Source organism: Mus musculus, assembly GCF_000001635.26.
Source record: "Mus musculus strain C57BL/6J chromosome 1 unlocalized genomic contig, GRCm38.p6 C57BL/6J MMCHR1_RANDOM_CTG5".
Classification (NCBI taxonomy): Eukaryota; Metazoa; Chordata; class Mammalia; order Rodentia; family Muridae; genus Mus; species Mus musculus.
In genome coordinates, this window is record NT_162750.1 from 80001 (window position 1) to 206961 (window position 126961).

General features: G+C 43.2%; 2 protein-coding genes, 5 long non-coding RNA genes and 1 pseudogene across 8 annotated transcripts in view; 6 read left to right on the forward strand and 2 right to left on the reverse strand.

Moving 5' to 3' along the window:
- The window catches only part of LOC102633548, a 10537-nt pseudogene extending 8964 nt beyond the window's left edge, over positions 1–1573 (forward strand).
- Positions 1–2340, reverse strand: part of LOC108168674 — a 12258-nt gene extending 9918 nt beyond the window's left edge. Inside the window, exons 1-2 of one of the 2 annotated variants that reach the window (XR_001782932.2) lie at positions 2033–2340; positions 1214–1306 (exon numbers count right to left, since the gene is read on the reverse strand). This is a non-coding gene — a long non-coding RNA (uncharacterized LOC108168674). The other variant, XR_001782930.2, reaches the window with a different exon arrangement.
- A 29217-nt stretch (positions 2341–31557) lies between these two features.
- Csprs (component of Sp100-rs) lies at positions 31558–83011 on the reverse strand. Its single transcript, NM_033616.4, has 2 exons — positions 82798–83011; positions 31558–34076 (listed from the first exon to the last, which is right to left on the reverse strand). The coding sequence occupies exon 2, from the start codon at positions 34051–34053 to the stop codon at positions 33163–33165; it is 891 nt and encodes a 296-aa protein (NP_291094.2). The 5' UTR covers positions 34054–34076; positions 82798–83011; the 3' UTR covers positions 31558–33162.
- Positions 37215–41142, forward strand: LOC105242429. The gene is made up of 3 exons (XR_880808.3): positions 37215–37299; positions 40205–40267; positions 40598–41142. It is a non-coding gene; the product is annotated as an uncharacterized LOC105242429 (long non-coding RNA).
- LOC102633472 lies at positions 56503–61530 on the forward strand. The gene is made up of 3 exons (XR_389713.3): positions 56503–56607; positions 58524–58666; positions 61491–61530. It is a non-coding gene; the product is annotated as an uncharacterized LOC102633472 (long non-coding RNA).
- LOC108168673 lies at positions 63659–69174 on the forward strand. The gene is made up of 5 exons (XR_001782927.2): positions 63659–63778; positions 67667–67782; positions 68476–68581; positions 68869–68947; positions 69138–69174. It is a non-coding gene; the product is annotated as an uncharacterized LOC108168673 (long non-coding RNA).
- On the forward strand, positions 69215–77389 carry LOC115489309. Its single transcript, XR_003953264.1, has 2 exons — positions 69215–69281; positions 76940–77389. It is a non-coding gene; the product is annotated as an uncharacterized LOC115489309 (long non-coding RNA).
- Positions 83012–92409: 9398 nt separating the features above from the next.
- On the forward strand, positions 92410–95488 carry LOC100039029 (component of Sp100-rs-like). The gene is made up of 2 exons (XM_006535594.4): positions 92410–92608; positions 95203–95488. Exons 1-2 carry the CDS (start codon positions 92450–92452, stop codon positions 95395–95397), a joined length of 354 nt encoding a protein of 117 aa, XP_006535657.1. The 5' UTR covers positions 92410–92449; the 3' UTR covers positions 95398–95488.
- Positions 95489–126961: the final 31473 nt, after the last annotated feature.

The following is a 126961-nucleotide window of genomic DNA, read 5'->3' on the forward strand; positions in this document are numbered from 1 at the left end:
CTGCCCCTCACCCAAGCTTGGGAGGTAGAGTTATGGAGAGGGCAAGGAAGCAGGACTGGAAAGATAGACTTATGGATCCACCAATCATAAAGTCACAAAGTCCCCTCACACCTGCTAGACTTAGACTCTAAATCATTACAGTGTCAACAAACAGAGGTGACTCCTCAGCCACAAGAGACTGTAGTGAGCTTCAAGAGAGAAGAGGACAAGGCAGGCCTGGACTGTGTGACCTTGCAGCTGTGATGAAGTCACAGCAATAGGTGATGCTCAAACAGCCCCAATAAAATGCAAGACAGGCAAACAGAAGCCCCGTCTGTCCCCAGTGGTGGGTAATGTAGCTGATGTGGCTGGTTCTCCTTCCTTGACTTCACCCTGACTATGGGAATTGTCCTTCAGTGCTAGTCAGTTATACATTGTACAGAAAACTAAAATATATGATATTAAAGTGATATGAAAGCCAGGCGTGGTGGCACGCACCTTTAATCCCAGCACTTGGGAGGCAGAAGCAGGCAGATTTCTGAGTTCGAGGCTAGCCTGGTCTACAAAATGAGTTCCAGGACAGCCAGAGCTACACAGAGAAACCCTGTCTTGAAAAACCAAAAAAATTTAAAAATTAAAAAAAAAACAAAAAAATAAAAAATAATAAAATGATATGAAAAGAAAGGAATGACTTCAAAAGTCTGTAGACAGTTTACAATATACCTCAGTTACCTAACCCTAAAGAAGCCAGAATTTAAGACAACTTTTCAAACAGACAGTTTTAAGGAGATGGACCTTTGTATCTGTTATGGTATCAAGCCCCTGTTTTTCTTATTGCATCAAAGCAAGACAAATTTTGTGATGTATCTGCTGTTAGCAGGTGCATAGGTAACAATAACAAGATGGTCAGAGCTGGAGAGGTGGCTCAGTGTCTAAGAGCAGTGACTGTTCTTCCATAGGATCTGAGTTCAATTCCTACCACCTATATGGTAGCTCGCAACCATCTGTAACTCTAATCACAAGGTATCTGATACCCTCTTCTAGCCTTTGCAGGAGCCAAGCATGCATGTGATGCACAGACACACATGCAGGCATAACACACACTTTAAAAATGATAACAAGGGGGTCAGATCTAGGTGGAACCCTACGGGCTGGCAGACCCCTGCCTTCTCTCCCTGCTATCCAATTTCTCCAGCTGACTTTCCTCTGCATTTTCTCTTCGGTCCATGTTCACCTCTGATGTGAATTCCGTTTCTTTTGCTAGTGGTAAAAGATGACTCTCCAGCAGCAAATGACCTGGCAATGGCCCAGGAAGTACCCTGCACACCTGCAAACAAGAAAGGTACAGACATCCTTTCCCATGTGACGCTTCCTGTTCTTCTAGCTGTAGCACATCCTAGCATCCATGATGTGAGCATCCATTGTGTGTCTGCAATCACATGGCGTCTCCTCATTTTCTTCTCACTCCGCCTTCCTCAAAGGCTTTGCAAAAATTATAGGTAACAAGAAGGCACTTAGACATATTGAACCAAGCATTGCTCAAATTCACTGAACTCCCATCCACAACTGCTTGGTGTGACTGGTACACTAGCCTCCCCCAGAAGGAAAATGCTTCCTGGTAAATCATAGGCAGGCAACATCCATTATCTGTCACTTAAACCTCATGGTGGCAAGCAGGTTGGATGTCCACCTGACTACCTATTCCCACCTCGCCTTTGGCGCTCTCCCATCTTCTACTCTGAGATGTCACCAGTCAATTAAAATGTGTCATTGGTCTGGCAAATGGCTCACTAGCTCGAGGTCCTTGCCACCAAGCCTGGTGACCTGAATTTGATCCCTGAAACCCATATGGTGGAAGAACAGACCCAACTCACAAGTTGTTTCTTGGCCTCTCCATGTGTACCATGGAACATATGCCCAACCTCCACATACTGATAAATGTCATAATTATGATAATGATAATAATGATAAAAACACTGTGACCTTTCTGATACTGTCATCCATTGGTTTCCCCATTGCTTCCTGGAAGCCTTCCAAGTCTGTTTTCTCCCACCTCAGTTCTTTCCATGGTCCTGGATGTTTTCAAGTGCTGGGATAGCAGGCAAACGATCCAATACTCCAGCTGCTCAAGTCTTTATCTCCTCCCGTCTGGTTCTTGTTTTCCCTTCACAAATTCTTGGTTTCTCTTGCCCAGAAGTCATCCTTAGGCTCTACCATTATCTGTTCCCTAGCTTAATTTCCCAAGAACTGATTCAAAGAATTCTCATTTTAACACTTGTCCTTGAAGCTTGCTCCTTCTAGTTCAAAACTCTGATATCTTCTTCCTTCCCAGCTGATCATTTAAAAAGGTTAGGGTTGAGATCAGAGAGATAACTCAGAGTTAAAACATACACATATACACGCGTGCAAGTGCACAATTAACAGTCAAAAACATAGTTGAATTCTTTAAATAAAAAGACTGACAGCTCTATGTGACTATAAAAGACTTTGTTTTGTTTTCTTCTTAGCAAGAAGAAAAAAATGTCCGAACTGGTCAAATTCCAAAAGAGGACGGCAGAAAAAAAAGCCCCGTCAAGATGAGATGATGGGTAAGGGGATGCTGGAGGAGACTCCAGCAAGGGGTACAGGAGGAGGCTTCAGCAAAGGCTGTAGATCTGATGGAGTTCGTTCTGAACTCACTGGATAGGCAGGCACACAGGAGTTCTGGTCAGCACAGCGAACTGGCTTTAAATTTCAGCAGACCTGTTTTGCCACTGAGTAAATGGTGAACTGGAACATGTTGGAATCCTGTTCTGAGGTTACACAGCCCAAGGTGAAGGGTGCAGAGTGTCAGGTTTCCTCTTTATTTATACACACTAGGATGGCAACCATCCTTCCTAACTAAAGGGAGAGTAAATAAACTTTGCTACTTTGAGATAAGGTGCAGAAGAGCCTGGGTCCTAGCCCTGAGAGGCAGTTCAGAGGAAAAGCCCCCAGAAAAGCTTCAGAAAGGTGTTCTCATGCCAGTGGATGCAGCTGTCCTTGGGGAGGCAGCTTCCAAAGTCCCGAGAGGAAAAAGTGCTGTGTCCTCCCCTCCTCAGTGAAGGCCACTCATCCATCCACCAGTCCTGTCCACTGCAGAGCCTCTGGGCCTCTGCCACCCCTCGCCCAAAAGCTGTCTTCACGACAGGCATAGGGCTGTCCCTGCGATGCTTTAGAGGTGCCCAGTGGCCTTCGGGTGTTGCCTGTCTGAACATGGGTGCTACATGGAAGTCCCTTCCTCACTGCCTGAAGAATCCCAGGCCTGTGCCTCATGGTTTACGAGTCTTAGAAACAGGAATCAGAATCTGCCCTGATCCCGAATCCCTCCATATTTATTTATTTGGTTAAATCTTTGTTTGTTTGTTTGGTTTGGTTTTGGTTTGGTTTGGTTTTTCTTTGTGTGCCCTTGAATGTCCTGGAACTAGCTCTGTAAACCAGGCTGGCATCAAGAAATCAAAACTCACGGATACCTGCCTGCCTCTGCCTCTCAAGTGCCAGGATTAAATGTGTGCACCAGCACTGCCCAGCTACCTGGTTAATTCTTATAAGAGCTCCCTGGGGTGGGAACTTATGGTGATGTGGGGGGAGAAAGCATGGTGCACATAAGAGAAAACAGCAAAAGTGAGGTACATTCACCTGGAAGGGGGGCTGGGATGGGGAGCCTATGAAGAAAGGAAGGAGTGTTCCAGGAACCTCCATTTCAACCACACATGAGTGGTCTCAGCAGGAGTGGCCTCACCTGGACATGGAGTTCAAGAGAAGCTCAAGGAGGTGAGCAGGAGGACTTTGTGGAAAGATGACTCATCTACGAACGTGAAGGAGGTGACCAAGACACTGAGAGCAAGGATGAGGTGTGCCCAGACATCCAATTCACAAGGTAAGGCTGAGGGTGGCACCTGCCATTGGAAAGGCTCAGCCTGGGCAAATCTCTCAGAGCTGGTGCAGGGGTCGGGGGATACATGACCTCCGTGTTAGCAGAGAGATTTTCAGAGAGAACAGGCGAGGGGCAAAGAGAGGCAACGAATGGCCAAGGAGTTTTTGATAAAGAAACAGCCACAGGTCATCTCAGTTGAGACCTAAGGCAGAGGGTGTCAACGCTTTAGATTTAACAATCTTAAAGATTACTAAGAACTTCCCAAGGTCTACATCTGTGTTGTTTATGTCTACCTGTTTCTCCATTATTCATAGTTTAAAAAAAACATAATTAAAAAAATCTTTGTTTAAAGTGAAATAATTTGGTCAAGGAAGTATGTGAGAGAAAATTATTTCTGAAGCAAAAACAAACTTAGAAGACGGGTGTCCATGCAAGCTCCTGCAGTTCTCAGTGATGTCGGGCTTCGTGAGAAACAGGTAGATGCTTAGAGCTGCGTCTGAACTCACGCACCTGACTGTGGCTGTGGCTGAGGATGGGGAGAGGATCTCGCTGCACATGGAACTCCAGTCCTTTGCAAGGGCACTGCATGCTCTTAACCAGCCCCATCATCTGTCAGCTAGACTCTGAATCCTTATCTCTGGTACTGTTGTTCTCTGCTAAAATAAACTGTTACGCCAGCTGCGTGTGATAGCCTGTGCCGATAATCCCAGCACTTAGGAGGTAAAGGCGGGTAGATCTCTTTGTGTCCAATCTCTTTGATCTTTCTTTCTTTCTTTCTTTCTTTCTTTCTTTCTTTCTTTCTTTCTTTCTTTCTTTTTTTTTTTTTTGGGTTTTTTTTTAATACAGTGGTTTGGTTTGTTTGTTTGTTTGTTTGTTTGTTTGTTTGTTATGTACCCCTAGCTGGCTTCAAACTCACTATGTAAATCAGCCTGGCTCCAAATTCAGAAATATAAGATACACTTGCCTCTGCCTACCAAGTACTCAGATTCAACGTGTGACCCTCCACATCTGGCTCTCCATCTTGGACAGGTCTTCTACTCATATAAGACTTTATAATGTCTCAGACATTTGGAAAGTGTTGAACTATATTGTGAGCTAGCAACACAGGCACATACATATTCTTGGGACAACTATGTAATTTGGAGACGTGACAGAAGTGTTCTTTCTATACTGAACTTTCCACTTTCCCACCCTCGGGAAGGAGGCAACTTGGAGTCTGCAATCCTCAGCTCTTAAGTATGTGAGGCCCTTCAAGGGTTGGGAGACCCCTCACGAAGTGTCCACGGACAAAGAACAGTGTTTCTTTCTTCTTCTTTCTTTTAGAGATCAGCAAAGAGGCATCAAAAACAAGTGGTATAAAGAGGCCCAGCACAGCACGAAGAACCACACAAGGTAAGGATGGGGCACTGTGGGTCTCAAGATGCAGCCAGCGGGGACCCACAGTCAGAGCAGCCAGGCTGCTCTAAGCCAGACTTCCACTGCCCTAAAGAGCCCTTTGGATATTTCTTTTCTCACCACAACCTTCTCATGATAGCTTAAGACTACTTATATATAGACATGCATGGACTGGACTATGTGTGTGGTGTTGTTCATCTTTTCCCCCTCCTATAAAAATATAATGTTTGACCACTGAGGACCACTGCTGAGAATCTGTGTTCGAGAATATTGCTCACCCTACACTGAAAATCTCCAGCTTATGAATCAGGGTTGTTTCTAGAAATCCAGGCTCTTCCCAGATGGCTCAAAGTTTAAGGAGCACTGGCTGCTCTTCCAGAGGACCCAGGTTTTGATTCCCAGCATCCACATGGTGGCTCAAAATGATCTTTTAACTCCACCTCAAGGAGATCCAATGACTTCTTCTAGCCTCCGTGAGCACCAGGCATGATCGTGGTATACAGCTATACATGCAAGCAAAACAAAACACCCATATACAGACATAACTATGCATAGGCAACCCGCACTGTTACGAAAGGACTCATGGGACAAAGGGTGCGTATGTAGGTCAGAGGATGAGTATTGTGAAGAGCAGAGGATGAGTTTAGTGGAATTCAGGCTCCTAGAATGAGATTCAGTGTGCCAGGCTTACATAGCAAGCCCCATTACTCCAGGAGCCAACTCTTGATCCCACCACACATCTGTGGCGCACAAAAACTACTGCTTGATTTGAGAAATGAGCTCTGGAATCTTTTGTTTCTCCCCCACAGTCTCTGTCCTCCCTTTACCCCTCCCTCTCTTGTATTCTTCAAAAACTAACAAATCAGGACAGTGGCCAGGACACTATGAATGCCCATACCAGGGCCTATGCTTCCCTCTGCTGGACGGTCCTTGTACTGCGCATTGCGTGTATTGTTTCTCTGGGACCTTATGCAGAGGCTTGATTGGACAGGGTAAATCCATGCCCTTGCCCATCATGCTGTCATTTGATTGTCATGATGGAACTCAAGAAAAAGGTAAAAGACTCAGAGGAGCTAAAATCCACTTAGGTGCTTCTGAATGCTTTTTTTTCCTTTACAATGAAAAAGCGAATATTCCCAGATGCCTCTTTAGTCTTTTTTTATGAAACACTTAAGGAAGCAGGAGCCCAGATCCATGCTGACTGTTGTCCTCCTACAGCTTCCCCTGACTTCCAGCACATGCCCCTCCCATATTCATATCTCACTGAATCCAGTTGATTCTGGGTGTGGAGCCATCTGCTGGAGCACGGGCAACCTAGGAGGTACCACACACCCCATCAGCTGGCAAGTTCCTCCTGCAGAGACGATACAGAGATAGCTCTGATCTGTCTGCATCCCAGGGCCAGCTCCCTGTCACTGTCAGGGTTCCTCACTCTCCCCATGTCTGAGCCACTCACCCCATCTATTAAGTGGATGATGCTTGCCTTCTTTTTGTTGGAATGAATGATGCAATTCTTGATGGTCTTGATCTGTCTGGGACGACCCCAGCCACCCTACTTCAGCCCTTCCCCCTCACCCAGGCCCTTGGTCCACGGGTCATCCCTGGACATGCCACCTTCTCAGGTGTAGCCATCACCTTAGCATTTCCCCCTGTGTTCTGGAAGCATCCACAAGCTGCTCTTTGGATTGCTAATTAGGTTTTTTCCATCCCATCTCTCCCCTTCCTTATCAGGCTTCCTCCATAGATGCTCCTTCACATCAGGAAATTGTTTTTTATCTTTAATTGCTTACTTACAGGCTCCCGGTTGTTTGCTCACGCTAATGAGGGCCTACACCAGCTGTTGCAGCTCCTTAGACTAGGGCTTGATTAGCCCTGGCCCTCTAGCTCTGTTGCCCGAAGCCATTGTAGTTTCTCTCGTGGGCCATTTCCACCTAGTGACTGCAGCTTGCCTTGGCAAACTTCCTGGATTTCTGATTTCCATTGTAATATAGGCTTCACCTTTACAGCTTCATGCACAGCAGACTCGGATATCCCATGAAGAGAATATGGCCTGGTGTTAATGTGTAAAGGAATGTGTTAGGGGTTTCTTTTTTTTTTTAATAATTTTTATTAGGTATTTTCCTCATTTACATTTCCAATGCTATCCCAAAAGTCCCCCATACCCTCCCCCCCCACACAAACACTCCCCTACCCACCCACTCCCAATTTTTGGCCCTGGCATTCCCCTGCATATAAAGTTTGCAAGTCCAATGGGCCGCTCTTTCCATTGATGGCCGACTAGGCCATCTTTTGATACATATGCAGATAGAGTCAAGTGCTCCTGGGTACTGGTTTGTTCATAATGTTGTTAGGGGTTTCTTTTGTCATGGTTGTTGTTGTTTTCAGATTGTGTCTTGCCTTCTGGAGGGTTAGAGGTAGGTTTTGGGTTTTGGTTTGTTTGGAATTTTTAAGACAGGGTGTCTTTATGTGGCCTTAGCTGTCCTGGAACTTGCTCTGTAGACCAGGCTGGCCTCGAACTCAGAGACCCACCTGTGCTGGGATTAAAGGTGTTCACCTCACTGCCGGGCTGAGAGACTTCTTTTACAAGAAGCTTTAGATTCTGTTTGCAGATGTAAGATGACTCTGTGCCTGGCTGGAAGTATGAACAGCACCATCTGCTTAACCCTGACTACACAACACAGATGATAAATTACTTACTCCTGGGTATAGAGAAGGTCCTCTCTATAAACTTGTTAGAGTGAACTGGGACTGTATGTAGATTCCTATAAGCAAATTAAAATCATATCAGAAAAACCAAACAAAAGATACCAGTCTGAGAAAGCACGTGGCTCCCTCATCTATGCCCTTTAAAGAGAACACCTGGCACTGTGATGGTGATGGTCCCCACCAACCTATCATCTGACCACTCCGTAGGTGCATCGAGGGTCTAATGGGTGAAGAATTCCTGAAGTCCCAATGCCTTCGATTCAGCCTGGTCCCCACTTTGCCACACGTTACTCAAGTTGCCATCTACCATCCTCTTATTGATCCATCTTGCGCTGCCATCCAGTGCAATTGCTCATCCATTCATCTGGACCCAGTCTTGCCTTTTAGACTCTGCAGTGGAACTCAACTCTACAGCTCAACCATGACCCTGCAGTCAAATCCAACCATGACTTCAGTGCTTGTCCAGAGGGCTCAGGGTCCTTTGTTATCTCACCCTACAGACTCCTATGACTTCCCAGCTGTCTCCCAACTCTGGCTTGTCAAGTGTTTGCCACCTTAACTCTTGGTAGCTAGCCTGTAATATATAGATATAGGGATAGAGGTAGATAGAGATATGTTACATATGACTTATGTTGTTAGTAAGTTATAAACTTATGTTTAATGTATCAGCTAAGAGTTAGTAATTATGTTGGAATGGCCTGTTTGCCTTGGCCAGGGTCATTAAGGAAAGCAGAGCTATCTGACAGATGACTACCAGTGAAACCACTGCTTGTGGATTTGTTATTATTCAATAAAATGTTTTAGAAAGACATAAATACGTTTACCTCTGTTTGTGACACAGCACGCTCACGACACCCTGCTACGCATTGCTTGGCTCCAGTGGCCTCCTGGAACCGTGTTGCAAGCTTTCATGACTCCCTCACTCTGGCATTTTGAACCTTGCAACATCAGTACCATGCAGATGGTACCCAGCTGCTGTCAGCTCAAGATGCGGCCTGTCCCCCTTGAACAACTACCACAGCCTTTCTGTGACTTCATAACTGAACTAAAAAGACACTTACTTAGTTAAGCAGCCATTTTTCAACAGGGCTCCCTTGAGGCTCTGTCATTGTTAGACGCGCTCTCATTGCAAATGAATTTACACTGCTATCTTCTGGAGCTTTCCATGAGTGGGTTCTTGCCCTCAAAGCACCTTTCCTGTTGTTCTTGTGCAAAGTCGGAGGTTATCTCTTTAATGTTGCTAATCTTTTAACAATTGCATGTACTTTACCTACACCTGCTCTGTCCCCAACGTTAACAAGCGTCGGGGCCCTTTGCTCATCAAACTTCATATTAGTGTCACAACTTCAACCAGTTTATAGTCCTTCTCTCCAAATTACACATTTTGCCTGTCTTCTCACCTTCCCTCACTGTAAATCTGGGTAAATACAGTAGGCAGTAACCATTCTATAGCCCAGGTGATACACTGCCTTAAAATTTTCCTCACTAAACAAATTATTTTATTTTTATATTTTAAATATTTTAAATTTAAATTAAATGTAAATATTTTAACATTCAGTCTCACTCAAATTTTTAGAATGCAGGCAGACTCTATGCCAACTGTAACATAATTGACCACTACCCCAGTTCCTGTTAGAGTCTTTCTGAAACTTCATGAACCTGGTTGACAGTCTCAACCTTAAATCTCCCACTAGATCAGCCCATTGAACTTTAGGGCTGCTCTAGCCTACAAGGCCAACTCTTTCTATTTTTCCCACAGAGCTCTTCCTAATGTCTATAAACCACCTGTCAAGTAATGACATCAGGGACTCACTTCCTAGTGTCTGGTTTCTGTGGTGACACACCTGACAAGAAGCAATGTAAAGGACACACATTTGCTTTGCCTCTTGGTTTGAGGGTACACTGCATCATGGCAGGGTGGGCATGGCCCAGGGGCAGCTCATCACTGTAAATACTTGTTTACATCTCGGTGGATCAGGAATTAATATTAAACTACAAAATGTAAGGTCCTGTGACCTGAAGTTAAAGCTGCACCTGTGTTAAGGATTCTATAATGGTGACTGACTGGTAGAATCTTCATGGGAATGAAGAGCTGGAATGTTTCAAGTCTAGGGAAAACTTATCTTAGACTATTTTATGCTCTCTTCAGAGCCACGCATCACCTACCTCTGTGGTTGACCTAGTAGCCCGTGACTATAAGATTAAAACCCTTTTAGAATATACTAATAGTCCCCTAGCTTCCACCAACCCAAAGGGTAAGATTATCATCAGATAGAGGGGTCCCCCCACTTTGCTATAGCCACCTATCCAGCATTCCCACCAATGTATTAGAAAATTGCCTTAATTTATGATTTTATTTTCTTACCATAGAAATCATGAAACTGTTGCCACATTGGTACATGGCTTTTGGGGTAACCTAAGTCTGTGCTCCCAGGTTGTTCAATCATATTGTGCTCCAGAGTAAACTATCTGATATTCCTCTTGAGATGAAACGTGTGATTTTTGCAACCAGCATCCTTCTCCCAGTGACTATTTCCCTCAGTCAGATCCACATCTCAGGGGTTACACAATACCCCACCAACTGGCATCCATGTATTCCAGTACATGAGCCTGCAGGGAATACTAAATCTCTTGTCTATGGGGAATAATGCTTCAGTGGAGAGTTTGCTGAGATTTCTTTAATGTTCTGCTTCTGACTCTTTTGGATCTATGTCCAGAAGTGAAATTGCTAAATCATTTTGGCAGTTCTAAGATTTATTTATTATTTATTTATTTATTTATTTATTTATTCATTTGTTTAGACACTGTAGCTGCCTTCAGACACTCCAGACGAGGGCATCAGATTTTTGTTACAGATGGCTGTGAGCTACCATGTGGTTGCTGGGATTTGAACTCGGGACCTTTGGAAGAGTAGTCGGTGCTCTTACCCAGCAAGCCATCTCACCAGCCCGAAAAACTAACTAGAGTACCACAATGATTCCACTGGGGCACGATAATTTTTGTTTTTGTTTTTGTTTTGGTTTTGGTTTTGGTTTTGGTTTTGGTTTTGGTTTTTTCGAGACAGGGTTTCTCTGTGTAGCCCTGGCTGTCCTGGAACTCACTCTGTAGACCAGGCTGGCCTTGAACTCAGAAATCCTCCTGCCTCTGCCTCCCAAGTGCTGGGATTAAAGGCATGTGCCACCATGCCCGGCTCAAGTTTTTAAAGGAAACTCCATGCTTCTTTCTATATTCTCACCCATTTTACAATGCTACTAACAGTGGACCAATGCTCCATTTTCTCTAAAACTTTGCCAACATGTTGTCTTCTATTTGGTTGGTTGGTTTCGGTAGTAGTCAACCTGATGGGTATAATGTGATATATTTGTGTCTAGTCACTCTCCAATAACACAAAGTCTTTTGGTCGTTTTCACCTCTAAAGAACAATCTCAGGGGGTGGCACATGGTCCCCTGAGCTACATTGTCTAGCTCTGGACTCACTCTTCGGTCCAGAGGAGTCTTGTGGGAAACCAAGAGAATCCTACTTCCTCGTGGAAACCTTCAAGAACCCCAAAACTTGGAACCCTGCCCAACCAATCCCATTCCAGTAAGAGTTGCCCACTATCCCAATTGATCCATCTGGGACAGCCTACAGAGATGAGTTGTGCGCAGCTATCCTTCTACAACAAACCCTGGATATCCTAATGAAACTGAAGCACAAGAAGAGGATTTTAAATTCAATCTAATGAAGCTAATAAAAGCCTTTAAAGAAGACATGAATAAATTCCTTAAGGAAATACATGAAAATACATTCAAGCAAGCTAAAGCATTAAAAGAGGAAGCAAATAAACATAAAGAAATACAAGAAAATATAGTCAAACAGGTGAAGGATATGAATAAAACTGTCTCATAGAATGAGTTTGGCATTGAGTTCAATATATTCTCAACTATGCAAAATATAAGGATACAATATGAATTACATGAAGGGGGCTTCATGGACCTAAAAAAAAGAGGCTGCTGCAGTGTGAGCCACCTTGTCAGAAAGATATTAAGGAAGGAAATAACAAGATTTAGAGAGTGGTGATTTCATGGCAAGATCCCACCAGCTAAGTTTATTGTTTGGACTTCAGGCAGATTCCTGAATTCAAGGTTAGCCTGGGACAGAGCTAGTTGAAGCCCAGGAGTGGTGGGGATCCCACCCAGCTAGCTTATTGTCTTTACTTATAGCAAGCAGATATCTGAATTCATTTGCCATGTTTTGTTTTATTTTGTTTTTTAAGAATTTGCTGTTCTTTTATTAGAATCAAGTTGCTACAGTCATAAAATGCTGACTCGTGGGATAACCAAAAAGAACCTCAAGAAAATGACTGAATTGATATGCAAATGAAAGACTGGGCTTTGATCTGCAAGAGCTAAGCAACCTGGATGAGCTGTCTGGAGAGAAAACAGAGTTCTTTTAGAATTTTTTTCTAGCAGCTACCCAGAGAGAACTGCTTGGAGAGCAAATACAGGTCTTTTACAATCTTTTTCCTGCAAGAGAGCAAAAGAGAGCTGTCTGAGGCAGAGGAAACTGTCTCATGCAGAAAGCTGTCTTGAGCAGAAAGCTATCTTGAGCATACTACAGATCCAAGAGCTATCTACAGAGAGCTGTCTAGGGAGCCATCTTGAGCAGATTACAAGGCTAATCAGCTAGTACCCATGATTTGACTTTTAGTCATTTTTTTGGTTGGTGGTGAACACTCTCCTTCCTCAGAACCCTCTCCAAGCTGAGGTTGATCCTTAGCAGAACTCAAGAAGTTAGATACCAATAATCCAAATAACCCAATTAAAAAATGAGGTACAGAGCTAAATAGAGAGTTTTCAACAAAAGAATCTTGAATGGCTGAAAAACACCTAAAGAAATGTTCAACATCCTTAGTCATCAGGGAAATGCAAATCAAAACAACTCTGAGATTCCACCTTACACCTATCAGAATGGCTAAGATCAAAAACTCAAAGAACAACACATGCTGACAAGGTTGTGGAGCAAGAGAAATACTCCTACACTGCTGGGGGAGGACAAACTTGTACAACCACTCTGGAAGTCAACTTGGCAGTTGCTCAGAAAATTGGGAATAGTTCTACCTCAAGACCCAGCTATACCACACCTGAGCATGTACCCAGAAGATGTGCCACCATCCCACAAGGACATTTGCTCAACTATGCTCAGCAGTTTTATTCATAATAAACAGAAACTGGAAACAACCCAGATTCCCTCAACTAAAGAATGGAGACAGAAAATGTGGCTCATTTACACGTGGACTACTACTCACCCATTAAAAACAAGAATATCAAGAATTTCTCACACAAATGGATAGAACTTTAAAATATCATCCTAAGTGAGGTAACCCAGACACAAAAGGACATGCATAATATGTACTCACTTATAAGTGGATGTTAGACATAGAGTACAGGATAACCATGCCATCTATAACCAACAGACCCAAAGAAGTCAAATAACAAGGAGGGTCCAAGGAAGGATGGTTGAATCTTTCTCAGAAGGGGAAACAAAATAGTTATTGGACATTAATGGAAGGAGGGAACTGGTTGGAAAAGGGGATGGGAAGGGGAGAGGGCTGGTAGGTGGAGATCATACATGAGGAGAGCAGGGGAGAGAGAAGGAGATCAGAAATGGGAGTGGCCAATCTTTAGAACATGCCAGAGACCTGGGATAGGGGGCAACCCCAGAGGGTCTAATGGATGCAACTCTAGTTGAGAATTCTAGCAGTGAGGGATATGGATCCTGAAGTGGTCACTTCCTATAGCCAGGCAGGACTCCCACTGGAGAGATAAGGATAGCCACCCACCCAAAAGCCTTCGACTCAAAATGTGTCCTGCCTACAAAATATGCAGGGACAAAGATGGAGCAGAGACTGCAGGAATGTCCAACAATAACTGGCCCAACATGAGACCCATCCCATGAGCAAGAACCAGTCCCTCACACTATTAATGATACTTTGTTATGCTTGCAGACAGGAAGCTAGTATAACTGTCCTCTGAGAGGCTTCACACAGCCAACAATGGAAAAAGATGTAGAGACTCATACCCAAACATGAGATGGAGCTCAGGGAGGCTTATGGAAGATTTAAGAGAAGGATTGAGGGATCCAAAGAATACAGGGACTCCACAGGAAGACAAACAGAGTCAACTAACCTGTACCTTCAGGGACTCCCAGAGACTGAACCACCAACCAAAGAGCAAGCACAGGCTGGACTTTGGCCCCTGCACATATGTAGTAGATGAACAGCTTGATCTTCATACAGGTCCCCCAAAACTGGAACAAAGGCTGTCCTTGAGTCTGTTGCCTGCCTGCCTGTGGATCCCGTGCCCCTAAATGAATGCCTTGTCTGGCCTCAGTGGGAGAGGATCCACCTAGTCACTCAGTGCCTTGATATGGGGGGGGGGATGTTACACCTTCCTCTTTTCAAAAGATAAGGAAAAGGTAGAATGAATAGGGGGAGGGAGGACTTGTGTGATGGGGTCCTGGGAGGACAGAAAGTGCGATATTAGTTTGTAAAATGAATAAATTTAAAAAAAAGAAGAAGAAGAATCTCAGTTTAGTAAATATGAGAGATAGGATAATATCCCACACTCCCCAAAATATGTCCTTTTTATAACAGTCAGAACTTAGGATTTATGACTTTCTTTTGATTTCTTACTACAAAAAAAGTCTTGAACTAGTAGGTGTTTGTTTGTTGGCTTGCTTGCTTTGGTAGTGCTTGAAGTCAAATCTAGGGCCCTAAGCATGCAAGGCAAGTCTATCTGTGTTCTCAGCTCATGAGCATGTTACATGGCTATGTCAGCTATGTTAGGATAATTACATTATTAAGATTGCAGATGGTATTAAGCTTGCTAGCAGGTTTATTTCTCGTTATATTAGGTTGGTTTCATCATAGCATCTTGATACCTATCCTAGCTTGTTGGGATAATATTTTTTCACATTGTGTAATGGTGTGTCTCTGTGTTTTCAATTGTTAATTCTGTAGGGCAAAGGACTAAATGCTGGGAGGAATTGGTTTTGTCATTTCTATGGCCCATCACCAGCCTTATGTTTGTAAATACTTGTCCTTCCACACCTGCTCAGATAGCTGAAGCTCAGACAGCTCTCTATACCTAGAGGCAATCTAGAAATGTACCAGAGATTGTCTTGATGCTGATTAGTCCCAATAAAGATCTGACAGCCAATAGTCAGAGAAGAAAATGGAGGGCAGAACTTGCAGGCAGAGAATGATTTAAGGGGAGATTCAAGCAGAGGTGGGAGATTCAAGAAGGACATGGAGGGAGCAGAGAAAGGTATAGAGCTAGCCATATGGTGGGTCACTGGCTAGTTAGGTTAAGTTTAGAGTAGCCAGGAGACTGTCCAAGTCAAAGGCCTGAGCTTTCAACTATTATAGAAGCCTCCTTGTCATTATTTATGCCGCCTAGCAAGTCCCCATATACTGGCCATTTTTACGTCAACTTTACACAAGCTCGAATCTTCAGAGAGGAGAAAACCTCATTTGAGAAAATGCCTCCATAAGATCAGGCTGCAGGTAAGTCTGTAGGGTATTTTCTTAATTAGTCATTGAAACTGAAAAGCCCAGCCCATTGTAGGTGGTGCCATCCCTGGTCTGGTGGTTTTGGGTTCTACGAGAAAACAGACTGAGCAAAGCCAAGAGGAGCAAGCCAGAAAGCAGCACCCCTCCATGCCACCTCCCCTGTATCCTCATAGCCTTTCTTTTCCACTACCTCTGGTGGGTGGAGGGCTAGAAGAGGGAGTTAAAGTATTTAAGAACCCATTTTAAAAGTAAGGTTTTGAAAAAAATTCTAAGCTACACATTTGTGTGTTGGGTAGGAAAATTGGTGCTTACTCATTCTTTCTTACAGAACTCAGTCAGAGTTCACCTCTCTGGTGAGTCCTCCAGGGTTGGAAGATGAGAAAAGACTGTCCGTAGCAAAGGCCAGTGTTTGTGGAGACTTACGGTTTTTCAGGAAAGTCAGTTATATCACAGGATGTTTTCCTGAAACAGACATGGGTGAAAGGATGTTTTGCTAAAGCAAGCACGTGAATGGATGTTTGATGAAGGACTCTTTACTAAACGACACCCATGTATTGGCTCATCTGACAGTGTGTTACTGAGCTCTGTTTGTTGTGACTCCATTGACAGAAATGCACCAAAAAACTTCTGCTTCTTGTCACTTCCTCAAACTCAGGCTGATGGGCATAGTGATGTCATCTGATACAGACTCACATGGAGTTTTGCTAAAACAGACTCACATGGTGAGTCTCATCTGTGTGAGGACTTGTGTTTGCTATCCTGACACCACTGAGCTGGACTGCTAGTATATTCGTGAAGTGTTTTCAAGTGGATGGAGCAGCCTCTGCTGATTCCTGTGAACTGAACTGCTGAGTTCCTGACAACGCAGATGGGATTTGCTCCAAAGAACTATTTCTAAACAGGTCCAACTCCCCTGTATTCTCATAACCTTTCTTTTCCACTACCTCTGGTGGGTGGAGGGCTAGAAGGGGGAGTTAAAGTATTTAAGAACCCATTTTAAAAATAAGGTTTTGAAAAAATAAAGTCTGAGCTACACGTTTGTGTGTTGGGTAGGAAAATTGGTGCTTACTGATTCTTTCTTACAGAACTCAATCAGAGTTCACCTCTCTGGATGCTTGCCTCTGGTAGATGGTTCTTACTCCACCTCAACCCTCTCCTTCAGCAGCGCCCTCTATAGTATCCTCCAACCTTTTATCAGAGAGCTCCTCACTTGGAGGCAGGAAGCCTTATGGCTCAGTCTTTTCCAATGTCCTCAAGGCCAGACCCGTCATCACATGGTCCTCTTATCCCTTACGAATACTCTGGTGGTACAGGAGAGATACCTCAGTGATTAAGAGCACTGGCTATTCTTACAGAGAACCCAGGTTCAATTCCCAGCATCTACAGTACAACCATATATAACTGCAGTCCTATGGGATCCAATGTCCTCTCCTGGTCTCCTGGGTTACTGCACACACATGATGCATATATGCATGCAGCAAAATCACACACTAAATAATAAAAATAATTTTTAAAATAATTTCTCTCCACCAGTGTAAGTACATGTCATTACTTAGCTACCCAGCAGACATTCCCAGCCATAATCTTTGACCTTCTCAGAGGAAAAGAATAATTCAGGTTTCTAACTGTGGTTTGAATTTCTGAAACATCTAAATGGCCAGAATTCACTCAGTATTCTCTTACAAGGATAAAAATGTCAACTTTTTCCCTCTTGCTTTTAAAGAGTTTCCAAGTTTGGTCTGACTTCAGCCAGTGTCTGCTCCCAAGCTAAACAGAGTCAGCAAAGTCCCACACAATAGTGACATGGCTGCAGTTAGGGTAAATGGAACATGCATATGAGGTCTGGAATTTTTAGGTAAGTTGCATTTTCTTTCTTGAGTGACTTAATTTCTTAGGGATATTTGCAGTCCAACTTCTCTGACTATTTGTCCAACTTCCCACGCTTTCTGTCTCATTAACAGCACATCATGTGGGAAGGGTAGGTTTTATGGGGAACCCGGTTAGTTACAAGTGACTTTAATCACCACTTCCTCCCTCTCCTTCCTCTGTATCTTATCCAAGCTTAAATTTGGAGTATGAAGGATTTCACACCTCTCCCTATCCTTCCCCCCTCCCCCTCTCCCTCCCTCCTTTCTCTTTTCCCCTTCTCTGCCTTCCTGTTTGCATGGCAATTTCCTTGGCCTCCTTCCTTGGGGCCAATGAACTTGCCAAGGTAAACCTGCCCTTTTCAACTCTTAATTCGGTTTGAATTGGCTTATTCCATTTATGGAGAAAACCTATTTTTTGAAACTGTAAACAAGCCCCAATTAAATGTTTTCTTTTGTAAGAGTTGCCAGGGTCATAGTGTCTCCTCATAGCAATATAGTACTGACTAATACATTCACATACATGTACGTATGTATATGTCCATGTATACATATATGAATGTATATGTTCAAATACATTTAAATACAGTTTGCTGAGTCTTTATTGTTTGTGTGTATATGGTTTCAAGACTGACCTATTTGTTTGTTTGTTTATTTTATTTTTTATTGATTTAGCTTTTCAAGACAGGATTTTTCTGTGTAAAAAGCCCTGGCTGTTCTAGAACTCACTTTGTAGACCAGGTTGACCCAGAGATATACAGGTTGTCTCTGTATTATAATAATGCTGATTTCTGAACTGGCAGAGATCCAGTTACAGGTGGGACTTTGAAATTGTTAAGCATCTCCTGTCTCAGTGTTTTGTAAATACTCCCTCTCTCACCTTCTGATTGTGTTATTAAAAAGTTGACCGACAAGAGCTGGAGAGGTGGACCAGTGTTTAAGAGCACTGACTACTCTTCCAGAAGTCCTGAATTCAATTCCCAGCAACCACATGGTGACTCCCAACTACCTGTAATGGGATCTGATGCCCTCTTCTGGTGTGTCTGAAGACAGTGACAGTGTACTCATATACATAAAATAAATAATTCTTTTTAAAAAAAGAAAAAGGAAAAAAAGCTAGTGGCCTATAGCAAAGGCAGAAAGTAGAAGGAAGAACTTCTCGGAAGAGATAAGAACTCTGGGAGAGAGACAACTGGCCACCTTCCTGGTGAGAGCACAGGGGTCCGCCCGGCCCGAGAGGTTTCTGCCTCAGGCTCCGGCGGGAGCCACCTTGGTTCCGGGACTCCGCAGAGGGCAGGCTGCATGGGTGAGGGTGTGGAATACAGAGGTCAGCAGTTTCTGGGTCAGGCGAGAGCCACAGAGCTTCTGAGGCGGCGCCATCTTAAGCTCCAGACAACCGGCCACCTTCCTGGCCAAAGCAACACAGCTTCTGGGAAAGATCCTGTTTTGGGCCTTCATCTTCGGCCAGGAGGAGGTCCAAACACCAGATAACTGTGCACTGAAAGAGGAGAGCTTGCCTGCAGAGACTGCTCTGACCACTGAAACTTTCCCTGAAAGAGGAGAGCTTGCCTGCAGAGACTGCTCTGACCACTGAAACTCAGATGAGAGAGCTAGTCTCCCACGTCTGCTGCTAGAGGGTAACAAAATCACCAGAGGAACAATCCCTAAACAAAGACAACTATAACAACTAACTCCAGAAATTGCCAGATGGCGAAAGGTAAACATAAGAATCCTACTAACAGAAACCAGGACCACTCACCATCATCAGAACCCAGAACGCCCACTTCGCCCAGTCCAGGGCACCCTAACACACCTGAAAAGGTAGACCTGGATTTAAGAGCATATCTCATGATGATGGTAGAGGACATAAAGAAGGAATTTAATAACTCACTTAAAGAAATACAGGAGAACACTGCTAAAGATTTACAAGTCCTTAAAGAAAAACAGGAAAACACAACCAAACAGGTAGAAGCCCTTATAGAAAAACAGGAAAACACATCCAAACAGGTGATGGAAATGAACAAAACCATAATAGAACTAAAAAGGGAAGTAGACACAATAAAGAAAACCCAAAGTGAGGCAACACTGAAGATAGAAACCCTAGGAAAGAAATCTGGAACCATAGATGCCAGCATCAGCAACAGAATACAAGAGATGGAAGAGAGAATCTCAGGTGCAGAAGATTCCATAGAGAACATCGGCACAACAATCAAAGAAAATGGAAAATGCAAAAAGATCCTAACTCAAAACATACAGGAAATCCAGGACACAATGAGAAGACCAAACCTACGGATAATAGGAGTGGATGAGAATGAAGATTTTTCAACTCAAAGGACCAGCAAACATCTTCAACAAAATTATTGAAGAAAACTTCCCAAATCTAAAGAAAGAGATGCCCATAAACATACAAGAAGCCTACAGAACTCCAAATAGACTGGAACAGAAAAGAAATTCCTCCTGACACATAATAATCAGAACATCAAATGCACTAAATAAAGATAGAATACTAAAAGCAGTAAGGGAAAATGGTCAAGTAACATATAAATGCAAGCCTATCAGAATTACACCAGATTTTTCACCAGAGACTATGAAAGCCAGAAGAGCCTGGACAGATGTTATACAGACACTAAGAGAACACAAATTCCAGACTAGGCTACTATACCCAGCCAAACTCTCAATTACCATAGATGGAGAAACCAAAGTATTCCACGACAAAACTAAATTCACCCATTATCTCTCCTCGAATCCAGCCCTTCAAAGCATAATAACAGAAAAAAAAAAAAAAAAACAATACAAGGACAGGAACCAAGCCCTAGAAAAAACAAGAAGATAATCCCTCAACAAAAGTAAAAGTTGACAGCCACATGAACAAAATGCCAACTTCAACAACAAAAATAACAGGAAGCAACAATTACTTTTCCTTAATATCTCTTAATATCAATGGTCTCACCTCCCCAATAAAAAGACATAGACTAACAAACTGGCTACACAAACAAGACCCAACATTTTGCTGCTTACAGGAAACTCATCTCAGAGAAAAAGATAGACACTACCTCAGAATAAAAGGCTGGAAAACAATTTTCCAAGCAAATGGTATGAAGAAACAAGCTGGAGTAGCCATCTTAATATCTGATAAGATTGACTTCCAACCCAAAGTCATCAAAAAAGACAAGGAGGGGCACTTCATACTCATCAAAGGTAAAATTCTCCAAGAGGAACTCTCAATTCTGAATATCTATGCTCCAAATACAAGGGCAGCCACATTCATTAAAGAAACTTTAGTAAAGCTCAAAGCACACATTGCACCTCACACAATAATAGTGAGAGACTTCAACACACCACTTTCACCAATGGACAGATCATGGAAACAGAAACTAAACAGGGACACAGTGAAACTAACAGAAGTGATGAAACAAATGGACTTAACAGAAATCTACAGAACATTTTATCCTAAAACAAAAGGATATACCTTCTTCTCAGCACCTCATGGTACCTTCTCTAAAATTGACCACATAATTGGTCACAAAACAAGCCTCAACATACACAAAAATATTGAAATTGTCCCATGCATCCTATCAGATCACCATGGACTAAGGCTGATCTTCAATAACAAAATAAATAATAGAAAGCCAACATTCACATGGAAACTGAACAACACTCTTCTCAATGATACCTTGGTCAAGGAAGGAATAAAGAAAGAAATTAAGGATTTTTGGAGTTTAATGAAAATGAAGCCACAACATTCCCAAACTTATGGGACACAATGAAAGCATTCCTAAGAGGAAAACTCATAGCTCTGAGTGCCTCCAAAAAGAAAATAGAGAGAGCACACATTAGCAGCTTGACAGCACACCTAAAAGGTTGAGAAGAAAAGGAAGCAAATTCTCCCAAGAGGAGTAGAAGGCAGGAAATAATCAAACTCAGGGGTGAAATCAACCAAGTGGAAGGAAACAAGAACTATTCAAAGAATCAACCAATCAAGGAGCTGTTTCTTTGAGAAAATCAACAAGATAGATAAACCCTTAGCCAGACTCACTAGAGGGCACAGGGAAAGCATCCTAATTAACAAAATCAGAAATGAAAAGGGAGACATAACAACAGATCCTGAAGAAATCCAAAACACCATCAGATCCTTCTACAAAAGGCTATACTCAACAAAACTGGAAAACCTGCATGAGATGGACAAGTTTCTAGACAGATGCCAGGTACCAAAGCTAAATCAAGATCGGGTTAATGATCTCAACAGTCCTATATCCCCTAGAGAAATAGAAGCAGTCATTAATAGTCTCCCAGCCAAAAAAAGCCCAGGACCAGACGGGTTTAGTGCAGAGTTCTATCAGACCTTCAAAGAAGACCCAATTCCAGTTCTTCACAAACTATTCCACAAAATAGAAACGGAAGGTACTCTACCCAACTCATTCTATGAAGCCACAATTACTCTGATACCTAAACCACAAAAAGACCCAACAAAGATAGAGAACTTCAGACCAATTTCCCTTATGAATATCAATGCAAAAATCCTCAATAAAGTTCTTGCTAGCCGAATCCAAGAACACATCAAAACAATCATCCATCCTGACCAAGTAGTTTTCATCCCAGGGATGCAGGGATGGTTCAATATACGGAAATCCATCAATGTAATCCAGTATATAAACAAACTCAAAGACAAAAACCACATGATCGTCTCATTAGATGCTGAGAAAGCATTTGACAAAATCCAACATCCATTCATGATAAAAGTCTTGGAAAGATCAGGAATTCAAGGCCCATACCTAAACATGATAAAAGCAATCTACAGCAAACCAATAGCCAACATCAAAGTAAATGGTGAGAAGCTGGAAGCAATCCCACTAAAATCAGGGACAAGACAAGGCTGTCCACTCTCGCCCTACCTATTCAACATTGTACTTGAAGTCCTAGCCAGAGCAATTAGACAACAAAAGGAGATCAAGGGGATACAAATTGAAAAGGAAAAAGTCAAATTATCACTTTTTGTAGATGATATGATAGTATATATAAGTGACCCTAAAAATTCCACCAGAGAACTCCTAAGCCTGATAAACAGCTTCAATAAAGTAGCTGGATATAAAATTAACTCAAACAAGTCAATGGCCTTTCTGTACACAAAGGATAAACAGGCTGAGAAAGAAATTAGGGAAACAATACCCTTCTCAATAGTCACAAATAATATAAAATACCTTAGCGTTACTCTAACTAAGGAAGTGAAAAATCTGTATGATAAAAACTTCAAGTCTCTAAAGAAAGAAATTAAAGAGGATCTCAGAAGATAGAAAGATCTCCCATGCTCATGGATTGGCAGGATCAACATTGTAAAAATGGCCATCTTGCCAAAAGCAATCTACAGATTTAATGCAATCCCCATCAAAATTCCAACTCAATTCTTCAACGAATTAGAAAGGGCAATCGGCAGATTCATCTGGAATAACAAAAAATCGAGGATAGCAAAAACTCTTCTCAAGGATAAAAGAACCTCTGGTGGAATCACCATGCTGGACCTAAAACTGTACTACAGAGCAATTGTGATTAAAACTGCATGGTAATGGTATAGTGACAGACAAGTAGACCAATGGAACAGAATTGAAGACCCAGAGATGAATCCACACACCTATGGTCACTTGATCTTTGACAAGGGAGCTAAAACCATCCAGTGGAAAAAAGACAGCATTTTCAACAAATGGTGCTGGCACAACTGGCGGTTATCATGTAGAAGAATGCGAATTGATCCATTTCTATCTCCTTGTACTAAGGTCAAATCTAAGTGGATTAAGGAACTCCACATAAAACCAGAGACACTGAAACTTATAGAGGAGAAAGTAGGGAAAAGCCTCGAAGATATGGGTACAGGGGAAAAATTCCTGAATAGAACAGCAATGGCTTGTGCTGTAAGATCAAGAATTGATAAATGGGACCTCATAAAATTGCAAAGCTTCTGCAAAGCAAAAGACACCGTCAATAAGACAAAAAGGCCACCAAAAGATTGGGAAAGGATCTTTACCTATCCCAAATCGGATAGGGGACTAATATCCAATATATATAAAGAACTCAAGAAGGTGGACTCCAGAAAATCAAATAACCCCATTAAAAAATGGGGCTCAGCGCAGGCCCCAATCCAATCGCGCGGAACCTGAGACTAAGGTACATAGGGAAGCAGACTGCCCGGGCCTGACCCGGAACAAAAGCCCCTTCCGCTCCACTCGTGCCCAGGGCTTCTTGGCCAGCGGAGTTGCCTGACACCCGCAAGGGCCCACACAGGACTCCCCACGGGATCCTAAGACCTCTGGTGAGTGGAACACAGCGCCTGCCCCAATCCAATCGTGCGGAACCTGAGACTGCGGTACATAGGGAAGCAGACTGCCCGGGGCCTGACCCGGGACAAAAGCCCCTTCCGCTCCACTCGAGCCCAGGGCTTCCTGGCCAGTGGAGTTGCCTGACACCCGCAAGGGCCCACACAGGATTCCCCACGGGATCCTAAGACCTCTAGTGAGTGGAACACCACTTCTGCCAGGAGTCCGGTTCGAACACCATATATCTGGGTACCTTCCCTGCAAGAAGAGAGCTTTCCTGGAGAGAATACTCTACCCACTGAAACCAAGGAGAGTGCTACCCTCCCAGGTCTGCTTATAGAGGCTAACAGAGTCACCTGAAGTACAAGCTCTTAACAGAGACAACTATAACAGCTAGCTTCAGAGATTACCAGATGGCGAAAGGCAAACGTAAGAATCCTACTAACAGAAATCAAGACCACTCACCATCATCAGAACGCAGCACTCCCACCCCACCTAGTCCTGGGCACCCCAACACAACCGAAAATCTAGACTCAGACTTAAAAACATTTTTCATGATGATGATAGAGGACATCAAGAAGGACTTTCATAAGTCACTTTTAAAGAATTACAGGAGAGCACTGCTAAAGAGTTACAGGCCCTTAAAGAAAAGCAGGAAAACACAGCCAAACAGGTAGAAGTCCTTAAAGAAAAACAGGAAAACACATCCAAACAAGTAATGGAAATGAACAAAACCATAATAGAACTAAAAAGGGAAGTAGACACAGTAAAGAAAACCCAAAGCGAGGCAACGGTGGAGATAGAAACCCTAGGAAAGAGATCTGGAACCATAGATGCGAGCATCAGCAACAGAATACAAGAAATGGAAGAGAGAATCTCAGGTGCAGAAGATTCCATAGAGAACATCGACACAACAGTCAAAGAAAATACAAAATGCAAAAGGATCCTAACTCAAAACATCCAGGAAATCCAGGACACAATGAGAAGACCAAACCTACGGATAATAGGAATTGATGAGAATGAAGATTTTCAACTTAAAGGGCCAGCTAATATCTTCAACAAAATAATTGAAGAAAACTTCCCAAACATAAAGAAAGAGATGCCCATGATCATACAAGAAGCCTACAGAACTCCAAATAGACTGGACCAGAAAAGAAATTCCTCCCGACACATAATAATCATAACAACAACTGCACTAAATAAAGATAGAATATTAAAAGCAGTAAGGGAGAAAGGTCAAGTAACATATAAAGGAAGGCCTATCAGAATTACACCAGACTTTTTACCAGAGACTATGAAAGCAAGAAGAGCCTGGACAGATGTTATACAGACACTAAGAGAACACAAATGCCAGCCCAGGCTACTATACCCGGCCAAACTCTCAATTACCATAGATGGAGAAACCAAAGTATTCCACGACAAAAACAAATTCACACAATATCTTTCCACGAATCCAGCCCTTCAAAGGATAATAACAGAAAAGAAGCAATACAAGGACGGAAATCACGCCCTAGAACAAACAAGAAAGTAATCCCTCAACAAACCAAAAAGAAGACAGCCACAAGAACAGAATGCCAACTCTAACAACAAAAATAAAAGGAAGCAACAATTACTTTTCCTTAATATCTCTTAATATTAATGGACTCAATTCCCCAATAAAAAGACATAGACTAACAGACTGGCTACACAAACAGGACCCAACATTCTGCTGCTTACAGGAAACCCATCTCAGGGAAAAAGACAGACACTACCTCAGAGTGAAAGGCTGGAAAACAATTTTCCAAGCAAATGGTCTGAAGAAACAAGCTGGAGTAGCCATTCTAATATCGGATAAAATCGACTTCCAACCCAAAGTTATCAAAAAGGACAAGGAGGGACACTTCATACTCATCAAAGGTAAAATCCTCCAAGAGGAACTCTCAATTCTGAATATCTACGCTCCAAATGCAAGGGCAGCCACATTCATTAAAGACATTTTAGTAAAGCTCAAAGCACACATTGCACCTCACACAATAATAGTGGGAGACTTCAACACACCATTTTCATCAAGGGACAGATCGTGGAAACAGAAACTAAACAGGGACACAGTGAAACTAACAGAAGTTATGAAACAAATGGACCTAACAGATATCTACAGAACATTTTATCCTAAAACAAAAGGATATACCTTCTTCTCAGCACCTCACGGGACCTTCTCCAAAATTGACCATATAATTGGTCACAAAACAGGCCTCAACAGATACAAAAATATTGAAATTGTCCCATGTATCCTATCAGACCACCATGGCCTAAGACTGATCTTCAATAACAACATAAATAATGGAAAGCCAACATTCACATGGAAACTGAACAACACTCTTCTCAATGATACCTTGGTCAAGGAAGGAATAAAGAAAGAAATTAAAGACTTTTTAGAGTTTAATGAAAATGAAGCCACAACGTACCCAAACCTTTGGGACACAATAAAAGCATTTCTAAGAGGGAAACTCATAGCTCTGAGTGCCTCCAAGAAGAAACGGGAGAGAGCACATACTAGCAGCTTGACAACACATCTAAAAGCTCTAGAAAAAAAGGAAGCAAATTCACCCAAGAAGAGTAGATGGCAGGAAATAATCAAACTCAGGGGTGAAATCAACCAAGTGGAAACACGAAGAACTATTCAAAGAATTAACCAAACAAGGAGTTGGTTCTTTGAGAAAATCAACAAGATAGATAAACCCTTAGCTAGACTTACTAAAGGGCACAGGGACAAAATCCTAATTAACAAAATCAGAAATGAAAAGGGAGACATAACAACAGATCCTGAAGAAATCCAAAACACCATCAGATCCTTCTACAAAAGGTTATACTCAACAAAACTGGAAAACCTGGACGAAATGGACAAATTTCTGGACAGATACCAGGTACCAAAGTTGAGTCAGGATCAAGTTGACCATCTAAACAGTCCCATATCACCTAAAGAAATAGAAGCAGTTATTAATAGTCTCCCAGCCAAAAAAAGCCCAGGACCAGACGGGTTTAGTACAGAGTTCTATCAGACCTTCAAAGAAGATCTAATTCCAATTCTGCACAAACTATTTCACAAAATAGAAGTAGAAGGTACTCTACCCAACTCATTTTATGAAGCCACTATTACTCTGATACCTAAACCACAGAAAGATTCAACAAAGATAGAGAACTTCAGACCAATTTCTCTTATGAATATCGATGCAAAAATCCTCAATAAAATTCTTGCTAACCGAATCCAAGAACATATTAAAGCAATCATCCATCCTGACCAAGTAGGTTTTATTCCAGGAAAGCAGGGATGGTTTAATATACGAAAATCCATCAATGTAATCCAGTATATAAACAAACTCAAAGACAAAAACCACATGATCATCTCGTTAGATGCAGAAAAAGCATTTGACAAGATTCAACACCCATTCATGATAAAAGTTTTGGAAAGATCAGGAATTGAAGGCCCATACCTAAACATGATAAAAGCAATCTACAGCAAACCAGTAGCCAACATCAAAGTAAATGGAGAGAAGCTGGAAGCAATCCCACTAAAATCAGGGACTAGACAAGGCTGCCCACTTTCTCCCTACCTTTTCAACATAGTACTTGAAGTATTAGCCAGAGCAATTCGACAACAAAAGGAGATCAAGGGGATACAAATTGGAAAAGAGGAAGTCAAAATATCACTTTTTGCAGATGATATATAAGTGACCCTAAAAATTCTACCAGAGAACTCCTAAACCTGATAAGCAGCTTTGGTGAAGTAGCTGGATATAAAATAAACTCAAACAAGTCAATGGCCTTTCTCTATACAAAGAATAAACAGGCTGAGAAAGAAATTAGGGAAACAACGCCCTTGTCAATAGTCACAAATAGTATAAAATATCTTGGCGTAACGCTAACTAAGGAGGTGAAAGACCTGTATGATAAAAACTTCAAATCTCTGAAGAAAGAAATTAAAGAAGATCTCAGAAGATGGAAAGATCTCCCATGCTCATGGATTGGCAGGATCAACATTGTAAAAATGGCTATCTTGCCAAAAGCAATCTACAGATTCAATGCAATCCCCATCAAAATTCCAACTCAATTCTTCAACGAATTAGAGGGAGCAATTTGCAAATTCATCTGGAATAACAAAAAACCTAGGATAGCAAAAAGTCTTCTCAAGGATAAAAGAACCTCTGGTGGAATCACCATTCCTGCCCTAAAGCTTTACTACAGAGCAATTGTGATAAAAACTGCATGGTACTGGTATAGAAACAGACAAGTAGACCAATAGAATAGAATTGAAGACCCAGAAATGAACCCACACACCTATGGTCACTTGATCTTTGACAAGGGAGCTAAAACCATCCAGTGGAAGAAAGACAGCATTTTCAACAATTGGTGCTGGCACAACTGGTTGTTATCATGTAGAAGAATGCGAATCAATCCATACTTATCTCCTTGTACTAAGGTCAAATCTAAGTGGATCAAAGAACTTCACATAAAACCAGAGACACTGAAACTTATAGAGGAGAAAGTGGGGAAAAGCCTTGAAGATATGGGCACAGGGGAAAAATCCCTGAACGGAACAGCAATGGCATGTGCTATAAGATCGAGAATTGACAAATGGGACCTAATGAAACTCCAAAGTTTCTGCAAGGCAAAAGACACCGTCAATAAGACAAAAAGATCACCAACAGATTGGGAAAGGATCTTTACCTATCCTAAATCAGATAGGGGGCTAATATCCAACATATATAAAGAACTCAAGAAGGTGGACTTCAGAAAATCGAACAACCCCATTTAAAAATGGGGCTCAGAACTGAACAAAGAATTCTCACCTGAGGAATACCAAATGGCAGAGAAGCACCTGAAAAAATGTTCAACATCCTTAATCATCAGGGAAATGCAAATCAAAACAACCCTGAGATTCCACCTCACACCAGTCAGAATGGCTAAGATCAAAAATTCAGGTGACAGCAGATGCTGGCGTGGATGTGGAGAAAGAGGTACACTCCTCCATTGTTGGTGGGATTGCAGGCTTGTACAACCACTCTGGAAATCAGTCTGGCGGTTCCTCAGAAAATTGGACATAGTACTACCGGAGGATCCAGCAATACCTCTCCTCGGCATTTATCCAGAAGATGCCCCATCTCGTAAGAAGGACACGTGCTCCACTATGTTCATAGCAGCCTTGTTTATAATAGCCAGAAGCTGGAAAGAACCCAGATGCCCCTCAACAGAGGAATGGATACAGAAAATGTGGTACATTTACATAATGGAATACTACTCAGCTATTAAAAAAATGAATTTATGAAATACCTAGGCAAATGGATGGACCTGGAGGGTATCATCCCGAGTGAAGTAACCCAATCACAAAGGAACTTGCACAATATGTACTCACTGATAAGTGGATATTAGCCCAGAAACTTAGGATACCGAAGATATAAGATACAACTTGCCAAACGCATGAAATTCAAGAAGAACAAAGACCAAAGTGTGGACACTTTACCCTTTCTTAGAAATGGGAACAAAACACCCATAGAAGGAGTTACAGAGACAAAATTTGGAGCTGTGATGAAAGGATGGACCATCTAGTGATTGCCATATGCAGGGATCCATCCCATAATCAGCTTCCAAATGCTGACACCATTGCACACACTAGCAAGATTTTGCTGAAAAGACCCAGATATAGCTCTCTCTTGTGAGACTATCCCGGGGCCTAGCAAACACAGAAGTGGATGATCACAGTCAGCTATTCGATGGAGCTACACGGCCCCCAATGGAGGAGCTAGAGAAATTACCCAAGGAGCTAAAGGGAACTGCAACCCTATAGGTGGAACAACAATATGAACTAACCAGTACCCGGGAGCTCTTGTCTTTAGCTGCATATGTATCAAAAGATGGCCTAGTTGGCCATCACTGCAAAGAGAGGCCCATTGGACTTGCAAACTTTATATGCCCCAGTACAGGGGAACACCAGGGCCAAAAAGGGGGAGTGGGTGGGTAGGGGATTGGGGGGGTGGGTATGGGGGACCTTTGGGATAGCATTGAAAATGTAAACGAGGAAAATATCTAATTTAAAAAAAATGACCACAAAAAAAAAAGAACTCTGGGAGAGAATCAGGGAGGACTCACTAGGGAGACACAAGAAGAAGCAGGCTGAGACTAAGAAAGAGGGGTAACTAACAAACTATGTGGCAGAACTTAGAATAGAATAAATAAGTTATGAGCCACCTGGGAACAAGCCTAGCTATAAGGCCTAGGCATTCATAATAAATATAAGTCTCCATGTCATTATTTGGGAGTTGATGGTTGCAAAGAAAATCCATAAACAATTTTTAATTATGTTTAAAATAATTATAAGTGTGTGTAAATGGATATGTGCACTTGTGAATGTATGGTGTCCAGGGGATGGCATTGGGTCCTCTAGAGCTGCCTAATGTGAATGTTGGGAGTTGAACCCTTGGTTCCTCTGCAAGAGTGATTTGTATGTACTCTTAAACTGCTGAGCCATTTCTCCAGCCCTGAAGGATTCTTTATTCTCTAGGTGTTTACTATATCAATGCAAAGAGCCTGGCTTTGTGGTGCAAGAGTTTGCAGAAAGACGCCTCTTTCCAGTCTGTGGTTCTCTAAAGTCTACGGGACTCTGAGTTAAATACTGCTGAGTACTGCTAAGGACTGCTGAGTACTGCTAAGCACTGCTGAGTACTGCTAAGCATTGCTGAGTACTGCTAAGCACTGCTAAGTGCTACTAAGCACCTGCTGCCTTAGGCAAAGGAAATAAGACCTAGAGCCTGCCCTTAAAGACGTGATGAAGCTTTGTTTCTTAGGATTGGGGTTGCAGGAAGAGGCAAACTTAGTGTAAATACCTAGAGAAGAGACAAGCAACTGAGGACTGGGGCTGTAGTTCAGAATACCTGCTTAGCATGTACAAGTGCTCTATCTCTCAGTCTGAGAGAAGATGGAGGAGGAAGGAGGGGAACTTGGAACCATTGAAGAGTGTAGGCAGGACACAGACACTCTAGCATCTGATAGGAAGGATGGTCCAAGGACCATAGAATATGGTCAGAGTGATGGACAAGAAAGAGGATCTCCTCCATATCCCAGTGTCCAGACCCAAAGCAAAGTGGAGAGTCAAGATCTGGCTTTCTCAAGTAATTGGTTTGGCTCTTAAAAATGAAAAAGTTGAGCTGGCAAGATAGCTCAGCAAGTATAGTATTTGCCTTAAAAGCCTGATGACCACGTAAAGAAAGCTACATAAAAGGAAGACCGAACCAAGTCCTAAAAGTTGTCCTCTGGTCTACACACACACACACACACACACACACACACACACACACACACACACACATACACACACACACAAATAATTTTCTTTTTTGGTTTGTTTTGGTTTGGTTTTGGTTTTGTGTTTTGGGGTTTTTGGGGTTTTGTTTTTTTATTTTTCTCTTTATAGCCCTGGCTGGCCTCGAACTCAGAAATCTGCCTGCCTCTGCCTCCTGAGTGCTGGGATTAAAGGCGTGCACCACCATGCCTGGCTAAACTTCTTAAATCTTACTTGATCACAGAGTACACTGTAGCTATCTTCAGACACACTAGAAGAGGGCTTCAGACCCCATTACAGATGGTTGTGAGGCATGATGTGGTTGCTGGGATTTGAACTCAGAACCTTTGGAAGAGCAGTCTTCTTGAAGTGGAAACTTCTGGTTTCTTTGGAAAGTCAGTTGTGTCAGATGGTGTTTTGCTGGGGCACACACATGAATGAGCATTTTCTTGAAGTGGACACAGGTGGAAGGATGTTTTGCTAAAGCAAGCATGTGAAAGGATGCAGGATGAATGATGTTAAGAAGGACCCAACAGACAATAGATGATGCTGGTTGGTATTGGTACGCCTTACCATTGTTTATTGGTCATTGTTTGTAGGGACTCCATAGAGATAGACACATCAAAGGTGGTGTGCCTGATGCTTTTTGCCACTTCTGCAGACTCGAGCCAATTGGCAGAATGATGGCAGTTGATACAGACGCACGTGCTGAGGCAAGACACGTGGTGAGGTAAGACCCATGGAGACACGTGATGTTTGGAGGGAGTATAGATAGGACTCAACAGACTGTGAGGGGGGCTTGCTTGCATAGCTAGCTCTGCAAAGAAGGCTTCTTGGTCACCAGTCTTCAGTGATCATTGTTTCTTTGAGAGAGGCAAGGCAAAGAACTTCTGCTGATGTCCCTGGTAGTCCTGGTTCCTCCTGCTGATTCATGCTGATTCATCTAAGACCTGGATGTCTCTGCTAGGTCATTCCACTGCTGATTCATGTTTGCTATCCCAACACTACCGATTGATAGTTCGTGAAGTGTTTGCAAATGGATCAAGCTGCAACTGATGATTCCTGTAAATGAACTGCTGATCTCCTGATAACACAAATGGGATTTGCTCCAAAGAACAGTTTCTAAACAGGTCCACTGCCCCCATATCCTAACAACTCTTCTTTTCTCCTACCTCTGGTGGGTGGTGGGATAGAAGGAAGGTTAAAGCATTTAAGAACCCATATTAAAAGTAAGATTTGAAAAATCTAAAACTATAAATTCTTTTTAATTTTTTAAGATAAGTGATTACTCTGTGCCAAAAAAATATGCAAAAAAAAAGTTATGAGAATTGCAAGATTTAAAGCCTCCCAGGCTCGTGTAAGTCTTCTCTCAACCCCAGTTTTTCTCATTTGTAAATCAAGAACAATTACAAAATTGTTGTGAGGATATGATGTAGTGTAAATGGCTTGCATAGTGTGGGGAATGTAATGCCTGCCATTGCTGATATCATTATATTAATCATATATCCTCGCTGAATCATTATTATACAGTAAATAAAACTATGTGTAGTAAGAGTGGCCCATGGGTTGGCTCCTTCCAACCCATGTGTGAGGTAACTTCCCACACTGCCAAATAAGTAACACTAAGAACTACATTTCCCAGATGCCTTTGCTTTTAGGGTCTCATTGGACAGTTAGGTTCCACCAATTACAGGCTTCTTTATGACACACAGAAGATGGAAGGAGGCAGAAGACATTGTGTTGCTGTTTCTCCTAACAAACAAAGTTGTCAAGATGTGAGTGTCCAATGCCTATAGCTACTCAGCCCACGCAACCTCCACAGTCCATGGTTGCTGGGTCTGTCTTTCACACCAATCAATGGGGTCCCTGACTTCTGTTTCCTCTAGCCTTTCCAGTGACTTCATAGCCACGTGATTCCTGTTCTTTGTGCTATGGCTACAGTAGATCAGGCCATCAGAAATGCTCATCTGGGTTTAGAGTTAAAAGCACTAGCTCGTCTTAGTGAGGTACAGCAGAGAAGTCTGCAGTGCTCTCAAAACCAAATCAAGGCAACAGTTTACACAGATCAAGTCCCCAGCCCTAGCTAGCACACCCATTAAGTCTGGAGTTATTCCAAAGAGCTGAATTTTTGTTTAAGCCAGCCCCTTCTTTTTTAAGGCAGCAGCTTCTTCCGACAGCACAGCCAAGGGTACAGTTTGCTCTGCAGATCTCTGTTGTGGAGCCCATAGACCAAAGGGTTGAAACACTGTGCAAAAGCAAAGATACCAAAAAGGGCCAGATTTAGAGCAAAGAAAAACACCCCACACCGCTTTCCCAAACCTATGATTATCAGGGTAGGTATCACATGTAAGCTTATCTGCAGTAGATGAACAAGGACAGTTCTCCGGGCCTTGATGTTTGACTTGTTAAAATGGCCAGCCTGCTTCCCTTCTCGGTATATCAGACAGTAACTCACAAGAATGACAGATAAAAGAAAGGCAAGGGAAAACATGCCAATGACTCTGGCAGGCATACCATTCAAAATCACAGGACAGAGCGGGGCAGACTGGAAAACAGAGGCCGGAGTAGGGCTAGTACCCTCTATGAGGAATAAGCCAACATTCTTGAGTATGACTGTGGTCCAAGTCCCAGCTAGAATCCTGTACTTAGCAGAATCCACAAAGGATGGAGAGTTCAATGGATAACAAATAGCGAGGTAAGTATTGAGAGCCATCAAGGTCAGAGTAAGGAGGATCCCTTCTCCCACACTTAGCTGCGCCCCAAATACCAGCCAACACAGCAGGAGGGGGCTGTTGGCCAGTAAGGCCCGCATTCCTTGGAAGACGACCCCCAGGCCACAGTAGGAGGAGATACAAAGCAGGTGATGGCAGAGGAGGACCAGCCGCACCTCTTTCCTCAGCTGCAGACTCTGTGACACTATTGCGATAATGACAATGGTGAGAGATGTGGTGATTGAGAAAGCCACCACGTACACAGAGGCCTTCACGGTTGCCTCTAGTCTCAGCCAGTCAGATACGTTGCAATGCTCAGAAGATGAGTTCATGGTCTTCAGGGCTGGCTTGGCTCCTGAAAGAGAGAAAGACCAAAATGGGTGACTCTGCCTGAAGCTCCTTGTGCACCTTCTGGCTCTGATCTGTGTTCAGGCGCAAGGACTAGACAGTGTTCTGCAAGGGATGATGACTTTACATAGCATCATGCAGGTCTTTCTTTAATTAGGGAAGGGGCATCTAGGTAAGTCACAAAAAGGAAGGCTGGAAGATGTATCAGCCTGAGCAATCAAATGACTCAAGTTTGGGCCAAGATCTAACACAGAGAGCTAATGGCCGTGTGTCCTTTTCCATCTGGAACATAGTCAAATGACTTTGTGTTAGGCATGTGTTAAGATAGGACATACAAAGTTCCGAGGTAGCAGTTAAGGTCAGGGCTGGGGAAGGTAAGCAACTTATTAGGCCAGGGCCATCACTCATCTGTGGGTCCCTAAGACATGAGGAGGCTAACAGTGGTGGACTGCAGTAACAGGTGACACTTCCTGGGTAATTTCTAGGAAGCAAACTATCCTCATAGTATTTCTCTCAGTTCCCTGGTAGGTGTTTCATGTCTCATAACGTGGTTTTACTATGCATCTTTTCCAGATGAGAAAACCAGGCTTAGGAACGCTACAGGCTTGAGAGTCCTTCAGAGGCCCATGTGCTCTCAGCTTAATCCCCAGGATCGCCCTACTGGGAGATGGTGAAACCTGTGAGATAGAGGCCTGGGGCTGCAGGTGGAGCTCGGTTAACAGAGTGCTCACCTAGCACATACAAAGTCCTAGGTTTGATCCCAGCACGGCACACGCACCGGGGCTCACCATAGCTGGGGATACCCCATTCTCTGTATTTGATCCTACTTGCCACCCTTCATTTTACCTAGAATCCCAGACAGTCCCCCAAATTTCCTCCATCCCTACTCAGCAGACCTCTCTGTCCCTGCCTGGGGTATCCCATGATGGGTACACACCTGCTCCATTCCCTGTGAGCCAAGCAGTCAGTCATGATCAGGGATCTAGTCAAGTGTGTTCCAAGACTCCAAGCCCAGTCACTGTACACTCCTGTACAGGCTAGTTTTGTGTCAACTTGACACAGCTGGGGTTATCACAGAGAAAGGAGCTTCAGTTGAGGAAATGTCTCCATGAGATCCAACTCTAAGGCATTTTCTCAATTAGTGATCAAGGGGGAAAGGCCCCTTGTGGGTGGGACCATCTCTGGGCTGGTAGTCTTGGGTTCTATAAGAGAGCAGGCTGAGTAAGCCAGGAGAGGCAAGCCAGTAAAGAACATCCCTCCATGGCCTCTGCGTCAGCTCCTGCCCCCTGACCTTTTTGAGTTCCAGTCCTGACTTCCTTTGGTGATGAACAGCAGCATGGAAGTGTAAGCTGAATAAACCCTTTCCTCCCCAACTTGCTTCTTGGTCATGATGTTTGTGCAGGAATAGAAACCCTGTCTAAGACAAATTGGTACCAGCAGAGTGGGGTATTCCTGTTACAACCTGACCATGTTTTGGGGAGGTCTGTGGAAGGACTTTGGGACTTTGGTCTTGAAGATCCATTCGTTGTTAAGAGCTCTGTGGAATGTTGTGTGGGAGCTTGGAAGATAATGTTGAGAACAGTGCAGAAGATGGAGGCCTGGCTTGTGAAATTTCAGAGGGAAAATTAAAGACTCTTTTCAGGGCCATTGCTGTTTTGATTGTGAAGATTCTGTAGTTCTGTTTAGCTGGGGCTGAAGAATCAGCTGTGATTAACAAGATACTAGAACTACTAAAGCAAAAACTTTGCATTACTGGGACTATTGATGCTGGTTATCTGGAGCTAAGAAATTAGTGGTGATTAAGAAGAGACCAGCATCATTGAGGTGACATCTTCTGGGAAGTGTTTTCTGAGAGCACAGTGGCTGTGTTCCAGATATAGCCAAAGTTGTACCTTGTGCTGTGGCTGGACTTGGTAATGTGTAAGGGTCACCCAGGTGGTACTGGTTTTGAAGGCATGAAGGAGTTGAGCAGAGCAGCTGAGGCTTGGCACTGTGAGAGGCCAAGGAAGGCCATTGGTGAAAGTCCAGCCTCAGTTGCAATTGATGGCCCAGGACTGAAGGGGTCATGCAGTGTTTTGGAGATGCCAGTACAATGAGATGACCACCAAGAGCAGCAGCAACAGCAGTGGAGTACAGGCATCTGGAGCCTAGAGGATGATGCGTGTGCTACAAAGGGCATGGCTGAAGAAGTGACCCAAGCCCTTGGAGGAGCCCAGAAGATCTTAAGTTGGACCCAGACATTGGACGGTTGGAGATTGACTTTTGCTTTTGATTGTGGCTGTGCCCTGATATTTTCCCTCTTGAAGGAAGAAACTGTTTTAGTGGAGCCCACAGTTAAGAGACTTTTAATTGTAAAAAGACTTTGGATTTTAAAAGAGATGGATATTTTAAAGAGATTGAAATTTTAAGAATATGTAAAGACTGTGGGACTTTTAAAGTTATTTAGATCTTGGGGATGAATAAGAATGTAAGGGTTGAGGCTTACTAGTGATGTGTTTGTGTGTCAAGTTGACAAGGGGTCAATTGTACTGGCTAGTTTTGTGTCAACTTGAAACAGCTGGGGTTATCACAGAGAAAGGAGCTTCAGTTGAGGAAATGCCTCCATGAGAACCAACTCTAAGGCATTTTCTCAATTAGTGATCAGGGGGAAAGGCCCCTTGTGGGTGGGACCAACTCTGGGCTGGTAGTCTTGGGTTCTATAAGAGAGCAGGCTGAGCAAGCCAGGAGAGGCAAGCCAGTAAAGAACATCCCTCCATGGCCTCTGCATCAGCTCCTGCTCCCTGACCTGTTTGAGTTCCAGTCCTGACTTCCTTTGGTGATGAACAGCAGCATGGAAGTGTAAGCCGAATAAACCCTTTCCTCCCCAACTTGCTTTTTGGTCATGATGTTTGTGCAGGAATAGAAACCCTGACTAAGACAACTCCTTTCTTTATGCTGTAGAGGAAGATCACTGGGGACCAAAGTTGAGAAGAAAGTAATAAGGGTGAGCAGAAAGAGACAGAGTAAGGCTCTGGGTGAGTGGGGGAGAGCATCTCAGATGAGGTGAAGTAACTCACCTATTTCCTGGGTGCTAGAACCCAGAGAGAGTGCTTGGAAGTCTCTGCTTCATAACTGTCTGATTTGGTCATTTTCTTGCTTCTCCTCAGTTTCTGACAGTCACAGGACTCATCAGAGGATAAATGGAAGAAATGTTGAAGAGAGGCCCAGACTGCCATCAGTTGTTAGGGAAGGTGATTATGTTTTTAGAACACAAAATAACTCACTGATACTATTTTCCTGCCTTAATCCTTCTCTAATGACCATTTCTAACACATACACACACACACACACACACACGCGCGCGCACCTGCGCGAAAGCATATAGCTATCCATATATCTACCAATCTATCCAACTATATATACCCATCCACTTACTCACCCACATACCAATACAAACATCTAGCTATCCATATACCTGCCAGTCTATGCTATTCATCTATCTATGTATCTATCTATGTGTCTATCTATGTGTCTATGTATCTATCGATGTATCTATCTATGTATCTATCTATGTATCTATCTATGTATCTATCTATGCATCTATCTATCATCTATCTATCTATCTATCTATCTATCTATCTATCTATCTATCTATCTATCTATCTAATATATCATCGATCCATGCATTCACCCAACTATCCATCAATCTAACCACCCATTCACTTCACTCCTCCTGATCCTCCCCATAGATGGATAGATGATGTTCAATATTTGAATTTTCTCAGGAGACACAAGCAGTATTGAAGCTTCACGTCAGGGTGTTTGAGATCTGTCTTGAGTGTAGACCATACACCAAGAGAAGGAAGCTGAGAACTCTAGATGCAGCCAAGGATATTGAGTTATGAGTGACAGTGTTTCACCTAACTAGACATGGAGTCCTAATGTCAGCATTTGGGGTACACTACCAAAGAGCACTGGTCCCCTTCAGCCACTTTTCCATGGTTGGGACAGGAGTGTGGACATGATGAATAAAATGGAAGCTGAGCCTGGGAAAGACTTCTGAGGAGAACCTGGGAAGGGGATGTCCTCTTTATCCACAGTGAACAGAGACATCTATGATAGGAAAGGATGATGAGCAGAACACACAGAAAGGGAGAAGAGGAGACATTTAGATTCAACTTCATGGGAAAACCAGGAACAGCAAGCTTACCAAAGAGACCGGACTGAGCTGGGGAAATGAGTGCTATGGGGGAAAGGGCTAGGCTCACTTACACCACGAGGTGCAGAGTAGAATATGTGGAGAAGATTATATAAAACAGAGATGCTAATAGACAATGTAAAGCACTCATGAGCCCTACACACAGAGAAAAAAGTGAAGAAGAGGGAATTAAAAACCAGTAGGAAGCCAGTTAAATGACACTTGCTGCCAAGCCTGTTGGCCTGAGTCTGCTCCCTGGGACTCACATTTATACAGGAGAGGGCTGATTCCTGTAAGTTTTCTTCTGACTTCTACATGTGTGTCATGGTATGTGAGAAACTCTCCCACCCCAAAATGAATATATCAACAAGCAGCAGCAGCAGCAACAACAGTAAAAATAACAATAAGTTGAGAGCAAATCTTATCTTCTGGGAAGGGAGGAAACAGTTTGAGACTTTGGAGGGAAGGAGCTAGGAGCTGAAAGCAACTTCTGGCCCAAGGCGATTACATCAGCTGTGGGTTTTCAGACTGTGGTGCCCCCAACTCTCAAAGTGGCATTGGAAAACATGCAGGGACAATCAGTCTCTCCCAGTCATTCTTATCTGTTCCCATCTGTAAGTTAATGATCCCCAAACATGAACTTCACACCTGTCAGCTTCCTCATCTGCAGGCCTGGCTATCTTCCTTCACCTCCTACACAGACTTCTCTATCTGGATGCTTCAAAAACTTCATTATGAGGCGCTGGCACAATTCCATATTATATCTGAATTGACAGAGGACCTGCCTCCTCTGCTGTCTCTGTTTCAGCCCGGGACACTATTTCTCCATTCTTGAAGCAGGGTTGATACTGACTGCTCCTCCCTAATGTAAAACCATCTTCTACTTACTACATCTGTCCATTTTTTTCCCAACAGAAAAGGCAAATCAGATCTCCCTAATTCCAATTTATTTTATTTTATATATATGACCATTTTGCTTGCAAGTATAAATATATACACCACATGCTTGCCTGGCATCCAAAGAAGTCCCAGTAGGGTGTCACAGTTTTGGGAACCCAAACTGCAGAGCATTGTGAGCTTCCACGTGGTGCTGGGAATTGACTCTGGATCCCCTGGAAGAGCAAAAAGTGCTCTTAACTGCGGAGCCATCTTTTCAGCCCCACAAATCAGATCTCTTATTTCATCTTAAGACTAAACAAACAGCCCTTGATCTCAAATGCCTTTTCTCATTTCATCTTTCCCCATCAAACGTACTCTCTAGAACTCAACCAGACACTCAGGGAAATGCAGTTGGCAAAGTTTCCTCTCTCCATGGGTTCAGCAACTTTCTGGTGTCAGCAGCACTGGCTCCTTTCCTCCCTGAATACTGCAACTTCCTGTCTGCCTCTCTTGTCCTAGAGAACAGTGTATGAAACTTTCTTAGTTATTTTGGTTTCTTGGTTCTTCTTTGATCTATTGCCTGTTGTGGGAAATAGGGAGAAATACTTGTGATTGTTGCTTCGAACAACCTAATGCTTATGGGTAGAATATGTGGGTCCTTTATTCATGTCAAAGTATTGGTTAATGGAGAAGTACTGTGTCTTGGTCTTCTGACTATTTGTGATACACAGTCAATGTTGTCATTTGGATTCCTTGTACTCCTGATTTTCTTTATATGAGTACACTGTAGCTGTCTTCAGACACACACCAGTAGAGTGTGCATCAGATCCCATTACAGATGGTTGTGATCCACCATGTGGTTGCTGGGAATTGAACTCAGGACCTATGTGAGAGCAGTCAGTGCTCTTAACCTCTGAGTCATCTCTCCAGCCCCCTGATTTTCTTATATTCCCTGAACTTCCTGGTTCCACTTGAGCACACTTTATCTGGTACCTCTGCATGGTTGATTGTCTGGTACCTCTGCCTGGTTGATTATCTGGTACCTCTGCATGGTTGATTGACTTCTTGTTTCTCTTCAGCATCCAAAACGAATGATGAACAAGCAGAGGAGATGCTTAGCCTCCCACAATGCAATGGAGGAGGTGAGTCTTCATTTGTGAGTCTGCTAGAGAGAAAGACCCCACCCCTTTTCCCATCTGACCCTGTTCTTTACATACTCAGGCGAAGTCATAGAGGCAGAACCAAGGATCAAAATAATGGGGAATGAGATGTGTAATGAAGGAACAGATGGGTGGTCAATCCTTTGGTGACAGAGAAGAAGCCTTATCAGGCTCCTCTTCAGAGTCTCAAAACATGGCCATTCAATGCAGGAGACACTAAGTCCCCTTATAACTTTCTGTTTGTCAGAGGCCACTCTCCTGCGGCCATTTTCCTTGGCCATTCTGAGTCAACTGAGTAATTGTTTCCTACAGAGGGAAGTAGTTCTTGTGAACAAACGTGTGATGAACAAGAGCCCCAGGATGCCCTGCCCTCATCCCTGAGACAAGAAGCAGGTGAGTGAGGGGAGCACGGTGTGGTCTGCAGGGTTGTGGAGGCTGAATTTTGAGCTGGGGTTTCCTGCTGTGTTTGCTCTGTATGCACATCACCATGAAGAGACGGTCATGCACTGGCTGTTCTTTTATTTGCCTATGGCATTCTGGGTAATTTCAGGGTGGTAAAAAGTCTTGAGAACATCATGAAAGAATATATTTTATTAGGTGCTCACAGGTCACTTTTTTAGGAATCTGCTGGGTGGGAGAACACTCGTTGCTTTTGTCTTTTCACAGTCACTAAGGTCGTAATATATTGAAACTATAGGACAATTTGTTGTCCTAATTTCTTGATCTCCATGGAAACCAAGTAACGTTGATTAATCATTTTTTTCCTTATCTTTTTTCCAAGAACCTGTCAAAATTCTTAAAGGGAACTATTGTTTCATTTGTCTGATACAATTCAATAAAACCCAAAACTATTTGACACATATACTTCATGTTATCTGGACCATATACTTTCTATGCATTCTTTGATACATATGTCATCCCTTCATTCCTAAAGCTCTTAAGACTTAGTCAGGGGAAATTGTTACAAACTTAAGGCTCTAGGTACATAGAAGTGAATAAGATGCTGGCATGTTTCAGAACTTGAAAAGGACAAGGAGATCAGAGATCAAGTTTCCAGATGATTCAACATGGGCTCCACGTTCTCTGAGACAGATGGTTAGGTTCTTGTGGTCTGAACCCAACATGGACGTTCAAGGGTCTTCTGACACTTAAGGGAGCCTGCCAGGGCCCATTGTAAAGAGGTTTTACTTACCAAATAGGAATGCTTAGGAAGAGAAGAAGAAGAAGAAAAAAATATCTCAGAGAATTAGAAAGCATGTGAATGTAGAATGTAGTATTATATAAGAGTGGGGAGCCCCAGAAGAACAGAGCTAGGAAATATTAACACAGAGGCCATGTAAAATGTAGTACGTACTACAGAGGTAAAGGTGGATGATGAAGAAGACAGCAGATTCCTGGGAGAGAAAATCTAATGCTAGCGAGATGTGCAAAGACCTTCCCAAGTACCATCTTTAACTGGTACTAACCAAGTTATTTTAAACTAATGAAGAACTATGCTTGTGAGTCCAATTCTCTCAGAATTGTAGAGGAAATGTGCAAGAATTGAACTGAGCCAATTGGTGGATCTTCATAAGTGGCTATGTTTGTGTGTGGGGGGGCTGCTGGTTGATTTCTAGTAGGCAAGTAGAATGTGGCTGTTCCTGATTGGTGGCTGTCCAGAAGTATGACTATATAAATCATCAGTTGGCTTGTAGAAGTTCATTGCTGGATGATTAATCATTAAACTTAATGATTAATTAGGATTATTCTGGTTGCTGCTTCTTTAAAGAATCATAGATTAATGTATTTCCTTAGGAGTATAGGAACTTTTAAAGATTTAATTCTGTTTTAATTCTGTGTATGTATGCGTGTCTAAGTGTGGTTTGTGCATGTGCATATGAGGAAATCCTAGAGGCCAGGAGAGGATGTTGTAACCAGAGTAGAGTTGCAGGTGGTTGTGATCCATCTGATACTGGTGCTGGGAACCAAACTAAGGTCCTCTGGAAGATCAATGGAAGCTCTACACTAAGCCATCTCCCCAGATCCAGTACAGGAACTTTCCATTTTTGGTTTCTCTTTTGGGAAGTCCATCGTTTGAAGCTTACAAGAGAGACAATTAAGTAGTGTCTGTATTGAAAATGTCTTTTCTGTTAGAGGACACTGAATCTAAACTCCTAATCCTACTTCACTAACTAAGGGTTATAGAACAATGGTTTGAGAGAATTGTGTCTGTGGATAGGGAGAGAAAAGGGAAGTTATAGTATTTTAATAAATTACTGGTGTAATATAATGCTATACAATTGGTTTTGATAGTATTCTTTTCCCATCACCAACTCATCCCCTATCCTCTCCAAATTCTGTCTCTTGCCTGTATTTGTGTGTCTCTTGCTCTCTCTTAAAAAATCAAAACAAAGCGAAAGAACAAAAAAAATACTCAAACAAGAGAAGCCTCCACCCCCCAAAACCACAAAGTTTGTGTGATCAACTACTCCTGAGTGTGGAGCCCACCCTGGATGGGGTTGACATACCCAGTGGTGCTCTAGAGCTTGACACCCCATAGAAAATAAACGTCTAGATGAGGCACTGATCTTCTCAAGCATATAACATTACATTGCTCATCAAGCAAAAGTAGAACATGAAAGTACTAAGATAATGAGCTTAGGAGAGATGGGAGAAGCTACTGTGATTAGGCGAGGCATTCCAGGGAAGGGACAAGGGCTTTTATCACATCTAGTCAGGTCCTGGTGGCTTAGAATGGTTGATTATAGAGACAAGCACAGATGAATCTTTCAGGACCTCTGAAATACATCTGTAACCACATAATCTGGAAGTTCCATTTTCAAAAAGATCTCAACTTCACAGTTGAGGGGCTTTGTCAAAGAAAGCAACATTCCCCAGAGAATAGTCTAGAATGACAAGTACTGGTGGGGACGTGGAGCCACTAGAGAACCTCCTCCCTTGTTATATAGAGCTACTTGACAAACATGTAAAGCCCCCGTCCTGCGCCGCCCCCCCTCCCGGCATTCCATTGTGAAGTGGAACCATTAGTTAAGTCCTGCTGATTATTAAGTACAAAACGCATAGTGGTTGTGAGAACACAAGGAGGAGCCCGGGTTCTGCCGTGGGAGACTGGCTTTGAAACAGCAACCCCGTGATGAATGGAAGAAGGATGTGTGGTTCTCAGTGTGAACAGTGTGTTGCCATGGGTGGACTACCAGGCTCTCAAGAGAAGCACGGGCTAAAAGGGGGACATCAATGACCTGATAGTAGTTGACTCAAGCTTACATCCACAGTGAGAAAAATGACTTATTCTCAGACTGGCAAGCCATCATGTGCCTTTGTGAACGTTCCATGGTAGAGTAGGACCAAGGTTCTTTGTACTTTGGCTTCTGTCTGGTGGGTGGGTCCACATTCATTAATTTGTGAGCCTGGTTTGGCTTGGGAACTTGTCAGACCTTCACGTCCATCTGTCTGTTTTGTTCCGTTATTTTCTGCTATTCAGAAAGATGGGCGAATCAGGGGCAGACACAAGGAAAAACACTTTTTAAAAGTTCCCGAGACTGAATGTAGCAAGAATAAACATAGAGATAGAATATTTGCTACATACTGTACCTACAAATTAAGATAGAAATTTCTCTATGTTGATTTCTACATGCATCTTTAACTAACCTGACTCAGAAATAAAAGCACAATGAAACAAGTTCCAGTTGAGACTGAGTCACTTGGTGTGGTGGTTCAGGAACACTATCTGAATTGTGCACAAGCAGTCTGGAATTTGCATCTGTAGGACACTCCCAGCAAGCCTTCAGATGATCTTATGGATAACAGCATATATGAAAGCTGGAGACTATCACTCCCATACCTGAAGCTGAAAGCTTGTTGAGTGAAGGTCCTGGTAGGGGTGGGAGGAGACACTGCACTCAAAGCATATGGCTTCTACAGAAAAGGCCACAGTTGGTTGTGCCTAGAACTTTGAGAAGCAGGTAGTTCAGGGTCTGTAGACTTTGCAAAGCAGAAGTGGTTATGCACAGGCTACCCTGAACCAATCATCCAAGCAGTTGGAAGGTGACTACTGCTGATTGGCTGGATTTAAAATTTGTACCACCGCTTCTGATTGGGTAGATTTCAGATGCATGGTTAGCAAGCAGGTAGTCGATGGTTAAATGGGAAGGGTTGGGAATTGGTAACATCAGCAAAGGTTACCTTTGACTGTTTTCAAAGCAGAGTTTTAATCTTCCTCGTGGAAGATAAGAACGTTAAATCTTTCTTTATGACTACCTGTAGTAAATTAAAAGTGGGAAATGAGAAGTAATGTAGATGTGGAAAGAAAATGGCTCCATTTGATCTCGGGTGTGATTGCTGGAGCAGTCATTCTGTTCACATCTTTTTTTTTTTTTTTTTTTTTTTTTTTTTGTTTTTGTTTTTGTTTTTCCGAGACAGGGTTTCTCTGTGTAGCCCTGGCTATCCTGAAACTCACTTTGTAGACCAGGCTGGCCTCAAACTCAGAAATCTGCCTGCCTCTGCCTCCCGAGTGCTGTGATTAAAGGCGTGCGCCACCATGCCCGGCCTTCTGTTCACTTCTTAATCTTTACTGTTGTTGTTTTTATTTTTCCAAAAAGCAGCTCCTCTTTAGTTCAGACTATCTGTGCAGTCAGCAGTGGGGGCTCTCCTCTGTCTCTGTCTCAGGATCCATGCACAGCCATTTTCTTAGTTAGGACAAGTATACAGGGTGTTAGATTACGATGGTACCAAGAGAGGGGTTGGAAAGGCTTGCTTCTGACCTGCTGTTCTATGAGAGACAAGGTGACTTGTGCCCTAAAATAATCGAACATATATAGTTCTGACAAAGGGGGCAAGACAGGAGAGGAAAAATTAAAAACAGGAACTGAAAGAAGGGAAATGTAAAAATATTTTGGAGGAACAAGAGAAGGGGTGGGATCTATGCATTTACAGGAAGGTCATGTGTCACCGCTGGGGGGAGGGGCAGTAGAAGATCAACGTTCAAGGCTACCTTGGGCTTGAGTAAATTCAAGGTCAACCTGGAAAATTAGGTGATATCCTGTCTAAAACTGAAACATTAAACAAAACAAAACTGAAAGTGTAGCTCACTGGTAGACTGCTTGCCTTGCACAAATGAGACCCTGAGCTTGGTCCCCAGTATTACAAAATTAGATAACAAACCTATGTACACCCACAATTTTGGCCCAGGAGCACAGCAACCCACACGTGAAAAGAAGTGTTCCTGTGTCATGTGTTCCCCAACATATGTGCCAGAAGACCTGGAAGCAAGGATGGGAAGCAGCCAAGGAGGTAAGGAGTAGATAAGTCTGCCCAGCGGTCCTGGGTTAGGGATGGCTCAGTGAGAACCCATAGCTTCTAGTCCGGTCTAGTCCAGTCCATCCAAGAATCCAGTCCTCTGCATTTTCTTGTTGGGAGCTGGAGAGAAGCAAGAAACTTTTACAGAGCCATGTGGGAGGAGATGGAGTCAGTTGGTCACATGTAGATGAAGTAGAAGAAATGTACTCTTTTTTAATTCATTCATTAATGCATTCATTCACACCCCAAATACTGCACTCCCAGTCCCAGTCCCCTACCCCCTTAGAGTCCTTCCTTCATCCCCTTCTCCTTCGCCTCTGAGAGAGTGAAGATCTCCCCCTTATGAGTATCCCTCCCACTGTAGTGTATCAAGTCTCTACAGGATTAGGCACATCTTCTCCCCCTGAGGCCAGACAAGGCAGTCCTCTGGTACATTTGTCCTGGGAGCCCTGGTCCAGCTCCTATAGGCTCTTTGGTTGGTAGCTCAGTCTCTGAGAGCTCCCAGGGCTCTGGTTTACTGTTGGTCTTCCTGTGGAGTTTCTACCCCCTTCAGGGCCTCCAATCCTTCCCCAAACACTTCCATAAGGATCCCTGAGCTATGTCCAATGTTTAGCTGTAGATATCTGCATCTGTTTCAGTCAGCTGCTGGTTAGAGCTCAGAGGACAGTTATACTAGGGTCCTGTGTGTGAGCATAACAGAGTATCATTAATAGTATCAGGGATTGGTTCTTGCTCATGGGATGAATCTCAAGTTGGGCTAGTTACAGGTTGGCCATTCCAGCAGTTTCTGCCCCATCTTTATCCCTACATTTCTTTTAACCAGAACATATTTGGGGTAGAAAGTTTTGTAGGTGAGTTAGTATCCTTATCTTCCCAGTGGAGTTTCTACCTGGCTACAGGAGGTAGCATCTTCTGGTTCCATATCTACAGTGTTAGGTGTCTTAGATAAGGTCACCTGAAAAATTAAACTCTTCAAGCCATCACTTATCTTGTCTGCTGCTCTAGGTACTGAGTCACACCCATTCTTCCCTGCCACCCAGGACTGCTGAGTCACCTTTTGCAGCTAGATATTTTTTAGCTGCCATGCTATGATAAGGCCATCCCTACTGTGTGAACCTCTGCTTTGGAGGAGGAGAGAGTTCAGGCCAATCTGGGGTGCATTCCCAACCAAAGCCCTCAAGCATGTCAGAGAACCAGTTAGGGCTTGCCTACAACACTTCCTACCAAATTCTCATTTTATTTGTACAAAAATGTGTTAACATATAAAATGTCTCATAGGGAGGTAGTAGTGGTGGTGGTGGGGCAACAATGTCTAAGGCCCTCCCTGGATTCCCAGTTGTCAGTTCACTGGGTTTAGATTCTACTAAGAGGGAGGAAAGAAATGGCAATCCAAGCTTTGCTGTAGGCAAGGCCTCTGCAGTGTGAATGGTCCTAAGGGTTGTAACTTCTATTTGTTATTTCTTTCCCCATTGCCACTTTCTGTCTTCTAGAAGGTGTGGGCACCAGGAAGAACATTCCTGCAAGAAAACCCAGAAAGCAGAGTAGTAAGGAAACAGTGGCTGTTTACATGCTTTTGATATTCCTAATAACTAATCCCAGAATTACTATTGTTATTGTGTATGATAATAGAGTAGACTTTGGTGACCTTGAACCTGTTATTTTAATGACAAGGACACTCTCTACATGAGTGATTAAGCTAGAAACCTTGGCGGGAAGTATGATTGTTTTTGACCATTGGTGTAGGGGTGACTAATCTGATTTTATGGGTCAGGTAAGGAAATAGGTTGTCTCCTAGAGACCCCAGGAACAGGTGAAGGGTGGTGGACAGCTGGACTTCAGCCACATCAGACTTCTAACTGACATAATGCTTACATAAACTTGTGCTGTTTTAAGCTACTGAACTTTGGGTAACTTGCCCTGAGAACAATAAAGACTGGTGCATATTTTGGAATAGTCAGGAACTGCATAACCGTGGCCATGACAATGACATCCCACATATCTGAGTGTGTCCTCATAAGATGGTATTTCTCTATAGGGTTTCAAAATCACCTACTGACACATTTCTCAGAACATACCCCACTGGTAAGCAATGGATGAGTTTGCTGAAAGTAGCATGCAGTTTCAGCATGTTCTTAAACATTCAGAAGTAGCTTTGAAATTACCCAATGAGGAGAGACTGAAGATTTGTTTGTCATTGCTGTATTTTATTATATTATATTTCATTTTATTTCTGAGACTATCTCTCACTGTGTAGTCCTGGCAGGTCTGGAGTCTGCTTTGTAGACCATGGTAGCCTGGAACCCACAGAGATCTGCTTGCCTCTTGTTTCCTGAATAGTGGGATTAGAGGCATGTTTCATCCAGCCTTTGGGACCTTTGAGGAGGAATTTCAAATACTAATGTGGAAAAGGCATGGTGTGCTGTGACGGGATTTGAAAGACTCAGTGAGGACTCAGCAGGAAGTGAAGAGCATTCTGGAGAAAACCTATGTTTCTTCAGTCTACACCCTTCTATTTGAACATATGACCATAAAGGAGGTTTCAGTGTCTTTGCAATTCTTATTTTACATTAAATGTATAGTGGAAAGCACAAATCCTAAGCACAGCCTTTGAAGGATCCTGCTAATTGTATGTCTTCACAATAAAATCTTGTGGAGACACAGAACATGACCTTGAAGCTGACAAGATTTTCTGTGCCTTTCGTTGCCCCTTATTCATCAAGGCAGACACTTATTGTCCAAGGATACTTAGTTTAGGTTGTTTTTAAGTGCTTTATGAGTAAGATTTCCCAGCATGTTCTTTAGTGTAAAGGTTGCTTTCTCCAAAGAATGATTCTGCTGTGAACTTTTGTTGAAGAATGCAGCGGCAGTTGGCTCCTTTTTATTGCTATGTAGTCTACTTTGTCTGAGTACCCCAATTTTTTTGTATGCTCTCCAAATGCTAGATCCTCAACATTCCCACTTTGGGACATGACAAAGGTGTTAGGAGTGCCCATGGAGACATCTCTCTGTGGCTCTGTGCTTTCAAATTCTTACAGAAACATCTAGGGGTGACATGCTGGTACATAGGGTAGATTTTTTCTTGTTCCTCTGCCAAGATCCACAAAGACTATGATGAGGACCAAGCCAGGAAGATGCTGCACACACAGGCCTATGTGGGGACTAAAGAGGAGTAAACAGGAATGTCCCTGTTTTACAAGGCAATGCTGGCAAATGGACCTTTTCCTGCTCCGTTTGCTAGCTGTGGGTCCTGCATTCTATCCATTCTCTGACCATGGTTTTAACAGAGTGGCATCAGCTTAGCCGTCTCAGTGGGGCAGAGCCCACCAGAGTGAGGGTCTGGCAATAAAGGTGGGTGTCATCAAAGCTACTCTGGGGCAACCCATACCTCCTAAGTGAGAGGTATACCCTCAGGTGCCTGAGGTTCTGCTCTGATATCATGCCATGTCATTCCAGAGGCTGCACCCTCACCTGTGGGCTTATATTTTTCAAAACCTATGTTCATAAGGGTTCTTAAACACTCCAACATTTCTTACAGCCCACTGAACAAAGGTAGGGGAGGAAGAGAAGTTAATAGGAGCAGGGGGACCTGGACTTGTTTAGAAGTAGTTCTTTGGGGAGACTGCAGTCTTTGTTGTCAGCAGTCCAGTCCACTAGCAGAACATCAAACATGGATCGGCAGCAAAGGCTCGATCCAGAAGAAACCACGAGTCTCTGCTGGTCAATCTGCAGGAGGCTGCAGAAGGCGTCAGAAACCACCAGAATATCATGAGAAGTTCTTTGGTGCATTTTTCTCTATGAAATCACTTTGTGACAAGTGAAGATCGACAAGGAAAGCAAGGCTAACCAATGCAAGAGCGTTATCCACTGTCTGTTGGGTTATACTTATATACTTTCCAAATATCATGTGACCTCTCAAGGATCTGCTCCAGTAAAACATCACATGCCCCTTCTTCTCAAGACAGCGTCCAGAAAAACACCATATGTCTATTCTCTGCAAAGCATCCTCTCACATGTCTGCTTCAACAAAACATCCTCTCAGAAGAGAGCTTCCAGAAAAACATGACATCACACAACTGAGTCTCCAAAGAAATCACAAATTTCCACTTCACATATCTTTCATTCAGACCATTCCTTTTCTCACCCAGTTCCAGGCCATCAGGGCCTGAAAGTAAGGCAAAGAATTTCCATAGAAGGAACCAGAATTAGACTGGAAGCCCTGGATACCAGAATAGAAGCCTGAGTTTCAGAGTAGGTCTATGTGTCACCTGTAGCTCCCTCCCTACTTCAATCCTGACCATTATCCAGGAAGGTCTAGAGTTCCTTTCTGGGGACTGTTCTCTGCAGTGAGTAAACTGCCCTATCCAGGTGTGTGTGTGTGTGCACAAGACATGAAGGTCAAAGGATTAGCACTGATATGTGCTTTCCATTTAAAAAAAAATAGGGTGTTATTATCATACTGCAAATGGTCCCAACAGCCAAGTGTGTGACAGTGATGTTCCTAGCATTACAATGGTGCTGCCAGTCTTAGCTGATCTGTAACCCAAATGTGGCTCAGCAGACTTAAGGCATCAACTAAACCCTCAAGATGGTTTCAAAGTTCTAAGCCAGATGCCAGGGAAAACTGCTTTGTAGTAGGTCTCAGTCCCTGAGAGAAGGTAGGCCATTGCCCAGCATGAGGTATCAGGCTATCATGCGCAGTAGCCTCTGTAGGAGAGTCCCAGTGCCAGCAACCATTAGTAGAGACAGGCACTACTCAGTCACAGCATATTTCCATAGCCCCTGGGAAGGGTAGTATAACATGCTAGTCTTGACTTCTCACAGGACTGAGCAAGTATTCAACCCAGTTGGTTGAGTTGCCAGCTTGAGCAATGGCCATATCTGCTTTCAGTTTCATGTAACTGGCTTGAGCAGTGGGCGCCAGCTTAACTGAGCTCACGAACCATGCCCAGGTGAGTCTTGATGGAATTTTTCAGAAACTGCTTCTAGCTTGAAGTACCCTGGACCCCAGGAGTATCATGGGGTTGGAATGTCCTTTAGTATGCTGTTCTCTTTGGAAGACCACAACAGTTTTGGTGCTTCCCCTGTTGTCAGTTTCGGGTCTGTTGTTGACTCTACTCAAGATGGATGTCTTATTTGGGAAAATTCACAAAGCCTCCCTCTGTGCATCAGACCTTCACTTCCACCAATAAAGCTATTGTTCCCAGCCACTAACAATCAGTGAACATCCAGAGGGACCCTGTCCCAAACAAAGTGCTAGGCAAGGATAGACATGTGTCATTGTCTTCTGACCTTTGCACGTGTGCACTGGAACAGACTTGCCTGCATTCATACACACACATGAACATGAACATACATACATCCTATATTTCAGCACACACAGATAAACAAATAGTAACAATCCATCACTGCACCACTAGACAGACCTTCTACTTCTCCAGAGCTGTGGGCCCATGAGTTTGGATAATTAAAGAGAAAACCCAACAAAAGATTCTACTAGGCTTCCTTAAAGTCCCTCCACCCCAACCCTGGCCCTTCTGGTGGTATATGAAACATGTGAGAGGGTTCATGCTACAACTTGAAGAGAATAGAGACTAAGAAAACTCTCCACATGGAAGTTGAGAGCATTCCTTGACTTCCAGTGTAGCATTCTCTGGGTTGGATTTGCACGGTAGATACATGCCCCAACATTTATCATTCCATTAGTAGGAATTACCTTTCACAGGTGTTCAAAGGGAGGTGCTCTCCATGGCCACAGCCCAAGACACATGAAGAACTGAAATTCAACTCTGGCATCAAATTGCATATGACTAAACTGTTAAGAATTGTGCCCATTTCTAAGATCTGAAGTTTGAAAACTGTATCTGAATGCTGCTTTTATTTAAGGCCCAGAGAATTACGTTATATCTCTGAATATTGATTCTGTTCTTTTGTTTTGTTTTGAAGGAAAAAAGAAAGGCCACAACTGGTCAAAACCGAAATGGAGAAAGCCAATGAGTGTACAGAGAAAATGTAAGCAAACCGAGGGACTGGTACAGCTCTTGTGTTTATTAAGGTGTTGTCCATTGCACACTTGGGGGCTCGTGAGTTGCTGAGCCATGATTTTGTGTGTGTATGTGTGTGTGTGTTGTATTCACACAGGTACATATGGGTGCACATTCTTGCCCCCACATGTGTGGACCTGAGGAGGATGTCAAATATCCTGCTCTCTCATTCTCTACCATATTCCCTTGATAATTGTCAGTCAGCAAGCCCCCATGGGCCTGTCTCTAGACCCTTAACATTAGTCCTATAGGTACATACCTACGTACTTTTTACGTAGAAGCTGGTATCTGAACTCATAGCCTCATGCTTACCTATTTATTGCTCTGTGCAATCTCCACCCTCCCACAAACATTTTATAGCTACATTAAGATATGGATTAAGATGCTGTAACAAAGTCTTTTACCAACAGTTTGTTTCTGGTTCATGTGGTGGTCCAAAGTTGAAAGGGAAGTGCTATCATCCTCAGAATAAAATTTTTTATTGATTTAGAAAAATGTCTAGAAGAAGGATGAATGAAGCAACCAGGCTGCATGTTCATATGTAAAAATGTGTGTGTGTGTGTGTGTGTGTGTGTGTGTGTGTGTGAGAGAGAGAGAGAGAGAGAGAGAGAGAGAGAGAGAGACAGACAGAGAGAGACAGAGACAGAGACAGAGACAGAGAGAAACAGAGAGACAGAGACAGGGAGACACACAGAGAGAAACCTGCCAAAGCATTAATTTTTGCCTAAATTCAGGTCTTTTAATTATTTATCTGTCTAGAGAGAGAAAGATATACTCGACAGAAAAATAACTGACAGTCCATGATTGTAAATGTGCTCATTGAAGGACTGATGGGATGGCTCTGTGGGTGTAAGCACGAGGCCCAGAGTTTGGATCCCTAATACCCACATTAGAGTGTGGGCATAATGTACATATCTGTAACCCCTCACTGGGGAGGCACATCCAGGTAGACCCCTCACAGTGCTTGATTGGTAAGTCTAGTCAGATCAGTGAGTCCCAAATTGACTGTCAGACCTGTGGCAACAGCAAGGTGGAGAGCTATTGAGGAAGACACCAAACTTTGATCTCTGGCCTCCATGCATGTTCAGGCACACACACATGCACATACATAGGAACACATTCATGTACAAACATGCACACATATGCAAAGATACATACATTGGTTATTGGAATAGATGTGATGTCTATATTTTTATTTGTTTTTTAAAATATTGAATATGATCAGCCTTTGTCATGAAAGGTATTCTTTAGGGATACATACAAACACACACACACACACACACACACACACACACACGCACAGAGAGAGAGAGAGAGAGAGAGAGAGAGAGAGAGAGAGAGAGAGAGAGAGAGAAAGAGAAAGAGAGAGCACACAATTGACCTTAGAATGTTTTGAACAATTTAACCACAAATATATCTACATGGTGGTTTCCTATAATCTTATACCTATATTGTGTATATATTTACAAACATCCCTGCTGTCTGATTTTAGTGATGGTCTAAAGGATTCCTTTCTCCTAAACAAAAGATAATTGCTGTTTTTCAAATGATTATCAATTTTGCATCAGGTCTATGAAGTTGGCATTGGAATCCAACTTGATATTAATTTCACCAACTAAGAGTCTTATGCTCTTGACAATGTCCTGGCTGTGCTGTTGACGAATGTGTACATTTTTGTTTGAAAAGGAGAAAAGGGGGCTGCATCCATCTTTTTGAATGCGTATAATGAAAACCACACTATTTGGGCTGAGGTTTTTGAAAACCCTTCCATTAATTATCTTCATGTGTAGGCAAATAGATTTCTTTCCAACATATTAATACAACTGAATCCTGCATGTGCTTTAACCCTGACTTCTGCCTGGAAGACCACAGCTCCTTGTTGTGAGCTCTTATCCACAGTGTGCGGAGAAAGCACCCTGAAGTAGCAAGATGCCTCCCTCTCTCCTTCCATTTCCCCTGTGGTTTGGCTCAACTCCGAGTTTGCCTGTGTCCCTCTTAGGTGGCAGAATAGCTGTTGTCCAGGCAGCTTTCAAGAGAAAGAAAATGAAAAAGAACCCAGGACACACTGCTAAGATCAGGGGTAAGACAGCTTCTGTGGGTCTTTCCCTTCACCTTTGTCTGGTAAGGTTGGGGTTATCTGAAGATTAAACACAAAAGAAAGCAAAACCAAAAACACTACTCAAGCTTACTTATCAATTTGAGAGTAAAGCTGTTAGGAGCAAGAGCATAAATTGTATTTATACCACCAATGTGTCTCTCCTAATATCTTCTTCTTAGTTGAACCGTATTTTTATGGAAATACTTTTCTCTTATATATTGGTTATTAAAATGGCCAGATCTGGAAGAGGAAAGAAGATTTACTCTCAGTCCTTTCCTTCCCCTCTTTTGATGAGTTCTTTCTCATCTTGGATAGGCCCTGTAGCTTTCCGGGTCCATTTTGCAGCAGCAGTTTTCCACAGGAGAAGCTGAGAGCCCTTTCTGACCTGGTACCCAATTTTTGAGACAGGCAGACCATGTCTGAGAGAACAAAGAGCAAAGGAATGAACCTTCATGCTTTCTCCAATTTAAAGCACTTCCTCTCTGTTAGCCTGGGCAAACCCCAGACTAGAACATGCAAGTAGGGCTGGCACCACCCCGTTTTTAGCTCTCTTGGAGCTCTGCCTCTATTCCCTAGCAGCTGGTGTGCAGCCATTGGGTTGGGGAGATTGAAGAGAACAGAGGTGACTGGGTGCTTGACCAGGTGTTTTGTCTGGTGGAAGATGTTGGAAGTATAGGATGCTCTCTCTTCCATGATATGCTGCCGTCACTTCCACAGTAGGGAAAGATGAGGGGCCAGACATCAGGTTCACTTCATTAAAGAAATTTTGCTTTCCTTTGGGGGTCTGGTGTAAGCCCCGCTGGCATGATATGATCCCACTGATGTGTTCTGTGGTCACACTGTGGTTTGGCCCTTTGCCTTAGGATGTTTAGTATCCCAGGGGACTACCTCAACCAACTCAACTGGAAAAAATGACTTTTCATTTTTTCCCCCTACAGAAACTCCTATGTCATTAGTGACATGAGCAGACTAGCAGGTTACTTTATTTGCCATTTACTAAATTGATCACAACTATTGAGTCTTCTATAAAGTTTTTGAAAAAACAGCAGAGAATTGATAAATCTGTTATTCTAAAGTTTAAGACTGACCATAACAACTGTTTTTAAATAACATTAAACTGTGTTCTGACCACAATTGCATTTATGGGGTTAGTGATGGATTTCAATTTAGTACATGGGCAAAAATGACTCTGGATGCAACAAGAACTTGGTGTTGCCTTGCTCAGGTATTCTGTTTGGAAATAAAATGTTGTAGGATCTAACATGTATCTAGACCTAAATCCCAATCTCCCTATACCAACTTCTCTGTTGGCTAAAATAGACATCAGTGTTTTCTTTATCTCTTCAAAATACAAGCCTTAAACATGTTCAATAAAAGGTAATCCAGCAGACCTTATAGTCCCACAATGAAAAACACCACACAGCAGTAGGGAGGCAAGATATCTCAATTTGCTGTGCTGGCTGATCCTGCTGCCAAAACTTTGACACCAAGCCAGGCTGGAATAGAGGAGGGATAGTTGCCGGGATGAATCAGGTAGAAATCTTCCCAGTAGGCTATGAACATGGGACTTAAGGAGGAGGAGGAATGGGCTAGTCCCAAGCATGACTCAGCTTTATAGAGTCTCAGTGGCATCTCGAACCAGGAGGAGGAGAGTTCCTTTGAAAGCCACTTTGAGTGGACGACCTTATGTTGCCTGGTGGTCCCGCCATCCACAGAGAGGAAGCAACAGTTTTAATTTCTATGACAGCTGAATTACCTACCAAGATGCTTCCTATCTACTCACTGTGTCTGAGAGAGTAACAAGAATTTTGATGCTGCAGCTGAAACAAGGTCCAGAGCCCTGGGCCACTACAAGACTGGCTGCCTTGACCTGCAGACTCTCCAGAGTGGATACAATCTCTGCCACACACAGGGTGTCACCCAGCAGTGATTGTACAAGAAGGTGACCCAGAGTGTTGGACAAAGACCTGAGTCCAAGTTTTCTCTTCTTTTGACCAAAATGGACTTGGACAAGTCCTTTGTCTCTCACCTCAGACTCATTTCTAACGTTAAGAGGGTCATGTACATCAACCCCTTCAGTCCATTGCAGGCTTGATCACAAACTTAGTCTCAGCACCATGGACAGTTCACTGCAGGCTCCCTCCCAGTCCCACTCCATCAAAGTCTCTGCACTGATGGCAGGGAGAGCAAACTTATCTTCTCTTCCTTGAGGTATTTTCATCTCTACTTCTGTGGAGTTGCATCTCTCCACCTCCTGTATTGTTTTCAGATTGTTCTAGAGCTATCTGGGCTTTTCTATTAGCACAAATCACTCTTGTCAGGGAGAAATAAAGCAGGGCAGACATACATATAAATTCGAATTGATCCACCCAGCTCTGCCTATCATCTCCTCTCCCTGCTCACCAAGTTAGTACTAAAATGGGGAGATAAGAGGACCATATCTGGCTACCATCTTTAGTAAATAGCACATCTGGACAGCTCCTGCCATAACCCAGCAACAGCTGTATGTTTCATGAAGCAATCAGTGGGGCTAACCAGAGTGAGTGGGAGTCAGGACAGTTTTATTGAATCCAGATTTCTCTGCTAAAGCCTTATTATTATTATCATTTTATAAATTAGGGGTATTTTGTCACTATGTATCTAATATGCCACTTGCAAGAAAGATTTAGAAGCTGGAGATGTAAGGGTCAAAATGTCCCAAGTGTTAAAGGAATGGCCCCAAGAGGGAGAAGGAGGAATTGAGCTATTGAAAAGTGACACACAAGAAGAAATCCTCTTTCCAGGTCTAAGAAGACGCAGAAAAGAAAATTCCAATTTTAGTGCTGAGTTGCTTCCCGTGACATGTGGTAACTTGAAGGGAGTGTTACACAAGGATAAATTCAAACAAGGTGGGCTTCATGGTTTTTGTTTTGCAAATGCTAAATTTTGAAATCACATGTAATAATGGAACTATTACTTAAGGAACTGTGGGGTAAGCACGGCTTGACACAGGAAGGGATCCTGATGTGCTATTTTCACACTTGAAGAAACAATACATAATAGATGCTCACAACAACGTGAATATAGACACGAGATGCCCAGAGAACCAGAAAGAAGTCCATGAACTTCCGTCCATAGATGGAAACTCTTGTGTAGTTTTATTCTGGTCAGACACAAATGGGAAGAGGATATAAACATCTGTCTTCACATCCCTGTGTCATTAGAACCAGGGCATGGCAGTCATGGGAAGGCCATCACAGGACTGAGAATCAGAGAACCCAATTTCCAGCCTCAGATTGGCCAAACAAGATGTTCTCATTCTATAGAGAGGGGGGCTTTCTGAGCCTGGATTTTTTCATTTTGAAATAGAGGACAATAATTTAAAGCCTGATCCATGGGGATTAATGTATATCATTGGTATAGCATATTCTTCAATAATATGCCATAAAAGTGTGCAAGAAATAAAGCCTCAGTATGATGGTCTTCATCTCAGAGGTCTCTTAATAGGAGGCTGTGGATGACAGTTAACAGAAAAGATTACATTGTCTCTATTTTTAAGAGTTTTAGTGAGTTATAATTCATACACTGTATGATTCAGCAATTAGAGTCTGTAGATAAATGGGATTTTCTTTTTTGGAACATCTGAAACAATTACCATGAGAATATATTTTCCTCCCTTTGTCACTCTACTAATCAATTGCCCACCTAATTTCTGTTCTATAAATCTGCCCACTGTACCCATTTCATACAAACAACATCCTATAATATACACCACTTGTGACTGCCTGCTTTCATTTACCATGTTGATTTCAAATCACACCTGTGTAGTTTATGCAAGATATAGTTTTCATTTAGGAATAACGTGATATTCCACTGTATGTACATATTACATTTTCATCATTCCTTCCTCAGTTTGGATTATTTCTGTTTTGGGATGTAATAAATAATGTTTGGAGAATTCGAGGAGGACAACATGTGTAGGAATATACATACTCAGTTTGAGACACACTGAAGGGAAGTTTCTGGGTCATGTGGTGAAAGATTATATGTTGAACTCAGTAAGGAATCACCAAAATGTTTTTGGTGGTGGCTACACGGTTTGTTTTCCCACCAGCAATGCAGGGGGCCTCCCACTTCCCTATGTCAAAAGCTGCTGTTTCCTTTCGTCTTCTCTAATGGTTATCCTGGTGGGTGTAAAATGGTGTGGTAGGAATTTTGTTCTCATTTTCATAATAATGGTGATGCCAAACATGTCATTAGCTTTTTAAAAAATCATAATCTCTATTTCCACGGGATAAGATTTATGTCTGATGCTGTCTACCTATGACTGCAGGGATGGACAAACATCTGTTCAGTATTCCCTTTAAATTGGATAGAAAGCGATGTCACCTAATCCTGAGTTGCAGAAACCAGTGGCAGTCTTAGTCATAGCTGCAGATTCTACCTCCAACTTGCCTGGGGCACCTGAGACTCTGGTTGTTCTCCAGCTTGAGAGCTCAGCATCAGGCTAGACCCCAGTCACACTGTGGACCCCAGTCACACTGTGGAGTTGCTCGATGGCTTGTCTGTTTCTTGGTGACCTTGAAGTAGTTTTAAAAGGTGGTGATTATCATCTTTTTTTCACACATGAACATGAAAGAAATATGCAAAGTTTCATGAAGCTCTTTAGAGAACCCCAGGGTTGAGCTGGGACTCCCGAAGGCAGGCAGGAGGCTATTGACTTTCAGCACAGCTTTGGTGGCTCTAGATCCAGTGTGGTGGGAGATCATGAATCTGAGCCCTAGGTACAAAGCAGGCTCAGAACTAACCTATTGTGGTCTTACAGGGATATCTGTGAAGTCCATACAGTGTCAGAATGGAAACTGGTTCACACCCTCGGAATTTGAAATGATGGGAGGCTATGGAAAGTCAAAGAACTGGAAACTGAGCCTGGGCTGCCATAATTGGCCCCTGAAACTCCTGATCCAGGTATTGCAAATGAGGAGAGGAAGGTCAGTGCTTCAGATCAAATAGCCATTGAGTTATGGGGGAGTTATGGGGAAGTTCTGAGACTTCAGGAGAGAGACACCCCTCATTCACAGCCTCATGGAAGGTACACCCTTGGTGGTATTGACAAATGAGAGATACAGAACCTCTGAGGTGGGAATGGTCATTTTGAATAGGGGTGTTTGCAGAGAAATTTCTGCCTGAAGCCCAAGTAAGAGTTGACTGTCAAACAAGTGGGAGACAGTCTAGGGCAAAGAGGACATTCAAGGGCTGGAGAGATGGCTCAGTGGTTAAGAGCACTGAAAACAGCTACAGTGTGCTCATATAAATATAACTAATAAATCTTAAAAAAAAAAGAATAAGGACATTCAAACAGAGTTCCAACGAGGGCCCCTGTGAAGATATAGGCAGTGCGCTGTGTGTTTGGCATAACCCATCCTTTAAGGTTTGTAAATGTAGCTTTTATTTGCTTGAAGTAATTTCATCTCCGAGGTTTACTGCCTCTGATGCTAACCTAAGCCTAGGCCTAGAAACTTCTAGCCTCTGTACAATCTTGTCTAGGCCTGGAATGTGTTCAGCCTCTGAGGCTTACTGCTGATTAAGCTCATCCTTTCTACTGCTTTCTGAACTGTGGTTGGTTCAACTCAGCTGTTCTGGCTCAAAGTCCTGTTCAAGCTGGCTGATTCAATCTGGCTTATCTCAGTTTCTCCTGAATTGTTCTGCTTGGCCTCATGCTAACTTTGGCAATCTGTTCTAATCTTGCTCCTTCTCATTCTCTGGCGCATTCTGTCCTCACCTGTGACTGGCTTGTTCTCTCTTCAACTGGTGTCTGTAAAGCTCTCCTGGTAGAACTGCCTCCTTCTCTTTTGTTTTCCTCTCACTGCACTGCCCCTTAAGTAGCTCCCCTTCCCTCTCTCTTCTCCTGAGAGCTGGGCAGATCCTATTCTGTCACATCTTTTTCTGATTTGTCACTTTATCTGCCACTCAATTAGACATCACTTTCAAACACTGTTGCTTCCTTCTACAATCTAACTTCACCTTCACTGTTTGGGATTAAAGGTGCATACTAAGGGTATATCTGTATTCTAGCCAGAGGGATTAAAGTGTGTCCTAAGAGCTGAGCCACACTAGAACTAGAAACAAGTTTTTTTCAGTAAATAACACAATCCCAGGGTTCACAGTGTTAACAAATATCCTGCAACAGAGGTTGTTGGTGCAGGATTTAATTAATGCCACTGTAATTACCCCAAATCCAAAATTCAGACAAGAAATCAGTTATATCCTTGAAGTTAGAAATGGCAGTTGAAGACAAAACATCTTGGCAAAAGCTTTAATCTCAGAACTTCGGATTCAGAGATAGGAAGATTTCTGTGTTTTCAAGGCTAGCCTGATCTAAATAGCAAGTTTCAAGACAACCAGGGCTAGGCAGAAAGATCCTGTTTCAAAAGAAAAAAAGGAAAAAAGAAATGGAAGTTCAAATATATGATTATCATTGCCATCATTATTTGGTGTACAAAGTTGAACCTAGGGCTTCAAGTGAACTAAAGAAGACTTCAGCTCTAAGCTAAGCCCAGCCTTCTTGTTTTACTTTGTTCCTGTGCTGCTATGATGAACACCATGACCAAAATCAACCTGTTGAAGGAAAGGATTATTTGGCTTGCAGCGTACAATCCATTACAGTGGGAAGCCAAGGCAGGTACTCAAGACAGAAATAAGGAGGCATGAACTGAAGCAGAAACCATTGCTTAAGGCTTGCTCCTTGGCTCATATTCAACTTCCATTATTATTCAACTTCGGTATACCATTTCTAGGGATGGTACCACCCACAGGGGGCTTAGATTTCCTATATGAATCCATAATCAAGAAAATGCTCCCATGGAATTGCCTATAGTTTATCTGAGATACATAATTCTTCAATTGATGTTTGCTCTTCTTAGGCATGTCAAATTGACAGCCAAACTAGCCAGGACACATCTACAATGCTATTTGAAACAGCTGGTCTCAGACATGATTTCATCATCTGTCTATTTAGCAAGCCTGAGTATTTATTCTAGAATTCTTAGCTCAAATATCTCTTCCCTCCCTGACTGTCCTAGTCCCTCAGCTCCCAGAGATCCTTCTTAAACTGTATGAGATAGGTTCTGTATGCTGGCAACCACAGCACATGCCTTTAATCCAAACATTTCTGAGGCAGACGGAGGTGAATCTCTGAGTTCAAGACCTCTACAGTAAAATGGCCAGGATACAGGAGCAGGAAAAAAAGGAGGAGGAGGAGGAGGAGGAGAAGGAGGAAGAAGAAGGACAGGAGAGGAGAAGAAGGAGGAGGAGGAAGAGAAGGAGGAAGAAGGAAGAAGAAGAAAGAGGAGGAGGAAGAGGAGGAGGAGACAAGGAAAGAGATCCTTTTTCTTTCAAGAGCTTTTTCCTCATCCCCCTTCCTAAACCAGTGTTTTTGTCTTTGTGTGCTCTAAATTCATCAGAGTCTGTGACACTCTATAAGCAAGCAACAACTGGCTGTTGACTGGCTAGTTTTGGTGGAAAGTCAAGCTGAAGTGGGTCAGACAGATTTAAAGGTTGAATCAGTGATTGTAGGAAAACATTCTCAGGACTTAAGGAAGATGCAGCAGAGAAAGATGGATGTAAGGTGGATCTTTCTAGCTGTCACAGGCTAGAGTCCATAGGTAACAAAAGGGAAATGGAGTCAGACAACCTGGGTCTGAACCAGGCAGAACTTTTGGAAGGTTGGAAATGCAAGACTCATACCACTGAAATACGGATACCTACATGCTCAGGTCCTTTTATCTTGCAGAGAAATTTTCTACCCAATCCTCCACGGATACATCACAAAAGAGGTGAGTGCTCACCATGTGAGTGTTACACACAGTATCTTACTGATGGCACCTAAATTGGGTTGTTATCCTTAATGTCACCTCTCATTTCCTCCTCTACTGCCTTCTTTTCTGGTTTTCAGCCTGTGTCTTCCTTCCCCCATGCTCTTGTATTGTGTGTAGAGCTACATCCTTCTTGAATGTTGACTGCTTTAAGTTGGAGAAGTTAGTATGCTATTAGCATAGACTTCAACAGGCCACATATCACTGAACTCTGGCTTCAAAGCTCACTAAAAATCTGAACTCCAGGCTATCGTATAATTTGTCCTTGGCATTATTGTCTAGCTTGCTTGAATTCTGAATCCCCAGGATGTTTTGCCCACTGCATTTTCTAGAAGGAAGCTACGATATAACCTGTCCAACAATTACTTTAAAGGCCTGTACCTCTACCTTCCCCAGCATGCTAAGAGCATCACAGTCTGGGTCTCTCAAACAAGCTAGAACTGTTCAGCCGATGAAACCATCCTTAATTCTTGGGTGCAGTATTTCATAGCAACAAGAGGCAGTTGACTCTTATTTTGTGTTTCTGTTTGTAAGAACAGAATTCCCAGAGAAACAGAATCCAAGATCCATTTCCATTTTTACAAGACTCCCAGCTTCATCTGCTCAGAAGTGTGGACTCTGGAAATTTCTGTGTCACAGTCAGCATCACATGCCAGCTTCTCAAGTTATGATAGGACTGTTTAAACTTGCTGGTGATGACTGGTTTGTGTCAGAAAGTCTTGGATTCTCATTACAACCATCACGTCTGCATTGAGATACCCAGAGTCTCTTTTCCCAAGCAAAGCCTTATTTTCTCCTCTGTGTGATGCTTAATTACAAAGTATACACAGAATGCCCAATGACTGGAAGAGAAGATTGTAACAGTAGCCCTGACTGACCCCAAGTATTTTGTCAAAGTTGCTATCTACATTAAACAATGACCAATAGGGTGAAGTAGGGAATTCTAGCACAGTAGGCAGTAGCAGGACCACCTCTCAGGTGAGTATATCTTACGTCATGCTTGTCTCTAGCTCTCAGCTCAGGACTAGAGTTAAGTAAGAGCTGTGACTCCCTGTATCACAGAAGGGAAGGATGAAAAGTCACTACAGCAGATGAGCTAAGCAATGTGAATTCTACTGTTGCCTCTTAACATTGCAGCCAGCATGGCATCCCTTTGAGTTTTGAATACAGAGGAGGGACCTGGGAGCCTTGGTTTTATTTGATTTTCAGGAGGAGCTATAGAGGTGATGGATTTTTCTCTCTGGGGTTACTTGGACTCTAGGATTCTGAGCCTTATGGGTCCTTGACTATGATTGGCACATCTTCAGCCTCATTCTCATGGCAGCTACTCTGCAGCGAGGGGGGCTGTTGGCCATGGTGGACACATCCTGGGATGGCAAAGAGAAAGAAAATAGCCTAGAGCCTTGAATGTTCGAGGCTAAGTAGAATTATTCATTTAGAAACCAGACCCTGCTTCCTTGCATGGCTTCACAAAGGCTCCTTGGGGACTAAAGCCAGCAAGGGGACCTTGCTTTAATTCAAACAATAGTTTGATGATCCTCTTTTTCTCCTAGTAGATGCACAAGTCCATAAAAATAGATGTGGGGAGTAGCTACTTTAAGAGAAACACTTTAGGTAGAATGAATTAAACCAGTATTTTCAATCAATGAGTTCAAGAGTGAATACACTCTGTTAACAGTTCCTGGGAACCCCCTGAAGGTGCACGAGGCCACAACTTCTACAGATTTGGGTCAACGTAAGATTGAGAAACACGTGTGACTGGTCAGGATGGAAAATCCCTAGTGAGAGATTAGGGAGAGGCTTTATGTGACTACAGTGTCTCTTTTGATCTTGTTTGCTTTATCCTCTAATTTGTTTAGATGGGAACTAAACAAGCTCAACACTTGAGCTGTTCCTACCTAAGAGCCTCTAAATAATTAAGCAAATTTTATAGGCAAGATGACGCAAGGCTGGAATCTTAGCACATGGAATGCAGAAGCAGAAGGATCAGGAGTTCAAGTTCAGCCTTGGCTATATAGGGAGTCCAAGGCTAGCCTGGGCTAAAGTGAGATATATCTCAGAAGTAAGATTAATGCTGGTGATGATAAAACAAATTTAAGCAACTGTCATTTGACTGTTTGAATGAATAATCAGATCTTATACTCACTCAAATCTTCTCTTTCAGCAGAGAACACAGAACTTGCATCGTTCCCCAGCTGACCCTAGTGTAAGTACTGACTCCTAGCTACAATCCCTGAAAGGCCCCGTCTCATTGGTGCTTTGCCTGTGACTTGGTTGCCTCTCCCTTAAAGAGACTCAACTCTCAATTTAGGTATGCTGTATGGGTGAAGTGCCATCATTACCAGACCTGTCCCACAACCAAGGCAGGAGGAGCCACACTGGGTGTTTGGGTCAGAAACATCCTACTACATGGCCAGCATGGGTTCTCATATCCTCATTTACCCTAGAGGTGGGAGATAGAGTTTTAGATCACTGGGGTCCCTGGTACAAAACCTGACATGGCAGTGGGCCTGGCTGGCTTTGGATGAAGGGTAAGAGCAAATACAGGAGGAGACAGCATTTGCAAAGGGCAGTGTATGGAATGAAAACATCCTAGCATGTATCCAGTTTTCAGGTAGAACTCAGAATGCCAGGCCTCCTGTGTAAGTTTTAGGTCTGGGCCTCTCCTTGTCCTGCAGAAAGTTGCCTACAGACTGAATGGGTTTTCACAGAAACCCTGGGACCAGTCTGAAGAGAGCCATGGGGGTTCACTGCTGATCGGAAGCAAAACCATCACACTGAGCAAATCACTGTTTTTTCTGTGTCCGCTTGGCTGGTGTTTGGGCATAGGCAAACCATCCTAACACCTAAGGTCCTGTCCATTCTCTGTTTGCCAGTATCCTTGGACTTTGTGGATCTTGCTAGAACAAAGAAACATTTTAAATAAGCTTAAAAGTTAGTGTTCAGAAGACAAAGAGCTGGGTGCATTTGGGAAGTGAGAGGTTTGAAGCAGGATAGGTTTGTCATGTATGGAGCATGTTATAAATGGTAGAGACAAAGAAAAGATCAGGGTACAGTAGGAACATGGCCCAGAGTTTAGCAGGATGAGTTTGAGCTGCATCCAGGGAGCCCTAGAAGAGACATGGCTGGGCATTAAAACACAAGGAGCTGAGGAGAGATGAGACACCATGAAGCTGAGGACACAGGTGGAAACTGCAGCAGGAGAGTGACTCTGATCATCTGGACAGACTGTAGATAAGGATGGAAAACTGGGGAATTCCATCCTTTGCATGTGGAGGAAGAGAAGGACCAGGGAAGGAAAGTGGTCCAGCAGTCAGGTGATACAGCAAACCAACAAGACTGATGCAGAAGGACCAACTTCTCCTGAGGGCAGAGATGGCCCTGGTCACAGAATGGTTGGCCCTGTCACCTTGGCTACTTCCCTTGTCCCACTCACTCACCCAGTGGTGGCCCAGACCTCAAGCCACGCTTGTATTTGTCCCTTAGACAATCACAGGAAAGTAGAAAATTTCCAACAGCCCATGGACTACGTAGAGGTGTTTCTTCCCCTCTTTTACACCATATCTTCTTCCTTCTCTTCCTCTCTTCTTTCCCTGATATTTTTGAGATAGGGTCTCATGTAGACCAAAATAACCACAAACTTACTATGTAGCCAAGGGTCCTGACCTTCCTGTCTTGACTTTCCTACTATGTGCCACCATACCTGAATTGTGATTTTTCTGTGTTCCTATAGAACCACCTCTCATTTCTCAAACTGTCACCATTCTCCTTGAAGTTGGGACCAGGAATGCATGTGTTCCTCTCCACATGTTATTCTGATTCTTCCTGGTTCCTGTGTTAACAGTAGTCATAGGAAACCCCAGCAACATACCAAGGGAGGTTGTGAGGAACTCATTTGAATACCTTTCTGAATGGCAGAAACAAAACCCACTAAAACTCTCCCATGAGGACAGAGTGGGGCAGGAAACTAATAGACCATCCTAGGCTCTCTCAACTATTTATGGTTTTTGTCTGTGTGTGTGTGTGTGTGTCTGTGTGTGTGTGTTTCATTGTTGTTGTTGTTACAAGGCTTCAAGCTGTCTTCAAAACCATGACTCTACTGCCTTAATCTCCTCAGTGGAGTTCCTTAATCCGTGTACCCACCCCATTTCTGACTTTTCCAGATGTTTAGGCAGTATATAACATTGAGCCTTAATTTTGGTGTTATGCCAGGCTTCCCACATGCAGCAGCGGTTTGGTCATAGTCCACTTCTGCTGCCCCTTGAACACACATGTATTTGTACATTGGTTTTGATAAATAGATCTTACTCTATAGTAACAAAGAACAAATAATGTCAAAGATTAGCTTTTCTAGATAGAAATAACTTTGACTCCAGGCAGTCTGTGTTAGTCTTGGTAAGATGTTCAAACCTCTGTTGACTTGAGGGATTCTTTTCCCTTTCATAGGACAAAGTATCTTTTATGCCTGCAGAGAGCAATGCATTAACAAGTGCATGTTCATGCTCCTCTTACTTTCTCTGCTCTCATACCCAGGAAGCCACAGTGGCTGGGTCTAACTATAATGCCCCCAACCTAGAATACACAGCTGAAGAAGTTCTTTTCTCAGATGATTCTTCTGTTGGGGTTTTATTGCTGTGAAGAGACACCATGACTAAAGCAACTCTTATAAAGGAAAACATTTAATTGGGGCTGGCTTACAGTTTCAGCAGATTAGTCCTTTATCATCATAGTGGGAAGCATGGCAGCATCCAGGCAGATATGGTGCTGGAGAAGAAGAAGCTGAGAGTTCTACATCTTGATGTGCGGGCAGCAGAAGGAGCTTATGTGTCATAGTGGGTGTAGCTTGAGCATGTATAACCTCAAAACCCATCTTTACAGTAAAACCCCACCTCCAACAAGGCCACACACACTCCAACAAGGTCACATCTCCTAATAGTGCTACTTCCTATGAGCCAAGCATTCAAACACATTATTAGCCTATGGAGAGCCATATCTACTCAAACCCCTACAATTCTAGATTATATCAAGTTCAAGAATAAACTTACCATACCAATCTCCAACCCTGAGTGACTGACATGACTACAGTCCTTGGATTTTAGTGATAGTGGCTCATGTCTCACATGCCCATCTCTTTGGTCTTGTGGGATTTTCTACAGGGTTCCAAAAGCTACAGATTATTTTTTGTTTTTTGTTTTCTTCCTTGAACCCACTTGCCTGGTCATCTGTAGTCATATCCTGCCATTTCAGAGGCCCTACCACAGGCTCTGGGCCCTCTAGACAGAAATCTCTCCAGATTCTTCAGTTCATGGTATGCTCACTGCTTAATTTACAGGATGTGGCATTCTCTTAGTTTATTCAATTCAATTCAATCCCTACTACATTATCCCTTAGATGAGTCAATGTCATTATTGTTATAGAGGCAAGTGGACTAAATATTTTATTTCAGGAACTTCTTTTATCTACATGCTAGGAATATTAGTCAGATTATGTAAAAATCTTGTTTTATGGCTAGTTATCTTAGTTAGGGTTTTATTGCTGGGAAGATATAACATGACCAGGGCAACTCTTATAAAAAATTTGTTTTCATTGGGTCTGGCTTACGGTTCAGAGGTCTAGTCCATTATCATCATGGCAGGAAGCATGGCAGCATGCTGGCTGACATGGTGCTGGAGCAGTAGCTGAGAGTTTTACAACTGGATTAGAAGGCAGCAGAAAGTTGACTGTGAACCTCTAGGTCTGGTTTGAACTACCTAGACCTCAAAGTCTGCCCCCTAGTGATGGAATTCCTCCAACAAAGTCATGCTGGTTTCAACAAGGCCACAACTCCTAATAGCACCACTCCCTATGGGGGCCATTTTTATTCAAACCAGCACCCTAAGATTGGGGGTCAGGATCTTTGGTTTCACAGGGAAGATGGGGTCTGGTTCATGCCTCCCTTCTCCCAGACTTCACTGAAGACCAGGAAGCCTTGTTTTGCAAATTGTGTTCCATGTTTTTCCTAAATCTACCAGGCAGAAGCATCAATTTCCTTATAGATTCGTGCAAAGGCCACCTTGTGGAGGATTGCCAATGGTGAAGATGTTCTATTTTCTAGATTCAGAACTCAGATGAATGTGAGGTGTGCCGGGATGGAGGAACACTCTTCTGCTGTGATACTTGTTTCAGAGCCTTCCATGAGGACTGTCATATCCCAACAGTGGAAGCTGAGATGTGAGTGGGATGGGATCCCTTCTCTGTCTCCTAGTACCCCCGCCTTGTCATATGCATCATCCTTATGGAGTGGTAGTGTGGGTCTTGAGGTGGGAAACACAAGGGCTCTTAACAGATACCAAACAGGAAGACCCAGAGAGCTGTCTCAAGATGCTGTCAGCAAAAGGTTAATGTTCTCTCTGTTAGGGAGCCATCTCTCCTGATATAAAGGCTGGGTCCTTTGCCTAAACACCACTACTGCCTTTTCTCAAAGTTGTATACTAAAGCCTCTTGTCCAAAAGATTGGGGGTAGAGTACACTACTTTTGCTTTCTATGTACTTATGAAAGAAAAATAAGCATGACTGACTACTTCCCACATTTCACCACCTTGCAATGGACTCTTGGAAGTTCAAGATTCCCAGAATTTTTTTGAAGACCATTTTACTGTGCCTAGTCTCCTTGTGCTCCCAGCAACCTCTGTCAGGAAATGGGGACCTACCACTCATTACAAAGGCCACTTTCCAAGGGCTGCCTCCTGCCATGACATTGACAGGGGGCTGACAACCTAAGATTCTAAGTGGGGTCCTTCAGTGTCTGAGAACCCTTGCCCCAGATAGACTGTCAGCCATTCACGAAAGCATAATAGCAGGCATAGGAACAGTGGCTGTTTTCACTGGTCATGTCCTCTGCTCACTTCCTGTCCAACCTTTCAGAACACCATGGAGTTGCATCTTCTGTAGAATGCAGTCCTTAGGAAGTCAACCGAGTCTTCCAGAATCTGAGATACTGCAGAGGGAGATGGCTCCCCAGGAACAGTTGGTGAGTCACTGTGAACCAATCTTTTCTCCTTTTTCCTGGATAAGGACAGACAGGCTTGGAGCCAGAAGAATAGCATTCACAGAGAGCCTGCTCTCACAAGCCGCACTCCATCATAGAGCTGTCGCAGCATAACTCCTTGGTATAAAAACTCAGTCAAACAAGTTTATAACCAAGAGGCACTCATGTTGGGCAGATTTGCAGATGGGTTTGAGCGGCACCTTCCCCCTGGGTACATGTATAGACTCTGCCTTTCTAAGTCACTTTGACTGAGTCCCTTTTTCTTGCAGAAGTGTGAGTATGTTCTCTTGAGAGTCTATTGCTGTTCTGAGAGCTCCTTTTTTTTCCAAGATGCCATATTATTATTATGTAAGTAACGGTGGTGAACCCCTGATCCCTGGCTTCCTGATGTCTCATGACTGAGAGGGCCATTGTGGGATTTGTGATCTTAATCCCTGAGGGGCACAGGCTCTGTTGTTTCTGTAGACTTTCTGGGACCCGATGGAAGGTAAATGCTGAACCGTGGCATTCACTCTTCTGTGGCTATTTCCCTCACCAGTTTAGAGAGATGACTGTGGGTGTGCAAGAGCCTATGTGGTTGGACATCATCAAGAAAAGGCTGAGTGACCAGGCTTACTGCCAAGTAGAAGACTTTGTGCAAGACATGAGGCTCATCTTCCAGAATCACAAAATCACGTTCAAGGTCAGCATCCCTTTGTGCCTGCATCTCATCTTCAGGGTTACTCTGCACCCATTTTCTGCATGCTGGAAAGTTTAGTGTCATACATCTTCCTGTAATAAGGATCAATAAATAAGAGATCTGGAAGCGCCAGACACAGTGATACAAGCATGGGATGGTAGCATTCAAAAGGCCGATGGAGCCCTTCCGCTCCACTCGAGCCCCGGGCTACCTTGCCAGCAGAGTCTTGCCCAACACCCGCAAGGGCCCACACAGGTCTCCCCAAGGGATCCTAAGACCTCTGGTGAGTGGAACACAGCACCTGCCCCAATCCAATCGCGCGGAACCTGAGACTGCGGTATATAGGGAAGCAGGCTACCCGGGCCTGATCTGGGGCACTAGCCCCTTCCGCTCCACTCGATCCCCGGGCTACCTTGCCAGCAGAGTCTCGCCCAACACCTGCAAGGGCCCACACAGGACTCCCCACGGGATCCTAAGACCTCTGGTGAGTGGAACACAGCGCCTGCCCCAATCCAATCACGCTGAACCTGAGACTGCGGTATATAGGGAAGCAGGCTACCCGGGCTTGATCTGGGGCACAAACCTTTTCTGCTCCACTCGAGCCCCGGGCTACCTTGCCAGCAGAGTCGCCTGACACCCGCAAGGGCCCACACAGGATTCCACATGGGATCCTAAGACCTCTAGTGAGTGGAACACAACTTCTGCCAGGAGTCTGGTTCGAACACCAGATATCTGGGTAGCTGCCCTGCAAGAAGAGTGCTTGCCTGCAGAGAATACTCTGCCCACTGAAACTAAGGAGAGTGCTACCCTCCCAGGTCTGCTTATAGAGGCTAACAGAGTCACCTGAAGAACAAGCTCTTAACAGTGACAACTAAAACAGCTAGCTTCAGAGATTACCAGATGGCGAAAGGCAAACGTAAGAATCCTACTAACAGAAATCAAGACCACTCACCATCATCAGAACGCAGCACTCCCACCCCACCTAGTCCTGGGCACCCCAACACAACCGAAAATCTAGACACAGATTTAAAAACATTTCTCATGATGATGATAGAGGACATCAAGAAGGACTTTCATAAGTCACTTAAAGAAATACAGGAGAGCACTGCTAAAGAGTTGCAGGCCCTTAAAGAAAAGCATGAAAACACAGCCAAAAAGGTGATGGAAATGAACAAAACCATACTAGAACTAAAAGGGGAAGTAGACACAATAAAGAAAACCCAAAGCGAGGCAACGCTGGAGATAGAAACCCTAGGAAAGAGATCTGGAACAATAGATGCGAGCATCAGCAACAGAATACAAGAAATGGAAGAGAGAATCTCAGGTGCAGAAGATTCCATAGAGAACATCGACACAACAGTCAAAGAAAATACAAAATGCAAAAGGATCCTAACTCAAAACATCCAGGTAATCCAGGACACAATGAGAAAACCAAAACTACGGATAATAGGAATTGATGAGAATGAAGATTTTCAACTTAAAGGGCCAGCTAATATCTTCAACAAAATAATAGAAGAAAACTTCCCAAACATAAAGAAAGAGATGCCCATGATCATACAAGAAGCCTACAGAACTCCAAATAGACTGGACCAGAAAAAAAATTCCTCCGACACATAATAATCAGAACAACAAATGCACTAAATAAAGATAGAATATTAAAAGCAGTAAGGGAGAAAGGTCAAGTAACATATAAAGGAAGGCCTATCAGAAGTACACCAGACTTTTCACCAGAGACTATGAAAGCCAGAAGAGCCTGGACAGATGTTATACAGACACTAAGAGAACACAAATGCCAGCCTAGGCTACTATACCTGGCCAAACTCTCAATTACCATAGATGGAGAAACCAAAGTATTCCACGACAAAAACAAATTCACACAATATCTTTCCACGAATCCAGCCCTTCAAAGGATAATAACAGAAAAGAAGCAATACAAGGACAGAAATCACGCCCTAGAACAACCAAGAAAGTAATCATTCAACAAACCAACAAGAAGACAGCCACAAGAACAGAATGCCAACTCTAACAACAAAAATAAAAGGAAGCAACAATTACTTTTCCTTAATATCTCTTAATATCAATGGACTCAATTCCCCAATAAAAAGACATAGACTAACAGACTGGCTACACAAACAGGACCCAACATTCTGCTGCTTACGGGAAACCCATCTCAGGGAAAAAGACAGACACTACTTCAGAGTGAAAGGCTGGAAAACAATTTTCCAAGCAAATGGACTGAAGAAACAAGCTGGAGTAGCCATTTTAATATCGGATAAAATCGACTTCCAACCCAAAGTTATCAAAAAAGACAAGGAGGGACACTTCATACTCATCAAAGGTAAAATCCTCCAAGAGGAACTCTCAATTCTGAATATCTACGCACCAAATGCAAGGGCAGCCACATTCATTAGAGACACGTTAGTAAAGCTCAAAGCATACATTGCACCTCACACAATAATAGTGGGAGACGTCAACACACCACTTTCTTCAATGGACAGATCGTGGAAACAGAAACTAAACAGGGACACAGTGAAACTAACAGAAGTTATGAAACAAATGGACCTGACAGATATCTACAGAACATTTTATCCTAAAACAAAAGGATATACCTTCTTCTCAGCACCTCACGGGACCTTCTCCAAAATTGACCATATAATTGGTCACAAAACAGGCCTCAACAGATACAAAAATATTGAAATTGTCCCATGTATCCTATCAGACCACCATGGCCTAAGACTGATCTTCAATAAAAACATAAATAATGGAAAGCCAACATTCACGTGGAAACTGAATAACACTCTTCTCAATGATACCTTGGTCAAGGAAGAAATAAAGAAAGAAATTAAAGACTTTTTAGAGTTTAATGAAAATGAAGCCACAAGGTACCCAAACCTATGGGACACAATGAAAGCATTTCTAAGAGGGAAACTCATAGCTCTGAGTGCCTCCCAGATGAAACGGGAGAAAGCACATACTAGCAGCTTGACAACACATCTAAAAGCCCTAGAAAAAAAGGAAGCAAATTCACCCAAGAGGAGTAGACGGCAGGAAATAATCAAACTCAGGGGTGAAATCAACCAAGTGGAAACAAGAAGAACTATTCAAAGAATCAACCAATCAAGGAGCTGGTTCTTTGAGAAAATCAACAAGATAGATAAACCCTTAGCTAGACTCACTAAAGGGCACAGGGACAAAATCCTAATTAACAAAATCAGAAATGAAAAGGGAGACATAACAACAGATCCTGAAGAAATCCAAAACACCATCAGATCCTTCTACAAAAGGCTATACTCAACAAAACTGGAAAACCTGTATGAAATGGACAAATTTCTGGACAGATACCAGGTACCAAAGTTGAATCAGGATCAAGTTGACCATCTAAATAGTCCCATATCACCTAAAGAAATAGAAGCAGTTATTAATAGTCTCCCAACCAAAAAAAGCCCAGGACCAGATGGGTTTAGTTCAGAGTTCTATCAGACCTTCAAAGAAGATCTAATTCCAGTTCTGCACAAACTATTTCACAAAATAGAAGTAGAAGGTACTCTACCCAACTCATTTTATGAAGCCACTATTACTCTGATACCTAAACCACAGAAAGACCCAACAAAGATAGAGAACTTCAGACCAATTTCTCTTATGAATATCGATGCAAAAATCCTCAATAAAATTCTCGCTAACCAAATCCAAGAACACATTAAAGCAATCATCCATCCTGAGCAAGTAGGTTTTATTCCAGGGATGCAGGGATGGTTTAATATACGAAAATCCATCAATGTAATCCATTATATAAACAAACTCAAAGACAAAAACCACATGATCATCTCGTTAGATGCAGAAAAAGCATTTGACAAGATCCAACACCCATTCATGATAAAAGTTTTGGAAAGATCAGGAATTCAAGGCCCATACCTAAACATGATAAAAGCAATATACAGCAAACCAGGAGCCAACATCAAAGTAAATGGAGAGAAGCTGGAAGCAATCCCACTAAAATCAGGGAGTAGACAAGGCTGCCCACTTTCTCCCTACCTTTTCAACATAGTACTTGAAGTATTAGCCAGAGCAATTCGACAACAAAAGGAGATCAAAGGGATACAAATTGGAAAAGAGGAAGTCAAAATATCACTTTTTGCAGATGATATGATAGTATATATAAGTGACCCTAAAAATTCTACCAGAGAACCCCTTAACCTGATAAACAGCTTTGGTGAAGTAGCTGGATATAAAATAAACTCAAACAAGTCAATGGCCTTTCTCTATACAAAGAATAAACAGGCTGAGAAAGAAATTAGGGAAACAACACCCTTCTCAATAGTCACAAATAATATAAAATATCTCGGCGTGACTCTAACTAAGGAAGTGAAAGATCTGTATGATAAAAACTTCAAATCTCTGAAGAAAGAAATTAAAGAAGATCTCAGAAGATGGAAAGATCTCCCATGTTCATGGATTGGCAGGATCAACATTGTAAAAATGGCTATCTTGCCAAAAGCAATCTACAGATTCAATGCAATCCCCATCAAAATTCCAACTCAATTCTTCAATGAATTAGAGGGAGCAATTTGCAAATTTGTCTAGAATAACAAAAAACCTAGGATAGCAAAAAGTCTTCTCAAGGATAAAAGAACTTCTGGCGGAATCACCATGCCAGACCTAAAACTGTACTACAGAGCAATTGTGATAAAAACTGCATGGTGCTGGTATAGAGACAGACAAGTAGACAATGGAATAGAATTGAAGACCCAGAAATGAACCCACACACCTATGGTCACTTGATCTTTGACAAGGGAGCTAAAACCATCCAGTGGAAGAAAGACAGCATTTTCAACAATTGGTGCTGGCACAACTGGTTGTTATCGTGTAGAAGAATGCGAATTGATCCATACTTATCTCCTTGTACTAAGGTCAAATCTAAGTGGATCAAGGAACTTCACATAAAACCAGAGACACTGAAACTTATAGAGGAGAAAGTGGGGAAAAGCCTTGAAGATATGGGCACAGGGAAAAAATTCCTGAACAGAACAGCAATGGCATGTGCTGTAAGATCGAGAATTGACAAATGGGACCTAATGAAACTCCAAAGTTTCTGCAAGGCAAAAGACACCGTCAATAAGACAAAAAGACCACCAACAGATTGGGAAAGGATCTTTACCTATCCTAAATCAGATAGGGGACTAATATCCAACATATATAAAGAACTCAAGAAGGTGGACTTCAGAAAATCAAATAACCCCATTAAAAAATGGGGCTCAGAACTGAACAAAGAATTCTCACCTGAGGAATACCGAATGGCAGAGAAGCACCTGAAAAAATGTTCAACATCCTTAATCATCAGGGAAATGCAAATCAAAACAACCCTGAGATTCCACCTCACACCAGTCAGAATGGCTAAGTTCAAAAATTCAGGTGACAGCAGATGCTGGCGTGGATTTGGAGAAAGAGGAACACTCCTCCATTGTTGGTGGGATTGCAGGCTTGTACAACCACTCTGGAAATCAGTCTGGCGGTTCCTCAGAAAATTGGACATAGTACTACCAGAGGATCCAGCAATACCTCTCCTGGGCATATATCCAGAAGATGCCCCAACTGGTAAGAAGGACACATGCTCCACTATGTTCATAGCAGCCTTATTTATAATAGCCAGAAGCTGGAAAGAACCCAGATGCCCCTCAACAGAGGAATGGATACAGAAAATGTGGTACATCTATACAATGGAGTACTACTCAGCTATTAAAAAGAATGAATTTATGAAATTCCTAGCCAAATGGATGGACCTGGAGGGCATCATCCTGAGTGAGGTAACACATTCAGAAAGGAACTCACACAATATGTACTCACTGATAAGTGGATATTAGCCCCAAACCTAGGATTCCCAAGATATAAGGTACAATTTGCTAAACACATGAAACTCAAGAAGAATGAAGACTGAAGTGTGGACACTATGCCCCTCTTTAGATTTGGGAACCAAACACCCATGGAAGGAGTTACAGAGACAAAGTTTGGAGCTGAGATGAAAGGATGGACCATGTAGAGACTGCCATATCCAGGGATCCACCCCATAATCAGCATCCAAACGCTGACACCATTGCATACACTAGCAAGATTTTATTGAAAGGACCCAGATGTAGCTGTCTCTTGTGAGACTATGTCGGGGCCTAGCAAACACAAAAGTGGATGCTCACAGTCAGCTAATGGATGGATCATAGGGCTCCCAATGGAGGAGCTAGAGAAAGTAGCCAAGGAGCTAAAGGGATCTGCACCCCTATAGATGGAACAACATTATGAACTAACCAGTACCCCGGAGCTCTTGACTCTAGCTACATATATATCAAAAGATGGCCTAGTCGGCCATCACTGGAAAGAGAGGCCCATTGGACTTGCAAACTTTATATGCCCCAGTACAGGGGAACACCAGGGCCAAAAAGGGGGAGTGGGTGGGCAGGGGAGTGGAGGTGGGTGGATATGGGGGACTTTTGGTATAGCATTGGAAATGTAAATGAGCTAAATACCTAATAAAAAATGGAAAAAAAAAAAAGGCCGATGGAGGAAGAATGTCTTGTGTTCAAAGCCTTCCTGGTATGAGACTTTATCTCAAAAAAGAAAAAGAGATTTGGAAGTGGATTTTCTTTTTGGTTTAAGATCTAGAATGTGTTTCACTAACAGGAAGGTTCCCAGCACAAGAGACCTAACTTCTTTCCTGGTCTACAAAGCTATTGGGCCACAAAGAGGAAAATTAAGCCAACACCCCCAACACACACACACACACACACACACACACACACACACACACACACACACACAGGAGAATAATTTTTAAAATATATGTATGTCAAAGGTGGGCATGGTGGCACAGGATTTTAAACCCAGCATATGGGAGGCAGATGTAGGCAGATCTCTGAGTCTGAGGCTAGCCCAGTCTATATATAGAGCAAGTTCAAGGATATCCAGGACTACACAGAGAAATCCTATCTGGAACCCCCCCCCCGTGTGTGTGTGTTTGTGTGTGTGTGTGTGTGTGTGTGTGTGTGTGTGTGTGTGTTTGGGGGAAGACACAGTGTGTGTGCATTTGAGTGTAGAAGTCTGTGGAGTCCAGAGGCATCAGTACAGTTAATTGAATTGGGTCTTTAGCAAGAGTACTATATGCTCTTAATCACCACTCCATCTCTCTAGATCCTAGCTTAAATCTTTGTGTGAGTATATGAATATATGTGATGTGTATGTACTCATGAGTGTGTGCATGTTTATGTGAGAATTCAGATGTGTGTGTCATAATATTCACGAAAGTCAAAGTAGAGGGCAACCATGTGTGTTTTTTTTCCATCTCAGCTTCTTTGAGACAAGGCAACTGTCGACCAGAGTGGAGTGCATGTAGCTTTCCACAGGCTTGAGGGGATCTGAACTCAAGTCCTCTCACTTGTGTGGCAAACACTGACCCACTGAGGCAACTCCCCAGCCCGAGATTGCTTCTTACTCCCCGTAGTCAAGATTCTCAGAAATACCAAACTCTAAGGTCCTTTACATGTGAATGAACCATGCACCTAATGGAGTCCCTCAGAGAATAGAAGTACCAAGAGGGAGGATGTGTTTCTGTCACTGATAATGAGTACCATCATTCTTGTCTACATTATGTTTTTTTTTTTTTTTTTTTTTTTTTTTAGGACCCTAAGTTTGGCGAAATGGGACTTAGACTGGAGTCCAAATTTGAGAAGGGTTTCAAGGAAGTGTTTGCTATTCAGGAAACAAATGAAAAGAGTTGACTGAAATCAGAGACATGGCTGGTGTCACCTGGCCATGTCTGGCTCACCTGCAGCAGCAATGAGTGTTCTTTATAGACTCTATCATTCCCGGATGATTACTCTTGGTCATATGGAAACAGGTGCAGCTAGGAGTTACACCTCTTGGCCTGGGGGTCCATCCCCTTTTCTCCCCATGAAATCAAGAGTATGGTGCATTGCTGCTCTCTGGTCTTCAAGGGTCTAGGCTGGAGCCTGTCTCCAGCTGGCTTTGCTCCACCACCACTGCAACCCCTCCCCCCACATATATGTTGCTTTTCTTGTCTCTTACTCTCCTGAGAGCAATCCACAATAAACCATAAGCTTCCAAGACTTCAAACCATGTGGTGGCTCATTCCTGTAGCTTCAGTCCTTGAGAGGCTGAGGCAGGAGGATAGCTGCAAATGCAATGCGAGCCTGGGCTACATAGTGACTTTCAGCTACCCTGGCTTATAAAGGTTTCTGGAAAAAACAAACCACTCATCAAATAAGACAGAAAAAGGCTCTCAACTCAGGGCCTGTGTCTAGGAAGACTCACTCTAAGATAATGTCCCAGAGGCAAAGCCTTCGGGTGGGGTTCTCAAGGTAGGTCACTGTCTAACCAAAGGTTCTCAGGTGTTAAACCAGCACTGGGGCCAAATTTTAACCTGTAGAAAGGCATTACAGACTATGTGAGCTACACATAAAGTGGCATATTTGACACAAAGTGGCATATTTGATAGTGGATGGAGAAAAGGTCACTGTAAGAAAGATGGGGTCTGGTGACACTTGCTGCATTGCACTAATAGATGGATATGAGTTCCTTAGATCGAGCAATCCCAAGTAATCATGAGGAAAGAGTCACTCATATCTGCAGCCATAAGTCAGACTGCAGCAAAAGCATGTATGTGCTGGGCCCTTGTGTTCACAAAGACAGAACTCCCAAGAAGACTGCATTCTAGGTTCAGGAAGTGTCTTGTGCCAATGTCAGGGTCCTGAGACTCAGAGTGAGGACTTTGAACCTGTTTCCCTGAACCTATTTGTCTATGAGAGGACCCTTTACTCTTCCTTGCAATGAAGAGCCATCTATGTCCCCCATCTAGCTTGAATAAAGACTACACAGGGGATTCCCAGCATAGCTCAGTAGACAAACCAAGGTTAGGGCTGGAAGCCATGTGAAAGGGGCCTCACATTAAAGGAGTGACAAGCCCAGCCTACAGGAGAGGCATGGAGATTGTGTTTGGGTTTAGATACTGGATAAAGAAAGCTGGAAAACTAAACTGGCTGACAGAGTTATCAATAGTTTAAATTTTTAAAAAACTGATTCTTGGTGAATGTCCCATCATGCACTACAATTCCCACTCATCTTCCAGTCCTGTCCTATCCCCCTCTACCCTGGCAACCTCCCCCGCCCCCAAAGAAAAGAAAACAATGACAACAAAAACAATCTTGCCATGAAAGCTGCAGTGTGTCACACAGTTTACACACTATCCAAACAGCTCTTCTTGCAAATGTTCATTGCAATGAACATTTGGTCATTGGTTTGATTCGAAGCCTCTGGCTCTGCTCTACCATCAATACTGGATCCTCCCCAGGATGCATCTCAGATATCCTGTTGTTGCCTTGTGTCATGGAGATCCTGCAGCTTTGGAAGAGCAGCACTGATCCATTCACCTGCTCCAGCAGTTCATAGCTGGGGTAGATGATGGGGTTGGTCAGGTCAAAGCCCTGTATCTGGGCCTGGTGGTAGCTGAGTTGGTTAGCCTGGCACCCATGAGTTATCAACACTTAAGTGTTCTTCTGTGCTGTAGAAGCTAATCAGTCTGGTGATGGCAAGGGTCATCGGTCTAGGCTGTCCCTGGGCAGCTCCTGTATGCTCCTCCTATTTTCAGCACACATTGATGAAGTGCTGCTTCATTATTGGAACCATGACCACAGACTCAGGGTTACAAATCTAACTGAAGTAGTGAGATGAGTCTACTCTCTAGTACTGGAGAATAGCCCATGAGATAGATGACCGTGTTCCTTAGGGTCACTCAGAGACATGAACTTAATGAGGTGATCAGGAACACTGCTGGGATTATGAGCATCCTTGATCAGCTCAGCACTGGCTGCTCTCTGAAGGATGGAACAATGGTGAGACCATCTCTCAATTCCTATTTCTATAGTAACAATAGAAAGATTCGGTTCCAGATAACCAGAATCACTCAACTGTCGCAGCCAGACTAAGTGCTTTCTGTAGAGAGACAGGTAGAGACCTAATGCTACTGAAGGCAGGACAACAGGGCAACCTATAAAGTTACTGCTTTATACCTATCAAAAGAGTGGTGGGCAAAGAGGGCACATGGTGGAAGTCAGCTATCCTATTAAAAGCCAGAGGTAGAGGGAGGGCTGTAACCAGAGTCCCTTAGAAAGTAAAGACTACTTAACAAGTGTCTAAAACAAAACCCAGATCTGATGCTATTCCTCCACCTCCTTCAGCAAAGAAAAGGGATTTTCAGGCTTCTTAGAACATCGCCTACATCATTCCTGTCAATAAGGCTGCAACTAACTCCAGCAGAATGTGTAGAACAGCCGTGTGTTTGCCACAGGTGTGTCTTTGCTTGAACTGGCTCATTCCTGTGAGCAGGAAAGCACAGGAGTGTGTGGTTTTGAGCTGTGTCTCTCTTTTAAAAGGCATTCTTCATGGCTGTGCTGATCAGTAAGGACCATGCCACCTTCTGAGTGGGTAGAAAGCTCAGGGGGCTTTGTCTGGATCCTCTCGTGCCTCCAGAGTCAAGCTGGCTACGGGAGTGACCAGAACTCCTTTGCTGCTATTTGGTGAGAAATAAAGAAGCTTGTCTTAACTGTTGGTGAAGAAGCTCCTGCCTACAAACTGTTACTCAGGCAGTGACTTTGGAAGCAAAAACCCCAAACAACCTGAGGTTTCTACAAAAGGAAGAACTCAGACAGGATTTGGGAGAGATGTCAAAAGTTGGGAGGCAGCTAGCCCAGAATTAACTTCCTGCTTCCCTTTGTTTGAACTTGGGAGCAAACACCGCCCTGATTAGGGCAGGAAAAAAACAAAACAAAACCTTTGGCAGGAGGCTTTGTGGTGAGTATAGTTATGAAAAAACAAAAAAACAAAACACAAAACAACCAGGGTCTGGAGAGTGAAGAGCAGATCTCCAAAAAATGAAAGTCCAGGGCTTGTCTAATGCTCTCTGAACTGAAAGCTGAGCGTTGCCTTTCATAAACAGATTGCTTGCAATCTGAGCCATTACAATCATGTGTCCCCTCTGCTGCAACAAAAGCCTAAATTCTGGCCTAAGCAGGAGTTGGTCGGTAGCTGCCACTCCAATCACTCTTGTACAAGAATGGGCCCTCAGAACCCAAGAACCCTTTTACTTTGCCAAGTGCCTTCCAAACCATGTGTCCCATGATGTTTCTGTAAGTATCTTCAGTCTTTCATCTGACATGCAACCTCTTCCAGGATGGCCTGAAAACTGAAGTTTCCCCTCCTGAAACCTTTATTCTACCTTGTTTTGAAGCCGTGTTGTGTGGTTTTCCAAAGCATGACAGCCAAAGTTATGCTTTGAATTTTAATTACTGTGTCAAAGAGATCTGTGAAACAAGAATGCCTCTGTGAAACAAGACACATGTTTTCACTTCCCTACACAGATTTGTTTGCCCCAACTACATAGGATGTGCTTGGTCACATGTAGGGAGGAGGTACGTATGTGGGAAACATGTCAACATGTATGCTTGCCTGATTGGATGCAGGCAGGAATTATATCAGGAAGCATAATTCCCCCTGATTGGACACAAAGGGTAATATGGTGGCCTTATGGGGCTACTCATTTAAGCTTCTGTGAAATTTGCCATTCTTTTGTGCATCCAGGAATAGACCTGGCCAGAGTTCATCCTGACAGTATCAAAGCTTGCTTCCAATTTGATTCAAAGTTATGATAGCCATCTTATTCTCACCCAGGTAGAGTAACACAAGGCCAGAATGTTCTAGATTTCTGTATGAACAATTCTGCCAATATTATAGCTGGAAAATGGGGTGTGGGGTTTTCAGGGAAGGGGGGACCCTTTAATAGCATTCTTCCAGAGCTGCTTTGGGGTAAGTAGGTGTAGCAACGTTCTGTTCCCTGTGCACCTCACCTCCCAAGAGTTACACTTGACTGTAGAGCTGGGCCTTCAGGTCTCAGGAGTGCCAGTCAGACACTGGACAGTATAGTGATAGTTCAGCTCTCCCTGTGTGCACTCCTCTGGGTCTCCAAGAAGGAACTGAACCAGCAACATATAGACATTGGATTCCCATGCACACATTAGCTTTGAGGTGCTTCTGCAAAGTCTTGTTACTTAGAGTCCTGTAAAATCATCCCCAAGTTTCTTATTCTAGATCGAAGTAGAAATGGAGACATGGCTAAAATGTGGGGCACTAAAAGACCCCAAAGGCTAACCTCAGGCATGGCCTCACACTACTCTTGTGAGTCATACCCACCCCAGCTTCATACCAGCCTATCCCTGTGCATGTGAACTAAAGGATGGGAAAGAGGCAAGCAGACTCTCTGCTGGGAGACCTGTCAGGGTACAGGCTCACCTCAGGTCACCAAGTCCCTCAGAGAAAGTGCTCCCAGAAGGAGGAACAGAGAGAACTTGATATATCCTAATGATCCATGAGGGGCCTCCTAGAAAGACTCACTGGAGGTGACAGCTCATCACTACTTATCATATCTGCACCTCAGAAGGGAGGACCACATCTTTGTCCTCATGCCCTGGTGGCCACTGCTGCAGCTTCCTCCTGCCTTTGACTTCTAGGCTGGGATGACAAGTCTTCAGAGACCCAAGTCTTGCTCTGACCCAATGTCTATGGAGTTGGGGGATGTCCTCAATCCTGGGTCTGAGAAATCTTGTCCTGGCCACATTCCTGGGTCTCCTGCTGGCCTGAGAAATACCTTGCAAGTGTTTGATCCTCCTTCCCTGCTGTCTCCTTACCCAATTCACTTCAGCCAGGGACATGACAACCAACCCTGGGGGGATCCCTGCTCCCCTCCTAGACACAGGAGCAAGAGAGAACAGTTTGAGTTTCTGTGGAGGGCTTTGAATTGTTTTGTTTTGTTTGTTTGTCCCATCTTTCCATAAAGAAGGCACTGTCAGGAACTGGCTCAGCTTGTCCTGGTGTACCCTTCTGCAATCCTGTAGGTCCCCTTTCTCCTCCCTGCTACAACATTCCAAAAATGATGGATGGGACAGGATCTCACAGCAGCACCCTTGAGATTAGAGAATTACTTTCGTTTTTCTTTTCCCCATCAGGGCGGAGCCCTCTCTGGTTTCTTAGTGCTTGGGCTCACTTCCTGCTCTCAGCTGTGGCCCACAGCAAACACACAGAAGCCTGGGCAGACACCAAGGGATCAGAGCTCACTGTCCCAGGCCCCAGGCAGCTGTGGAAGATGGAAGGGAGCAAGGGCAGCCCCAGGTGGGTCTTTTTCCCTCTGTAACCTTTCCCTCTGACAACACTGTTGATTTTATGTCTTGAATTAGTGACCCAAGCTTCAGTCAGTCCAAACCGCCTGACATGAAGTAGCTTTGGCCTATAATGAGAGGGGATAGATTTGGGGGTGATGAGGCGAAGAGTCAGACAGAGAGAGAGAGAGACAGAGAGAGAGGCAGAGTGAGAGACAGAGACAGAGACAGACAGACAGACAGACAGACAGACAGACAGACAGACAGACAGACAGACAGACACAGAGAGAGAAAGAGAGAGAACATCAGCATACCTGAACACTTGAGTTTGATATCCGCTGCCGAGAGAGACAAGCTTGCCAGATTGTACACAAGTCATAACTGTCTTTATGACCACTGCTCAGCTGTCAGAGGGAGACTTTGGCCACAGCTGACAGGGACTCCTGTGGCATGGTTCTGTTATTATCTTGTGACCCAAGCGGTCTCAGTCCCTCTGCCTCTCTCTGCATTAGAGCAGGACTCCTGCAGGAAAGTCACCTCAGGGAAGAAGTCCAAATAGCAGACGATGCTGGGTAAACAGTTGGCACCCGCTGCCCTGTTTCTCTTACCTGTCTGGCAGGACTTGTCACCAAGAAAGCTGTGCCCAGGCTCACTCATAGTTTAAGCTCTTACTGTCAGACCTTGATCCAAGGAAGACAAAAGACAAGAAAGGGCCTTGATTGCAAAGGTCAGGGCAAGCCACATATTTCTATTTCCCTTTAGTTTTCTGTTCTAGGTGGATGTTAGCTCTGGCAGGAAACAGTAGAATTCTGTTTGCTCCAGTAACTCAGATGCGCTACTATGCATAAATAATGTTGGGCAGTGTTTTTGTTAGTACAAAGGAAGTAATACATTTTTTTTCAGTACTGCAGATGAACCTCGGGCTTTGAATATGCCTGATTATATATCTCTATTTATTTTTTAGAACTTTGACTCAAGGTTTTGCTAAGTTACTCACACCAGTGTGGAACTCAGTGTATAGGTTAGGCTGACCTTGAACTTGTGAGCCTCTGAGTGACTGAGGTTACAGGCCTAGACCACCAGGACCATTTCATAATAAAATGTGGTTTATAAGCTTTCAAACTTGTGGAAATATAGAAAGGATAAGACCCCTCAGCTGCCCCCATATACTTAGCCCACTCCTTGGGCTCAATCTTCCTTATATTATTTATTTTTTATTTTAAGGCACGGTCTCTTGGTCTTTTTTATTATGTTGTCCAGGCTGACCTGAAACTTGCTATGTAAACCTGCCTGTACTTGGACTTACAATAGAGATCCATCTGCCTCTGCCTCCCAAGTACAGGGATTAAAGGTGTACAATACCATACCTGGGTCTTTCTTATTGTCTACAAAATATTTATTGGGCGCGCGCGCGTGCGTGCGTGTGTGTGTGTGTGTGTGTGTGTGTGTGTGTGTGTGTGTGTGTGTGTAAGAGAGAGAGAGAAAAGAGTGTGTACACTATTAGGGAATGTGCCTTTGGAGGACAGAAGAGGATGTCAGGTCCCCTGTAGTTGGAGTTATAGATGGCTATGAGCTGACAGACTGGGAGCTGAACTCCAGTCCTTTTGAAGAACAATCATTGCTCTTAACTGCTGACCTATCTCTCCAGCCCCTTTATCTTTCCCAATGCATTTCATGTATAATTTGTTTTCGTTAATGCGTATTTTCATTTTGTAATGGTGTGCGGTGTTTTCAGCCTTAGCCTGTTTTAAAGAGTAGAAGCCTTGGCGAGGTCCTCCATGTAATGAGGGTACACTTACTTTACTCTTTTTCACAGCTCCCTGCCGTTCAGAGCACTTGTATATGAACCAAGAAATGTATCATTCAATGTAATGCTTATTTATGTGTGCACACGTGCGGCAGCTTTGCGTGTGTCATGGAGTCAGGGGGCAAAATAGAGGAGGTGGTACCTCCCTTCTTCCGTGTGGCTTCTGGGATCTGAGCCAAGTCATCAGGCTGGGTTGCTGGCTCCTTTTCCACTGTGCCAGCTTGCCAGTCCTTTCCACGAGTTTTAAACCAGTTTAAACCAGTCTCCTTTTGATGAACTTTCGCTCACTACCATTGTTGACTGTCACCCACAAGCTGTGGGAACGTTGGCCATATAATGCATTATGCTTATTGACTAGTATTTTGTCTTGAATCAAAGATATAATCAGGGGACTACCGAGACAAAGGGCGTTACTTGCTTTATAGACGCTGCCAAATGGCTGCTGAGGAGGCAAAGTCTATGCATTTCCATGCCAGTAGCTACTGAGGTGAGGCGTCTTCCTCTCTCAGCCCAAGTACACAAAGGCAATAGAGATGTGTGCTGTTTTGCAGTCTCTCTATTAAGCAGGAAATGGGTTGCGTTTCTTATGCACTGGCCCTTCAGCTCCCTCTCCAGCACTGGTCTGTTTTCGATATCTTTAGTCAGGTGTTCATTTATTTTTTAACAGATTTAATTCATTTATTTTTCTTGTATAAAAACCCCTATGTGGTTTGTATATGCACTTCTTCTATGCACTGGCTAAATGTCTTGAGAAACCGTAGCTATATTCTCCCTTGTCTTTTGGCACTGTGTATAGTGGGTTTCCTCTTATACAAAGTTAAATTTGAATTGTAGTATTGATCTTGTAAGAAAGACACATCCATAAATAAAGTGATAATGGAAGCCACTGAGAAAATCAAGCACCCTTGGGGTGTTGGGGCTTTTGTGTTTCTGCTTGCCGTGGCTGCCTTTGAACCTAGAGCTTTGTGCTTGCCGAGCAAGTTCTCTACCTCTGAACTATATCTCCAGCCCTCCCTTTACTTTTTGATTTGAGACACAATCTCATTCAGTTGCCCAGGATAGCCTTGAAACTGTAATTTTCCTGTTTCAGCTTCCTGAGTCCTTCGGCTTAAAGGCCTGCCCTACCTGGCCTGGCATGAGTTTTTGTTTGTTTTGTTTGGATCACAGTTCTGTGTTCTTCAGGTAACATGTGGGAATCTATCTTTATTCAGGGAAAGTTTGTTTCTTTTCGTCTGTCTCTTTTTTTAGACAAAAGGATTCTACCCTGGAGCCACATTAGCCCCCCAATTCTCACTGCTCCTGTGCTATCTTTGTTAGGATTTTAATCTTTTTATGTGTAAGGCTGTCTCCTGGTCTTCCCCCATGACAATGACTTAATGTTTAGTAGCTTGGTTTCTTTCCTTTACAGCTTAAAAAAAATCTCTGTGTGTGAATGTAGTGTGTGTTTGTGTGAGCGAGTGTGTGCGAATGCAGTATTGTGTATGTGTGTGTGTGTGTGTGTGTGTGTGTGTGTGTGTGTGTGTGAATACTGTGCTTACATGAGCATGTGTGTGTAAATGCAGTGTGTGAGTGTGATGGTTTGTATATTCTTGGACCAGGGAGTAGCACCCTTTGGAGGTGTGGCCTTGTTGAAGTAGGTGTGTCACTGTGGGTGTGGGCATAAGATCCTCACCTTAGTTGCCTGGAAGTCAGTCTTCCACTAGCAGCCTTTGGATGAAGACATAGAACTCTCAGCTCTGCCTGCACCATGCCTTCCTGGATATTGCCATGCTCCCACCTTGATGATAATGGACTGAACCTCTGAACCTGTAAGCCAGCCCCAAGTAAATGTTGTTTTTTTAATAAGACTTGCCTTGGTTATGGTGTCTGTTCACAGCAGTAAAATCCTAACTAAGACAGTGAGTATGTGGGTGTATGTATATGTATATAAATGCACTGTATGTGTATGTGTGTGAATGTTGTTTATATGTGCGTGTGTGGATGCAGTCTATGTGTATGTGTATGGGTGTTGGGTATATGTGAGTATGTGTGTGTGTGAATGCAGTGTGTGTGTGTAAAGGGCTGCAATATATGTGCCACCACTAGATGGTGCTAAACCTCTTTGTGCGCAGCTGCGAGAGCACAGCCAGCCAAAGTCACCAGTCCATCACCGGGGCTTTTGCCCAACCTCTGGGGGCTTTAACCTATCCCCAGGGTGCATGAGGATCATGGGTGTTGCTACCAGTCCTAGTTTAGACACGTCACCAAAAGTATTTAAGCCACACACTTTCTGAGCTTTCTTTGTCTACCTCAATATGATATAGAAGTAAAAGTTAACCGTGGAAGAATCTGGTGTGTCCTGTGTTTATTTCCCGCGGGACGGGGATAAGCTCGGGATATGTGTGTCTGTGTGTATCTGTGTATTAACCCAATATATATATATATATATATATATATATATATATATATATATATATATATATATATACACACATATATATACATATATATATTATGTGTGTGTATCTGTGTATTAACGCAATATATACATATACATACACACACTATATATGTGTGTGTATATATATATCTATATATCACATGTGTGGAGATCAGAGGACAATGTGGGGAATCGTGCTCCCCTTGCACCTTGTTTGAGTTTGAGGCAGGGTCTCCTGTTTGCCTGTGTCCACTAGGTTAGTTGGAAGTTGAGGTTCCCAGGGAGTCCCCTGCCTCCACCACCTATGGAGCTGCAGGTGTGCTGGAACTTCAGGCATCTGCTGTAGCATCCAGCGTTTATGTGAATTCTGGGAAGCTGAGCTCAAGTCTGTACACTTGGGGATCAAGTCACTGAGCCACCTAGCTAGTCCTGATTTCTAACTGAATCTTAAATATTATTTCATTGTTTTATGTGTATGAGGGCTTTGCCTGCATGCATGTCTGTGCAGCATATCATGTCTGGTGTCCCAGGAAGTCAGAAGAGTGTATTATATTCCCAGGAGTTCCAGACAGGTGTGACCTACCATGTGGGTGCTGGGAACTGAATCTGGGTCCTCTGGAAAGGCAGCCAGTGTTCTTAACCACTGAGCAATCTCTCCATCTCCTAATTTCTAATTTTTAAAGAAATACATTGTGGTGAAGGATAATATAAATTTTACAAGGGGTCCTAGCTCATCTCCATGGTTTTGTAAGCTCCTCTGTAACCTACATCTCTGCAACCTTGTTAACTCCCTGCCCATCTTCACCATGTGTCTACATTGGTTCTTCTGCTCTGCTAAGTGCTTTGAGAAGACTTTCCTTATAGCTTCTGGATCATTCTTCTAGACGGGGTCTTCCATTCCACTGTCCTTTGTTTATTATATGGTTGCTGTGGTTATACCCCATCACTATGGTTGGACATTGGGCTGCTCACACCACACTTAGATTACCACAAGGTGTAACCTGGGTGTTGTTTTTGTTTTCTATCTGAGGTCAGTTTCTAAGGACATCATTGATCAATCAATCACCAAGGGATCCTATATTCCTTTGGTTTCTGGGCACTCTCTTCTCTGCCATTGGCTATGGTGGCCCCTCTGCCATAAAGCCTGAGGTGTCATCACAGTGGGTCCTGATCAGTGAATGCACTGTGTGAATGGGTTTGGATGAGAATGGCTCCCATAGGGCCACAGATTTGAATATTTAGTCACCAGGGAGTGGTACTACTTGTAAGGATTAGGAGGTATAGTCATGTTGGAGAAAGTGTGTCACTGGGAGTTGGCTTAGAGGTTTCAAAAAGCCCATTCTAATCCCAGAGTCTCCCTCTTCCTGCTTCCAGCTGGTCCAGATCTAGAACTCTCAGCTACTTCTCCATCACCATATCTTTCTACATCTGGCCATGCTCTCTGACCTGATGACAATTCAAATTGACAAGTCAAATTAAACCTCTGAAAATGTAAGCAAGCCACAATTAAATACGTTCTTTTTTAAGAGTTGCTACGGTCATGGTATGTCATCACAGCAAGAGAACACTAACCGAGACACACTGTATTTGTGAGACCTCATTTGCTGTTCCCAAGCTACAGCAGCACAGAACACTTCAAAACAGGCAGAGCTCACATAACATAGAGGAAAGCACAGACCTAAGCTTGGAGCATTTCCAGCATGGGTCTGTCCCTTCCTCTTGTTCATTGTGAAGATGGTATGTGGTCTCTGAGTGTGGTAGGACTGGACTCCTGTTGACTGTCACCCTGTGTGGTCGCTGGTTTCTGTCCCAAATATCTGTAAAAGTGGTTAGACTCAAGTTTCTGGCCCTGAAAATGGCTCATCTTTTATTTCTTTTAAAAGTATAAAGTGTGTTTTAAAATGAGATTTATTAATTTTGGTTTTCTGTATTAGTGTTTTGCCTGCATTTGTGCATCACTTATGTGCAGTGTACACCATATATGCTTGTTGCCCATAGATGTCAGAAGAGGGCATCAGATGCCCAGCAACAGAAGTTATGTGTGGTTATGAACCACCATGTGAGTAATGGGAGTCCAACCCATGCCCTCTGCATGGAGCCATCTCAACAGCCCCTGACTCAAATGTCTTGACCCTTAAGTCTTATGTTACCCCGTCTCCAGTCCCTTTGTCATCTATTGTATTTTTATTTCCTCTTCTTGTTTTATTTGTGGGGTAGAGGAATTGGCAAGAAAGGGTTTCTCTGTGTATCCCTGGCTATACTGGAACCTGCTCTATAGACCAGGCTACTCTTGAACCCAGAGATCTGTCTGCCTATGCCAAGGAAGTCTATTACTCTCCGGGCTAGAGAGATAGTTTAGCAGTTAAGTGGATGCTGGTTGAATTTCAGGCACCAACATGGTAGTTTGCAGAGACCTATAACTGAAGTTCCAGGAAAATCTGACATCCATGGACACCAAGCACACATGTAGTACACTAATATACATGCAGTTATTATATTCATATACATAAATGAAAAACAATGTCTTTTTTAGAAGAAAAGAAACCAGATGTTCTGCAATACAAGGAAGGAAGGAAGGAAGGACGGAAGGAAGGAAGGAAGGAAGGAAGGAAGGAAGAAGGATGGAGGAAAGGAGAAACAAAGACATAGAAATAGAGGGAACAGAAGAGTAATTTGTAAAGAAAAGTTAATGGGATTTTTCAAATGGATAAATGACATCAGCTCCTAAACTTAGGAAAGTCTAAATGGGATGAATTAAAACAAAACCTTTTGTGAGGTTGATTTCTATCATGAAAGCATCCTGAGTTTGCCAAAAGCTTTTTCTGCGTCCTTTGGGGGTGATATGTCCTGTATTCTATTCATGAGATGTACTCCAGTTATCCATTTGCAAATGTTGAAATTTTTGCTTTGCTTCACCTAAGTGGGGGTGTAAAGCCTGATTTTGTGTGTCAACTTAACACAAGCTAGAGTTATCACAGAGAAAGGAACCTCCCTTGAGGAAATACCTCCATGAGATCCACCTGTAAGGCATTTTCTCAATTAGTGATCAAGGGGGAAGGGCCCATTGTGAGTGGTGCCATCCCTGGGCTGGTAGTACTGGGTTCTATAAGAAAGCAAGCTGAGAAAGCCAGGGGAAACAAGCCAGTAAGCAGCATCCCTCCATGTGTGAGTTCCTCCAGTGTGAGTTCCTGTCTTGACTTCCTTTGGTGATTAAGGCCTATGTGAAAGTAGAAGCTGAATATACCCTTTCCTCCCCAACTTGCTACATGGTCATGATGTTTTGTGCAAGAATACAAACCCTGACTAAGACATGGAGTGACAGGAAGTACCTGACACTTGTGGAATGTCTTCTGGCTTGGTTTTCTGTTCATGAATTATATAAAGGAGGCTCAGTAGCCAGACAAGTTGATAGTTTATGCTCCTTAGACACAAGTGCCAAAAGCTATCCTTCACCGGAAGGAAAGGCTGTCAGTTGTGTTACCCATTATATCTCTGACACCAGCTGGCTTCTTCTGAGCCTGGAATTGGTGATTACTTGGGATCCTTGGTCTACTAAGTCTAGAAGCTATGCTATGAAGTTAGCCAGGTTGCCTGTTTGGCTATTTGCTAGCTGAGGCCATAGGTAGGCTCTGAGCCAGATGGGGTTACTTGCTGCTTAGTTAGGTAGAGCCAAATAACACTCTGCTATGAGATAGAGACAACACACTGTCTTGGGGAGTAGACAGGCAGACAGGCAGTGTGTCCAGACTGACCTGCTGGCTAGGCAGGAATGGTAAGTATGTTCCTTGGACAGATGGGCTGCCTTGGCAGAGCAGAACAGCTGACTGGGCTCTCCCACCAAGAGTGCCACTGATAGTGGAGACACAGCTGCAAAACTACCCCCCCATCTTATCATTCTGCTCTGTTTGTTGTTTTCCAGTGGTCTATTGAGCCATTCAGTGTTCATTGAGCAAGACAGATGGAGACATCCACTGGGACAGAGTTCTGGGGAGCTCTATGTTTGTTTCTATACTGGTTCCCAGTATAGAGAGACCTTAGGTCCAGGGTCACAATCTTGGTAAGGCTAAGGAGGAGACTGAGGAGGGACAATGCAGCCAAAGCCAATGCTTCTCTTGCCCTTCACACATGGCTTTGGTGGCCTGTGGGTAAGGTTAGTTTCATCTTCCAGTTGTTGTATTTGATTGTGGGTGGGTGGTAGTTGCTGGTTGGTCATTCTGTATTGGGGACTTAGTCATAGACATCCTGACATCAACAAGATTTGTTGTTGTTGTTGTTGTTTTGTTCTACTTAATGCTGTCTGTCACTTCCTGGCATTCCTAGTCAGACTGTGGAAACATCACTCAGGTAGTCTCTTAGCGTGGTTTCTGTGGCAGTGATACAACACTCTGACTAAATACAATTTGGGAAGGAAAGGGTTTAACTGGCTTATAGTTCCACATCATAGTCCATCATGGAAGTCAGGGCAGGAACTCAAGCAGAATCCTGGAGGCAGGAATTGAAGCAGACACCGTGGCATAGCTTACTGGTTTGGTCAACTTGCTTTCTTACATATCCCAGAACAACCTGTCCTGAGGTGGTGGTGCCTACAGTTAGCTGTGCCCACTCACATCAATCATCAATCAAGAAAATGCCACACAGACATGCCTAACAGGCAACCGTTATGGAGGTATTCTTTTTCAATTGAAGTTCCTCTTTTCAAAGAACTTTAGCTTGTGTCAAGTTGACAAAAACCAAACAAACGCAATTTAATAATCCAAACTAAACAGGACATACTGTGTGTTAGTCATATTTCCTCTTTTGCTTGTACACCAGAGAAAACAGTGCAGCCTTTCTCACTCTGTGCAGCATTTTGAGTGTCCACTTTCATTTTATGTATTTGAATATAAATGCAATGACTTTCTACAGAGCTGTACACCCAGCACCACAGTATTAGTTTAGGATGTAGACCTCCCCCATCCCTAAAAGAATCCCTTGCAGCTATGTGCAGTCCATTCTTGTTCCCCTAAGTCAAGCAACCACTAATACATCTTTCTGCATAGATTTCATTTATTGGCGTTTCTTGCAAATGGAATTATACATTATTTAGCCTTCTGTGTTTGTTTTCTTTCATTAAGGAATAAATGTTTTTGAAATTCATCCACATTGTAGAATGTATTAGCATTTTGTCCCTTTTTATTCCATAATATTTCATTGCATAAATTGTCTACTATTATTTTTCTACTCATCAATTAAAGGCCATTTCAATGGCTTCTATTTTTCAGCTATCAACAATACCTCCAGAAATATTTCTATATATTTCGGTGGGAATATTACTTTTCACTAATTCTATATGAGGACAACAAGTAGTAGAATTTTAAAATCATAATTATCTTTGTGTTTAACTTTATTTTTTGTATGTCTGTGGTCTGCAGTATATATGCATGTATATACAAACATTCACTTGTGTGAGAGCTCATGTCTGTGCAGATGCACATATATGTGTGTACACATGTGTGAGGAAGTCAGAGGTCCATGCAGAGCTTCCTCTTCCATCGGTCTCCATCTTGTACATTGAGGCAGGGTCTCCCTCGATTGAACCCATAGCTTCCAGTTCAGCTGTTGATGCATTGGGGTTAATTCAAGACATTTATCTTATGTATGTTTGTTCTTTGAAGTCTTTCTTTCATATATAAAACCTTATAGTTTCCACAATCATCTATTGTACTGACAACCATTTTCCCATGGTATTTTCTCCTCTAGGATGTCCACTGAACAGGAGAACACAGAGATGCATCTCATTGAATGTATGTTAAAGCACTTCAAGACACAGAAAGTGGCCATTTCTAATGCGATAAGAAGTACATTTCCTTTTCTTGAGAGCCTCCGAGACCGTGAATTCATCACTGGTAAAATGTATGAAGTAAGTAAATTTACTTCATCATAACCTGGTAAACAAGCTCCAAATTAAGTTACACTTTGATATCCCAATTCAAACTTCAAATCAGATGACGGACACGGTTTTAAGGTTGGACTTAATTTTTAAAAAAGATTTCGTTTCTTACATGCATGTGTGTGTTTATGTGTTCCTGTGTGTGTGTGTGCATGTGTGCATGTGTGCATGTTTACATAGGAGCTGATACCCACAGAGCCCTGAAAAGGGCTCCAGATTCCCTGGAACTGGAGTTACAGGTAGTTGTGAGCCACCTGATGTGGGTGCTAGGAATGGAATCCAGGTCCTCTGCAAGAGCTACACATGCTCTGAAACACTTAGCCATCTCTCCAGCCCCAGGACTAAATTTTGACCAAGAAAGTTCATGGATTTTCATAGCATTTTGTAGAGGTATCAGTTACAATAATAAATTCATCAACTATGAATTAAAATTAAAATCTGGGTTTCCTATAACTGATACTTATCATGAAGATATTTCTGGAAGTGTTCTCTCTAGGGATTAAGGGAGATGAGAAGCCAAGGCCTCAGGAGATGGTACTGCTTCTATCTGAGGGAATGGCGTTCCATGTCAACTTCTGCCATCAGTGAATATTGCTGAAGATGAGCTAGGTCAGAATAGGGGTTCTCCATGGATGAGCAATGTCTCATGCATTTCATACCATGTAATATATGTAATTAAAACTAAATCAATCTAAACTAAAGAAATAAACTAAAAATCAAAGGTGATTTTAATGAACTGTCCAATTATTTTATCAAACTGACTTCATGAGATTTCAGTTAGTACATTTTAGTTTAGTAAATGTTTATTTTAAAAACCTAGCTTTGAGAACAATAAGACGTACAGAGTGTTTAATTCAGACAAAAATTTTAAAAACACTGTTTTTATTTTACAGGTGTAAGTGTTTTGTCTGCATGTATATCTGTGTACCACTTGTGCCCCTGGTGCCTTTGGCAATCAAAAGAGAATGCACCAGATCCTCTGGACTATAGTTATACAAATGGTTATGAACCACCATATGGGTACTGGGAATCGAACTCAGGACCTCTGGAAGAGCAGCCACTGCTCTTAATCACTAAGTCATCTCTCTAGCCCCTCTAGTGTTTCTTTTGCCTTATGAATATGCCACTCTCCAGTAGGGTTCGAAATTAGAGGGAATGGACCTCTTATTTCCTTCATGACAAATCAGGGTTAACCAGGAGGCCAGAACGAGTCCTGTTAATAAAATAGACTGCCAGCCGGGCATGGTGGTGCACGCCTTTAATCCCAGCACTCAGGAGGCAGAGGCGGGCAGATTTCTGAGTTCGAGGCCAGCCTGGTCTACAAAGTGAGTTCCAGGACAGCCAGGGCTATACAGAGAAACCTTGTCTCGAAAACCAAAAAACAAACAAACAACAACAACAACAACAACAAAATAGATTGCCAAGTCTATTTCAAAAGTAGTCTTGCTATGAGATATATATCAGTTTACCTTCCTTTAAAAAAAAGTGGGCTGGTGAGATGGCTCAGCGGGTAAGAGCACTGACTGTTCTTCCAAAGGTCCTGAGTTCAAATCCCAGCAACCGCACTGTGGCTCACAACCACGCATAATGAGATCTGACACCCTCTTCTGGAGCGTCTGAAGACAGCTACAGTATACCTATTTATAATAATAAATAAATCTTTGGGCCAGATCGAGCAGGGACTGAGCAGGGTTGACTGGAGTGAGTGGGGCCAACCGTAGCGAGCAGAAGTCCTAAATTCAATTCCCAACAACCACATGAATACTCACAGCCACCTGTACAGCTACAGTGTGCTCACATACATAAAATAAATACATAAGTCTTTTAAAAAGAACATATTTATTTTTATTCTTTTGTGTTCACCTATTCTGCCTGCATCTCTGTGTGCATAGCACTTGTGTGTCTGGTGCCCTTGGAGGCCAGAAAGGAACACTGAATCATCACATGGAACTGGAGTTACAGATGTTCGTGAGCTCTTGCGTTGGTGCTGGGAACTGAACTTGGGTCCTCTGCCAGAGTAGCAAGCACTCTCACCCCACCGAGCCATCTCTTCAGCCCCTCTACACATCTAAAAACAATTAAATATATTGTTTATCTACTTATGAGCTGTGTGTGTATCTTTGTATTGTGTGGGCATATTTGTATGAGTCAGGTGCTGTGCATATGGAGAAGTAAGAGACCAAATGTGGCTAGTTGGTTTCTTCTTCAGATTCAGATGATGATCTGAGTCCCAGGGATGGAACTCAGACTACCAGGATTAATGGCAAGTGCCTCCACCCACTGAGAGATAGCCCCATAGTTGACCTTTAGCCCATATTTCCCTTTCAAAGTTGGCCCTTCTTACATGTAATATAAATGAGTATGGTATCCCAAAGTCACCAGTGATTACTTTCAAAAGACAATATTTACTTGTTTCATGAAGTAGTCATGCAAATATAAAGCTTCCCCTTAGAAGATATGTTTGGAGGGGATTGAGGTACCCTAACTATAATTATTTTTCTAGGGCTCTTCTGTGACATGGAAGCCTGCACTGAAATTTTCTCTATTCAATATTTTTATTTAAGGATTTGCTAGATTCCTGTAGATCGCTGGTCCCTGTGGACAAAGTGATCTACAGAGCCCTGGAGGAACTGGAGAAGAAATTTGACATGACGGTACTGTGCGAATTGTTCAATGAGGTCAACATGGAGAAGTACCCCAATTTGAATCTCATTCGTAGAAGCTTTGAATGTGGTATTGGGTTTTATATCGCTCCTTGAGAGCACAGTCCTTTTTGTTGTCAACAAATGTATATTAAGCTTTTATCATGTGCCATATATCATGCAGAGAAATTGAGGATATAACAGTTAACAAGACTACTGTGTCATGAATCATATGAAAACTTATGACTAATGGCTGACACCCTCCCGAGCTCTGCCGCTGGGCATTTAGGCTCTCAGGACAATAGGAGGCATACCATCATCAGGCTATGTAGAAGAGGGTAGGATTAGAAGTGCTGATTGTCAGTAGGGTAGCACTGTTGTGTCTCTCAGTGGGCATTCTTACATGGTGAGAGTGCTCTTGTCTCCCCAGCTAGGGAGGTGAGGGATGTCTTCTGACTCCCCCCTTTTTTGAGACAGGGTTTCTCTATGCGACTTTGGCTATCCTGGAACTCATTGTATAGACCAGGCTAGCCTCCAGCTCCAGATCTGCCTGCCTCTGCCTTCTGAGTGCTGGGACTAAAGGCGTAAGCCACATGCTCAGGTGATCCACTTAAAACTCAAAACACACTTCTCATTATTCCAGTTTTTCATCTTGAACTTCATGTCATTTATGATTATAATAATAATTATTATTGACAGAATCTTACTCTGTAACCCAACTTAGCTTGTTACTATATAGCTGAGCCTAGCCTTAAATTCGTGCCACTCCTGTCTCAGCTTCCTGTGACTGCCTGGCTGACCAACAGCCTTTCTGAAGGTTGATTCATTGCCACCAAGACAAAGTGAGCAGCAAGCTCCTGATGTTTGATCTGCAGCTGTGCAGGAGCCTAGCATTTCTTGCTTCCAATTTTTTAAAAAAATGATCTTGGACTTCTTTATTTAAAGTCTAAAAGTAGATCAACTCTCTTCGTCACATACATAGTGAAGGCAAAGTTATCAGGGTTATATATACGTGTATATATACATCTCTCTTTCTCTCTCTTTCTATCCATCTATCTATCTATCATCTATCTATCTATCTATCTATCTATCTATCTATCTATCTATCTATCTATCTATCTATCTATCTATCTATGCTTACCAGGGCTTTTCACAGTCTTTCAGTAGTTGGTTTGAAAGCAATCAGTAGATCAATAATTATAAACCTGGTAACAGTTGTGAAGTCAGTGTAGAAGACTAAACCCACACAATTGTTTGGCTTAGTTCCTAGGTTTTTTTTTTTTCTTCCCCCTCATAGTTGACACTTTGGTTTAAGTCAAATGTGCTAGCTCCTTTATCTCCTGCCATGGCTGGCTCAGAAAAAGGCTGTGCTCATTCTAGCCAATGAGGCTGGACGGGTTTAGTTTCCAAGAGCTCTGGAGCTCAGTCCCTGCTTCCCAACCCCTCTCTCTTCCCTCCCTCCCTCCCTCCCTCCCTCTCTCCCTCCCTCCCTTCCTCTTTATCTTCTTTTCTTTATAAGATTGCATTATTTGCTGATGTGTGTGTGTGTGTGTGTGTGTGTGTGTGCATGTATGCCAAACTCATGTTCACACATGTGTCACTGTATCCATGTGGAGGTCAGAGGATAATTTCCAACACTTGGTTCTCTCCTATCATGTGGCACTCAGGTCTTCAGGCTTGGCAGCCAGTGCCTTTACCTGCCGATCAGCCTATCTTCTCTCTCCTTTCTCCTCCCTCCCTCCCTCCCTGCTTTCTTTCTTTTTAAAGATGTTTTCATACTATTTTGATCATATTCTTTCCCATTTCCCAACTCCTTCCCGGCCTCCCTACTTACCCAACTTATTGTTCTTTTTCTATCTTAACCCCTCAACATACCTACCCCACAAAACCCCCATGGAATCTGATTTGTATCAGCCAATTACACTGTTAGTTCCAAAGCTCTTCTCCCAGCCCCACACGGCAGTGTTGGTGGGAAATAGAAAGACTTCAGCCAGGTAAACAGAAGGATTTTGATTGGTACATAATCCTAAAGGCTGGTTTCTGTTTATCAGAAAAGCAAGTTTCCTAAAGTGGGTTTCTGTTTGCCAGGAAGCATCCCTAATCCTCCTTCCCTCAAAGCTCAGCTACCTTAGGTCAGGGCACCGAGTTCTCAGTCAGTCTGGACAGCCTGCATCCACTCAGATCCCCACCCTCCTGACAGCCATGTAAAATCTGCTTGCTTTTCTCTCATTTGCTCTTCTTTCTGCCTACTCCCACCCACCACCTCCCCTGAGGAGACCTTGGCAGTTTGATCCCCACCCCCACACAAGCATTATAGTTTGGTGTCTCTTTGTGCCATAGCTTATACTGTTAATCCCACAGAATGAGACTAAAATGACTACCACCATTTTTTAGCCAAATTCGATGCAAGCGTTATTAAATATTGACTAGGAAGAAGGATAGTGGCCAGGTCCATACTCAGGATTCCCACAGAATGGCCAAGAATTACATTAGTTAGGTGCTTATAAAGGCACAGCCCACAAGGGTCCATACTTTCTGCCTTCATCCAGTAGGGGGCAGGCATATGTTCCGACATATTTCCTGCCTATGTGTGATCAAGCACAGCCTGTGCAGTTTGTGCAACCAACCTTGTTTACAGAAGTGAAAACATGCGGCTTGTTACCTCACACGAACAATGGCTCCCAGCATTCCAGGGAGTTATCTGTCCCCAGGCAAGTGGGGCTAACAGGTTAGAGGCATTTCTGTTTTATAGATCTTTTAACCACAGTAATGTAAACTTAAAACATAACGTTTGCCCGCCCAGTATGTGTGAAGGTTCACATGTGTGTATACAGGCTTGCATGTGTGTGTGTGCATGCCAAATGTTAGCTGTGCTTGTTAAACATCTGGAGACAGCTCACAGAGGGCCTCTGAGTGAGCAGAATGGGCTTTTAATTGCTGAGCCATCTCTTCAGCCCCAGAAGTTGTTTTTGTCTCTCTTCGTTTCAGTTTCTTCTGAGACAGAGTCTTCTTATTGGCTTACACTTGCTTCGAGCGGATGATTCTGCTGCTTCAGCTTCTTGAGATGCTCAGATATGTGCCACTGTGCCTAGCTGGAGAAAATACTCCCTTCCCCTTGTTTTAGATTTATTTATTTTTATTTCATGTGTATGAGTGTTTTGTCTGCATATATGTATGTGCTTCTTGAATGTGCAGTACTGGAGAGGACAGGGCTGAATGCCCTGGAACTAGAATAACAGATGTGCTGTCATGTAGGCATTGGAAATCAAACCTGAATCCTCTAGAACAGCAGCCAGTGTTCTTATCAATGGAGACATCTCTCCAGCCCCCTTAAGAATGTTTCTTAAGGTCTTAATTCCATCTTCTCTCTCTCTCTCAACCTCTCTCTCTCTCTCTCTCTCTCTCTCTGTCTCTCTCTCTCTCTCTCTCTCCCTCCCTCCTTCCTTCCCTCTCTTCTTCTCTTCCTCTCTCCCTTACTGCCTAAAGCTAGTTCCTCAGTGGTGGCAAGATGCTGACCAATAGTGTTGAGGACAGTCTTTTCCAGACCTAGAGGGATGGCTGTCCTCATCCAGCAAGTCCTCTGATATGACCACCTTGGTCATGTGCTTGCTTGTTTTACTGAATTTGGGATCAAACCCAGTCATTATGAAAGCTAATTCTTAGAGTCAGGTCCCTCCCCTCTCCAGCCTCTCCTTCCTTCTTCCTTTTTCCTTGTGTATGTGTATGTGTGTGTTGAGACAGGATTTTCTTTGTGTAATCCTGACTGTCCTGGAACTCTCTCTCTCTCTGTAGACCACCAGGCTGGCTTTTGCCTCCCGAGTACTGGGATTAAAGGCCTGTGCCACCGCCACCGGCTCTTCCTCTTTCTTATTTGAGTCAGAATCACACCGTACAGCTTAGATCAGGCTGACCTTGAATTTATGATCCTCTTGTATGAGCACCAGTGCTTACTTACCAGGCCAATGTTGCCTGATATGGCCAGTGAGAAATGAATCTTGACTAGGCACAGGTTGGGGGAGTCACAGCAAGACCGAGGCTGTGACAAGTTTATTACAAGTAATCAGACTCTTTATACTGTTATCAGAAACAAAATATAATGGCAGCTGAGAGGCAGAATACAAAGGTAGTTGCTAAGAAACAATAACATTTTCAAACTATACAGGGCACAAGAGATTAGTGTCTGAGACCAATTGCCCTGCCAATTGGTCTATATGCTTCATTGACTTCTTAGTTTGGGTTGTGTTGCTATGAAGAGACACCATGACTATGGCAAGTCATTGGGGGCTGGCTCACAGTTTCAGAGGCTCAGTCCATTTTCATCATGTCAGGAAACAGCAATGTGCAGGCAGACATGGTGCTGGAGATAGAGCTGAGAGTTCTATATCTTAATCTGCAGGAGAGTCTTTGTGCCACACTGGGCATAGCTAGAGTATGGGAGACCTCAAAGACCACCCCCCCAAGAGTGACATACTTCCTCCAACGAGGCCACACATACTCCAACCAGGCCACACCTCCTAGTAATGTCACTTCCTATGGGCCAAGCATTCAAACCTATTAGTCATACCACTTGATCAAACCAGCACAATAGAGAAACCGAGGTGGCCTGAATACATCACTGTTTGAGGAAATGCCCCTGTTTCAGGAACTGAAAGCCACACAGTGCCCCAGGAGGTACAGACTTCAACCTGAACAACTTATGACGCTTGTACCTCAAGTGGACTAGACCAGGCCAGTTCCATGATTCCTTACATTATTGCTCAGACTCCTAGGATTATCGATTACATGACTGTAGCTGGTTAATCATGTGTGTTTTAACATCATTTATAGATTGGCTTAGGTCTAGTGCATTCTGGTCCCCCAAACAAACAACATTTCTTTACTGTATCCTTTACTGGGGATGGGGATGGGAAAATTATAGCAAGATTCCTGATGGGGTAGGATGCAAAGGATGCTGAGACTCTTATTTGCTTATCTGAGAGAGAGAGAGAGAGAGAGAGAGAAAGAGAGAGAGAGAGAAAGAGAGAGAGAGAGAGAGAGCAAGTACCACAGGATGTTATCTCACTTGTCCTCAGTGCTCATTGACAAATGGGGACTCTAAGGGGAAATCCTTTTTTTTTTTTTTCTTTTTTTTTTTTTTTTTTTTTTTTTTTTGAGACAGGGTTTCTCTGTGTAGCCCTGGCTGTCCTGGAACTCACTTTGTAGACCAGGCTGGCCTCAAACTCAGAAATCCACCTGCCTCTGCCCCCCAAGTGCTGGGATTAAAGGCGTGCGCCACCACCGCCCGGCCAGAAATTCTTTTCTTTAAAAAATACTTATCATCTGTATTTTACATTTTCTTTTTGGACAACAGCCTGTTACTTGAACAACTTCAAAGAGAAAGGCTATGGCTCTGAGCGAAAGCTGGTAACAAATGCTTGTGGGTTTCAAGTAGAGGTGGTGGCAAACGGGAAGTACTGGCCAAGCTTTACAGAAGCTCAGAACTGCCTCTCTTGTGCCCCTGTTACATCATCTCTGTTATATTTCCCCTGTACTAGTGTGGGGAAGTCATTTCTGCTTTCTCCAGAGATACCTGTCTTAGTCCTCTTTATAGACCACAGTGTGTGTCGGGAGCCTGGAAAGGAGACTGAGACCATGCGCATCATCAGAGGGACACGAATGCAGAAGTGAAGGAGCGGCTTGGTCCTCCACTTCTTTGGGCAGAAGGTGCTGAGTGTTCTTTGCTTTCTCAGATGCCTCTGTGTGACACTGGCTGCAGACCCGTGGAAGTAGCTCCTGAGTTTGATGGCTCAGGGAACTTGGTTCCAGCTGTGAGGCACTGGCCATCAGGGGCTCTTCCTAGGACTTGCTACCATTTCCAATACCTCTTCCTAGAAAACACACTCACTCACTGGTGGTTGGATCAGAAAGGATCTCTGTTGGCAAGGTAAGGTGTCTCCTGTCTGACCTGTCCTGGATGTCTTAGTCTGATTTCTGAGTCACAGCTCTAAGATGTTCAGAGCTGACCAGACCCTTTTGCAGTCATCTCGCTGAGATGAACTGACATTTTACTGTCATTTTGAAAGTCATACTTACCAAAAGGATTGGAATACTCTGAGCTGAACAGTTAAGGCACACTGGTGTCAGGGGGAAATCCATGTTGGGGAGGAAATAAGGCAAAAGACAAAGGATCATTTTATGTTTCCTGTTAACGTATCCACCACCCCCAAGTGGAAATCCCACCAGAGCAAAGACCTTGCCAGCCTCGTTAGATACTGTATTTGTAGCATCCAAAATAGTCAAAAGTGCCGGGCACTGGTAGTATACATTTTTAATCCCAGCACTTGGCAGAGGCAGAGACATGCAGGTCTCTGAGTTCGAGGCCAGCCTGGTCTACCACGTGAGGTCCAGGACAGCCAGGGCTACACAGAAAAACCCTGTCTTGAAAACTGAACCAAGCTAAATCAAAATAAAAAAAAAATAGTCAAAAGTATTCATATACTTGATAAACAGAAGGCTAGCTAGCTGGATAAATAAATCCTTATCGTTTCCTAGGGTCACATTCTTGGGATTTCTTTAAAATTTTTAAGAAAGTAATTCTTATATTTATCTATCTGTCTGTGCTATAGTGTTTGCAAATCAGTCCTTTCCTTTTACCGAGTGGGCCTGGCTGTCAGGCATAGCAGCCAGTGCCTCCACCTACTGAGCCATCCTACATCCCTTTTTTTGTTGTTTCATTTTATTTATTTGAGACAGGGGTTCAGGTAGCCCACGTTGGCCTTGAACTTATCGTGCAGCTGAGGATGACCTTGAACCCCCAATCATCAGCCTGCTGAGATTACAGACTTGTCCTACCCTGTCTGTTTTTATATGCTGCCAGTTATTGACCCCACAATTTTGCACACGGTAGGCAAGCACTGTACCACCCAAGCTCGTGCTGCCTTCCCAGCAGGAATTCTCTTCTGACTCTCTTAGAAGATTAGGTCCCTCTGCTGAGGTTTCGAAGCACTTGAGTTGAGAGGCACCCACTACATTGATGCTTTCCCTCTTCTCTCCAACCCCTTCCCTGGAAGACTGTATAGTTGTGGAAATTGCAATTAATTAATTAATTAATTATTTTTCTATTTGCTTTGAGATAGAACCTCACTATGTAGCCCATGCTGGCCTGGAACTCTCAAGGTGAAAATCAAGCTAGCCTAGAACTCACCTGCATCTGGCCACTCTTCCCTTCCCCTACCTCCCAGGGCTGAAGCTACAGGTGTGCGCTGTCATGCATGGCTTGAGTTACAGGTGTGCACTGTCATACATGGCTGAGGTTGCAGGTGTGCTGTCATGCATGGCTTGAGTTACAGGTGTGCACTGTCATGCATGGCTGAGGTGGGGACTAGCTGTCTGCTCAGAGGTCAGAGAATTGGGGAATCCTCTCAGCTCAATGTCCAGGGCCTATGAGAAGAAGAAGGCAGTGGCTGCTGTCTGTGAAGGAAGGACCTGTGTCATCTATGCATCTCTCTCTTTATCCATTCCTTAGGTGATGGGCACCTAAGGTTGAGGGTGCTGGTTGCTCTGTCCCAGGACAGGTGCTCTGAGTCACATCCCTAGGATGCTCCTTAGAGAAAATCCATACTCCTCTCCATCCAATGTCTTAACTTAGCTGCTTCAAGTCATGGTGCAATAAACACAGGGGCTCAGGCATCTCTGCCATATGCTGCTGACATAGGGGCCATTTGCAGCTATATTTGCTTGTTTTCTTTTCTTTTTCTTTTTCTTTTCTTTTTTTTTTTTTTTTTTTTTTTGAGGCAGAATTTTATGTAACCCAGGTTGGCTTCCAACTTACTGTATAGCTGAGGACAACCTTGAACATAAGAACTTCCTGCCTCTTATCTCCTAGGTGCTGGGGTTACAATTACATGTCAAATGTGTTTTATATAGCACAGGGATGGAGCCCAGGATTTTGTGCCTACCCGGCAGACTCAGCTCTACTAACTGAACTACACACTCAGTCTTTCAGTTCTTCTTCTTTTTTAAAAAATATTTATTTATTTATTTTATGTATATGAGTACACTGTAGCTGTTCATATGGTTGTGGACCTTCATGTGGTTGTTGGGAATTGAATTTAGGTCCTCTGCTCACTCTAGTTGGCCCCACTTGCTCCGGTTCAGCCCAAAGATTTATTTATTACTATATGTAAGTACACTGTAGCTGTCTTCAGAAGAGGGCACCAGATCTCATTACAGGTGGTTGTGAGCCACCATGTGCTTGCTGGGGTTTGAACTCAGGACCTTCAGAAGAGCAGTCAGTGCTCTTACCCACTGAGCCATCTCACCAGCCCCCCTTTCAGTTCTTTATTATAGTCTGGACAGACAGACATCTGTGGCCAGATGTTCAGTGGGTTTTTTTGCAGAAGAGTGACTGGTTCTGATTTAGTCAGGGAATTTGTAGCTATAAGAATTCGTTCATCTTTTAGCTCCAAAGGCTTATTTCAAAACTGAAGCTTTGGGCTGGAAGACAGCAGGTGTTCCTTATTTTAAAATTTCAGAAAAAGGACAAAGCCCTAAGACCTGCTCTAAGGTTAAAAGATGAAGCTGATTATTTATTTGGGCCTGGTTGCCAGAGCTCTTGATATGCAAATGTACCTCGGAGAAGGTATGCAAATCAAGGCGGGGTCCCCCATCTCCCCCCCCCCCCTCATAGGAAGAGCAATAAAGCCTTCCTTCCTTTCTGCTGCAGATTTCGAACTCCAATCGCCTGAAGTGTGCTAAGTAGTTGCTCGGGCAGTGGGGTCCACACAGCTGTTCCCATGTTCCCATGTTGCTTGGAACCGCATTGTTTTCCCTGGTTTGCCCACCCTACTACCCTGCATCACTCGCGACATCTTGAGAGGCTCCATTCAAGCCCCCCTTCAAGTCCAGAAGTGTTCTCTGACTGCAGCCAATCAGGGCAGCTTGCTTTGATTTCCCATGCTGCACCTGATTATCTTTCTGATTGAGTAAATAAATAAAGCTACACACGGTGTCTTTGGTACCTCATTATTTGATTAAACTGAAATCTGCATCAGCCATTGAACAATAAGTTTCTGTTGGCCCAGTGACTGTTTTACCATCTGTCCCCTGCACTGTGCAGGATTAGGCATTGTTTGTGTCTGTGCTCAGTAAAGGCCGGTTGGGAACAATGACAAAACAGTTCGTCCTGTTGATTCATGCGCTAAACGTATCAGACAAGTGAAGAAACCTGCCACCACTTGGTCTCACCAACAATTTCCCAGAAGCTATTTTGGATTAGGGGTGGGGAGATGGGCAGCTCAGTTCTGACAGCAGCTGCAACTGCCTTCATTTGGGCAGGGCGTGGAAGAACCGTTCTTTAGAATTTCATTCTATGGAGTGTACAGTGACTGGGCTTGGAGTCTTGGAACACACTTGACTAGAGCCCTGATCATGACTGACTGCTTGGCTCACAGGGAATGGAGCAGGTGTGTGCCCATTATGGGATACCCCAGGCAGGGACAGAGAGGTCTGCTGAGTAGGGATGGAGGAAATTTGGGGGACTGTCTGGGATTCTAGGTAAAATGAAGGGTGGCAAGTAGGATCAAATACAGAGAATGGGGTATCCCCAGCTATGGTGAGCCCCGGTGCGTGTGCCGTGCTGGGATCAAACCTAGGACTTTGTATGTACTAGGTGAGCACTCTGTTAACCGAGGTCCACCTGCAGCCCCAGGCCTCTATCTCACAGGAGGACTGATTATTGGCTTTCTGAAGTCAACTTCAAATATAAAAGCACTTAGTTTACCAGCTGAGATCTGCAGTTATACTGGCTACCAGTCACAGTTAGACACCTTCTGAGAAAAACTGACGGTAAAAAAAGATTGCACTGTGGACTCTGAGCCCCATTTTTTAATGGGGTTATTTGATTTTCTGGAGTCCACCTTCTTGAGTTCTTTATATATATTGGATATTAGTCCCCTATCCGATTTGGGATAGGTAAAGATCCTTTCCCAATCTGTTGGTGGCCTTTTTGTCTTATTGACGGTGTCTTTTGCTTTGCAGAAGCTTTGCAATTTTATGAGGTCCCATTTATCGATTCTTGATCTTACAGCACAAGCCATTGCTGTTCTATTCAGGAATTTTTCCCCTGTACCCATATCTTCGAGGCTTTTCCCTACTTTCTCCTCTATAAGTTTCAGTGTCTCTGGTTTTATGTGGAGTTCCTGAATCCACTTAGATTTGACCTTAGTATAAGGAGATAGAAATGGATCAATTCGCATTCTTCTACATGATAACCGCCAGTTGTGCCAGCACCATTTGTTGAAAATGCTGTCTTTTTTCCACTGGATGGTTTTAGCTCCCTTGTCAAAGATCAAGTGACCATAGGTGTGTGGATTCATCTCTGGGTCTTCAATTCTGTTCCATTGGTCTACTTGTCTGTCACTATACCAGTACCATGCAGTTTTGATCACAATTGCTCTGTAGTACAGTTTTAGGTCCGGCATGGTGATTCCACCAGATGTTCTTTTATCCTTGAGAAGAGTTTTTGCTATCCTCGGTTTTTTGTTATTCCAGATGAATCTGCCGATTGCCCTTTCTAATTCGTTGAAGAATTGAGTTGGAATTTTGATGGGGATTGCATTGAATCTGTAGATTGCTTTTGGCAAGATGGCCATTTTTACAATGTTGATCCTGCCAATCCATGAGCATGGGAGATCTTTCCATCTTCTGAGATCCTCTTTAATTTCTTTCTTTAGAGACTTGAAGTTCTTATCATACAGATCTTTCACTTCCTTAGTTAGAGTCACACCAAGGTATTTTATATTATTTGTGACTATTGAGAAGGGTATTGTTTCCCTAATTTCTTTCTCAGCCTGTTTATCCTTTGTGTACAGAAAGGCCATTGACTTGTTTGAGTTAATTTTATATCCAGCTACTTTATTGAAGCTGTTTATCAGGCTTAGGAGTTCTCTGGTGGAATTTTTAGGGTCACTTATATATACTATCATATCATCTGCAAAAAGTGATATTTTGACTTTTTCCTTTCCAATTTGTATCCCCTTGATCTCCTTTTGTTGTCTAATTGCTCTGGCTAGGACTTCAAGTACAATGTTGAATAGGTAGGGCGAGAGTGGACAGCCTTGTCTAGTCCCTGATTTTAGTGGGATTGCTTCCAGCTTCTCACCATTTACTTTGATGTTGGCTATTGGTTTGCTGTAGATTGCTTTTATCATGTTTAGGTATGGGCCTTGAATTCCTGATCTTTCCAAGACTTTTATCATGAATGGATGTTGGATTTTGTCAAATGCTTTCTCAGCATCTAACGAGACGATCATGTGGTTTTTGTCTTTGAGTTTGTTTATATACTGGATTACATTGATGGATTTCCGTATATTGAACCATCCCTGCATCCCTGGGATGAAACCTACTTGGTCAGGATGGATGATTGTTTTGATGTGTTCTTGGATTCGGTTAGCAAGAACTTTATTGAGGATTTTTGCATCGATATTCATAAGGGAAATTGGTCTGAAGTACTCTATCTTTGTTGGGTCTTTTTGTGGTTTAGGTATCAGAGTAATTGTGGCTTCATAGAATGAGTTGGGTAGAGTACCTTCCGTTTCTATTTTGTGGAATAGTTTGTGAAGAACTGGAATTGGGTCTTCTTTGAAGGTATGATAGAACTCTGCACTAAACCTGTCTGGTCCTGGGCTTTTATTGGCTGGGAGACTATTAATGACTGCTTCTATTTCTTTAGGGGTTATAGGACTGTTGAGATCTTTAACCCGATCTTGATTTAGCTTTGGTACCCGGTATCTGTCTAGAAACTTGTCCATTTCATCCAGGTTTTCCAGTTTTGTTGAGTATAGCCTTTTGTAGAAGGATCTGATGGTGTTTTGGATTTCTTCAGGATCTGTTGTTATGTCTCCCTTTTCATTTCTGATTTTGTTAATTAGGATGCTTTCCCTGTGCCCTCTAGTGAGTCTGGCTAAGGGTTTATCTATCTTGTTGATTTTCTCAAAGAACCAGCTCCTTGATTGGTTGATTCTTTGAATAGTTCTTCTTGTTTCCACTTGGTTGATTTCACCCCTGAGTTTGATTATTTCCTGCCTTCTACTCCTCTTGGGTGAATTTGCTTCCTTTTCTTCTAGACCTTTTAGGTGTGTTGTCAAGCTGCTAATGTGTGCTCTCTCTAGTTTCTTTTTGGAGGCACTCAGAGCTATGAGTTTTCCTTTTAGGAATGCTTTCATTGTGTCCCATAGGTTTGGGAATGTTGTGGCTTCATTTTCATTAAACTCCAAAAAGTCCTTAATTTCTTTCTTTATTCCTTCCTTGACCAAGGTATCATTGAGAAGAGTGTTGTTCAGTTTCCATGTGAATGTTGGCTTTCTATTATTTATTTTGTTATTGAAGATCAGCCTTAGTCCATGGTGATCTGATAGGATGCATGGGACAATTTCAATATTTTTGTGTATGTTGAGGCTTGGTTTGTGACCAATTATGTGGTCAATTTTAGAGAAGGTACCATGAGGTGCTGAGAAGAAGGTATATCCTTTTGTTTTAGGATAAAATGTTCTGTAGATATTTGTTAAGTCCATTTGTTTCATCACTTCTGTTAGTTTCACTGTGTTCCTGTTTAGTTTCTGTTTCCATGATCTGTCCATTGGTGAAAGTGGTGTGTTGAAGTCTCTCACTATTATTGTGTGAGGTGCAATGTGGGCTTTGAGATTTACTAAAGTTTCTTTAATGAATTTGGCTGCCCTTGTATTTGGAGCATAGATATTCAGAATTGAGAGTTTTTCTTGGAGAATTTTACCTTTGATGAGTATGAAGTGCCCCTCCTTGTCTTTTTTGATGACTTTGGGTTGGAAGTCAATCTTATCAGATATTAGGATGGCTACTCCAGCTTGTTTCTTCATACCATTTGCTTGGAAAATTGTTTTCCAGCCTTTCATTCTGAGGTAGTGTCTTTTTCTCTGAGATGAGTTTCCTGTAAGCAGCAAAATGTTGGGTCTTGTTTGTATAGCCAGTTTGTTAGTCTATGTCTTTTTATTGGGGAGTTGAGACCATTGATATTAAGAGATATTAAGGAAAAGTAATTGTTGCTTCCTGTTATTTTTGTTGTTAAAGTTGGCATTCTGTTCTTGTGGTTGTCTTCTTTTAGTTTTGTTGAGGGATTATCTTCTTGTTTTTTCTAGGGTGTGGTTCCCGTCCTTGTATTGGTTTTTTTCTGTTATTATCCTTTGAAGGGCTGGATTCGTGGAGAGATAATGGGTGAATTTAGTTTTGTCATGGAATACTTTGGTTTCTCCATCTATGGTAATTGAGAGTTTGGCTGGGTATAGTAGCCTAGGCTGGCATTTGTGTTCTCTTAGTGTCTGTATAACATCTGTCCAGGCTCTTCTGGCTTTCATAGTCTCTGGTGAAAAATCTGGTGTAATTCTGATAGGCTTGCCTTTATATGTTACTTGACCTTTTTCACTTACTGCTTTTAGTATTCTATCTTTATTTAGTGCATTTGATGTTCTGATTATTATGTGTCGGGAGGAATTTGTTTTCTGGTCCAGTCTATTTGGAGTTCTGTAGGCTTCTTGTATGTTCATGGGCATCTCTTTCTTTATATTTGGGAAGTTTTCTTCAATAATTTTGTTGAAGATGTTTGCTGGTCCTTTGAGTTGAAAATCTTCATTCTCATCCACTCCTATTATCCGTAGGTTTGGTCTTCTCATTGTGTCCTGGATTTCCTGGATGTTTTGAGTTAGGATCTTTTTGCATTTTCCATTTTCTTTGATTGTTGTGCCGATGTTCTCTATGGAATCTTCTGCACCTGAGATTCTCTCTTCCATCTCTTGTATTCTGTTGCTGATGCTGGCATCTATGGTTCCAGATTTCTTTCCTAGGGTTTCTATCTTCAGCGTTGCCTCACTTTGGGTTTTATTTATTGTTTCTACTTCCCTTTTTAGGACTAGTATGGTTTTGTTCATTTTCATCACCTGTTTGGATTTGTTTTCCTGTTTATCTATAAGGGCTTCTACCTGTTTGTTTTGTTTTCCTGTTTTTCTTTAAGGACTTGTAACTCTTTAGCAGTGTTCTCCTGTATTTCTTTAAGTGAGTTATTAAATTCCTTCTTTATGTCCTCTACCATCATCATGAGATATGCTTTTAAATCCAGGTCTACCTTATCAGGTGTGTTAGGGTGCCCTGGACTGGGCGAAGTGGGCGTTCTGGGTTCTGATGATGGTGAGTGGTCCTGGTTTCTGTTAGTAGGATTCTTACGTTTACCTTTCGCCATCTGGCAATTTCTGGAGTTAGTTGTTATAGTTGTCTTTGTTTAGGGATTGTTCCTCTGGTGATTTTGTTACCCTCTAGCAGCAGACATGGGAGACTAGCTCTCTCCTCTGAGTTTCAGTGGTCAGCACAGTCTCTGCAGGCAAGCTCTCCTCTTTCAGAGAAGGTGCACAGTTATCTGGTGTTTGGACCTCCTCCTGGCCGAAGATGAAGGCCCAAAACAGGATCTTTCCCAGAAGCTGTGTTGCTTTGGCCAGGAAGGTGGCCGGTTGTCTGGAGGTGAAGATGGCGCCGCCTCAGAAGCTCTGTGGCTCTTGCCTGTTCCAGAAACTGCTGGCCTCTGTATTCCACACCCTCACCCGTGCAGCCTGCCCTCCTCGGAGTCCCGGAGCCAAGGTGGCTCCCGCTGGAGCCTGAGGCAGAAACCTCTCGGGCTGGGCGGACCGCTGTGCTCTCACCAGGAAGGTGGCCGGTTGTCTCTCTCTCAGAGTTCTTATCTCTTCCCAGAAGTTCTTCCTTCTACTTTCTGCCTTTGCTATAGGCCACAAGCTTTTTTTCCTTTTTCTTTTTTTAAAAAGATTTATTTATTTTATGTATATGAGTACACTGACACTGTCTTCAGACACACCAGAAGAGGGCATCAGATCCCATTACAGGTAGTTGGGAGTCACCATTTGGTTGCTGGAAATTGAATTCAGGACTTCTGGAAGAGTAGTCAGTGCTGTTAAACACTGGTCCACCTCTCCATATCTTGTCGGTCAGCTTTTTAATAACACAATCAGAAGGTGAGAGAGGGAGTATTTACAAAACACTGAGACAGGAGATGCTTAACAATTTCAAAGTCCCACCTGTAACTGGATCTCTGCCAGTTCAGAAATCAGCATTATTATAATACAGAGACAACCTGTATATCTCTGGGTCAACCTGGTCTACAAAGTGAGTTCTAGAGCAGCCAGGGCTTTTTACACAGAAAAATCCTGTCTTGAAAAGCTAAATCAATAAAAAATAAAATAAACAAATAAACAAACAAACAAATAGGTCAGTCTTGAAACCATATACACACAAACAATAAAGACTCAGCAAACTGTATTTAAATGTATTTGAACATATACATTCATTTATGTATACATGGACATATACATACGTACATGTATGTGAATGTATTAGTCAGTACTATATTGCTATGAGGAGACACTATGACCCTGGCAACTCTTACAAAAGAAAACATTTAATTGGGGCTTGTTTACAGTTTCAAAAAATAGGTTTTCTCCTTAGATGGAATAAGCCAATTCAAACCGAATTAAGAGTTGAAAAGGGCAGGTTTACCTTGGCAAGTTCATTGGCCCCAAGGAAGGAGGCCAAGGAAATTGCCATGCAAACAGGAAGACAGAGAAGGGGAAAAGAGAAAGGAGGGAGGGAGAGGGGGAGGGGGGAAGAATAGGGAGAGGTGTGAAATCCTTCATACTCCAAATTCAAGCTCGGATAAGATACAGAGGAAGGAGAGGGAGGAAGTGGTGGTTAAAGTCACTTGTAACTAACCGGGTTCCCTGTAAAACCTACCCTTCCCACATGATGTGCTGTTAATGAGACAGAAAGCGTGGGAAGTTGGACAAATAGTCAGAGAAGTTGGACTGTAAATATCCCTAAGAAATTAAGTCACTCAAGAAAGAAAATGCAACTTACCTAAAAATTCCAGACCTCATATGCATGTTCCATTTACCCTAACTGCAGCCATGTCACTATTGTGTGGGACTTTGCTGACTCTGTTTAGCTTGGGAACAGACACTGGCTGAAGTCAGACCAAACTTGGAAACTCTTTAAAAGCAAGAGGGAAAAAGTTGACATTTTTATCCTTGTAAGAGAATACTGAGTGAATTCTGGCCATTTAGAAGTTTCAGAAATTCAAACCACAGTTAGAAACCTGAATTATTCTTTTCCTCTGAGAAGGTCAAAGATTATGGCTGGGAATGTCTGCTGGGTATCTAAGTAATGACATGTACTTACACTGGTGGAGAGAAATTATTTAAAAAATTATTTTTATTATTTAGTGTGTGATTTTGCTGCATGCATATATGCATCATGTGTGTGCAGTAACCCAGGAGACCAGGAGAGGACATTGGATCCCATAGGACTGCAGTTATATATGGTTGTACTGTAGATGCTGGGAATTGAACCTGGGTTCTCTGTAAGAATAGCCAGTGCTCTTAATCACTGAGGTATCTCTCCTGTACCACCAGCGTATTTCTAAGGGATAAGAGGACCATGTGATGACGGGTCTGGCCTTGAGGACATTGGAAAAGACTGAGCCATAAGGCTTCCTGCCTCCAAGTGAGGAGCTCTCTGATAAAAGGTTGGAGGATACTATAGAGGGCGCTGCTGAAGGAGAGGGTGGAGGTGGAGTAAGAACCATCTACCAGAGGCAAGCATCCAGAGAGGTGAACTCTGATTGAGTTCTGTAAGAAAGAATGAGTAAGCACCAATTTTCCTACCCAACACACAAACGTGTAGCTCAGACTTTATTTTTTCAAAACCTTATTTTTAAAATGGGTTCTTAAATACTTTAACTCCCCCTTCTAGCCCTCCACCCACCAGAGGTAGTGGAAAAGAAAGGTTATGAGAATACAGGGGAGTTGGACATGTTTAGAAATAGTTCTTTGGAGCAAATCCCATCTGTGTTGTCAGGAACTCAGCAGTTCAGTTCACAGGAATCAGCAGAGGCTGCTCCATCCACTTGAAAACACTTAACGAATATACTAGCAGTCCAGCTCAGTGGTGTCAGGATAGCAAACACAAGTCCTCACACAGATGAGACTCACCATGTGAGTCTGTTTAGCAAAACTCCATGTGAGTCTGTATCAGATGACATCACTATGCCCATCAGCCTGAGTCCGAGGAAGTGACAAGAAGCAGAAGTTTTTTGGTGCATTTCTGTCATTGGAGTCACAACAAACAGAGCTCAGTAACACACTGTCAGATGAGCCAATACATGGGTGTCATTTAGTAAAGTGTCCTTCATCAAACATCCATTCACGTGCTTGCTTTAGCAAAACATCCTTTCACCCATGTCTGTTTCAGGAAAACATCCTGTGATATAACTGACTTTCCTGAAAAACCGTAAGTCTCCACAAACCCTGGCCTTTGCTATGGACAGTCTTTTCTCACCTTCCAGCCCTGGAGAACTCACCAGAGAGGTGAACTCTGACTGAGTTCTGTAAGAAAGAATGAGTAAGCACCAATTTTCCTACCCAACACACAAATGTGTAGCTTAGAATTTTTTTCAAAACCTTACTTTTAAAATGGGTTCTTAAATACTTTAACTCCCTCTTCTAGCCCTCCACCCACCAGAGGTAGTGGAAAAGAAAGGCTATGAGGATACAGGGGAGGTGGCATGGAGGGGTGCTGCTTTCTGGCTTGCTCCTCTTAGCTTTGCTCAGTCTTTTCTCGTAGAACCCAAAACCACCAGACCAGGGATGGCACCACCTACAATGGGCTGGGCTTTTCAGTTTCAATGACTAATTAAGAAAATACCCTACAGACTTACCTGCAGCCTGATCTTATGGAGGCATTTTCTCAAATGAGGTTTTCTCCTCTCTGAAGATTCGAGCTTGTGTCAAGTTGACATAAAAATAGCCAGTATATGGGGACTTGCTAGGAGGGATAAATAATGACAAGGAGGCTTCTATAATAGTTTAAAGCTCAGGCCTTTGACTTGGACAGTCTCCTGGCTACTCTAAACTTAACCTAACTAGCCAGTGACCCACCATATGGCCAGCTCTATACGTTTCTCTGCTCCCTCAATGTCCTTCTTGAATCTCCCACCTCTGCTTGAATCTCCCCTTAAATCATTCTCTGCCTGCAAGTTCTGCCCTCCATTTTCTTCTCTGACTACTGGCTGTCAGATCTTTATTGCGACTAATCAGCATCGAGACAATCTCTGGTACATTTCTAGATTGCCTCTAGGCATAGAGAGCTGTCTGAACTTCAGCTATCTGAGCAGGTGTGGAAGGACAAGTATTTACAAATATAAGGCTGGTGATGGGCCATAGAAATGACAAAACCAATATCCTGCCAGCATTTAGTCCTTTGCCCTACAGAATTAACAATTGAAAACACAGAGACACACCATTACACAATGTGAAAAAAATATTATCCCAATAAGCTAGGATAGGTATCAAGATGCTATGATGAAACCAACCTAATATAACGAGAAATAAACCTGCTAGCAAACTTAATACCATCTGCAATCTTAATAATGTAATTATCCTAACATAGCTGACATAGCCATGTAACATGCTCATGAGCTGACAACACAGATAGACTTGCCTTGCATGCTTAGGGCCCTAGATTTGACTTCAAGCACTACCAAAGCAAGCAAGCAAACAAACAAACAACTACTAGTTCAAGACTTTTTTTGTAGTAAGAAATCAAAAGAAAGTCATAAATCCTAAGTTCTGACTGTTATAAAAAGGACATATTTTGGGGAGTGTGGGATATTATCCTATCTCTCATATTTACTAAACTGAGATTCTTCTTTTTTTTTTTTAATTTATTCATTTTACAAACTAATATCGCCCTTTCTGTCCTCCCAGGACCACATCACACAAGTCCTCCCTCCCCCATTTCATTCTACCTTCTCCTTATCTTTTGAGAAGAGGAAGGTGTAACCCCCCCCACCCATATCAAGCCACTGAGTGACTAGGTGGATCCTCTCCCACTGAGGCCAGACAAGGCATTCATTTGGGGGCACGGGATCCACAGGCAGGCAGGCAACAGACTCAAGGACAGCCTTTGTTCCAGTTTTGGGGGACCTGTATGAAGATCAAGCTGTTCATCTACTATATATGTGCAGGGGCCAAAGTCCAGCCTGTGCTTGCTCTTTGGTTGGTGGTTCAGTCTCTGGGAGTCGCTGAAGGTACAGGTTAGTTGACTCTGTTTGTCTTCCTGTGGAGTCCCTGTATTCTTTGGATCCCTCAATCCTTCTCTTAAATCTTCCATAAGCCTCCCTGAGCTCCATCTCATGTTTGGGTATGAGTCTCTACATCTTTTTCCATTGTTGGCTATGTGGAGCCTCTCAGAGGACAGTTATACTAGCTTCCTGTCTGCAAGCATAACAAAGTATCATTAATAGTGTGAGGGACTGGTTCTTGCTCATGGGATGGGTCTCATGTTGGGCCAGTTATTGTTGGACATTCCTGCAGTCTCTGCTCCATCTTTGTCCCTGCATATTTTGTAGGCAGGACACATTTTGAGTCGAAGGCTTTTGGGTGGGTGGCTATCCTTATCTCTCCAGTGGGAGTCCTGCCTGGCTATAGGAAGTGACCACTTCAGGATCCATATCCCTCACTGCTAGAATTCTCAACTAGAGTTGCATCCATTAGACCCTCTGGGGTTGCCCCCTATCCCAGGTCTCTGGCATGTTCTAAAGATTGGCCACTCCCATTTCTGATCTCCTTCTCTCTCCCCTGCTCTCCTCATGTATGATCTCCACCTACCAGCCCTCTCCCCTTCCCATCCCCTTTTCCAACCAGTTCCCTCCTTCCATTAATGTCCAATATCTATTTTGTTTCCCCTTCTGAGAAAGATTCAACCATCCTTCCTTGGACCCTCCTTGTTATTTGACTTCTTTGGGTCTGTTGGTTATAGATAGCATGGTTATCCTGTACTCTATGGCTAACATCCACTTATAAGTGAGTACATATTACGCATGTCCTTTTGTTTCTGGGTTACCTCACTTAGGATGATATTTTAAAGTTCTATCCATTTGCATGAGAAATTCTTGATATTCTTGTTTTTAATGGGTGAGTAGTAGTCCGCGTGTAAATGAGCCACATTTTCTGTCTCCATTCTTTAGTTGAGGGAATCTGGGTTGTTTCCAGTTTCTGTTTATTATGAATAAAACTGCTAAGCATAGTTGAGCAAATGTCCTTGTGGGATGGTGGCACATCTTCTGGGTACATGCTCAGGTGTGGTATAGCTGGGTCTTGAGGTAGAAATATTCCCAATTTTCTGAGCAACTGCCAAGTTGACATCCAGAGTGGTTGTACAAGAATGTCCTCCCCCAGCAGTGTAGGAGTATTTCTCTTGCTCCCCAACCTTGTCAGCATGTGTTGTTCTTTGAGTTTTTGATCTTAGCCATTCTGATAGGTGTAAGGTGGAATCTCAGAGTTGTTTTGATTTGCATTTCCCTGATGACTAAGGATGTTGAACATTTCTTTAGGTGTTTTTCAGCCATTCAATATTCCTTTGTTGAAAACTCTCTATTTAGCTCTGTACCTCATTTTTTAATTGGGTTATTTGGATTATTGGTATCTAACTTCTTGAGTTCTGCTAAGGATCAACCTCAGCTTGGAGAGGGTTCTGAGGAAGGAGAGTGTTCACCACCAACCAAAAAAATGACTAAAAGTCAAATCATGGGTACAAGCTGATTAGCCTTGTAATCTGCTCAAGATGGCTCCCTAAACAGCTCTCTGTAGATAGCTCTTGGATCTGTAGTATGCTCAAGATAGCTTTCTGCTCAAGACAGCTTTCTGCATGAGACAGTTTCCTCTGCCTCAGACAGCTCTCTTTTGCTCTCTTGCAGGAAAAAGATTGTAAAAGACCTGTATTTGCTCTCCAAGCAGTTCTCTCTGGGTAGCTGCTAGAAAAAAATTCTAAAAGAACTCTGTTTTCTCTCCAGACAGCTCATCCAGGTTGTTTAGCTCTTGCAGACCAAAGCCCAGTCTTTCATTTGCATATCAATTCAGTCATTTTCTTGAGGTTCTTTTTTGGTTATCCCACGAGTCAGCATTTTATGACTGTAGCAACTTGATTCTAAGAAAAGAACAGCAAATTCTTAAAAAACAAAATAAAACAAAACATGGCAAATGAATTCAGATATCTGCTTGCTATAAGTAAAGACAATAAGCTAGCTGGGTGGGATCCCCACCACTCCTGGGCTTCAACTAGCTCTGTCCCAGGATAACCTTGAATTCAGCAATCTGCCTGAGTAGTGCAAACAATAAACTTAGCTGGAGGGATCTTGCCATGAAATCACCACTCTCTAAATCTTGTTATTTCCTTCCTTAATATCTTTCTGACAAGGTGGCTCACACTGCAGCAGCCTCTGTTTTTTAGGTCCATGAAGCCCCCTTCATGTAATTCATACTGCATCCTTATATTTTGCATAGTTGAGAATATATTGAACTCATGTTGCCAAACTCAGTCTATGAGACAGTTTTATTCATATCCTTCACCTGTTTGACTATATTTTCTTGTATTTCTTTATGTTTATTTGCTTCCTCATTAATGCTTTTGCTTGCTTGAATGTATTTTCATGTATTTCCTTAAGGAATTTATTCATTTCTTCTTTAAAGGCTCTTATTAGCTTTATTAGATTGAATTTAAAATCCTCTTCTTGTGCTTCAGTTTCATTAGGATATCAAGGGTTTGTTGTAGAAGGATAGCTGCGCACAACTCACCTCTGTAGGCTGTCCCAGATGGATCAATTGGGATAGTGGGCAACTCTTACTGGAATGGGATTGGTTGGGCAGGGTTCCAAGTTTTGGGGTTCTTGAAGGTTTCCACGAGGAAGTAGGATTCTCTTGGTTTCCCACAAGACTCCTCTGGACCAAAGAGTGAGTCCAGAGCTAGACAATGTAGCTCAGGGGACCATGTGCCACCCCCTGAGATTGTTCTTTAGAGGTGAAAACGACCAAAAGACTTTGTGTTATTGGAGAGTGACTAGACACAAAGATATCACATTATATCCATCAGGTTGACTACTACCAAAACCAACAAACCAAATAGAAGACAACATGTTGGCAAAGTTTTAGAGAAAATGGAGCATTGGTCCATTGTTAGTAGCATTGTAAAATGTGTGAGAATATAGAAAGAAGCACGGAGTTTCCTTTAAAAACTTGAGCCGGGCATGGTGGCACATGCCTTTAATCCCAGCACTTGGGAGGCAGAGGCAGGCAGATTTCTGAGTTCAAGGCCAGCCTGGTCTACAGAGTGAGTTCCAGGACAGCCAGGGCTACACAGAGAAACCCTGTCTCGAAAAAACCAAAACCAAAACCAAAACCAAAACCAAAACCAAAACCAAAACCAACCAAAACCAAAAATTATCGTGCCCCAGTGGAACCATTGTGGTACGCTAGTTAGTTTTTCGGGCTGGTGAGATGGCTTGCCAGGTAAGAGCACCTACTACTCTTCCAAAGGTCCCGAGTTCAAATCCCAGCAACCACATGGTAGCTCACAACCATCTGTAACAAAAATCTGATGCCCTCATCTGGAGTGTCTGAAGACAGCTACAGTGTCTAAATAAATAAATAAATAAATAAATAAATAAATAAATAAATAAATCTTAGAACTGCCAAAATGATTTAGCAATTTCACTTCTGGACCTAGATCCAAAAGAGTCAGAAGCAGAACATTAAAGAAATCTCAGCAAACTCTCCACTGAAGCATTATTCCCCATAGACAAGAGATTTAGTATTCCCTGCAGGCTCATGTACTGGAATACTTGGATGCTAGTTGGTGGGGTATTGTGTAACCCCTGAGATGTGGATCTGACTGAGGGAAATAGTCACTGGGAGAAGGGTGCTGGTTGCAAAAAGCATACCTTTCATCTCAAGAGGAATATCAGATAGTTTAGTCTGGAGCAAAATATGATTGAACAACCTGGGAGCACAGACTTAGGTTACCCCAAAAGCCATGTACCAATGTGGCAACAGTTTCATGATTTCTATGGTAAGAAAATAAAATCATAAATTAAGGCAATTTTCTAATACATTGGTGGGAATGCTGGATAGGTGGCTATAGCAAAGTGGGGGGACCCCTCTATCTGATGATAATCTTACCCTTTGGGTTGGTGGAAGCTAGGGGACTATTAGTATATTCTGAAAGGGTTTTAATCTTATAGTCATGGGCTACTAGGTCAACCACAGAGGTAGGTGATGTGTGGCTCTGAAAAGGGCATAAAATAGTCAAAGATAAGTTTTTCCTAGAATTGAAACATTCCAGCTCTTCATTCCCATGAAGATTCTACCAGTCAGTCACCATTATAGAATCCTTAACACAGGTGCAGCTTTAACTTCAGGTCACAGGACCTTACAGTTTGTAGTTTAATATTACTTCCTGATCCACCGAGATGTAAACAAGTATTTACAGTGATGAGCTGCCCCTAGGCCATGCCCACCCTGCCGTGATGCACTGTACCCTCAAACCAAGAGGCAAAGCAAATGTGTGTCCTTTACACTGCTTCTTGTCAGGTGTGTCACCACAGAAACCAGACACTAGGAAGTGAGTCCCTGATGTCATTACTTGACAGGTGGTTTATAGACATTAGGAAGAGCTCTGTGGGAGAAATAGAAAGAGTTGGCCTTGTAGGCTAGAGCAGCAATAAGGTCAATGTGCTGTTCTAGTGGGAGATTTAAGGTTGAGACTGTCAACCAGGTTCATGAAGTTTCAGAAAGACTCTAACAGGAACTGGGGTAGTGGTCAATTATGTTACAGTTGGCATAGAGTCTGCCTGCATTCTAAAAATTTGAGTGAGACTAAATGTTAAAATATTTACATTTAATTTAAATTTAAAATATTTAAAATATAAAAATAAAATAATTTGTTTAGTGAGGAAAATTTCAAAGCAGTGTATCACCTGGGCTATAGAATGGTTACTGCCTACTGTATTTACCCAGGTTTACAGTGAGGGAAGGTGAGAAGACAGGCAAAATGTGTAATTTGGAGAGAAGGACTATAAACTGGTTGAAGTTGTGACACTAATATGAAGTTTGATGTGCAAAGGGCCCCGACGCTTGTTAACTTTGGGGACAGAGCAGGTGTAGGTAAAGTACATGCAATTGTTAAAAGATTAGCAACATTAAAGAGATAACCTCCGACTTTGCACAAGGACAACAGGAAAGTTGCTTTGAGGGCAAGAACCCACTCATGGAAAGCTCCAGAAGATAGCAGTGTAAATTCATTTGCAATGAGAGCGCGTCTAACAATGACAGAGCCTCAAGGGAGCCCTGTTGAAAAATGGCTGCTTAACTAAGTAAGTGTCTTTTTAGTTCAGTTATGAAGTCACAGAAAGGCTGTGGTAGTTGTTCAAGGGGGACAGGCCGCATCTTGAGCTGACAGCAGCTGGGTACCATCTGCATGGTACTGATGTTGCAAGGTTCAAAATGCCAGAGTGAGGGAGTCATGAAAGCTTGCAACACGGTTCCAGGAGGCCACTGGAGCCAAGCAATGTGTAGCAGGGTGTCGTGAGCATGCTGTGTCACAAACAGAGGTAAACGTATTTATGTCTTTCTAAAACATTTTATTGAATAATAACAAATCCACAAGCAGTGGTTTCACTGGTAGTCATCTGTCAGATAGCTCTGCTTTCCTTAATGACCCTGGCCAAGGCAAACAGGCCATTCCAACATAATTACTAACTCTTAGCTGATACATTAAACATAAGTTTATAACTTACTAACAACATAAGTCATATGTAACATGTCTCTATCTACCTCTATCCCTATATCTATATATTACAGGCTAGCTACCAAGAGTTAAGGTGGCAAACACTTGACAAGCCAGAGTTGGGAGACAGCTGGAAAGTCATAGGAGTCTGTAGGGTGAGATAACAAAGGACCCTGAGCCCTCTGGACAGGCACTGAAGTCATGGTTGGATTTGACTGCAGGGTCATGGTTGAGCTGTAGAGTTGAGTTCCACTGCAGAGTCTAAAAGGCAAGACTGGGTCCAGATGAATGGATGAGCAATTGCACTGGATGGCAGCGCAAGATGGATCAATAAGAGGATGGTAGATGGCAACTTGAGTAATCTGTGGCAAAGTGGGGACCAGGCTGAATCGAAGGCATTGGGACTTCAGGAATTCTTCACCCATTAGACCCTCGATGCACCTACGGAGTGGTCAGATGATAGGTTGGTGGGGACCATCACCATCACAGTGCCAGGTGTTCTCTTTAAAGGGCATAGATGAGGGAGCCACGTGCTTTCTCAGACTGGTATCTTTGGTTTGGTTTTTCTGATATGATTTTAATTTGCTTATAGGAATCTACATATAGTCCCAGTTCACTCTAACAAGTTTATAGAGAGGACCTTCTCTATACCCAGGAGTAAGTAATTTATCATCTGTGTTGTGTAGTCAGGGTTAAGCAGATGGTGCTGTTCATACTTCCAGCCAGGCAGAGTCATCCTACATCTGCAAACAGAATCTCAAGCCTCTTGTAAAAAGAAGTCTCTCAGCCCGGCAGTGAGGTGAACACCTTTCATCCCAGCACCAGTGGGTCTCTGAGTTCGAGGCCAGCCTGGTCTACAGAGCAAGTTCCAGGACAACTAAGGCCACATAAAGAAACCCTGTCTTAAAAAATCCAAACAAACCAAAACCCAAAACCTACCTCTCACCCTCCAGAAGGCAAGACACAATCTGAAAACAACAACAACCATGACAACAGAAACCTCTAACAACATTAGGAACAAACCAGTACCCCAGAGCACTTGACTCTATCTGCATATGTATCAAAAGATGGCCTAGTCGCCATCAATGGAAAGAGCGGCCCATTGGACTTGCAAACTTTATATGCAGGGGAATGCCAGGGCCAAAAATTGCGAGTGGGTGGGTAGGGGAGTGTGTGTGTGTGGGCGAGGGTATGGGGGACTTTTGGGATAGCATTGGAAAAGTAAATGAGGAAAATACCTAATAAAAATTAAAAAAAAAAACCCCTAGCACATTCCTTTACACACTAACACCAGGCCATATTCTCTTCATGGGATATCCGAGTCTGCTGTGCATGAAGCTGTAAGGTGAAGCCTATATTACAATGGAGATCAGAAATCCAGGAAGTTTGCCAAGGCAAGCTGCAGTCACTGGGTGGAAATGTCCCACGAGAGGAACTACAATGGCTTCGGGCAACAGAGCTGGAGGGCCAGGGCTAATCAAGCCCTAGTCTAAGGAGCTGAAACAGCTGGTGTAGCCCCTCATTAGCGTGAGCAAACAACCGGGAGCCTGTAAGTAAGCAATTAAAGATAAAAAACAATTTCCTGATGTGAAGGAGCTTCTATGGAGGAAGCCTGATAAGGAAGGGGAGAGATGGGATGGAAAAAACCTAATTAGCAATCCAAAGAGCAGCTTGTGGATGCTTCCAGAATACAGGGGGAAATGCTAAGGTGATGGCTACACCTGAGAAGGTGGCATGTCCAGGGATGACCGGTGGACCAAGGGCCTGGGTGAGGGGGAAGGGCTGAAGTAGGGTGGCTGGAGACGTCCCAGACAGATCAAGACCATCAAGAATTGCATCATTCATTCCAACAAAAAGAAGGCAAGCATCATCCACTTAATAGATGGAGTGAGTGGCTCAGACATGGGGAGAGTGAGGAACCCTTACAGTGACAGGGAGCTGGCCCTGGGATGCAGACAGATCAGAGCTATCTCTGTATCGTCTCTGCAGGAGGAACTTGCCAGATGATGGGGTGTATGGTACCTCCTAGGTTGCCCATGCTCCAGCAGATGGCTCCACACCCAGAATCAACTGGATTCACTGAGATATGAATATGGGAAGGGCATGTGCTGGAAGTCAGGGGAAGCTGTAGGAGGACAACAGTCAGCATGGATCTGGGCTCCTGCTTCCTTAAGTGTTTCATAAAAAAAGACTAAAGAGGCATCTGGGAATATTCGCTTTTTCTTTGTAAAGGGGAAAAAAAAGCATTCAGAAACACCTAAGTGGATTTTAGCTCCTCTGAGTCTTTTACCTTTTTCTTGAGTTCCATCATGACAATCAAATGACAGCATGATGGGCAAGGGCATGGATTTACCCAGTCCAATCAAGCCTCTGCATAAGGTCCCAGAGAAACAATCCACGCAATGCGCAGTACAAGGACCGTCCAGCAGAGGGAAGCATAGGCCCTGGTATGGGCATTCATCGTGTCCTGGCCACTGTCCTGATTTGTTAGTTGTTTAGGTATAAACAGAGGCACAAGGTGGCCAGACACAAAACAGAAAACAAGACTGATCCACTTCTGACCTCCAGTGCCACCCACAAAGTAAACAGAAGGCACACAGACAATTGACCAAAAGTCTGAAAGAGCCTTGAAGAGAAGTCCCTGGGGCAAGCCACATCCAGAGACCTATCTATGCTCCTGCCCCTGGACTGGGGCGGGTAGGGGTGGGGGTGTAGGGGGAGGGGTGAGAAGGGGGGAGGAGGGGGGGGAGGAGGGCTGGGAGTTGGGGGGGATTTCCTTGTGAAAGCAATACTTATTTAAGGTGGTACCTATGGGTGTGGAACACAGAGGGAGCAGGAAGATAGGATTTCTTCTGGGTGACTATGAGGAAGAGGTGGTGGTGGTGGTGGGAGCACACAGTGTGCTCTGTTCTCGACAGGGATGGCAGTTATAGTGCTGACTAAGAGAAACCAACCGGAAGGACTGGAATTTGCAAAGCAGTGAGGTGCTCTCTGCTACTGGGGGCTGGGAGAGTATCCGTGTTCCATGAAGGCATGGAACATAGAATAGCACCCCCAGTGATTTGCAGAACCTGGGCTGTTTAAATAAAAATAAAAGAATAAAGAAGAAAAGGAGGAAGAGGAGGAGGAAGAGAGAGGAGGAAGAGGGAGGAAGAGGAAAGGGGGGAGGAGGAGGAAGAGGAGAGGGAGGAAGAGGAGAGGGAGGAAGAGGAGGAGGAGGAGAAGAAGAAGAGGAAGAAGAAGAAGAAGAAGAAGAAGAAGAAGAAGAAGAAGAAGAAGAAGAAGAAGAAGAAGAAGAAGAAGAAGAAGAAGACGAATACAGAGGGAGGGGAAAGGGAGGAGAGAGACTGTGGGGGAGAAACAGAAGATTCCAGAGCTCATTTCTTAAAGCAAGCAGTAGTTTTTGTGCACCATAGATGTGTGGTGGGATCAAGAGTTGGCTCCTCGAGTAATGGGGCTTGCTATGTAAGCCTGGCACACTGAATCTCATTCTAGGAGCCTGAATTCCACAAAACTCATCCTCTGCTCTCCATAATACTCATCCTCTGACCTACTTAGGCACCCTTTGGCCCATGAGTCCTTTCGTAACAGTGCGGGTTGCCTATGCATAGTTATGTCTGTATATGGGTGTTTTGTTTTCCTTGCATGTATAGCTGTGTACCACGATCATGCCTGGTGCTCCCGGAGGCTAGAAGAAGTCATTGGATCTCCTTGAGCTGGAGTTAAAAGATCATTTTGAGCCACCATGTGGATGCTGGGAATCAAAACCTTGGTCCTCTGGAAGAGCAGCCAGTGCTCCTTAACCTTTGAGCCGTCTGGGAAGACCCTGGATTTCTAGAAACAACCCTGATTCATAAGCTGGAGATTTTCAGTGTAGGGTGAGCAATATTCTCGAACACAGATTCTCAGCAGTGGTCCTCAGTGGTCAAACATTATATTTTTATAGGAGGGGGAAAAGATGAACAACACCACACACATAGTCCAGTCCATGCATGTCTATATATAAGTAGTCTTAAGCTATCATGAGAAGGTTGTGGTGAGAAAAGAAATATCCAAAGGGCTCTTTAGGGCAGTGGAAGTCTGGCTTAGAGCAGCCTGGCTGCTCTGACTGTGGGTCCCCGCTGGCTGCATCTTGAGACCCACAGTGCCCCATCCTTACCTTGTGTGGTTCTTCGTGCTGTGCTGGGCCTCTTTCTACCACTTGTTTTTGATGCCTCTTTGCTGATCTCTAAAAGAAAGAAGAAGAAAGAAACACTGTTCTTTGTCCGTGGACACTCCGTGAGGAGTCTCCCAACCCTCGAAGGGCCTCACATACTTCAGAGCTGAGGATTGCAGACTCCAAGTTGCCTCCTCTCCCGAGGGTGGGAAAGTGGAAAGTTCAGTATAGAAAGAACACTTCTGTCACGTCTCCAAATTACATAGTTGTCCCAAGAATATGTATGTGCCTGTGTTGCTAGCTCACAATATAGTTCAACACTTTCCAAATGTCTGAGACATTATAAAGTCTTATATGAGTAGAAGACCTGTCCAAGATGGAGAGCCAGATGTGGAGGGTCACACGTTGAATCTGAGTACTTGGTAGGCAGAGGCAAGTGTATATTATCTTTCTGAATTTGAAGCCAGGCTGATTTACATAGTGAGTTTGAAGCCAGCTAGGGGTACATAACAAACAAACAAACAAACCAAACCACTGCATCAAAAAAAAAAAAAAACCTCAAAAAAGAAAGAAAGAAAGAAAGAAAGAAAGAAAGAAAGAAAGAAAGAAAGAAAGAAAGAAAGAAAGAAGATCAAAGAGATTGGACACAAAGAGATCTACCCGCCTTTGCCTCCTAAGTGCTGGGATTATAGGCACAGGCTAACACATGCAGCTGGCGAAACAGTTTATTTTAGCAGAGAACAAGAGTACCAGAGATGAGGATTCAGAGTCTAGCTGAGAGATGATGGGGCTGGTTAAGAGCATGCAGTGCCCTTGCAAAGGACTGGAGTTCCATGTGCAGCGAGATCCTCTCTCCATCCTCAGCCACAGCCACAGTCAGGTGCGTGAGTTCAGACGCAGCTCTAAGCATCTACCTGTTTCTCACAGAGCCCGACATCACTGAGAACTGCAGGAGCTTGCATGGACACCCGTCTTCTAAGTTTGTTTTTGCTTCAGAAATAATTTTCTCTCACATGCTTCCTTGACCAAATTATTTCACTTTAAACAAAGATTTTTTTAATTATGTTTTTTTAAACTATGAATAATGGAGAAACAGGTAGACATAAACAACACAGACATAGACCTTGGGAAGTTCTTAGTAATCTTTAAGATTGTTAAATCTAAAGGGTTGACACCCTCTGCCTTAGGTCTCAACTGAGGTGACCTGTAGCTGTTTCTTTATCAAAAACTCCTTGGCCATTCGTTGCCTCTCTTTGCTCCTCGCCTGTTCTCTCTGAAAATCTCTCTGCTAACACGGAGGTCATGTATCCCCCGACCCCTGCACCAGCTCTGAGAGATTTGCCCAGGCTGAGCCTTTCCAATGGCAGGTGCCACCCTCAGCCTTACCTTGTGAATTGGATGTCTGGGCACACCTCATCCTTGCTCTCAGTGTCTTGGTCACCTCCTTCACGTTCGTAGATGAGTCATCTTTCCACAAAGTCTTCCTGCTCACCGCCTTGAGCTTCTCTTGAACTCCATGTCCAGGTGAGGCCACTCCTGCTGAGACGACTCATGTGTGGTTGAAATGGAGGTTCATGGAACACTCCTTCCTTCCTTCATAGGCTCCCCATCCCAGCCCCTATTCCAGGTGAATGTACCTCACTTTTGCTGTTTTCTCTTATGTGCACCATGCTTTCTCCCCCCACATCACCATAAGTTCCCACCCCAGGGAGCTCTTATAAGAATTAACCAGGTAGCTGGGCAGTGCTGGTGCACACATTTAATCCTGGCACTTGAGAGGCAGAGGCAGGCAGGTATCCGTGAGTTTTTGATTTCTTGAGGCCAGCCTGGTTTACAGAGCTAGTTCCAGGACATCCAAGGGCACACAAAGAAAAACCAAACCAAACCAAAACCAAACCAACCAAACAAACAAAGATTTAACCAAATAAATAAATATGGAGGGATTCGGGATCAGGGCAGATTCTGATTCCTGTTTCTAAGACTCGTAAACCATGAGGCACAGGCCTGGGATTTTTCAGGCAGTGAGGAAGGGACTTCCATGTAGCACCCATGTTCAGACAGGCAACACCCGAAGGCCACTGGGCACCTCTAAAGCATCGCAGGGACAGCCCTATGCCTGTCGTGAAGACAGCTTCTGGGCGAGGGGTGGCAGAGGCCCAGAGGCTCTGCAGTGGACAGGACTGGTGGATGGATGAGTGGCCTTCACTGAGGAGGGGAGGACACAGCACTTTTTCCTCTCGGGACTTTGGAAGCTGCCTCCCCAAGGACAGCTGCATCCACAGGCATGAGAACACCTTTCTGAAGCTTTTCTGGGGGCTTTTCCTCTGAACTGCCTCTCAGGGCTAGGACCCAGGCTCTTCTGCACCTTATCTCAAAGTAGCAAAGTTTATTTACTCTCCCTTTAGTTAGGAAGGATGAATGCCATCCTAGTGTGTATAAATAAAGAGGAAACCTGACACTCTGCACCCTTCACCTTGGGCTGTGTAACCTCAGAACAGGATTCCAACATGTTCCAGTTCACCATTTACTCAGTGGCAAAACAGGTCTGGTGAAATTTAAAGCCAGTTCGCTGTGCTGACAAGAAATCTTGTGTGCCTGCCTATATAGTGAGTTCAGAACGAACTCCATCAGATCTACAGCCTTTGCTGAATCCTCCTCCTGTACCCCCTTGCTGGAGTCTCCTCCAGCATCCCCTTACCCATCATCTCATCTTGACAGGGCTTTTTTTTCTGCTGTCTTCTTTTGGAATTTGACCAGTTCGGATTCAGTGTGCCAGAAGAAAAGAAAACAAAGTCTTTTATAGTCACATAGAGCTGTCAGTCTTTTTTATTTAAAGAATTC

Coding starts and splice junctions, on each gene's coding strand:
- LOC100039029 (XM_006535594.4), top strand. CDS start 92,450: ATGTCCACTGAACAGGAGAACACAGAGATGCATCTCATTGAATGTATG. Junction 92,609..95,202: donor TCACTGGTAAAATGTATGAA/GTAAGTAAATTT, acceptor TTTTTATTTAAG/GATTTGCTAGATTCCTGTAG.
- Csprs (NM_033616.4), bottom strand. CDS start 34,053: ATGAACTCATCTTCTGAGCATTGCAACGTATCTGACTGGCTGAGACTA.